Genomic DNA, 144,179 nt, shown 5'->3' with positions numbered 1-144,179 from the left:
GCTCGGACCCGTTCCCGTCTGTCTCAGTCTCGGGTTTCCACTTATAGTTCTGGGGAACAGGAAACGGTCGAAATCATTCCCACAACGGCACGTCCGCCGGTCTCGTCCAGCCTCGGCCCCATTCCCGTCTGTCTCGCTCTCAGCTTTCTCCTTGTACTTCCTGGGAACTGGAAATGGTCGGTCTCGTTCCCACAACGGCACGTCGGCCGGTCTCGTCCAGCCTCGGTCCCGTCCCCGTATGTCTAGGTCTGAGCTTTCTACTTATAGTTCCTGGGAACGGGAAACGGTCAGTCTCGTTCCCACGATGGCACATTGGCCGGTCTCGTCCAGCCTCGGTCCCATCCCCGTCTGTCTCGATCTCGGCTTTCTACTTATAGATCCTGGGAACGGGAAACGGTCGGTCTTGTTCCCACAACGGCAAGTCGGCCGAACTTGTCCAGCCTCGGTCCCGTTCCCGTCTTTCTCGGTCTCGAATTGATTCTTATAGTTCCCGGGAACGGAAAATGGTCGGTCTTGTTCCCACAACGACACGTCGAACAGTCTCGTCCAGCCTCGGTCCCGTTCCCGTCTGTCTAGGTCTCGGCTTTCTACTCTTAGTTCCCGGGAGCGGGAAACGGTCGGTCTCGTTCCCAAAACGGCACGTCGTCCGGTCTCGTCCAGCCTCGGTCCCGTTCCCGATTGTCTCGGTATCGGCTTTCTACTTATAGTTCCCGGGAATGGGAAATGGTCGGTCTCGTTCCTACTCAACGACACGTCGGCCGGTCTCGTCCTGCCTGGGTCCCGTTCCCGTCGGTGTCGGTCTCGGCTTTCTACTTATAGTGCCTGGGAACTGGAAATGGTCGCTCTCGGTCCCACTATGGCACGTCGGCCGGTCTCGTCCAGCCTCAATCACGGTTCCGTCTGTCTTGGTCTCGGCTTTCTACTTAAAGTTCCTGGGAGCGGGAAACGGTCGGTCTCGTTCCCACAACTCCACATAGGCCGGTCTCGTCCAGCCTCGGTCCCGTTCCCGTCTGTCCAGGTCTCAGCTCTTCACTAATAGTTCCCGGGAACGGGAAACGGTCGGTCTCGATCCCACAACGGCACGTTGGCCGGTCTCGTCCAGCCTCGGTCCCGTCCCCATCTGCCTCGGTCACGGCTTTCTACTTATAGATCCTGGGAACGGGAAACGGTCGGTCTCGTTCCCACAACGGCAAGTCGGCCGAACTTGTCCAGCCTCGGCCTCGTTCCTGTCTGTCTTGGTCTCAGCTTTCTACTTATAGTTCCCCGGAACGGGAAACAGACGGTTTCGTTCCCATAACAGCACGTCGGCCGGTCTTGGCCAGCCGCGGTCCCGTTCCCGTCTGTCTCGGTCTCGGCTTTCTCTTTGTAGTTCCTGGGAGCGGGAAACGGTCGATCTCATTCCAACCACGGCACGTCGGCCAGTCACGTCCTGCCTCGATCCCGTTTCCGTCTGTCTTGGTCTCCTCTTTCTACTTATAGTTCCCGGGAACGGGAAACGGTCGGTCTCGCTCCCATTATTGCACGTCGGCTGGTCTCGTCCAGCCTCGGTCCGGTTTCCGTCTATCTCGGTCTCGGTATGATACTTATAGTTCCCGGGAACGGGAAACGTTCGGTCTCGTTCCCACAACGGCCCGTCGGCCAGTCTTGTCCAGCCTCGGACCCGTTCTCGTCTGTCTCGGTCACGGCTTGGTACTTACAGGTCCCGGGAAAGGGATAAAGTCGGTCTCGTTCCCACAACGGCACATCGGCCGGTCTCGTCCAGCCTCGGCCCCGTTCCCGTCAGCCTCGGTCTCGGCTTTCTACTTGTAGTTCCCGGGAACGGGAAACGGTCGGTCTCTTTCCCACAACGGCACGTCGGCCGGTCTCGTTCAGCCTCGGTCCCGTTCCTGTCTGCCTCGGTCTCGGCTTTCTACTTATAGTTCCCGGGAGCGGCAAACGGGCAGTCTCGTTCCCACAACGGCTCGTCGGCCGGTCTCGTCCAGCCTCGGTCCCATTCCCGTCATTCTCGGTCTCGGCTTTCTACTTATAGTTCCCGGGAACGGGAAATGGTCGGTCTCGTTCCCACAACGACATGTCGGACGGTCTCGGCCAGCCTCGGCCCATTCCCGTCTGTCTCGGTCTCGGCTTTCTACTTATAGTTCCCAGGAACGGGAAACGGTCGGTCTCGTCCCCACAATGGTACGTAGGCCGGACTCGTCCCAGCCCCGGTGCTGTTCCCTATCGTCTCGGTCTCGGCTCTCTACTTATAGTTCCCGGGAACGGGAAACGGTCGGTCTCGTTCCCTCAATGGCACGTCGGCCGGTCTAGTTCCAGCCTCGGTCCTGTTCCCGTTTGTCTCGGTCTCGGCTTTCTACTTGTAGCTCCCGGGAACGGGAAACGGTCGGTCTGGTTCCCACAACGGCACGTCGGCCGGTCTCGTCCATCCTCGGTCCCGTTCCTGTCTGTCTCGGTCTCGGCTTTCTGTTTATAGTTCCCGGGAACGGGAAATTGTCGGTCTCGTTCCCACAACGACACGTCGGCCGGTCTCGTCCAGCCTCGGTCCCGTTCCCGTCCGTCTCGGTCTCGAATTGAATCTAATGGTTCCCGGGAATGGGAAACGGTCAGTCTCGCTCCCACAATGGCACGTTGGCCGGTCTCGTCCAGCCTCGGTCACGTTCCCATGTGTCTCGGTCTCGGCTTTCTACTTATAGTTCCCGGGAGCGGCAAACGGTCAGTTTCGTTCCCACAACGGCTCGTCGGCCTGTCTCGTCCAGCCTCGGTCCCGTTCCAGTGATTCTCGGTCTCGGCTTTCTACTTATAGTTCCCGGGAACGGGAAACGGTCGGTCTCGCTCCCACATCGGCACGTCGGCCGGTCTCGTCCAGCCTCGGTCCCGTTCCCGTCTGTCTCGGTCTCGGCTTTCTACTTATAGTTCCCGGGAACGGGAAACGGTCGGTCTCCTTCCCACAACAGCTCATCGGCCGGTCTCGTCCAGCCTCTGTCCGGTTTCCGTCTGTCCCGGTCTCGGTATGATACTTATAGTTCCCGGGAACGGGAAACGGTCGGTCTCGTTCCCACAACGGCACGTTGGTCAGTATCGTCCAGCCTCGGACCCGTTTCCGTCGGTCTCTGTCTCGGCTTTCTACTTATATTTCCTGGGAACGGGAAACAGTCGGTCTCGTTCCCACAACGGCACATCGGCCGGTCTCTTCCAGCCTCGGTCCGGTTCCCGTCCGCCTCGGTGTCGGCTTTCTATTTATAGTTCCCGGGAACGGGAAACGATCGGTCTCGTTCCCACAACGGCATGTCGGCCGGTCTCGTCCAGCCTCGGTCCCGTTCCTGTCTGTCTCGGTCTCGGCTTTCTAGTTGTAGTTCCCGGGAACGGGAAATGGTCGGTATTGTTCCCACAACGACACGTCAGCCGGTCTCGTCCAGCCTCGGTCCCGTTCCCGTACATCTCGGTCTCGGCTTTCTACTTATAGCTCCCGGGAGTGGGAAACGGTCGGTCTCGATCCAAAATCGGCACTTCGGCCAGTCTTGTCCAGCCTCGGTCCCGTTCCCGTCTGTCTCAGTCTCGGGTTTCCACTTATAGTTCCGGGGAACAGGAAACGGTCGAAATCATTTCCACAAGGGCACGTCGGCCGGTCTCGTCCAGCCTCTGTCATATTCCAGTTTGTCTCGGTCTCACCCTTCTCCTTGTAGTTCCTGGGAACTGGAAACGGTCGGTCTCGTTCCCACAACGGCACATCGGCCGGTCTCGTCCAGGCTCGGTCCCGTTCTCGTCATTCTCGGTCTTGGTATTCTACTTATGGTTCCCGGGAACGGGAAATGGTCGGTCTCGTTCCCACAACGGCACGGCGGCCGATCTCGTCTAGCCTCGGTCCCGTTAGCGTCATTCTCGGTCTCGGCCTTCTACTTTTAGTTCCTGGGAACGGGAAATGGTCGGTCTCGTTCCCACAACGACACGTCGGACGGTCTGGTCCAGCCTCTCTCCCGTTCTCGTCTGTCTCGCTCTCGTCTTTCTACTTATAGTTCCCGGGAACGGGAAACGGTCGGTCTCGCTCCCATCATGGCACATCGGCCGGTCTCGTCCAGCCTCGGACCCGTTCCCGTCTGTCTCGGTCCGGGCTTTCTACTTATAGTTATTCTGAACAGGAAACAGACGGTCTCGTTCCCACAACGGCACATCGGCCGGTCTCGTCTTCCCTCGGTCACGATCCCGTCTGTCTCTGTATCGGCTTTCAACTTACAGTTCCCGGGAGTGGGAAACGGTCGATCTTGTTCCCACAATAGCACGTCGGCTGGTCTTGTCCAGCCTCGGTCCCGTTGCCGTCTTTTTCGGTCTCGGCTTTCTACTTATAGCTCCCGGGAACGGGAAACAGACGGTCTCGTTTCCACAACAGCACGTCGGCCGGTCTTGTCCAGCCTCGGTCCCGTTCCCGTCTGTCTCGGTCTCGGCTTTCTACTTATAGTTCTCGGGAACGGAAAGCGGTCGGTCTCGTTCCCACAACGGCATGTCAGCCGTTCTCGCCAGCCTAGGTCCTGTTCCTGGCTTTCTCGGTTTTGGCTTTCTACTTGTAGTTCCCGGGAACGGGAAACGGTCGGTCTCGTTCCCACAACGGCACGTCGGCCGGTCTTGTCCAGCCTCTGCCCCTTTCCCGTCTGTCTCGCTCTCGGCTTTCTATTTATAGTTCTCGGGAACGGGAAACGGTCGATCTCGTCCCCACAACGGCACTTCGGCCGGTCTTGTCCAGCCTCGGTCCTGTTCCCGTCTGTCTCGGTGTCGGCTTTCTACTTCTAGTTCCCGGGAATGGGAAACGGTCGCTCTCGCTCCCATTGTGGCACGTCGGCTAATCTCGTCCATCCTCGGTCCCGTTCGCGTCTGCCTCGGTCTCGGCTTTCTACTTATAATTCCCGGGAATGGGAACAGTCGATCTCGTTCCCACAACGGCACGTCAGCTGGTCTCGTCCAGCCTCTATCCCGCTCCCGTCTGTCTAGGTCTCAGCTTTGTACTTATAGTTCCCGGGAATTGGAAACGGTTGGTCTCATTCCCACAATAGCACAGCGGCCGGTCTCGTCCAGCCTCGGTCCTGTTCCCGTCTGTCGTGGTCTCGGCTTACTACTTATAGTTCCTGGGAACGGGAAATGGTTGATCTCGTTCCCACAGCGGCACGTTGGCCGGTCTCGTGCAGCCTCGGTCCCATCCCCGTCTGTCTTGGTCTCGGCTTTCTACTTATAGTTCCCGGGAGCAGGAAACGGTCGGTCTCGTTCCCAAAACGGCACGTCGGCCAATCTCCATCAGCCTCGGTCCTGTCCCCGTCTGTTTCGGTCTCGACTTTCTACTTATAGTTCCCGGGAACGTTAACGGTTTCTCTCGTTCCCACAACGGCACGTCAGCCGGTCTCGTACAGCCTCGGTCCCATACCGGTCTGTCTCGGTCTCGGTCTCGGCTTTCTCCTTATAATTCCCGGGAACGGGAAACTGTCGGTCTCGTTCCCACAACGGCACGTCGCCCGGTCTCGTCCAGCCTCGGTCCCGTTACCGTTTGTCTCGGTCTCGGCTTTCTACTTACAGTTCCCGGGAACGGGAAACGGTCGGTCTCGTTCTTACAACGGCACATCGGCCGGTCTCGTCCAGGCTCGGTGCGGTTTCCGTCTGACTCGGTCTCGGTATGATACTTATTGTTCCCGGGAACGGGAAACTGTCGGTCTCGATCCCACATCGGCGTGTCGGCCGGTCTCGTCCAGGCTTGGTCCCGTTCCCGTCTGTCTCGGTCTCAGCTTTTTCCTTGTAGTTCCTGGGAGCTGGAAACGGTCGGTCTCGTTCCCACAGCGGCACATCGGCCGGTCTCATTCCTGCCTCGGTTACGTTCCCGCTTGTCGCGGTCTCGAATTGATTCTTATAGTTCCGGGGAACGGTCAACGGTCGGTCTCGTTCCCACAATGGCACGTCGGCCGGTCTCGTCCAGCCTCGGTCCCGTTCCCATCTGTCTCGGTCTCGGCTTTCTACTTATAGTTTCCGGGAGCGGCAAACGGTCGGTCTCGTTCCCACAACGGCACGTCGAGCCGTCGCGTCGACCCTCAGTCCCGTTCTCGTCTGTCTCGCTGTCGGCTTTCTACTTATAGTTCTCAGGAACGGCAAACGGTCGGTATCGTTCGCACAACGGCACGTCAGCCGGTCTCGTTTTAGCCTTGGTACTGTTCTTGTCAGTCTCGGTCTCGGCTTACTACTTATAGTTATCAAGAACAGGAAATGGTCGGTCTCGTTCCCACAACGGCACGTCGGCCGGTCTCTTCAAGCATCGGTCCCGACCCCCGCCTGTCTCGGTCTCGGATTTCTACGTATAGTTCCTGGGAACGGGAAACGGTCGGTCTCGTTCCCACAACGGCAATTCGGCCTTTCTTGTCCAGCCTCGGTCTGGTTCCCGTCTGTCTCGGTCTCGGCTTCTACTTATAATTCCCGGGAACGGGAAACAGACGGTCTCGTTCCCACAACGGCACATCGGCTGGTCTCGTCCAGCCTCGGCCCCGTTCCCGTCTCTCTCGGTCTCGGCTTTCTACTTATAGTTACCGGGAACGGGAAACGGTCGGTCTCGTTCCCATTACGGCTAGTCGGTCGCTCTCGTCCAGCCTCGGTCCCGTTCCCGTCTTTCTCGGTCTCGGCTTTCTACTTATTGTTTCCGGGAACGGGAAATGGGCGGTCTCGTTCCCACAACGACACGTCGGCCCGTCGCCTCCAGCCTCGGTCCCGTTCCCGTCTGTCTCGGTCTCGGATTTCTACTTATAGTTTGCGGGAAATGGAAACAGTCGGTCTCGTTCCCACAACGGCACGTCCGCCGGTCTCGTCCAGCCTCGGTCTCGTTCCCGCCTGTCTCGATCTCGGCTTTCTACTTATAGGCCCCGGGAACGGGAAACGGTTGGTCCCGTTCCCACAATGGCACGTCGGCCCGTCTCGTCTAGCCACGGTCCGGTTCCAGTCTGTCTCGGTCTCTCTTTCCACTTATAGTTCCTGGGAACGGGAAACGGTCGGTCTCGTTGCCACAACGGCACGTCGGCCTGTCGCGTCCAGCCTCAGTCCCGTTCTTATCTGTCTCGGTGTCGGCTTTTTACTTATAGTTCCCTAGAACGGGAAACAGTCGGTATCGTTCGCACAATGGCACGTCAGCCGGTCTCGTTCCAGTCTCGGTATGTTCCCGTCTGTCTCGGTCTCGGCTATCTACTAGTAGTTCCTGGGAACGGGAAACGGTCGGTATCGTGTCCACAACGGCACGTCGGCCGGTCTCGTCCAGCCTCGGTCCCGTTCCCGTCTGTCTCGGTCTCGGCTTTCTACTTATAGTTCCTGGGAACGGCAAACGGTCAGACTCGTTCCCACAACAGCGTATCGGCCGGTCTCGTTTTTGTCTCAGTCCTGTTCCCGTCTGTCTTGGTCTCGGCTGTCTACTTATAGTTCCCGGGATTGGGAAACAGTCGGTCTCGTTCCCACAAAGGCACGTCGGCCGGTCTCGTCCACCCTCGGTTCCGTTCCCGGCTGTCTCAGTCTCGGCTTTCCACTTATAGTTCCCTTGAACGGGAACCAGTCGGTCTCGTTCCCACAACAGTACGTCGGTCGGTCTCGTCCAGCCTCGGTCCCGTTCTCGTCTGTCTCAGTCTCGGCTTTTAAATTATAGTTCCCTGGAATGCGAAACGGTCGGTCACGTTCCCACAATGGCTCGTCGGCTGATCTCGTTCCAGCCTCGGTACTGTTCCCGTCTGTCTCGGTCTCGGCTTTCTACTTGTACTTCCTGGGAACGGGAAGTGGTCAGACTCGTTCCCACAACGGCTTGTTGGCGGTCTCGTTTTTGCCTCAGTCCTGTTCCCGTCTGTCTCGGTCTCGGCTTTCTACTTGTAGTTCCTGGGAACGGAAAACGGTCAGACTCGTTCCCACATCGGCATGTCGTCGGTCTCGTTTTTGCCTCAGTCCTGTTCCCGTCTCTCTCAGTCTCGGCTTTCTGCTTATAGTTTACGGGAACAGGAAACGGTCGGTCTCGTTCCCACAACGGCACGTCGGCCGGTCTCGTCCAGCCTCGGTCCCGTTCCTGTGTGTCTCGGTCTCGGCTTTCTACTTATAGTTCCCGGGAATGGCAAACGGTCGGTCTCGTTCCCTCAACAGCACGTTGGCCGCTCTCGTCCAGCCTCGGTCTCGTTCCCGTCTGTCCCGATCTCGGCTTTCTACTTATAGTCCCCGGGATCGGGAAACGGTCGGTCTCGTTCCTACAATGGCACGGCGGCCGATCTCGTCCAGCCTCGGTCTGGTTCCCGTCTGTCTCGGTCTCGGTTTTCTACTTATAGTTCCCGGGTGCAGGAAACGTTCGGTCTCGTTCCCACAACGGCACGTCGGCCGGTCTCGTTCTAGCCACGGTCCTGTTCACGTCTGTACTGGTCTCAACTTTCTACTTATAGTTCCCGGGAACGGGAAACGGTCGGTGTCGTTCCCACAACGGCACGGCGGCCGGTCTCGTCCAGCCTCGGTCCTGTTCACGTCTGTCCTGGTCTCGGCTTTCTACTTATAGATCCCGGTAGCACGAAACGGTCGGCTTCGTTCCCAGAACGGGACATCGACTGGTCTCGCTCCAGTCTCGGTCCTGTCCCCGTCTGTCTCGGTGTCGGCTTTCTACTTATAGTTCCCGGGAACGGGAAACGGTCGGTCTCGTTCCCACAACGGCACGTCGGCCGGTCTCGTTCCAGCCTCGGTCCTGTTCACGTCTGTCCTGGTCTCGGCTTTCTACTTATTCTTCTCGGTAACGGGAAACGGTCGGTATCGTTCCCACAACGGCACGTCGGCCAGTACCGTCCAGCCTCGGTTCCGTTCCCGTTTCTCTGGGTCTCGCCTTTCTGTTTATAGTTCCCAGGAACGGAAAACGGTCGGTCTCGTTCCAACAATGGCACTTCGTCCAGTCTCGTCCAGCCTTGGTCCCATTCCCGTCTGTCTCTGACTCAGCTTTCTACTTATAGTCCCCGGGATCGGGAAACGGTCGGTCTCGTTCCAACAATGGCACTTCGTCCAGTCTCGTCCAGCCTTGGTCCCGTTCCCGTCTGTCTCTGACTCAGCTTTCTACTTATAGTTCCCGGGAACGGGAAACGGTCGGTCTCGTTCCCACAACGTCACGTGGACCGGTCTCGTCCAGCCTCTGTCCCGTTACCGTCTTTCTCGGTCTCGGCTTTCTACTTATAGTTCCCGGGAATGGGAAACGGTTGGTCTCGTTCCCACAACGGCACATCGGCCGGTCTCATCGAGCCTCGGTCCCGATCCCGCCTGTCTCGGTCTCGGATTTCTACATATAGTTCCTGGGAATGGGAAACGGTCGGTCTCGTTCCCACAACGGCAATTCGGCCGGTCTTGTCCAGCCTCGGTCTGGTTCCCGTCTGTCTCGGTGTCAGCTTCTACTTATAGTTCCCGGGAACGGGACACAGACGGTCTCGTTCCCACAACGGCACGTCGGCCGGTCTCGTCCAGCCTCGGTCCCGTTCCCGTAACTCTCGGTCTCGTCTTTCTACTTATAGTTACCGGGAACGGGAAGCGGTCGGTCTCGTTCACATTACGGCAAGTCGGTCGCTCTCGTCCAGCCTCGGTACCGTTCCCGTCTGTCTCGGTCTCAGTTTTCTACTAATAGTTTGCGGGAAATGGAAACAGTCGGTCTCGTCCCACAACGGCACGTCGGCCGGTCTCGTCCAGCCTCGGTCTCGTTCCCGCCTGTCTCGATCTCAGCTTTCTACTTATAGGCCTCGGGAACGGGAAACGGTTGGTCCTGTTCCCACAATGGCACGTCGGCCGGTCTCGTGCACCCTCGGTCTGGTTCCCGTCTGTCTCGGTCTCGGCTTTCTACTTATAGTTCCCGGGTGCGAGAAACGGTTTGTCTGGTTCCCACAACGGCACGTCGGCCGGTCTCGTCCAGCCACGGTCTGGTTCCCGTCTGTCTCGGTCTCGGCTTTCCAATTATAGTTCCCGGGAACGGGAAATGGTCGGTCTCGTTCCCACAAAGGCGAGGCGGCCGGTCTCGTCCAGCCGCGGTCCCGTTCCCGTCTGTCTCGGTCTCGGCTTTCAACTTATAGTCCCTGGAAACGGGAAACGGTCGGTCTCGTTCCCACAACGGCACGTCGGCCCGCCGCGTGCAGCCTCAGTCCCGTTCTCGTCTGTCTCGGTGACGGCTTTCTACTTCTAGTTCCCTGGAACGGGAATCAGTCGGTATCGTTCGCACAACGGCACGTCTGCCGGTCTCGTTCCAGCCTCGGTATGGTCCCGTCTGTCTCGGTCTCGGCTATCTACTAGTAGTTCCTGGGAACGGGAAACGGTCGGTATCGTGTCCACAACGGCACGTCGGCCGGTCTCGTCCAGCCTTGGTCCCGTTCCCGTCTGTCTCGGTCTCGTTTTTCTACGTATAGTTCATGGGAACGGCAAACGGTCAGACTCGTTCCCACAACAGCATATCGGCCGGTCTCTATTTTGCCTCAGTCCTGTTCCCGTCTGTCTCGGTCTCGGCTATCTACTTATAGTTCCCGGGATTGGGAAACAGTCGGTCTCGTTCCCTCAGAGGCACGTCGGCCGGTCTCGTCCACCCTCGGTTCCGTTCCCCACTTTCTCAGTCTCGGCTTTCCACTTATAGTTCCCTTGCACGGGAAACGGTCGGTCTCGTTCCCACAACAGCACGTCGGTCGGTCTCGTCCAGCCTCGGTCCCGTTCTCGTCTGTCTCAGTCTCGGCTTTCAAATTATAGTTCTTGGGAATGGGAAACGGTCGGTCTTGTTCCCACAATGGCTCGTCAGCCGGTCTCGTTCCAGCCTTGGTCCCGTTCCCGTCTGTCACGGTCTCGGTTTTCTACTTATAGTTCCCGGGAACGGGATACGGTCGGTCTCGTACCCACAATGGCACTTCGGCGAGTCTCGTCCAGCCTCGGTCCCGTTCCTGTCGGTCTCGGTCTCGGCTTTCTACTTATAGTTCCCGGGAACGGGAAACGGTCGGTGTCGTTCCCACAATGGCACGTCGGCCGGTCTTGTCCAGCCTCGGTCCCGTTCCCGTCTGTCTCGGTCTCGGCTTTCTACTAATAGTTCCCGTGTGCGGGAAACGGTCGGTCTCGTTCCCACAACGGCACGTCTGCCGGTCTCGTCCAGCCTCGATCCTATTCTTGTCTTTCTCGTTCTCGGCTTTCCACTTATAGTTCCCGGGAACGGGAAACGGTCGGTCTCGTTCCCATTACGGGTCGTTGGCTGGGTTGGTCCAGCCTCGGTCCCGTTGCCGTCTGTCTCGGTCTCTGTTTTCTACTTATAGTTTGCGGGAAGGGGAAACAGTCGGTCTCGTTCCCACAACGGCTTGTCGGATGGTCTCGTCCATCCTCGGTCCCATTCCCATCTGTCTCAGTCTCGGCTCTCTACTTATAGTTCCCGGGAACGGGAAACGGCCGGTCTCGTTCCCACAACATCAGGTCGGCCGGTCTCCTCCAGCCTCAGTCCCGTACCCGTCTGTCTCGCATTTTGCTTTCTACTTATAGTTCCCGGGAACGGGAAACACTCGGTCTCGTTCCCACAACGGCTTGTCGGCCGATCTCGTCAAGCCTCGGTATGGTTCCCGTCTGTCTCGGTCTCGGTTTTCTACTTATAGTTCCCGGGTGCAGGAAACGGTCGGTCTCGTTACCACAACGGCACGTCGGCCGGTCTCGTTCCAGCCTCGGTCCTGTTCAAGTCTGTACTGGTCTCGGCTTTCTACTTATAGTTCCCGGGAGCGGGTAACGGTCGGTGTCGTTCCCACAACGGCACGTCGGCCGGTCTCGTCCAGCCTCGGTCCCGTTCCCGTTTCTCTGGGTCTCGGCTTTCTACTTATAGTTCCCAGGAATGGGAAACGGTCGGTCTCGTTCCCACAACTGCAAATCGGTCGGTGTTGTGCAGCCTCGGTCCCGTTCCCGTCTGTCTCGGTCTCGGATTTCTACTTATAGTTCCCGAGAACGGGAAACGGTCGGTCTCGTTCCCACAACGGCACGTCGGCCGGTCTCGTTCCAGCCTCGGTCCTGTTCACGTCTGTCCTGGTCTCGGCTTTCTACTTATTCTTCCCGGTAACGGGAAACGGTCGGTGTCGTTCCCACAACGCAGTCCCGTTCAGCCTCGGTACCGTTCCCGATTCTCTGGGTCTCGTCTTTCTACTTATAGTTCCCGGGATCGGGAAACGGTCGGTCTCGTTCCCAGAAAGCCACGTCGACCGGTCTCGCTGCAGCCTCGGACCTGTTCACTTCTGTCTCGGTCTCGGCTCTCTACTTATAGTTCCCTGGAACGGGAAACGGTCGGTCTCGTTCCCACAACGGCACGTCGGCCAGTCTCGTTTAGCCTCGATCCCGTTCCCGTCAGTCTCGGTCTCGGCTTTCTACTTATAGTTTGCGGGAACAGGAAACGGTCGGTCTCGTTCCTACAATGTCACGTCGGCCGGTCTCGGTCCAGCCTCGGTCCTGTTCCCGTCTGTCTCGGTCTTGGATTTCTACTTATAGTTCCTGGGAACGGGAAATGGTCGGTCTCGTTCCCACAATGGCACGTCGGTCGGTCGCGTCCAGCCAAGGTCCCGTTCCCATCTGTCTCTTCTCAGCTTTCTCCTTATAGTTCCCAAGAATGGGAAACGGTCAGTCTCGTTCCCACAATGGCACGTCGGCCGGTCTCGTTCCAGTCTCTGGCCTGTTCCCTTCCGTCTCGGTCTCGGCTTTCTCCTTATAGTTCCGGGGAACGGGAAATGGTCGGCCTCATTCCCACTATGGCACGTCGGCCAGTCTCGTGCAGCCTTAGTCCCGTTCCCGTCTGTCTCGGTTTTGGCCTTCTACTTATAGTTCTCGGGAACGGGAAACGGTCGGTCTCGTTCCCACAACAGCACGTCGGCCGCTCTCGTCCAGCCTCGGTCTCGTTCCCGTCTGTCTTGATCTCGGCTTTCTACTTATAGTCCCCGGGAACAGGAAACGGTCGGTCTCGTTTCCACAATGACACGTCGGCCGGTCTCGTCCAGCCTAGGTCTGGTTCCCGTCTGTCTCGGTCTCGGCTTTCTACTTATAGTTCCCAGGTGCGGGAAACGGTCGGTTTCGTCCCCACAACGGCACGTCGGCCGGTCTCGTTTAGCCTCGATCCCGTTCCCGTCAGTCTCGGTCTCGGCTTTCTACTTATATTTCCCGGGAATGTGAAACTGTCAGTCTCGTTCCAACAATGGCACGTCGGCCGGTCTCGTTCCAGTCTCTGGCCTGTTCCCTTCCGTCTCGGTCTCGGCTTTCTACTTACAGTTCCGGGGAACGCGAAACGGTCGGTCTCATTCCCACAGCGACACGTCGGCCGGTCTCGTGCAGCCTCGGTCCCGTTTGCGTCAGTCTCAGTCTCGGCTTTCTCTTTATTGTTCCTGGGAAAGGGAAAAGGTCGGTCTCGTTCCCACAACGGCACGTCGGCCTGTCTCGTCCAACCTCGGTCCCATTCCCGTCTGTCTCGGTCTCGGCTTTCCACTTATAGTTTGAGGGAACAGGAAACAGTCGGTCTCGTTCCCACAACGTCACGTCGGCAGGTCTCGGTCCAGCCTCGGTCCTGTTCCCATCTGCCTCGTTCTAGGCCTTCTACTTATATTTCCCTGGAGCGGGAAACGGTCGGTGTCGTTCCCACAATGGCACGTCGGCCGGTCTATCCAGCCTCGGGTCCGTTCTCGTCTGTCTGCGTCTCAGCATTCTACTTTTAGTTCCCGGAAGTGGGAAACGGTCGGCCTCGTTCGCACAACGGCACGTCTGCCAGTCTCGTCCAGCCTCGGTCCTGATCTCGTCTGTTTCCGCCTCAGCTCTCTATTTATAGTTCCCGGGAACGGGAAACGGTCGGTCTCTTTCCCATTACGGCACGTCGGCCGGTCTCGTCCAGCCCCGGACCCTGTCCCATCTGTTTCGGTCTCGGTTTTCTACTTATAGTTTGCGGGAAGGGGAAACAGTCGGTCTCGTTGCCACAGCGGCACGTAGGCTGGTCTCGTCCAGCCTCGTTCCCGTTCCCATCTGTCTCGGTCTCGGCTTTCCACTTATAGTTTCCGGGAACGGGAAACGGTCGGATTCATTCCCACAACGGCACGTCGGCCGGTCTGTCCAGCCTTGGTCCTGTTCCCGTCTATCTCTGTTTTAGCTTTCTACTTATCGTTCCCAGGACCGGGAAACGGTCGGTCTCGTTCCCTCAACAGCACGTCGGCCGGTCTCGTCCAGCCTCGGTCTCGTTCCCGTCTGTCTCGATATCGGCTTTCTACTTTTGGTCCCCGGGAACGGGAAGCGGTCGTTCTCGCTCCCACAATGGTACGTCGGCCGGTCTCGTCTAGCCTCGGTCTGGTTCTCGTCTGTCTCGGTCTCGGCTTTCTACTTATAGTTCCCGGGAGCGGGGAACGGTCGGTCTCGTTCCCACAACGTCACGTCGGCCGGTCTCTTTCCAGCCTAGGTCCTATTCCCGTCTGTCTCGGTCTCAGCTTTCTACTTATAGTTCCCGGGAATGGGAAACGTCGGTTTCGTTCCCACAATGGCGCGTCGGCCGGTCTCGTCCAGCCTCGGACCCGTTCCCATCTGTCTCGGTCTCGGTTTTTCTACTTATAGTTTGCGGGAAGGGGAAACAGTCGGTCTCGTTGCCACAGCGGCACGTCGGCCGGTCTCGTCCAGCCTTGGTCCCGTTCCCATCTGTCTCGGTCCCGGCTTTCCACTTATAGTTCCCGGGAACGGGAAACGGTCGGTCTCGTTCCCACAACGGCACGTCGGCCGGTCTGTCCAGCCTCGGTCCTGTTCCCTTCTGTCTCTGGCTTAGCTTTCTACTTATCGTTCCCGGGAGCGGGAAACGGTCGGTCTCGTCCCCTCAACAGCACGTCGGCCGGTCTAGTCCAGCCTCGGGTCCGTTCCCGTCTGTCTGCGCATCAGCTTTCTACTTTTAGTTCCCGGGAGTGGGAAACGTTCGGCCTCGTTCGCACAACGGCACGTCTGCCAGTCTCGTCCAGCCTCGGTCCTGTTCCCGTCTGTCTCGGTCTCAGCTTTCTACTTATAGTTCCGGGGAACGGGAAACGGTCGGTCTCGTTCCCACAACGGCACTTCAGCCGGTCTCGTCCAGCTTCGGTCCCGTTCCCGTCTGTCTCGGTCTCGGCTTTCTCTTTATAGTTCCCTGGAGCGGAAAACGGTCGGTCTTGTTCCCACAACGGCTCGTCGGCCGGTCTCGTCTAGTCTCGGTCCCGTTCCCGTCTGTCTCGGTCTCGGCTTTCTAATTATAGTTCCCGGGAGTGGGAAACGTTCGGTTTCGTTACCACAACGGCACGTCGGCCGGTCTCGTTCCAGCCTCAGTCCTGTTCCCGTCTGTCTCGGTCTCAGCTTTCTATTTATAATTCTCGGGAACTGGAAACGGTCGGTCTCTTTCCCATTACGGCACGTCGGCCGGTCTCGTCCAGCCTCGGACCCGTTCCCATCTGTCCCGGTCTCGGATTTCTACTTATAGTTTGCGGGAAGGGGAAACAGTCGGTCTCGTTGCCACAGGGGCACGTCGGCCGGTCTCGTCCAGCCTCGGTCTCGTTCCCGTCTGTCTCGATCTCGGCTTTCTGCTTTTGGTCCTCGGGAACGGGAAACGGTCAGTCTCGTTCCCACAATGGCACGTCGGCCGGTCTCGTCCAGCCTCGGTCTGGATCTCGTCTGTCTCGGTCTCGGCTTTCTACTTATAGTTCCCGGGAGCGGGGAACGGTCGGTCTCGTTCCCACAACGGCACGTCAGCCGGTCTCGTTCAGCCTCGATCCCGTTCCCGTCAGTCTCGGTCTCGGCTCTCTACTTATATTTGTCGCGAACAGGAAACGGTCGGTCTCGTTCCCAGAACGACACGTAGGTCGGCCTCGTCCAGCCTCGGTCCCGTTCCCGGCTGTCTCGGTCTCAGCTTTCTACTTATAGTTCCCGGGAATGAGAAACGTCGATCTCGTTCCCACAATGGCACGTCGGCCGGTCTCGGCCATCCTCGGTCCCGTTCCCGTCTGTCTCGGTCTCGGCTTTCTACTTATAGTTCCCAGGAGCGGGAAACGGTCGGTCTCGCTCCCACAACGGCACGTCGGCCTGTCTCGTCCATACTCGATCCCGTTCCCGTCTGCCTCGGTCTCGGCTTTCTACTTTTAGTTCCCGGGAATGGGAAACGGTCGGTGTCGTTCCCACGACGGCACGTCGGCCGGTCTCGTCCAGCCTCGGTCCCATTCCCGTCTGTCTCGGTCTCGGCTTTCTACTTATAGTTCCCGGGAGCGGGAAACGGTCGGTCTCGTTCCCTTAACGACACGTCGGCCGGTCTCGTCTAGCCTCGGTCCCGTTCCCGTCTGTTTGGCTCTCTGCTTTCTACTTATAGTTCCCAGGAGCGGGAAACGGTCGGTTTCGTTCCCACAACGGCACGTCGGCCGGTCTCGTCCAGCTTCGGTCCCGTTCCCGTCTGTCTCGTTCTCGGCTTTCTACTTATAGTCCCTGGGAGCGGGAAACCGTCGGTCTCGTTCCCACAACGGCACGTTGGCCGGTTTCGTTCAAGACTCGGTCCCGTTCCCCTCGGTCAGACTCGTTCTTCTTCGCGTGGCCACTCGTCGCAGCTCTGCTGCCGACATCTCATAATTAGTTCAGCATCGAGTTGTTCGTTTCGTTACCTTCGCACGCCCATTCTAGATCTGTTTCAGACCCTTTTTGAACTCTGAACTTCTGGTTCTTTTCATATTCTATTCAGCTCCACGATCGGTAATTGAAATATATTTTATAATTACGTAAATTACATAAAAATTAAGTAGTATGTAATAAATATATCTTTTCACTTTTCAGTTAACGAAACGGCGTATCAGCTTACTTCACTATTTCGATAAACAGCAGAAGAAATACTTGGAAAAGGCAAAATTTTTAATCATTACACATGCAAAGGGCGTCGGCACGGCACACAAGAGTGGCCATTTTCCGTCTTTTTTTGATCCAGGGTAAAAGAGCGTGTTCATTGTTATGGAAGGCAGACCGACTTACAACCGAATGAAGCCTGCGCTTCGTAATCGAGTGTATGTTGTCACATTTTGTAAAGAGAGTACGATAAATCCTACAATATTATTTCAGTGGTAGGCCTACAGGCGCACGAAAAATCGGCCCTGAGTACGAGACTGCTTATTGTCGCTTACCAGTCGTCATCTGTTGTTTCGAAGTTGTTTGCATTAGCTTATTTGTTATTGCTTCACTGCCTAATTATTACATGTTTATCTATTCCGCTCGTAGCGATCAACAAATCGTGCGTAATTGGCGAGCAGTGTGTACTCGGGGCCGGTTTCTCGTGCGCCACCTTGTATTATTTCACTGCGATGAGCCACATAACGTTACAGTTGGCTAAACGAGATGTTTTGCAGGATCACGAAAATTACAAGTGCGTGAGAATTCTGTTATGAATAAAACACTGTACTCTAGGGGGGGAGGGGGGGGGGGGGCAAGTGCCCCCTCTTTGCGTCTTCCATCTTCAGTCACCTATGCTAGTAATTTTCAGTTTTTCATAAGAACCAAATACCAAGCACAATGAACGGTGAACGAGTAAAAATGAACGTTCTTAAAAAAGAGCGATCACCAGTGAACCAGTTCCCAAGGATGAACGAGTCTGCCCATCTCTACTGTTTTCCATGACCCCCAGGCACTCTCTTTGTACTCTCCAGTGTTGGTGCTGCCACCTGCCGTGTGTGAGTGGTTATTGCACGTTCACGTTGAACACATGTGGTAGTCATATAAATGTGACTGGATCGTGTCACTTTTACTACTATTCTCGTCACGGTTTTTTCTCGTGAGCAATACTTTGTTCCACGCACAGTCACCACTTTTCCCCAACGTACCAGTCTATCTTCCTTTTTAATTTTACATTTTGCGTGGCATTGTCAGCCGGCCGGAGTGGCCGAGCGGTTCTAGATGCTACAGCCTGGAACCGCGCGACCGCTACGGTCGCAGGTTCGAATCCTGCCTCGGGCATGGATGTGTGTGATGTCCTTAGGTTGGTTAGGTTTGGGTAGTTCTAAGTTCTCGGGGACTGATGACCTCAGAAGTTAAGACCTATAGTGCTCAGAGCCATTTGAACCATTTTGATTTTTGGCAATGTCACTTCAATATTTACACTTACACAAATTTTAAAAATCACTGGGGTGTCAACTGGAAGCTATTATTCTATTATTCACGAATGCATTCACTTTCGTTACCTATAAAATGCATAATTCCACTGTTGTGCATTTCCTGCCTCGGCTATTCCCACGTAATATTTATCGTCAATGTACGTGTCACGCAACAGCTCTAGCCGAAAGGTCGTCATGCGTGCTGCAAGGAATTTCCCAGAAAAACGATACCCAATACGAGTTACGCTTGACAATTCTACTTTCCGTGGGCTGTGCTTACGCCATCATTGGATTTGCTTCGCGAATACGTAACACTGGGCGCTCTGCGTAGGAGGCACACATCAGGGAGTCGTGAGCTGACGTTAGATGAGAGTCGGTTACTTCTGTAGTTTATTTCTGTTTCCATTGTTCTTGCAGGGATGACGCTGAACTGAAAAATAAACAAAAGTCTTAAAGATATCTGTCTGGCAGGTTGCAGGAAACCCTACACAGTAATTGACTTAGTCGGAATGACTCATTTCTATTTATTGAGAGCAACAATTATAACTACTATCCATTAAAGTACTGGCTGTTCATTGCGACTTGATCACTGCCCGTGGCACTGTCTTAAACATTGCAACTTCTGAATCGCAGCTGTAATCTACAATAATGGATACACATTGCTGGCTATAGGACTACAACACAAGGACAGGTAGCAAATAACGAAATTTTACTTCTTGTGTGTTGCACTGCGGTAGGATGGATATCTGAATAAATTTATAGGTCATTTGGGATTATAAAGGATGCACAACTTACAATGAGGTGACAAAAGTCATGGGACACCTTCTAATATCGCGTTGGAGCTCCTTTTGCCCGGCATAGTGTAGCAACTCGACATAGCAGTGACTCAACAAGTCGTTAGAAGTCACCTGCAGAAATATTGAGCTATGCTGATTCAATAGTCGAACACAATTGCGATAGTGTTACCGGTGGAGGATTTTGTGCACGAACTGACCTCTCGATTATGTACAATAAATGTTCGGTGGGATTCATGCTGGGCGATCTGGGTGGCCAATCATTCGTTCGAATTGTCCAGAATGTTCTTCAAACCAATCGCGAACAGTCGTGGCCAGATGACATGGAGTATTGCATCGATAAAAAGGCCATCGTTGTTTGGGAACATGTAGTCCATGAGTGGCTGGAGCTGGTCTCCAAGTAGTCAAACACAACCAGAGGACCGAGTACATTCCATGTAAACACAGCCCACACTATTATGACGCCACCACCTGCTTGCACAGTGCCCTGTTTACAACTTAGGTCCATGAGTTGGTGGGGTCTGCGCGACACTCGAACCCTACCATCAGCTACTACCAACTGGGATAGGGACTCGTCTGACCAGGCCACGGCTTCCAATCATATAGTGTCCAACCTATATGGTCACGAGCCCATCCACTCCTCTAGGGTCCAACCGGCCCATTTGCGCCATATTTCGCTGCACTGTCCTAACGGGTGCGTTCATCTTACGTTCCACATTCATTTCTGTGGTTATTTAACGCTATGTTGCTTGGTTGTTAGCACTGACAATTCTAGGCAAACGCCGCTTTTCTCGGTTGTTAAGTGAAGGTTGTCGGCCACTGCGTTGTCCGTGGTGAGAGGTGATGCTTGAAATTTGGTATTCTCGGCACGTTCTTGACACAATGGATCTCGAAATATAGAATTTTCTAACGATTTTCGTAATGAACTGTCTCATGGGTCTAGCTCCAACTATCATTCCGCGTTCATAGTCTGTTAATTCCCGTCATGCGGCCGTAATCACGTCGGAAATCTTTTCACACGAATAACCCGATTAAAAATGACGGTTCCACCAGTGCACTGTCCTTTTATACTTTGTGTACGCGATAATACTGCCATCTGTATATGAGCGTATCGCTATCGCATGACTTTTGTCACCTCAGTGTATTACACAGAGATAACACCTTTGGAAATTCAACGACTCTAAACACGCTCGACATCAAGTCGAACTGAGCTTTGATGTGTGGTGTCACCGCCAGACACCACACTTGCTAGGTGGTAGCTTTAAATCGGCCGCGGTCCATTAGTACATGTCGGACCCGCGTGTCGCCACTGTGTGATCGCAGACCAAGCGCCACTACAAGGCAGGTCTCGAGATACGGACTAGCACTCGTCCCAGTTGTACGGACGACTTTGCTAGCGACTACATGGACGAAGCATTGCTCATTAGCCGAGCCAATAGTTAGAATAGCCTTCAGCTAAGTCAATGGCTACGACCTAGCAAGGCGCCATTAGTAACATTGCATGTATCTAAAGAGTCTCACTTGCATCGCCACAATCTCCAGATGTACCACAAGTATGGATTAAAGTTAAGTATTCCAGCAGCTACGTACTTTTCTTTATAGCATTCATTACGTATGCCATCCTGCTTTAACTTAGCGCGTGCCTTTCGGCTTCCTCTCATTGTGTCTAGGCTGTCTTGTCTAGACACAACATGATGTCTCAAATATGTAATTCCTAGCCGCTTCAACTCTATGCCAGGGTTCATCACAAGTAGTTTCTGGCGAGTGGTGGGCTCCCAGTGACTAATGATTTTAAATGGATGAATCTTTTGCAGAACGTTCTGCCAGGGCAACAGTCGAACACCCTTTGTATCGTTATGGAACACAACGATACTGGCAACGTACGGTGTTCTGTTAACTTTTTGAAAGATAACTTCATGGAGATCTCGAACATAGGGCACAGCCATGGACCTTAGCACTTCAGATATGTAACGCCTGCTGTCTAAATTACCGGCTACGCGAACCATAGGTGATAATCTTGTTTACAAAATGGCAGCTCGTACCATTATGTCAAGTGCAGGGCCAGTGTGACAATCACGACTGTAGTTTGGTAACGTTCGTTCTCCTCAGAGAGTGGACGCAGGGGTGTGTCCATCGTGTTGCCGTACACAGAACCAGTGTTTTTACTGGGCCAAGCACTGTCGGCGTGACTTTCTCTGCAGATGCGTCAGGAGAAGCTGCAAGAATGTTCGTCGTGCTGAGAGTCAGCTGTACTCCACCTGTCGCCGCATTGCCGTGTGGGTTATGTTATGTTATGTTATGTTAACCGGGGACCTAGAAACGACGGAGAGGCTCCGTCCCGCCGCAGCCGCAATGGTTCGCAAACCCACGACGACTACCGCAGTCCACTTCACCCCTCCGCCGCCTCACACCGAACCCAGGGTTATTGTGCGGTTCGGCCCCCGGTGGACCCCCCAGGGAACGTCTCACACCAGACGAGTGTAACCCCTATGTTTGCATGGTAGAGTAATGGTGTGCGCGTACATGGAGAACTTGTCTGTGCAGCAATCGCCGACATAGTGTAACTGATGCGGAATAAGGGGAACCAGCCCGCATTTGCCGAGGCACATGGAAAACCGCCTAAAAACCATCCACAGACTGGCCGACTCACCGGACCTCGACACAAATCCGCCGGGCGAATTCGTGCCGGGGACCGGCGCTCCTTCCCGCCCGGAGCCGTGTGGGTACTTAGGTTGTTGCAAATGAACCCATCTCCGGATGGGCTGTACGATCCTGTACGGTCGAACGACAATATGTCTGTCGTCTCACGCGCAACTTGCAAAGGACTGCTGGTACCCTAGGTAGAGTTGAGTATAGCTCTTCTAAATCGATCAATTCCAAATTTGTATGACATTCATTGGATAACGACAAACGTGATCAGCAATAACGGGAATGATAATCAGTAGTGTCAATGGACCACGATCCTGTCAGTGTCTTATTCTGACACGTACTGGTAGCCGTTTCTCCTCTTTACTCACACACGAATCATACATAACACGATCTTCTTTAAAATGTGATTTCTGAATTAAAAATACGCAGCGTAGTCTTTTCTTATAGACAGAATGTAAACGGGATAACTCATATCTACTTTGTGCGGCTGCACTGAAATGATAATCAATTGCACATACAAACATGTAATGGACGTCGTGGAAATTTGACGTTTGTGGCATACCGGCTTCATGGTGTTGAAATTTTGGTGGCTGACAGTACAGGGGTTGGAAAAAAATATGGAAACAGTCCGAGAAATGCATGCTTGACAAAAAATGCGGATGCTAGCCAAGCCTGCGGTTGTGAACGGCTCCTGGGCACTTTCCTCAATACGTTGCAAGTGTTGGTCGTGGTCAGAACAGTGTTCTGTGTAGTTCTGGTTGCATTACGTCAGAGATAAGTGAAGACGAAGGTGGGCAAATCGTTGGTGTTCGCATAGTGAGCCTTCCATAACCAAGGGAGCCGAAGTGTTAGTCTATTTATACCACGTACAATGAAAGTGGAAAAACATCAGCCGCTACACTGAGGTGACGAAAGCATGGGATACCTCCTAATATCTTATCGGACCTCCTTTTGCGTAGTGCGGCAGCTCGACATCGCATGGATACAACAAGCCGTTGGAAGTCCCTTCAGGTAAATTGAGCTATGCATCCTCTATAGCCGTCCACAAATGCGGAAATGCTGCCAGTGCAGGATTTTGTGCACGAACTGGCCTCTCGATTATGTCGCATAAATGTTTGTTGAGATTCATGTCGGGTGATTTGGGTGGCAAATCATTAGCTCGAATTATCCAGAATGCTCTTCGAACCAGTCGTGAATAATTGTGGCCCAGTGATATGGCACATTGTTATCCACAAAAATTCCATCCATGAATGGCTGCAGACGGCCTCCAAATAGCCAAACAAACTATTTCCAGTCAATGATCGGTTCAGATGGATCAGAAGACCCAGTCCATTCCCTGTGAACACAGCTCATACCATAATGGAGCCACCACCAGCTTGCGCAGTGCTTTGTTGACAGCCAGCGTCCATAGCTTCAGAGGTCTGCGCCCCGCACATAGCCTACCATCAGCTCTTACCAACTGCAATCGGCACTCATCTGTCCAGGCCACGGTTTTCCAGTCGTCTAGGGTCCAACCGATACTGTTACGAGCCCAGGAGAGGCTCTGCAGGAGATGACGTACTGTTAGCAAAGACACTCGCATCGGTTGTCTGCTGCCACAGCCCATTAACGTCAAATTTCGCCGCTCTGTCCTAACGGATACGTTCGTCGTACGTCGCACATTGATTTCTGCGGCTGTTTTATACAATGCTGCTTGTTTGTTGGCACTGACAACTCCACGCAAACGCCGCTGCTCTCTGTCATTAAGTGAAGACTGTCAGCCACTGCTGTTGTGGTGAGACGTAATTTCTGAAATTTGGTATTCTCGGCACACTCTTGACACTGTGGAATATCCAATTCCCTAACGATTTCCGAAATGGAATGTCCCATGCGTCTAGCTCCAACTACTACTCCGCGTTCAGAGTCTCTTAACTCCCGTCGTGCTGCCATAATCACATCGGAATCCTTTTCACATGTTTCATCTGAGTACAAATGACAGTTCCGCCAACGCACTGCCCTTTGGCACCTCGTATCCACGACACTAGGCGACCTGTATATGTGCAAATCGCTATCTCATTACTTTTGTCACCTCTGTGTAAGTCACAACATGGACGAAAGTGTGTGTTGAGCCATCGTGACTGACGGTCGCTGGAGTACACTGTGACGCCAAATAAGGGGACGACAGCTGCAAACGTCACTGCAGAAATGAAAGTCGCACTCGCGATCTCTGTCAGCATCAAAACAACACGAAGGGAGAACTATAAGTAGGGAATTATTGTAGGGTGAGCTTTAGTTCCAAATCCACACATCAGTGATGTAAATGCCTGTAACAGTAAAACGTGGTGCTGGAGTTTTAAAACATGAAAGATGAAGCAGTGAAAGGAAGTCATTTGGCTGGATGAGTCTTGTTTCAAGTTATTTCCAACTTCCGGCTGAGTTTACGTCCCAAGTGTGAAAAATGGTTCTACACATTAGTCCATTGCTGGACTAGCATGCCTCAAGTTTCATTCATTATTGATTTAAATTTATCAGTCTGAGTTCTACCCCTGGCAGTTAATAAATATTTAATGCTTGTATTAAGTAACTTCAGTGACTGCCAGGATTAAGGCGTCTACTGTTATATTAGGTTCCTCTCTTTCTGGTGTCAGTTCTGCATGGGATATTTTATGTGCTTTAGTTGGGTCCATAGTGAGCCGCAGTAGACAGAAGGAGCCGTGACAGTGACTCGCTGTTCGGTCGGACCACCTGTGCTGGCGTAAGCTGGCGCCAGCATACCACGTGGCAAAGAGGCAGCGAGACGACAGATACAGACCAACTACAGACTCGCAGGAAACGCGCCGCCAACGTCCTCTCAGCCGCCAGTTTTTAGGATGGCCGCCGTGGTCCGGAGGGCGAGTGAGTTCGAACCTGTTTAACTGAGTAAGTTCCAGTGTCATCAGTCGCAGGCCACCAGGAATCTCCGTAGCAGTTAGTTCCGCCACTAACTCAGAGACAGACAGCATATAGCAACCATAATTGTGAACATAACGGACTTTGTGCTTCACCAGCAGTGAGGCTACCGTGGTTTATGACAGAAGAGTTGGTACCACAACGAACAGCTTCAGTTAAGTAAACTTTCTATTCTGACGAATAAAGAACCCAGTTAATCTATACAGTTTGTGCTATAGAAAGAGGATACTCGTCAACAATCAGTATCCTCTCCTGGCTTCCCTTGGTGCAGCTCTACAGAGACAACGGGACGACATAAAAGATGGTGACGAGAATCCTTCAGTGACGAAGAATTTGCTTGCTTCTCTTGTGTGTCAGATTGCTGGGGTGATCTTATGCAAGTGCTCACAAAATTTTTGTTGTGTCTTGCAAGTATTCCAATAGGGGAGCCGTAGAACAAATAAAATTTCTCTTTTCAGAGGCTTTGCTTTTTTTTTTTTTTTTTTTTTTTTTTTTTTGCTGTAACATATTTGTGTAAATCGTGGCTACCCCGCCCTCTCCACCCCCGGCCTCCGCGTCTCAGTCGCAGATGGCCAATGTGAAGGATCTAACACAAGCTTTTAGCCGCGCGGGATTAGCCGAGCGGTCTTGGGCGCTGCAGTCATGGACTGCGCGGCTGGTCCCGGCGGAGGTTCGAGTCCTCCCTCGGGCATGGGTGTGTGTGTTTGTCCTTAGGATAATTTAAGTAGTGTGTAAGCTTAGGGACTGATGACCTTAGCAGTTAAGTCCAATAAGATTTCACAAAAAAACAAGCTTTTCAGTTTCAGAACCAACAAATTGCTGCCTTGCTGACGACGGTACGACAACTTCTGGCTGCACAAGCAGCGTCGGCCACACAACAACAGCCAACCGTCTGACACACCCAACAAGTGCGGCCGACCAGCATACTACCGTTCCTGCAATTTAACGCCACAGAAGAGGAATGGCTCGAATACCTGACACAGTTCCAAGCTCATTGTGCAATTCATCGAGTTCAAGGTATTGTGAAGCTACAATACTTTCTTTCGATTGCAGGGTCCCCAGTGTACAGGTTAATACAAAAACTATTCCCAACTGCATCTCCCGACGAATTCAGTTATGACGAAGTAGTCGCTGCGTTAACTCAGTACTATGATCAGCAAGTTGAAGTAGGAGCAAGCAGATATCCGTTTTTTCGTTTGCAGAAATAGCTGGAACAGACGTACCGTCAATGGTAGTGTACGGGAAGGTGTCATCGTTGAGTGACTGTAGGAGGCTACAAGATGACTTGGACAGGATTTGTGATTGGTGTAAAGAATGGCAGCTAACTCTAAATATAGAAAAATGTAAATTAATGTAGATGAATAGGAAAAAGAATCCCGTAATGTTTGAATACTCCATTAGTAGTGTAGCGCTTGACACAGTCACGTCGATTAATTATTTGGGCGTAACATTGCAGAGCGATATGAAGTGGGACAAGCATGTAATGGCAGTTGTGGGGAAGGCGGATAGTCGTCTTCGGTTCATTGGTAGAATTTTGGGAAGATGTGGTTCATCTGTAAAGGAGGCCGCCTATAAATCACTAATACGACCTATTCTTGAGTACTGCTCGAGCGTTTGGGATCCCTATCAGGTCGGATTGAGGGAGGACATAGAAGCAATTCAGAGGCGGGCTGCTAGATCTGTTACTGGTAGGTTTGATCATCACGCGAGTGTTACGGAAATGCTTCAGGAACTCGGGTGGGAGTCTCTGGAGGAAAGGAGGCGTTCTTTTCGTGAATCGCTACTGAGGAAATTTAGAGAACCAGCATTTGAGGCTGACTGCAGTACAATTTTACTGCCGCCAACTTATATTTCGCGGAAAGACCACAAAGATAAGGTAAGAGAGATTAGGGTTCGTACAGAGGCATATAGGCAGTCATTTTTCCCTCGTTCTGTTTGGGAGTGGAACAGGGAGAGATGATGCTAGTTGTGGTACGAGGTACCCTCCACCACGCACCGTATGGTGGATTGCGGAGTATTTATGTAGATGTAGATGTAGATGTAGATGTAGAATGGTATACAGAATTAACGGGCATGACTAGGAAGTGTAAATTTACATGTAGTTGTGGCAACTTTTACAGTGACTTAATGATTAGGGAAGCTGTAACATTCAATGTCCGCCATAGTAGAATACGGGAACAGATCCTAAAGCACTCTGATCTTTCACTTCCTCAAGTGTTGCAAATCTTAGAGCAATATGATTCGGGTGCCATAGCGGCCAATAAGTTTGACCAGGCCCTGATTTGTCGGGTCGACTCGTCTATTGCTCGCGACCGCCCCAAGCAGCCACAACAGATACACAGCCGCGCGGACAGCCACTATACATGTAGACAGACCTGTGAACTTAGTGACCATAGATGTTCCGCTCGCCATAAAATAAGAGATTGCCCATCACGTAACGCAACGTGTTACACGTGTGGAAAAAAGGCCATGTCCAAGCAGGCTGTTTGCGATGGCACAAAAACACCAATTTTGCCTGCTCCCAGAAAAAACATGTTCGTGTACATGCAATGAACCTACAACAGCTGTGCAACGACGTTCTAACAACCTATTTGTCTCATTACGAACTGCTGGCCGTCATGTGAACTTTCAGTTAGACACAGTTGCATCAATTAGTTTCGAAAATTTGGAAATTGGAAATTTGTGGTAAGTTCCTATGGGACCAAACTACTGAGGTCATCGGTTCCTAGGCTCACACACTACCTAATCTAACTTAAACTAACTTACGCTAAGGACAACACACACACCCATGCCCGAGGGAGGACTCGAACCTCCAACGGTGGGAGCCGCGCGGTCCCAGCCATTTGCTTAATCGCGCCACGTACGAACATTTAGGCTCACCACGCCTTTCTAAATCTAGCAAGCACCTCACTGCTTACAACGGGCAGGAAATTCCAGTGCTTGCACAGTGGAGTTTGCCTGCCACTTACAAATCTCACACCAGGACAGCGAATTTTACTGTTTTGAAATCAAGAGACAATGAGAACATTTTCGGTTTAGATGCCTTTGATTTGTTTGGCCTTAGCATCCATGACAATGTACTGTCGGCCTCTACATTTGTAACACAAGACAGTGTAGATAGCTTGCTTAAAGAAGTTCCTGGGCTATTTTCAGAAGGAATAGGAAAAGCTAATAACTTTGTAGCGCATGTTAAATTGAAAAACAATGCACAGCCTAAGATTTTATTGGCCCGCCCCATTTCAATTGCTTTAAGAAACAAAGCAGCAAGTGAATTGAAAGAAATGCAAGATAATGGTGCAATTTCTCCCATTAAAGCTAGTCAGTGGACAAGTCCACTAGTTTTGTTGCCTAAGCCTTCTGGTCGCATTCGCATTTATGTTGACTTCAAGTCTACAATCAGCCCACAGACAGTAGTTGACACTTATCCGTTACCTCGCCCCGAGGAATTCATGGAGATGACTGGTCTAGGATGTTACTTTTCTAAGATAGATTTGCGTGATGTTTATTTGAAAATTCCATTGGATGAAGAATCACAGAAGGTGTTTGTTGTAAATACACAGTTAGGACTGTTCAAATATTTACGTTTGCCTTTCGGCAGTGCTTCCACACCCGCCATTTTTCAAGGTTGGAACAGTTGACTGCAAAAGTACCATTTTGTTGAAACTACCTTGACGATATGGGACCAAACTGCTGAGGTCATCGGTCCCTAAGCTTACGCACTACGTAAGCTAACTTAAACTAACTTACGCTATGGACAACACACACACCCATGCCAGAGGGAGGACTCGAACCTCCAACGGGGGGAGCCGAGGGGACCGTGACGAGACGCCCTAGACCCCGCGGCTACCCCGCGCGGCTCAAACTGAACTACAGTACTTAGCTCATGTGAAATACGGCCAGGGTGTGCACCCTCTCCAATCTCATTTGTTTGCAATCCGTGACCAGCCTGTTCTTCGCAATGTGTCTGAACTGCAGTCAGTACTAGGGAATATGTCGTACTACATTCGGTTCATACCGAATGCCGTTCAGATAGCGGCGCCATTGCATAGCTTGCGTCGCAAAAGTGTACCTTTTGTGTGGATTAAAGACTGTCAAGACGCATCTCAGAAACTCAAAAATGCCTTGCTTAGTGACAGATGTTTAGTGCATTTTGACCCTGCCAAGCCGAGTGACAGATCACAAGCCTTTGCAGTCCTTGTTTCATCCGCCAAAGCCGGTTCCTACACGCACTGCTCAAAAATTGCAACATTGGGCTTTGTTGTTTTCGCAGTATCAGTATGAAATTGTATACAGACCTACGGCAAAGCATGGTAATGCAGACGCCCTATCTCGCCTTCCGATTGGGTCAGACTTCGATTTTGGTGGTTCTGCCGCATCCTTTTGCCAAATCGATGCACAGGACTCTTAATTGCTGGATCTTTTCCCTTGCACTACAGAAAAATAGAACAGGCCATGGAAGCAGATCCGGACCTCAAGATTTTGTTGCATTACATTCCCAAGTCTTGGCCTCGTTTATTGAACAGTATTCAGAACTCAGTTGTGCGCCTATATTTTGCATGTCGGCATAGTCTTTCAGTTCAACAAGGTGTGATTGTAGTTCAGAATGACAGTGGAGTATGGTGTGTGCTTATTCCCAAAGTATTGCAAAAGGATGTGTTGCGATTGCTCCATCTAGGACATTGGGGAATTGTTCACACTCAACAGTTAGCGCGCCAGCACTGTACTTGGCAGGGAATGGACGCCCACATTGAACAGATGACGGTACGGTGTCGCGCATGCTCGGAGAACCAATTCGCTTAGCCAAAAACATTCTCAGCTTGGCCTAAGACTCAACTGTTATGGCGACGAGCGCACATTGACTTTGCAGGACCATTCTGGAACACTCGTTGGCTCATAGAGGTAGACTCATTTAGCAAGTTCGCATTTGCGGTGCCTATGACTTTTACCACATCAGCCGGCCCGAGTGGTCGTGCGGTTCTAGGCGCTACAGTCTGGAACCGAGCGACCGCTACGGTCGCAGGTTCGAATCCTGCCTCGGGCATGGATGTGTGTGATGTCCTTTGTTAGTTAGGTTTAATTAGTTCTAAGTTCTAGGCGACAGATGACCTCAGAAGTTAAGTCGCATAGTGCTCAGAGCCATTTGAACTTCTACCACATCACGTAGTACCATTCAAGCATTGTCCTCAATGTTTTGCATCGAAGGGTTGCCAGAAGTACTTGTGCAGGAGAATGGATCACAGTTCACTTCACATGACTTTGAACAGTTGTGTGCACAGAATGGTATTCGTCATCTAACAAGTACTTTGTTTCACCCACAGTCCAACAGAGAAACGGAACGCTTAATACGCAATTTCAAACAACAGATGACCAAGCTTCGCACCACCCACACACGGGAACAGGTGCTGCAACTCTTTCTCACCTCTTATCGCTCCCATCCACGAGACGGAACATCAGCGGCGGAACTTCTGTAAGGCCGCCGCCATCGGACGCTGCTACACTTGCTCCACCCACCGCAGCATCTGACGCCGCCAAAGGGTCCGCAAGTATCGCTTTGCGCCGTGCGATCTTGTTCTTTTCAGGGTTAATGGCAACCGTGAGCGCTGGGAAAGAGGCGTGATCCAGAAACGCATTGGCTCTTACATGTATTTGATTGCAAGTCCCGATGGTTTCCAGCGCCGCCACCAGAACCAAATTCGTGCATGTCATTTGCCCCGTGATTCTGCTGCTTTTCTTCCTGCAGATTCACGGCTTCATGGGACCATGCAGCGTTTGCAGCAGACCACTGGTACCGCCAGGGCACCCAGGAGGAACGGATGGACGACGTGCCCTCGCCCCGGCTGTCCCTGCTCGCCGACCCCATGGACCTGGACCCGCCATTACTCTCGCCATCGCCGTTATCGCCCTCAGCCCTGGACGTGTGCCCTGGCAGCAATTTTCCGGTGGATGTTCTTGTTGCCTTGCAAGCCAGATGTGGGGTACAGTTGGGTGTATGTCGCCCTCCACAGTCACGGCTTCCAGCCCATTTCTACATCCAGCGTCTTGCCTCCCTCCCTGTTGTCGTTTGCAGCCTCACTACATTAAAACGGTGCGGCATTTCGGGGGGGTTGGAGGGGGGGAGGGGGGGTGGAATGTGCTGGTGCGAAGACAGCATGCAGCAAAGAGGTTGCGAGATGATAGAAGCCAACAACAGACTCACAAGGAACGCGCCAGCCACCAACACCCTCAAGGCCGCCAATATTTAGGATAGCCGCCGCAGACCGAAGGGTGTGACTGTTTGAGTAAGTTCCAGTGTCATCAGTCACAGCCCAGTGGGAAGCGCCGTAGCAGTTAGCTCCACAGCTAACTCAGAGACAGGCAGTGCGTAGCAACCATAATTGAGAAGATAGCGGACTTTGTACTTCACCAGCAGTGAGGTTCCTGTGGACTATGATAGAAGAGCTGGTACCACAACGAATAGCTTGAGTTAAGTAAACTTTCTGTTCTTATGAATAAAGAACGCAGTTAATCTATGGGTGCAGTTTGTGTTATAGAAAGAGGATACCAACCACCAATCAACATGCTCTCCTGGCTTCCCTTTGTACAGCTCTATAGAGACAACGAGATGACACAAAAAGAGCCTGTGATTTTCAGCTTGCCTTTCAAAGGAGAAATTTTGCGTGATGGGTTGAAGTGCCTACTCACAGCAGGTAAGATGCCACAGCTGAAGCATTGTTTGGCCCGTGCGCCTAGGAGTTGCACTCTGGCAGTTTTTTGCATAGTGTTCTGTGTTCAATATGGGGCCCAGGTCTCCAGTCAAGGAAGCCACCTAATTTGCAGTGACGAGCACCTGCGCGAGTGCAGAATCTTGATTTTTACAAGCTGTGCCATCCATTCAACACACATTTCGAAAGAGCTTTATTTTTCGCCAACGGGTCGCCGTCCTGAAATGGTGTGGAGGTCGAAGTCTACCACAGATGCAGATTTTTACATTTAGTGAGTAGTGACACAGCTGCATTATGTTCAGAAATTATTTTTTGTTTTTGTAACGCACTGGATGAACTTTCTGGCACCACTTTACGTGTGCTGAACACCATCTTATCTAAAAAGTAGTAAGAGAGCTCCACATTTGTTAATCTTACAAAATAGCAGAAAAGGGGAAGTCAGTTTCCAAGACATTCGGACGTGAAGACTAGCATACTGACTGAAGTGAAAAACTTAACTGAAGAGCGGGAGTGTGACAGAATTGTTTAAGAACTGTGAACGTGGAAGTTAGACAATTGGCTAATGCTGTTAAAGGTATGATAGGTCGGGAGTTGGCTATTTTGTTAACAACAGTATCACTGGCCAGCATTTTGCAGAGCCTTTCACATTGGCGCACAAGAATTACGCAGACTTGTAGACAGAGGAGAGAAGTCTGTTGCGGATTCTGAAGGGAGCACTTTGTCTGTGGATTTTGAAGAGGGATCTTCCCGAAATCAGCAGCTGGTTTGTTTTAGACTGCAGCAGGTCACGTCGCTCGCAACTCTCCACACTACTGAATGCAGAATACTGAGAGAAATTGCAATTTAGGCGAAGCAGGGAATGAGAGTTGACGAGCGCTTGTAGACGCGTTATTAGGATCAAGATGGTCCTGCGAATCTTATACTTTTGCCGAATGACTGAAGGCTCATTCATGACTCAGTGAATGATGTCCTCATAATGTAGATTTTCATTCTACTGGCGCAATCACTGTGCGTCCACTACAGATTTGTTTCTCCATGATTCGTCTAGTCACATAAGCTATCTGGTCTTCGCGAGATCGTTCGAGAATTAGATTATAACTGTTCCATATTAATAACTGTCAGCTTTCGTGTACTCTGCTTTTTTGAAGATCGAGTAGATCTTGTGATTATTTTTTGTTCGTGTTTGAGTAAGTAGAGAAGTTTATAATAAATAGGCGTTGATGTAGACCAGTTGGATGACTCTCTTGTTATGGTTTCTGAGGTGCAACACCCAAGTCTCATGTTTGCTAGGGCTACCTCTGCCCCGTTAATTATCCGTTGCGATACAGTTTTATTAAAGTATGTGAGGGGTCCCATTGTTACGCTGCAAAACCATATTGCTGCCAAGGATTGTGTGACCGTTTCGGCTCACCAGATCCGTCCCATTGTCCAATGTTTGTTGCAACATTGTGATGCTGTGTTCCAAGACGACAGGACTACTGTTCACACAGCTTGCATCGTCCACAACTGGTTGTGTGAGCACAAGGATAAATTGTCCTAGCCACTACAGTCACCAGATCTCAGTAGTAATAAGCCTACATGGTCTTCTTTCGAGAGAAGGGTGCGTCATCAATATCCACCTCTATCACCGTTACTTGAACTTGTCATTATTTTGCAAGAACACGAGTATAAGACACCTTTTAAAACCGCACAGGACCTGTATTTATCCGGTAATGTGTAGTGTTTTAGGTGTCTCCATTTTGTCCCTTTACGTATACACTGAAGAGCCAAAGAAACTGGTACACCTGCCTAATATCGTGTAGGGCCACCGCGAGCACGCAGTAGTGCAGTAGTGCCGCAACATGACGTGCCAGGGACTCGACTAATATCTGAAGTAGTGATGGAGGGAACTGACACCACGAATCCTGCAAAGCTGTCCATAAATCCGTAAGAGTGCGAGGGGTGGTGATCTCTTCTGAACAGCTTATTGCAAGGCATCCCAGGTATTCTCAATAATGTTCATGTCTGGGGAATTTGGTGGCCAGCGGAAGTGTTTAAACTCAAATGAGTGTTCCTGGAGCCACTCTGTAGCAATTATGGGGTGTTACGTTATCCTGCTGGAATTGCCCAAGTCTGTCGGAATGCACAATGGACATGGATGGATGCAGGTGATCCGACAGGATGCGTACGTACGTGTCACCTGTCAGAGTCGTATCTAGAGGTATAAGGGATTCCATATCACCCCAACTGCAGACGCTCCACACCATTACAGAGCCTCCACCAGCTTGGACGGTCCCCTAGTGACATTCAGGGTCCGTGGATTCATAAGGTTGTCTCCTTATCCATACGCGTCCATCTGCTCGATTCAATCTGAAACGATACTCTTCCAAACAGACAACATATTTCCACTCATCAACAGTCCGATGTCGGTGTTGATGGGCCCAGGCGAGGCGTAATGCTTTGTGTCGTTCACTCATCAAGGGTACACAAGTGGGCCTTAGGCCCATGTCGATGAAGTTTTGTTGAATGGTTTACACGCTGACACTTGTTGATGGCCCAGCATTGAAATCTGCTGCAATTTGCGGAAGGGTTGCACTTCTGCCACGTCGTTGGTCCCATTCTTGCAGGATATTTTCCCTGCCGTAGCGATGTCGGAGATTTGATGTTTTACCAGGTTCCTGATACTCACGGGACACTCGTGAAATGATCGTACGGGAAATCTCCACTTCATCCCATTCTTGCAGGATCTTTTTCCGGCCGTAGTGATGTCGGAGATTTGATGTTTTACCACATTCCTGATGTTCACGTTACACTCGTGAAATGGTCGTACGGGAAATCCCCACTCCATCGCTACTTCGGAGATGCTGTGTCCCATCTCTTGTGCGCCGACTATGATACCACGTCCAAACTCACTTAAATCTTGATAACCTGCCATTGTAGGAGCAATAACCGATCTAACAACAGCGCTAGACATTTGCTGTCTTAAATAGGCGTTGCCGACCGCAGAGCCATATTCTGCCTATTTACAAATCTCTGTATTCGAATATGTGTGCCTATACCAGTTTCTTTGGCGCATCGGTGCTTATGTGTGTGGGTATTCCAATATAGCGCTGAAACGCTTGGAAAAATTCAGCCAAACTTGGCATGCATATGACTTACTACTTGGAAAATATTCTGTGGACGTGGTAAACCCTAGCAACTACATGGATTGGATGGCAGTAAGGGGACACAGGAGGTGATATCAGCATAACTCTGCCGAGCATGTAGATATTTCAGTCAAACTTAGCACACATATGGATTACTATATGGGTAAGGTGGCAGTGGTGAAGTACAACTCCAGCACAGCCGCGGCAATGTTTGTGTGAAATTGCTAGTGCGCTGAAGTAGTAGGGAGATAGTGGCACAAGCTCACTTTTGAAATAAAACTGATATGCAAATTAATTAAATTGATCAATTAATTACTGGCCTTCCTGAAGTTCAGGCATCTGGGTTAAAGGATGATTGTTGAGCAATGAAGCAGGAGGCATCTGTAGCGAACTCTGACGTCTAACAGCGACAGACACAGTTCTCAGGTGTTTGCTTACGGGTAATACACTTATTAAATTCCTCTCTGTCCAACACCAGCACCTCGTCAGTTGAACACAATTCCCGGCAAAAATAAAGATATTACCTTCCTTTCCAGCCTTTTTTTGGCCATCTTGTAGGTGAAGGGATCATCCTATGTAGTGTTTGACTATGTCTGCCACTAATTTCGAGTGGTATTGTGATTTCTTCCCCAGCAGGATAACACTGGTTGTATGACATCGTCAATTTCTTAGCTGTATTGCGATTTTAGACGCTCCTTGTGTAGCGCTATGCATATAGTCGTGTAATTAGACACAATCTGTAATTAGATTATTAGGACCGATCTTTACTTCAGTTTCCCAAGCACAATAAAAGCAGTACATTAACCTAACCTTCCTGTCCTGCATCTGGACAGTTTCCATGTGTTTGGAGTGCACTTGGGCTTTCTGTCCAGACGGACCAGAGTTCCAGTCCCAGGAAGGGTACCGCCATTTTTAATTTCCCGCCAATTCCCAGGGTGGTGGGCGGGGGGGGAGGTGGGGTGGGACGTCAGCACAGCCCTGGGACTAAGAAATTCCTACCAAATTTCGAAATTCCCGCCAATAGGGTATTTAGGGGGAGAGGGTGGAGAGGGTTGAGGAGGAGGAGGGGGGACTCACGTGCAGGCTGAGGAAAACACGTGACGTCATCTAGGGGTCGGGGTGATGGTGGGTAGGGTGTGTGGGTGGTAGGGTAGGGGTAATTAATTGATTAATTTAATTCTACATCTGAATCTATGTGATTACTCTGCCATTGACAATAAAGTGCCTGGCAGAGGGTTCAATGAACCACCTTCAAGCTTTGTCTCTGCCGTTCGATTCTCGAACGGCGCGCGGGAAAAACGAGCACTTAAATTTTTCTGTGCGAACCCTGATTTCTCTTATTTTATTGTGATGATCATTTCTCCCTATGTAGGTGGGTGCCAACAGAATGATTTCGCATTCGAAGGAGAAAAGTGGTGATTGAAATTTCACGAGAAGATCCCGTCGCATCGAGAAACGCCATTGTTTCAGTGATTGCAACTACAATTCACGTATCATGTCTGTGGCACTATCTTCTCTATTTCGCGATAATGCAAAACGAACCGCTCTTCCTTGTACTTTTTCGATGTTCTGTCAATCCTACCTGATGCGGATCCCACACAGCACAGTAATACTCTAGAACAGGACATACAAGCGTGGCGCAAGCAGTCTCTTTAGTAGACTTCTTGCACTTTCTAAGTTTTGTGCCAATGAATCGCATCTATAGTTTGGTCTACCCACAATATTATCTATGTGATCGTTCCAGTTTAAGTTATTTGTAATTGTAATCCCTAAGTATTTAGTTGAATTTACAGCCTTCAGATTAGTGTGACTTATCGCGTAATCGAAATGTAGTGGATCTCTTTTAGTACTCATGTGAATAGCTTCACACTTCTCTTTATTCAGGGTCAACTGTCACTTTTCGCACCATACAGATATCTTATCTAAATCATTTTGCAATTCGTTTTGGTCATCTGATGACTTTACAAAACAGCATCATCTGCCAGCAATCTGAGACGGCTACTAAGATTGTCTCCTATATCGTTAATATAGATCAGGAACAATAGGGGGCCTATAACACTTCCTTGGGGAACGCCGAATATTACAGGAAATCACGAATCCAGTCGCACAACTGAGGCGATACTCCGTAGGCACGCAGTTTGGTTAGAAGACGCTTGTGAGAAACGGTGTCAAAAGCCTTCTGGAAATATAAAAAATATGGAATCAATTTGACATCCCCTGTCGATAGCACTTATTAGTTCATGAGAATAAAGAGCTAGTTGTGTTTCACAAGCACGATATTTTCTGAATCCGTGCTGACTATATGTCAATAAATCGTTTTCTTCGAGGTACTTCATAATGTTCGAATACAATATATGTTCTAAAACCCTACTGCAAATCGACATTAGTGATATAGGCCTATAATTCAGTGGATTACTCCTACTTCCCTTTTTGATGATTGGTGTGACTTCAGCAATTTCTCAGTCTTTAGGTACGGATCTTTCTGTGAGCGAGTGGTGGTATTGTTGCTGTTGTTGTTGTTGTTGCTGTGGTCTTCAGTCCTGAGACTGGTTTGATACAGCTCTCCATGCTACTCTATCCTGTGCAAGCTTTTTCATCTCCCAGTACCTACTGCAACCTACATCCTTCTGAATCTGTTTAGTGTATTCATCTCTTGGTCTCCCTCTACGATTTTTACCCTCCACGCTGCCCTCCAATACTAAATTGGTGATCCCTTGATGCCTCAGAACATGCCCTACCAACCGATCCCTTCTTCTGGTCAAGTTGTGCCACAAACTTCTCTTCTCCCCAATCCTATTCAATACTTCCTCATTAGTTATGTGATCTACCCATCTAATCTTCAGCATTCTTCTGTAGCACCACATTTCGAAAGCTTCTATTCTCTTCTTGTCCAAACTATTTATCGTCCATGTTTCACTTCCATACATGGCTACACTCCATACCAATACTTTCAGAAATGACTTCCTGACACTTAAATCTATACTCGATGTTAACAAATTTCTCTTCTTCAGAAACGCTTTCCTTGCCATTGCCAGTCTACATTTTAAATCCTCTCTACTTCGACCATCATCAGTTATTTTGCTTCCCAAATAGCAAAACTCCTTTACTACTTTAAGTGTCTCATTTCCTAATCTAATTCCCTCAGCATCACCCGACTTAATTAGATTACATTCCATTATCCTTGTTTTGCTTTTGTTGATGTTCATCTTATATCCTCCTTTCAAGACACTGTCCATTCCATTCAACTGCTCTTCCAAGTCCTTTGTTCCTGATCTATATTAACGATATAGGAGACAATCTTAGTAGCCGTCTCAGATTGCTGGCAGATGATGCTGTTTTGTAAAGTCATCAGATGACCAGAACGAATTGCAAAATGATTTAGATAAGATATCTGTATGGTGCGAAAAGTGACAGTTGACCCTGAATAAAGAGAAGTGTGAAGCTATTCACATGAGTACTAAAAGAGATCCACTACATTTCGATTACGCGATAAGTCACACTAATCTGAAGGCTGTAAATTCAACTAAATACTTAGGGATTACATTTACAAATAACTTAAACTTGCATTTCAAAAATGGCTCTGAGCACTATGGGACTTAACTTCAGAGGTCATCAGTTCCCTAGAACTTAGAACTACTTAAACCTAACTAACCTAAGGACATCACACACATCCATGCCCGAGGCAGGATTCGAACCTGCGAGCGTAGCGGTCGCGCGGTTCCAGACTGTAGCGCCTAGAACCGCTCGACCACCCCGGCCGGCATTTGCATTTCAATTTGATATCAAAAGCTGGCCTGTACCATCATAATCCTACTACTAACTGAATTTGTAAGTGATTTTAGTTTGTAATTTGTATACTGTACTTATAGTTTTAAGAAGATGTAAATAAACTATGTTTTAATCTGTAGACATTTTTCATTTTTTTCTACTTGATATGAGACTGAGGTAAATAAGTAATCAGGTTTCGGTGAACCCTCTGCTAGGCACTTAAATGTGATTTGAGAGTATCCATGTGGATGTAGATATAAGCTAATCAGGTCCAGGGAGATGTGACCTAGACCAGATCTGAGTCCCACTTGTCTCCGTTGACACATGCAAATAAGAAGGGGAAACGTATACTGTTGACTGACCTTTGACGAATACATGACTTTCATTTGTATACTACACTGAAGCACAAAAGAAACTGGTATAGGCGTGCGTATTCAAACACAGAGATATGTAAGTAGGCAGCATATGGTGCTGCGGTCGGCAACCCCTACATAACACAACAAGTGTCTGGCGCAATTGTTAGATCATTTACTGCTGCTACAATGGCAGGTTATCAAGATTTAAGTGTGTTTGAACGTGGTGTTAAAGTCGGGGCACGAGCGATGCGACACAGCATCTCCGAGGTAGCGATGAAGTGGGGATTTTCCCGAACGACCATTTGACGAGTGTACCGTGAATACCAGGAATCCATGGACCCTGCATGTCAGCAGGGAACTGTTGAAGCTGGTGGAAGCTCTGTAATGGTGTGGGGCGTGTGTCATTGGAGTGATATGGGACGCACGATATGTCTAGATACGACTCTGACAGGTGACACGTACGTAAGCATCCTGTCCGATTACCTGCATCCATCTTTGCCTCTTGTGCATTCTGACGGACTTGGGCAATTCCAACAGGACAATGCGACACCCCACACGTCCAGAATTTCTAAAGAGTGGCTCCAGGAATACTCTTCTGAGTTTAAACACTACCGCTGGCCGCCAAACTCCCCAGAGATGAACAATATTGAGAATATCTGGGATGCCTTGCAACGTGCTGTGCAGAAGAAAGCTTCACCCCCCCCCCCCCCCCCCCCCCGAACTCTTACGGATTTATGGACAGGCCCGCAGGATTCATGGCGTCAATTTCCTCCAGCACTACTTCAGATATTAGTCGAGTCCATGCCAAGTCGTGTTGCGGCACTTCTGCGTTCTCTCGGCGGCCCTACACGGCATTAGTCAGGTGTACCAGTTCCTTGGCTCTTCAGTGTAAGACGAAGACCTTACTGCATGTGCCAAAAATTGCACCTATTTTTGTTGAAATGGCCGCTGCTGCATTCTTACACATCGGTTATTGCAGTATTTTAACAAAATGCCTAACGTAATGTTTATTTACTCTTTCATTATAATTACTTAAAAAAATTGAGTTTATTGACCAGAAAAACGTCACAGACTCCCGCTATTTGCATTTATTGGTTTGCTCAGCAAAATATTGCTGTCCTGCTAAATGGGTCAGATGCGTGACATTGCGCCAATGTCTGGCGTCGATATCCATACACTGATGAAGATATGGAGAGAATCATAGACACTGACGGTGGTGTTGTGGGGATCTGCATCGTGGTACTGTCAATAATCATATTACTAATCCATTGTTAAATCACTGATGTTTCCAAACATTAATTTATTCACTATGTCTCAAGCTGCACTATTGTGCATACCAGAATACTGCTTAGCAAATCAGCTGTTAAGCTCCATTTTACTGTTGGTTACTACTACAGATGTTTAGATATTAAGGAAGTCAATATAATATTAATTCATGTAAAGATTGTGTAAAAATCTGTGATGTTTACCGTGACATCTAAAGGAATAGCATAGCATAGCAATAGAATAGCATAGCATAGCATAGCAAATCAGCTGTTAAGCTCCATTTTACTGTTGGTTACTACTACAGATGTTTAGATATTAAGGAAGTCAATATAATATTAATTCATGTAAAGATTGTGTAATAATCTGTGATGTTTACCGTGACATCTAAAGGAATATCCGCCTATTTCTTCAGAATTAGATTTACACGTTATTGCTCGGTGTTGTCAGAAGACATACAAGAATCAGTGCTTCTTAATGTCACGACTTGCCTGCCAAATACATCTGCTAACTAGGATACCTCATTTTCAGAAATCATTATTGACTCAGTGTTCCAGGTCGGTAAGTGTCAGGTGTAATATCAATGCAGTCCACTCAATTATCTCTTCCTTATGGATCGCCGGTCGAAGTGGCCGTGCGGTTAAAGGCGCTGCAGTCTGGAACCGCAAGACCGCTACGGTCGCAGGTTCGAATCCTTCCTCGGGCATGGATGTTTGTGACGTCCTTAGGTTAGTTAGGTTTAACTAGTTCTAAGTTCTAGGGGACTAATGACCTCAGCAGTTGAGTCCCATAGTGCTCAGAGCCATTTGAACCAACCTTATGGATCTCGGCTTTTTTTCGTATTTATTCAGATTCTTTATGTGGGATGGTTGGTACTGTTTTCCTTGCAGCTGAAAAGCATTCCTTTATGATGTGGCTCGGAATGACACACGGTGTGTTTGGAGAGCCTTTATTGTGACTGTTCGCAACAGTTCCTACTTTTGTGTAATTGCTCTTCCAAGCAGCATACCATATGAGCAAACTAGTTTCCTTTTCACCTGCTTTTACTCGTATCTTAGGTACTTGTGCTATGCACAGTTCTATTTAAGAAGAATAACTCAATGTAGTTATAGCGTCGAGTCGCGCACATCTGATTTCCTGCCCCACAGCTAATTCGCTACAAATAATAACCTGTAGCTGTGATCCTGCAGTAAAATAGTCTATGCACCGGCTAGAATTGCGAGTTAATACAATTCACAGAAACAGAAAATAAAAGTTAAATGAATAATTTAATAACAAGGGTTCTATTCTAACATCTTTAATTGATGTAGACGACAGGGAATTATGTTTAATAATGTTTATTCAAGGAACGACATCTCAGATAAATGGGAAGTGGTCCTATGTCATACAGTTAAAATACAGGCAGAAAATACCCTCATAAAATGGTGTAAAGTAGCTTTGAGAGCGTTGTGATGATGGCAACAAAATCCCCAAACTAAATTGTTATCAAAGATACACGAGAACTAAGGCTATTTTGTAATCACAGTACACGAAATATTCACCAGCTCAAAACAATTGAGAGTTCAACATGATGATTCACTAATTAACACACGTGATACAAAGAATAATAACTAATACTCTGTCTGTCCTTATTTCCATAACACAAGCAGAAAAAGTTGAGTCCTACACTGGAGCATATTCAGACCTCACGAACTATAAAGTCCCTTGAGAAGTTAAAGTATGGTAGCGGCCATTCACACCCCAGAATCAATCACTCATACAATTGAATCACGCATGCTACCGCAGGCAGGTCTTCCTTCTTCAAGAACTCGACATAAAGTACCATAATCGCTCCCTTGTGCTCTTCACCCGAAAAGTCGCAACCTCCACTTCACTCTCGTAGTGATCCACTAATGTCTACTTTTCCATCGGCTGAAGGCCGTCACCACCAAACACATCGTTCTTACACTCCACAGACATCATTTGACTCAACATGAACACTGCCCAGACTAAATTTATGTATTACAACAATATTTAAATAAAGAAATGTCATAAACAGTTGGCTACACCCAGATCATTCACATTAAATATAAGTAATAGCACTCCGTCTTCAGGCCACAAGTGGCCCATCGGGACAATCCGACCGCCGTCTCATCCTCAGATGTGGATGCGGATAGGAGGGGCGTGTGGTCAGCACACCGCTCTCCCGGTCGTTATGATGGTATTCTTGACCGAAGCCGCTACTATTCGGTCGAGTAGCTCCTCATTTAGCATCACGAGGATGAGTGCACCCCGAAAAATGGCAATAGCGCATGGCGGCCTGGGGGGTGGATGGTCACCAATCCAAGTGCCGGCCACGCCCGGCAGCGCTTAACTTCGGTGATCTCACGGGAACCGGCGTATCCACTGCGGCAAGGCCGTTGCCAAATATTAGTAATAGATGATTCATAAATAAATAAGTCAGCATTCTTGTGCAAGTGTGCTCACGTTAAATGACAACGAATTGTCATTAAAATTTGTTCATACAATTAGTTATGCCTTCTTGACAGAAGCGTCTTTTGGGTCTCTTTTTGAATGGTGTTGTCCATTAACACATGCGACTGACCACTTTTAAATCAGCACAGTTCTTTAACAGCACTTGCCATTATCATTTAAATAAAGTTACTGACACAATAGTAAACTGTTGATTAGATAAAAACACAAATATGACGAAATATGTGAAACTGATGCTGTGATCATTAGCTGTGTAGACGTGGAGAATATGATGTCCATTTCCGGCGACGCGCACCTTGTCTCTGCACCTGAGCTCGCCCAGAGCGGCCGCATGACGCCCTCATCCCGCCGACTCGCAGTCATCCAACGAAGCAAATTCAGCTCTCCTCAATACCAACCGTATGTGGGCGAATAACACGCCTACATATTGGTAACGTTACATCGTGCAACAAACCAATAAATATTTTATATGTGTGCCGATTTGTGTGGTTCGTAGACAGTGTTTCTTGCGTATCTTGTTTCTGTTTTCCCTCTAATTACGAGACTTTATTTTTAATAAGACCTGACGTCATCAGGTGACGGAGATATGCGTTCTGATGCATGTCTATAGCTTTAAAAAAAATTTATATAGAATTTTTCAATCGTCTTTATCGCAATAACACATTACTTCGCAATTAATTATTATTTTCAGTTGCCTAGCAACCATCTTCAGATCTCTAAAAGTAACAAGAGACAAAAAATTGAGGTTGGGTTAAAATCACTTTTACAAGAATCAACAAAATACATTATTTCACAATAATGAACGTTAAGCAGTTACATAACTCCGAGGTACATCATCAGACGATGGAATACTAGCCTACAGTGTAAGTAGCCACAGAGTATCTACCATTAATAATGGTCTGGGGGTGCCATTTCTTTTCATAACAGGATCTCTTTGATTGTCATTTGCAGCACTCTTACAGCACAGTGGTACGCCGACGATATTCTACGCCCCGTCTTGTTGCCCTTCATGAAAAACCATCCTAAGCTTACACTGCAGCAAGATAATGCCCGTCTACACACGGCGAGCGTTTCGACTGCTCGTTTTCATGCTTGGCAAGCACTAATTTGTCCAGGAAGGTCACCAGATCTCTTCTCAATGGTGAACGTGTGGAGCATTATGGGCAGGGCCCTCGAAACAGCTCTGGATTTTGACGGTCTAATCCGCCAGTTGTCCAGAATATAGCACGATATTCCTCAGGAGGATATCCGACAACTCTGCCAATTAATGCCATGCCGAATAACTACTCACAAAAGGGCAAGAGGTGAATCAACTGTCAATGACTTGCTCAATTTGTGAAGTTCTTTCTCTTGAATACATCATCGAATTTTTCCGAAATGGTAATCATTTGTATGTCTATACATGTACATCAAATCTACCGATTTCCGTCCCATTCGGATTATTCATTCGCGGTGCGTTTTTCTTTTCTTACAATGTATTAACGTGATAAGGGTCCTACACGCCCCTGGGTAAGTGAATCCGACTGAATAGTTCCTTACAAAAGATATAGACTTGTAAATTGTAAGTGGATCCACACTTTCTGCTGCCTCGTCAGTGAAAGACCCAACAATAGTCGCCTAGCTAACAGTCTGTGGTCTTCCAGACATCGACCCACTGTCCGTGTGGATACCTATAGTGCTGTGCCCAACAATTACATTGTGTGCAGATATGGCACCACGTCGTCTTTGATAAGACTTCCTGTTCTGCGTACAGGATCGTGCTGGACGTAACCATGTGTGGAGGCTCCGAGGAGAATGAACCTTCGCCAGCTTTCATTCATCCCCATCTTACGGACCCAGCACCTGAGGTGATGGAATGCAGGTCATTAGGTGCACAATAACACTGATTTTTTGAACAGCAGCCGCTGCATTTCTGACGTGTTAAGTCCGGTGGCTACGCCCTGTCATCGAGGTCTCTGAGACGTTATTTTTCAACAAGTTAACTCATGATCACATGTCCAAACTTTCCTCTCCTACTTCGAAACAGAGAGTATTCGATTGTTGCTCTGTTGAGTAGTCCCCCATTGGAAACATCTGTTCTCTTGTTGCTGGGAGACTGGAACGCCTTCACTCTCCAGCCACTACTGTTGACGAACTCTGTGACAAAGTTCATGCAGCGTACCCATATCTCTCATCCAATCCCAATTATGATCGGTGCCTACGCGAGCTAGAGCCGTTGGTGCTGCCAGAGGTGGCGCCCTCTGCACTAAATTTCTCGCCATTCAAACCTGCAGGTGATGGAGAAAAATATGGAAACACCAGTGGAAATTCATGCTTCAACATAAATGCAGATGCTAGTAAAAACTGCAGGTTATGCTATTGTGTTTGGCCACAAACGATACCTGTGGAATACGCTACAAGTGTCAGTCTCATTCAGAACAGTGCTCTGTGTTGTTGTGAGTGCATTATGCCGAACCTGAGTGAATTCGAGTGTGGGCAAATTGTTGCTGCTTCGGTAAACAAGGGAGCAGAAGTATTTGGTGTTTCAGGAGGCCCCATATCGGAAAATTAAACCGCATACAGGGAAACCAGGAAAACATCTCCCGCTAAGACACAGCGCGGACGGAAGTTTGTGTTGAGTGATAGTGACGTACAGTCATTGAGGAGGTTTATGACGAAAAGTAAGGAAACGACCGCTGCAAATGTCACTGCAATACCAAGTGTCGCACCAACGAACCCTGTCAGCGCCAAAATAACATGGAGGGAGCTCCATAAGCAGGGAACTGCAGGGCGAGCTGGAATTCCAAAGTCACTCGACAGTTGTGCAAGCACCCGTAACAGAAAACTTGGTGCCGAAGCCATAAAAGCTGGACTATGAAGCAATGGAAGGAAGTCATTTGGCCGGATGAGTCTTGGTTCACACCGCTACCAACTTCCGACCAAGTTTATGTCCCAAGAGTGATACGTGGTGTCGGTTCGGTGATGATTTGGGCATCCTTACTGTGGTATTCAATGGGCCCCATGGTTATTGCGCAAGGTCGCATTGCTTCTAGGGGTTATGTGACCATTTTGATTGATCAGGTCACTCCCGCGGTTCAATGTTTGTTCCTCGATGGTGATGTCGTCTTCCAAGACGACAGGGGCCTTGTTCACACAACTCGCATCATCCCGGACTGGTGTTGCGAGCTCGAGGACGCATTTTCGCATCTCTCCTGGGCACTACAGTCATCAGGTCTCAACATAATTGTTGAGCCCTTGTGGTCTACTTTGAAAGAACGGTTGCTTGATCAGTATTCGCCTTGATTATCGCTACCTGAACTTGCCACTATTCTGTAGGAAGAAAGGTGTAAGATTCCCTTGAAAACCATACAGGACATGTATTTATCCATTTCGAGACGAGTGGTGATGTGTTGTGTTTTTCGTGTGTCCATATTTTTGTCCACACGTTTTACAAATTTAATCATATTTTCTCCCTACTATACCATATACGCACAATGAGTGCGTGGCGATATGGATCTTTTGTGTAAATCATGCAATGGAGAGTTAAACAAAGCGTAATGTCTCATTAAAATGCCTCCAGTGAGACAATCAAATCATATGATGATGACTGCTTCCCTGTCCCCAGATAAAAGCTAACTTACAGTAATTGTTTCACCTGCGTACATGAATAAGGCATAGGGGGAAGACCATAAAAACATAACGGAAAGGCTGAAAAGTAACTTTATATTTTGACCAATTAAACACAGGAAAACGCGAAGTTGCTATCACAGAACGGGACTATACCATTCCACAATTTCGGATAATTCGTCTTATGGTTCAAATGGCTCTGAGCACTATGGGACTTAACTGCTGAGGTCATCAGTCCCCTAGAACTTAGAACTACTTAAACCTAACTAACCTAAGGACATCACACACATCAATGCCTGAGGCAGGATTCGAACCTGCGACTGTAGCGGTCGTGCAGTTCCAGACTGTAGCGCCTAGAACTGCTCGGCCAAATTCGTCTTATTGCCGGTCTTCCAAGGGAACCAGAAGATACAACAGAAAAATTATCAAACAAGGAATAAAAGTCCTAACTAATAAAATGTGGAAAACCATCTTGCTAGGAATAAGGGAATTATTGTTGACCATAAGAGATACGAAAGCAAAGTATGTCAACTCTTACCCGAGCAGCATAGGTGAGTGGTGTGCAGTCAGCGCTCAGAGAAAACTGTGTCCTCGCATAGTTGCGATGGTCGCGGTAGGTGTATGCGTACTGCCGTGGTGCAGCCTGTTTCTTACCGATGTGGTTCTACACATCACTGAATCCAAAGTAACGGAGGGCAGTACATGTTAAGGAAAGATGGTGGCAACTTCCACATTACGAGTAATTCTTTCTAGCGGTTTAACAACCAAACGGCACAGTCCAAAACCTCGATCAGAATGTGACCAGGGAGCGAGTCTCTGTGGTTTTATTCCCTCAGTGGACACACGATGACTGCAAACACAGGTAAAAAGCAGTTCTTGCAGCCAGATTTACTATGCAGACTGTGCTGACCATTCCTGCGACATTTTAGCCGGAGTGGAACGGGGAAGCTCTCTGGCGCTTAGGTTAGTTATTCTGCGGTGGCGCCAGTCGGGCACCTCCGCGAAGAAAAGGTCTTATTCCGCAGTAGCGCGTCTGCAACGCCAAGTAGAACGAAACAGCTACTTTCTTTAACGATATTCGCCATTTTGTGACTTTCTTAAGCAGTATTATTGGCGGACATTAAAATTACTTTGACTTCACCATCTGATGGAGCTGTGTCTCAGCAGGACATTGTCAGGTGCAAAATACCGAACAAAATTGATATTTTGTTTGAAATTTGCATATTAAGTTTACCGAATTTTCAGATATTCACGAAATCGACCCTCGATTAAGGTCATAAGATTTGTAATTTTGCGTCCTGCTTGAATCCGTGACTTGAAATATTATTAGGTCTAATCGAGTAATTAGGTACACTTTTATTGTAAGGGCCGGACGACACAGTTGTTGTGGCGTCTCCATGTCTGTGAGCGAAACACCGCGGAAAAATCTCAGGTTTACAAGTAAAATTTCGTTATTAGCTATCGTCACTGGTGATGGGGTTTTAATGGCCAGCGATGTGTAAGCAAACGGCCCGTACTTTTCCAATACGCCTCGTACGCTCTACATTTAATATAATTAGTTAACTATGAGTGGATCTCGGTTGTGAGAGTGGTGATGCGGGGTTGTATTCAGTAGAGGGAAGAGTGCGTCAGCGAGTCAACGTGCGCTGCCCATTAGGCAGCGGGAGTAGCTGGGCGGCTGTGGCTGCGGCCGGCGTGGTGGGGGCCGCTTCTCTTAAGCGCGCCGGAGTCCCTCAGCCGGCAGTGAGGTCTGCTCCGCAGCCGCCGCCGCCGTCGCCGAAGCTCGCAGCGCACCGCACCATGGCCGCCAAGGTCTGTAAACTCTGGTGCACCCTTCCCGTCAAAAGCAAATATACTCTACTGACACTTCTTTGTAAGAAGCAGACAATGAGATGAACGTAAAGTTTAACACAGCTGCTGCGTTACCCGCTGTTTACGCAGTAACAATTAAAACTGCGCTATAGCGGCAGTCACGGTTTTCGTGTTTTGCACTTTCCCTGGGCTCTTTCGCGAAAAGTTGTAGCGAAAGCCGTAACAAAGGTCATATCACAATATTCCTCAATTCGGGACTCTTGAATTTAGAGAAAAGTAGTTCACATGTCTAAATCTAAACTTTGTGAATTACTGTAAAGCGTGTTGCAAGGGATACTTTTTTCTTCTTCTGTATATTAAGACGTCTTCCCGTTGTATTGGAAAGAATTATTGTTTCTACGCCTCTGTGGCTAATATTATCTGCACCAACTCTAAGGGGTAGATATGAAGGAGCTAAACAGCATTCATGGTTTTTGCCCAGAAAGACGATTATTGAAGTTTTTTAACTAAATTTTCAAGAGATTGACGTCTTTCTGCGGCTTTCCACCAGTTAAGATTTTACAATTTTATCTGACATTCTCTCGCCAGTAAAATAATTCTGTGACCATTTCACACAGCCCTTCTTTCTTTTCGCTCTCCTGCTGGTGCGATCTGGTAAGAATTCCATGCATGTGAGCAGTATTCAAGTATGGGTCATCTCTTTTGTAGCCAAACTGAGTTTTACAGCAGCCTGTCAATGAATCGTAGGCTGGAATTTACTTTGCCTACAAGCTGAGTCTACGAAGTACATCCACATCATTTCTTTTTAAACTGTTATTCTCGAATATTTGTGCGGCAGTATTGATTAGTTCTGAATCATTACTCGTCTTGTCAAAGGAGCCCACGAATTTATTTTTCGTTGAGATACACCGTATCTAAATTAAGTTGCCATTTGCACCAGGCTAATGTTTCGTTGACATCTAAATTTATATCACTGGAATATTTATCAAGGTGAATTTCCTCGCAGATAATTGCATCATCTACGAAAAGTCTGATATCACAACTAACACTATATGCTAATTCATTAATGTGCAATATGTGAAGCAACAGTAGAGTTGCACTCTCTGTGAAGCAATGGATGTTATTTTAACTTCTGTTGATGATTGTCCATTTAAGATAATGACCTACGCAATGCCCGTCTTTTGAGCCAGTTGCAGATCTGAAAGGAGCGGATTTTCTTTCGAAGGTTACAATTTCAGGATTTAAAATATGATTTTACAGTCCCTTTTTTACGAGCGCTTTAAGGCAGTCTGAAATGTAAGCGAGACAGATAAATTTGAAACTACAGTCCACGTTAGGCTCAAATGTTTGATCTGTCAGTCAGTTGTTGCCTTCCATACCCATTTCACTGTCGAGTGAGAGCCTCCACTATTGATATAGCTTACACACTACAATTTTCTAAAATATTTGCTTGCCTTATTGATGCTGTGTAGCTTCCTAAGTTCCCTTTTGTTCTTAGCGAATTGTTAATTTCCCGGGTACGGACCACTTACAAACTTTTAACGCAACTCTCAACTGTGTAACACTACTGTATTGCCATTGTACCACGCAGTGTATCTAAATTCACAGCGAACAACTGAGAGATACTAAATGAAAAAGCTGTAATTTTTAAATGTAGAACTGAATAACAAACCATAATGAAACAAATAGTTTTTGATAAGCATTTCTAGCGCTGTTTTCCCAATGAAGCGCCACCATTTATATGGCATAGGATGCTTACCACTCCAGTAACATTCCCTCTTTTCAGTTTTATTCCCTACTGGGCCGTAGGCTTCTGCTTGACCTGAACTTCTATCATTTTACCATATATATTCGAGGGGAGAAGTAATATGTTTTTTGACTGGTCATGAAACATCCGCAAACTGAATTTTAAAGCGCTTTGTAGAGCATTTCTATAACACAGAAGCTCTTTTCTGAATCATGTTTTGTTTCTTCTGCTAATTCTCTTAGGCAATGATACCAGAACGTTGAACAATTGTCGAGAACTGTTTGGACCAGCCTTCGCTCACCTGTATTTAGAGTTCGCTGTTTGATGGATGTTGCTGAACCCAGATATAGATAGCCAAAAGTTTAATTAGGCAATATCAGGTCTACTCCTGGTGTATGTAACTCGATCTGGATGTCTAAACAAAAAAGAGTGAATACCATTTGAGCACTTAGAATATCTTTTAATTTAATGTATACTGGCAATTGTTGGAGGCATGACTGATTTATATTAGTACAATATAAAGGAAAAACCGACTGCTACGGTCGCAGGTTCGAATCCTGCCTCGGGCATGGATGTGTGTGATGTCCTTAGGTTAGTTAGGTTTAAGTAGTTCTAAGTTCTAGGGGACTGATGACCACAGCTGTTAAGTCCCATAGTGCTCAGAGCTATTTGATTTTTTTTAAAGGAGAAACACCCGCCTTCATTCGCAAACCATGGTTATTATTTACTCGTGTAATAGGCAAAATCTGTGTTTTTACAACATAAAGTATACGAACTTCTAACCTGTACAACTGATTACAAAAGCAGTAAGTAATCTTTATGCAAGTGTTTATTTTAGTCTCAGTTATTTCTTACTCAAATTTAACTGTATTTGTGCAATAGGATCAACAGAAAATGTCATGCACAAATAATTGTGAAATAATATGTCAAGAGTCTGATATTGGGCCAGCGGTCTAAGTGCATCATGCTTTTTGACAAAAATTGTTATTTTTTCCCCTTCTTGTTGCATCCTGAAAGACAATAGAACAGCTCTGTGATAGTACGTACGTTGTAGGCTCTAAGTGGGAAAGAGTGCTAGTCGTGTGTCTGTGTTATTCTCTGGTCCTGTTGTTTTATTTTATTTTTGTCTTCATTTGGCCTCCAGGGCTTGTGCTCTGTTGAGACATCTAAAACAATGGGTTACATTTTATACTTAATTGTGTGAAATAAATACATAAATGCATATTACAGATATAAGAGTTCAATCTCTCGTAGCTTTGTCCTCCATAAAATGTTAAGAAATGGATTTATAGGTAAATTACACACCTCTGATTTATCAGTTCATACCATGTCTGAACTTTAAACATGTCTTTGATAAACAAAAGAAAAGCTGATTTATGGATGGTGATACTCCATACTCAGCAATGTCGTCAAGAAGTCCAATCGTTCACAGTCAAATCCGGGACACGAAAACAAGATGTGGTTTACAGCAGCTTCCGGCTCACACTCACATGCAGGACAATCGTAAACTGATATGACGTAGATGGAGAGGAAAAGAAGCATGCTTGAAGCGGAGTCGAATAAGGGCGGAAATTGTTGACCGATCCAAATGTGTCCTCGTAAATCACGGCCTTGTAGTAATGCGAGGTTGTAACACCGCATTTAGCCACCTTTCGTTTGTTGGGACACGTTTCAAACGCATCTCTTGCCATTGATGTTTCCGTGGCTCTTGATGTCACGTAAGTAGTTTGTGTACGGAAATTTAAAATCAGTGACAGTGTCTATAGATGCAACTCGCTTCCTAATGCGTAAAACTGCCTCATTATAGCGGATGCCCGCATAGGAATCCACCTACAGCATATGGATTGTCTGTCCCCTTCATTTACTGGAAACGTATTCCAGTACAACATCCAAGACATAAAGGTTGGTTGTTTTGTTCCATCTCCGGTATTGAATATTTTTAAGGACTCTGTGTGTCAGACACGCTTAATATATTTCAGAAGCTGTTCTATTATATTTGTTCATGAAATACACGGCAGAGTCGGAAACAGGTAGTGACGTAGAAAACCTTTAAGGCCAAGCAATAGTGTGACAGATTTGCTGCGTCTGACAGTGACTGACAGTGGGTAAAAGGGGAGCCTTTGCTCTTGCCTAAATAGGGCAGTCATACAACGAACACAATACATTACGTCGTAGGACCAGAGTCGTCCTCTTGGGTTTGCACGCAGCTGGCGGTCGTTATATGGCAGCTGACGTAATACTGAGCTGTGTGTTACGACAATTCTGTTGTGTTTAGGCGAAGGCTGAAACGGTACAAAACATGGAAGGAATCGACGCATTTGCTGATGTTGCTGTAAAATGGATATGTTTGCTTCATAACGTAACTATTAACAAAGAGGGTATTGCAGACAATTACCTCTGCTTATTGTTTAACTACTGTCGGAAGAAGGAAGCAAGGAATATTAGAATTTAACGTCCCACCAACAACGAGTTCATTAGAGTCGGAGCACAAGCTCCGATTATGGAAAGGGGGGGGGGGGGGGGGAGAAAATCGGCCGTGCCCTTTTTCAAAGCAACAATCCCGGGATTTGCTTCAAACAATTTAGGGAAATCACGGAAAACCTAAAGTTGGATGGCCAGACCGGACGGAGATTTGAACCGTGGTCCTCTGGAATTGCGACTCCAAAACTACTGTCGCTAGGTTAATTAATTTAGGCGAGGAGCGAATTATTAAGAGAGAAACCTAATAAGAGATGTCAGAACAAAAAGACACTGTAATTAATCCAGGTGAACAGCAGAACTGAAATGTGAGACCACTTTCACTACCTCTTATTTAAAAACAGGAAATTGAATTGTTTCTGAAACTGACATGACTTAACACATACTCGTCATTGTGTACCACCAATGGCTCACGCTCGGCTTTAGAAATTATGCTACCAGCAATACACAAATGTATAATGATGAATAGCCAACCGGTTGTACAAATTTTATTGCATTCAGTACAATAAAAATGGTGCAACAGGATGGTTGTTTTTATCCTTCATTAAAACTTAAATACGGTTCAAGATTGCAATGTACGGTATGTATTATCTATCAGCCAGGCACAACGAACAGCTCTGAATATAATTTTGTGTAACCTTTCAAAGAGGAAGCTTTCTGCGCAAATGAGATATACCAAAATTTGTGATTAATTTAGTGTAAAATTATTTTATGTGATGTCTCGTTGCTTTAAAATAATGGACCTATGCCACTTTTGAAATAAAAGGTCAATGTATTAAAACAGTAGCCTAGAGAATTTGAATACGGCCACCGTCCCATTGCGAGAAACAGAGAGACAGAGACCGAGATCTAGGTGAAGGAAAGTATGAATACGTGCAACGCCCCGTAGTGAGAAACATAGTTCTCAGCGCCGACGTGAGTGCGTTAATAACATAGAAACAGGAGCGTGGTGTGATGTTTACGCGATACATGCACTGTGCTTTTGACATGTTAGCAAAGCAGCAAATCATTTAACACAAAATCTTATTACGGAATCTGTGTCCAATGACGTGCAATGTAATAAAATCAATTTACCAAATACTATTATTTCTGTTTGAACTTGGAAAGATAATGTGAAGAAATGTAATTAAATTCACATTCAGAACTCTTCCTGTTATTGTTTGAATATAGTTGTGTCATTAAAACATAATGAGCGTGTTCAATTTGGAAGAAGTCTCTATCCATTCTGGTCTTTGTCGATCAAGACGGTAATTTTTTGAATCACTGCTGTCCCACAACGATCTGCATTTGTAAATCGAGATAAATCCTATTGCAATCCAGTGGAGGGGTTTGGGTTTCTGAACGCCTGGAGAACGTTACTTGCCTTTATTTGTAGCGCCAACGCTGAAGTACGGATGTGGTGATGTTTCGGTGAGGGGTGGTTTTTCGTGGTTAAGGCGGGTCTCTTTATTCCCTTTAAGAAAACGCGATCAACACAGTTTGCAGCATTGTGTATTGTGTACAGTAGAGACACAGTTCAGAAGCGATGATTGTATGGGCATGGCAATCCAACCTGTCGTAAAGCAGCATCTGTGAGGAAATGATCTGTAGACATAAACATTCCTGAAACGGACCCGCCTGTTCGGAGTCCCTACCTGAACACAATGGAACGTCTTTAGGATGAGTTACAACGAAAACTTCGCTGCAGATCCTACCGTTCAACATCACTGTCTTCTCTGGTTTCGGCTACTGCGGGGCCGGCCGGTGTGGCCGTGCGGTTCTAAGCGCTTCAGTTTGGAACCGCGTGGCCGCAACGGTCGCAGGTTTGAATCCTGCCTCGGGCATGGATGTGTGTGATGTCCTTAGGTTAGTTAGGTTTAAGTAGTTCTAAGTTTTAGGGGACTGATGACCTCAGAAGTTAAGTCCCATAGTGCTCAGAACCATTTGAACCATTTGGCTATTGAGGAGGCATGAGATGCCGTTTCTCCACAAACATTCAGACCTCTCACTGAAAGTGATCCTAGCAAAGTTCAAGCCGTCATAAAGGTAAAGGCTGGACACACTCCGTAGCAATATTCAAAAACAGGTTTTAGAATAAAAATGGTTCATATGGCTCTGAGCACTATGGGACTTAACATCTGAGGTCATCAGTCCCCTAAAACTTAGAACTACTTAAACCTAACTAACCGAAGGACATCACACACATCCATACCCGAGGCAGGATTCGAACCTGCGACCGTAGCGGTCACGCGGTTCCAGACTGAAGCGCCTAGAACCGCTCGGTCACTCCGGCCGGTGGTTTTAGAATAGTTTTGATCAGATAGTGCGTATCATAGAATCAAGAAAGAAGCTTGTACACAGGGAAGAGACCTGGAAACACCGGAAGGTTTCAGATTGTTAATATAATGCTCAGACAGATTTCGGAATCAGATTTTAAATTGTAAGACATTTCCAGGAGCAGATGTGGAGTCTGACTACAATTTATTGGTTATGAACTGTAGATTAAAACTAAGGAAATTGCAAAATTAGAAATTAAGGAGATTGGACCTGGATCAGTTGACAGAACCAGTGGTTGTTGAGAGTTTCAGGAGCATTAGGCAACGTCTGACTAGAACAGGGAGAAAGAGTAAAGTAGAAGAAGAATGATTACCTTTGAGAGATGAAATAGTGAAGGCAGCAGAGGATCAAATAAGCAAAAAGACAAGATCTAATAGAAATTCTTGAATAACACAGGAGGTATTGAACACAACAGATGAAAGGAGGAAATATAAAAATTCAGCAAATGAATACAAACGTCCAAAAAATGAGATAGATAGGACGTGCAAAATTGCTAAGCAGGAATGGCTGGAGGACAAATCTAAGGATTTAGAAAAATATTTCACTAGGGGAAAGATAAATACCACCTACACTAAAATTAAAGCAGCCCTTGGAGAAAAGAGGAGCAGATATATGAATATCAAGATCTCAGATGGAAAACTAGTAATAAGCAAAGAAGGGAAAGCTTGAAAGTGGAAGGAGTACATAGAGTGTCTATACAAGCGAGACGAACTGGAAGGCAATGTTATAGAAATGAAAGAGGACGTAGCTGAAGGCGAGATGGGAGACATGGTACTGTGAGGACAATTTCACAGAGCACTGAAAGACTTAAGTGGAAGCAAGGCTCCAGGAGTAGACAATATTCCGTCAGAACTACTGACAGCCTTGGGACAGCCAGCCATGACAAAACCCTTTCATCTGATGTGGAAAATATATGATACAGACTCTCAAACTCCAAGAATGATGTAATAATTCCAATCCCAAAGAAAACAGGTGCTGACAGGTGTAAATATTACCGAACTATCAGTTTAATGAGTCATCGTTGCAAAATATTAAAACTAATTCTCTATAGAGGAATGAAAAATCTGGTAGAAGCCGACCTCGGGGAAGACCAGTTTGAATTCCGCAGAAATGTAGGAACATGCATGGCAATACTGACCCTACGACTTCTCGTAGAAGATAGGTTAAGGAAAGGCAAACTTACGTTTATAGCATTTGTAGATTTAGAGAAACTTTTTCACAATGTTGACTGGAATATTCTCTATGAAATTCTGAAGGTAGTAGGGGTAAAATCCAAGGAACGAAAGGTTATTTACAACTTGTATGGCTACAGATGGCAGGTATAAGAATCGAGGGGCATGAAAGGAGAACAGTGGTTGAGAACGGAGTAAAAATAAATGTCGTGTGACTAAGGCCTCCCGTCGGGTAGACCGTTCACCGGGTGCAAGTCTTTCAATTTGGCGCCACTTCGGCGACCTGCGCGTAGATGGGGAGGAAATAATGATGATTAGGACAACACAACACCCAGTCCCTAAGCGGAGAAAATCTCCGACCCAGCCGGGAATCGAACCTGGGCCATTTAGGATTGACATTCTGTAGCGCTGATCACTCAACTATCGGGGACGGACGAAAACGGAGTGAGACAGGGCCTATCGCCAACGTGATTCAATCTGTACATTTAGCAAGCAGTAAAGGAGACAAGAAAAAAGATTGGAGCGAGAATTAAAGTTCATGGAGAAGAAACAGAAACCTTGAGGTTTGCCGATGACACCGTAATTCTGTCAGAGAGCAAAGGACTTGGAAGAGCAGTTGAATGGAATAGACAGTGTATTGAAAGGACGATATGAGATGAACATCAGAAAAAGCAAAAGAAGGACAACAGAATGTAGTAGAATTAAATCAAGTGATGCTGAGAGAATAGACTTAGACAAAGTAGTAGACGAGTTTTGCTATTTGGGTAACAAAATAACTAATGATGGCCAATATAGAGAGGATACAAAATACAGAATGGCAATGGAAAGGAAAGCGTTTCTGAAGAAGAGAAATTTTTTAACATCGAATATATATTTAAGTGTTATGAAGTCTTTTTTGAAAGTATTTGTATGGAGTGTAGCCATGTATGGAAGTGAAACGTGGACGATAAACAGGTTAGACAAGAGGAGAATAGAAGCTTTTGAAACGTAGTGCTACAGAAAGGTGCTGAAGATTGGGTGGGCAGATCACGCAACTGATTAGGAGGTGTTGAATAGAATTGGGGAGAAAAGAAACTTGCGGCACAACCTGACTAGATGAAGGGATCGATTGATAAGACACGTTCTGAGACAACAAGGGATCACCAATTTGGCATTGGAGGGAAGTGGGCGGGGGAAGGGGAATTGTAGAGGGAAACCAAGAGATAAATACAGTAAGCAGATTCAGAAAGATGTAAGTAGCAATATGTATTCGGAGATGAAGGGGCTTGCACAGGACAGAGTCGCATGGAGAGTTGTATTAAACAAGTCTTCGGACTGAAGGTCACAACAACAGCAGCGCATATCATTCCTGAAGGCTGAGACATGGTTTGATATCTGGCCGCCTCCACAATCTTACGACGAGCATCAGGCGTCAAACAAATCCTCTACTCATCGATGAAGAGAACCCGACGCCACTGATACTCGCTCCATTCCAGTTGTTCCTTGCCCGACTACTTCCTGCATCGCAGTGCCCAAGGTTTTATGCTGTTATTGGCAATCGACACCTGAAGATCTTCAACATTTTTGGTCTCACGGTAGCAGATGAGCGTTCGAAGGACGTCACTGTGATGTACGCTAACACGGCGGCAACTTATTGTGCTGACAACACTTCTTGACCTAAACTGACAATGTGTGCACCGTCTAAACTTCAAACGGTGCTTCGAGGCATGTTGATAGACTTACTCGTACGTCAGTCACTTTACCTCGCGCGCAACTGAACTCTGCTAAGAAAACAAGTTCAAAAATGTGTGTGAAATCTTATGGGACTTAACTGCTAAGGTCATCAGTCCCTAAGCTTACACACTACTTAACCTAAATTATCCTAAGGACAAACACACACACCCATGCCCGAGGGAGGACTCGAACCTCCGCCGGGACCAGCCGCACAGTCCATGACTGCAGAGCCCCAGACCGCTCGGCTAATCCCGTGCGGCAAAACGAGTTCAATTTTACTTTTACCTCCGTTACCTAGCGATATCCTGCGATGAAAAGAATACTGAGAAAAGGTTTCAAATCAAAGCAAAAATAATAACAATGCAAGTCATCAGGCCGCAGATGTAGGTGACAAACCAGATTAACAAGGAATATTAATCTGTCTTTTCTTGTAATAACAGGAAACATTCCTTAAAAACAAATCTTCTCCCGCAGCTATCCAGAGGGGGGAAGGAATTCAATCAAAAACGGACAGTTCATTTCGATATTTCCCGAATAAGCTACATTTCGGATTTCAGGAATCTGAGTTTTCCTATCGACCAAATGGATAACTATATTTGATAAGGAATTTAAGCTGTCCGTCTCTTTGTTTTGAAGAACAGGTATGTACCTAAAAGAGGCCTCCTTAGTTACTCTTCCTTTAGTGACTGGTAAGAAATCACGAATGGAATGCCATAGAATTCAATTTTTGGTCCAATCCGTTTCCTTATACGTGTAAATGACTGTCATTATAATACATCAAGCACAGTTAATTATTTTTGCAGATGACGTGACTGTTATAATCAATTCGGTTAGAGAGACATTAGCAGAATAAATTGATAATAATATATTATAAAGAGTATGAAGGGTCACGAGTTCACAGGTCACAGTTCTACAAATATTTGGTTGTACAAGTAACTATTGACTAAAATTCGAACTGGAAGAATCGTGTTACCGAATGTCTTAACCAGCGAAGTGCAGCAATTTTTGTTTGTCATATAATCTGTAGTTTTGAAAAGCAACAAATAAACATCTTAAATATCTACATTTAAAGTCTTGTAGTGTACTTTCAGATGGTAACTCTTTATTTACAAATGTAATGATTACAGAAATAATTATATAATGTTCTGAGTCGTGTTTCTTCAAGGAGACAGCCATTCTAACTCCACCTTCACAATGTTTACTTTCACTAATGAATTTCGTTATGAATAATTCACGGCAGTTTGAGAAGAAGCGTAATGTATATAGCTACAACAATGTAAGAAGGAGTTCAGCGTAGAGACACAACAGTATTTTGGAAATTTGGAAATTTGTGGTACGTTCCTATGTGACCAAACTGCTGAGGTCATCGGTCCCTAGGCTTACACACTACTCAATCAAACTTAAACTAACTTACGTTAAGGACAACACACACACACACCCATGCCCGAGGGAGGACTCGAACCTCCGACGGGGGGAGCCGCGAGAACCGTGGCAAGGCGCCTAAGACTGCGCAGCTACCGCGAGCGGCACAAAAATATTTGATCGTTTGCCCAACAAAATAGAATATGATAGGTGGGTGATCAAAAAGTCAGTATAAATTTGAAAACTTAATAAACCATGGAATAATGTAGATAGAGAGGTAAAAATTGACACACATGCTTGGAATGACATGGGGTTTTATTAGAACCACCCCATATTGCTAGACGCGTGAAAGATCTCTTTGCGCGCGTCGTTTGGTGATGATCGTGTGCTCAGCCGCCACTTTCGTCACGCTTGGCCTCCCAGGTCCCCAGACCTCAGTCCGTGCGGTTATTGGCTTTGGCGTTACCTGAAGTCGCAAGTGTATCGTGATCGACCGACATCTCTAGGGATGCTGAAAGACAACATCCGACGCCAATGCCTCGCCATAACTCCGGACATGCTTTACAGTGCTGTTCACAACATTATTCCTCGACTACAGCTATTGTTGAGGAATGATGGTGGACATATTGAGCATTTCCTGTAAAGAACATCATATTTGCTTTGTCTTACTTTGTTATGCTAATTATTGCTATTCTGATCATATGAAGCGCCATCTGTCGGATATTTTTTGAACTTTTGTATTTTTTGGTTCTAATAAAACCCCATGTCATTCCAAGCGCGTGTGTCAATTTGTACCTCTCTATCTACATTATTCCGTGATTTATTCAGTTTTCAAATTTATACTGACTTTTTGATCACCCTGTATAATACGACGGTGACCATTAAAATTGAAAAACCATGAACGCAGCAGGCAACAGATGCCAAATTGGGATGAAGCGTACTAAATGCTTGGATATGCAAATGATCAGCATTTCCCTTATAGGTAAGAGTAACATTATTTACATTCTTCGTACGAAAAAAGATTACGCAACGAGTTCTCGTTCGGAAACTGCATTTTAATGTTACGTATTTGTGAGAAATCGTGTTATAGCCAGTGTAAGAAGGAAGTCCCAGAGACATTATCTTTTAAGAACATCATGTTGCCCGTGTTGTTCAAACCTACCTCAGGAGTTAGACTATTCCACTGGCCACGACATTCCCCTGATCTCTCACCCATCGATAATATCTGATCACGGGCAGCCGAAGACTGTCTTAACACGATTGATGAACTCTGGCACAAAGCTGAAACAGCGTGGAATGTCGTACACGCGCCTATCGTCCAAGCTCAGTTGTAATCGTCGCCCAGACGTGTTGGAGCCATTGTTACTGCCATAGGTGGTAGGCCTGCGTACTATATTTTGCACCACGTATTCCCCAAGTCAGTTACAAATTTAGTTATATATTCTTCGTAGTGTACTGTATGGGCACAATAAGAAAAATGTTGTTATTTGCTAGCCATCCACGTGTTGCAGTTTTAATGGCAAGCAGTGTAGATGTGACTGTTTCCAGTAACTGTTCAACTCTCCTGTGTTCAAACGATACTGGGTCTTCCCGAATATGTAAGTGCATTGCGTTAGATGTGTTCATGCTAAGGATCAATTGCCAATCCCTACTTTAAGTGCCAGTCCTCAGTAGGGTTTCCCGCATTTCGGTACAGTTTTCCAGCGGTGCCATTTCTCTTCCACATCATTTCGAAAGAAATATTGCCATTGATATACACTGATAAGCCAAATTATTACATCCCCTTGCTTAAGGGGAAACGAAATACATCACTGACTCTGCGTATCAGGGATCCGAAAGTTTGTTAGTAAGTTTGTGGAGGTATGTGACATTAGATGTCTATGCACATTCGCGTAAATAACGGGCCACTGATTTATGTACGCGGTGAGGCGCCCGATAGCGACCCAGATGGGATCCATAGGATTTTCATCGGGCTAATTCAGTTGCCGAGTCATCAACTTGAATTCATTACAATGTTCTTCAAACCACAGTAGCAGGGTTCTGGCTCCGGGACACGGACAATTATACTGCTTAAAGAGGACATCACCGTCGGAGAAGACACCAAGCATGAAGGGTGTAGGTGGTGCGCAGTGTCTGCGTGTCTACCGCAGGTCTCATGCAAGCGCAAGAAAGCGTCTCTCATGGCACAATACCGCTCCCACCAAGCTGCGTCCGTGGTGCGCTAGGCTTGATGACGGCGTTTGTGGAGACGACCATCCATCTAGAGTAGCAAAAATTTGATTCGCCCGAAGATTTGCACGTTTCTATTGATCGACGGTCGAATCCCGATGGTCCCTCGCCCACTAAAATCGCAATTGTCTATGTCGTTGTGTCAAAATGTGAACACTAAGGGGCCGGCCGAGGTGGCCGAGCGGTTCTAGGCGCAACAGTCTGGAACCGCGCGACTGCTACGGTCGCAGGTTCGAATCCTGCCTCGGGCATGGATGTGTGTGATCTCCTTAGGTTGGTTAGGTTTAAGTAGTTCTAAGTTCTAGGGAACTGATGACCTCAGAAGTTAAGTCCCATAGTGCTCAGAGCCATTTGAACCATTTTTTTAACACGTAGGGACGGTCTGTTTGGTGCTCGATGTTCAACAATGTACGATGAACGGTGTGCTCCGAAACACTTGTGCGTGCACCAGTATTGTGCTCTCTCGGCAGAGATGACACTAATCACCTTCTATCCTACTTTACAGAGCAGACAAGCCTCTGAACCCCACGATTTGTGAAGAGTCTTGGACGTCCAAACATTTAGCGTCTAGCGATAGTTTCACTGTCTTTTTACCCTTTACGTAGGTGCTCACGACAGTAGTACGTGAACATTTGATCAGCTTCGCCGTTTTAGAGATACTCGTTCACAGGCTCCGCGTAATAATAATCTGCCCTTTGTCAAAGTCGTTTATCTCAATAAATTTCCCCATTTGTAGCCCAAGTGTTCATTAGGGTGATCCCCCATCCGTGTCTGCTCCGCTTGCATACTTCTGTCACCTCGACACGTTTCCGCAACGTCACTAGACAGCATCCAACGTAGTGGTGGACAATGATCATAATGTTATGCCTTATCAGTCAGTGTATGGTCAATGTAACTAGCTCCGTGAGGCTCTGAGCACTATGGGACTTGACATCAATGGTCATCAGTCCCCTAGAACTTAGAACTACTTAAACCTAACTAACCTAAGGACAACACACAACACCCAGTCATCACGAGGCAGAGAAAAATCCCTGACCCCGCCGGGAATCGAACCCGGGAATCCGGGCGTGGGAAACGAGAACGCTACCGCACGACCACGCGCTGCGGACTAGCTCCGTGAGGAAGTTTGCGAGTTGTGGGTTGTTTACAGAACTGTTGGAAGCTAAAGGTCGCCGCCGAGCTTTTCCGTGTCAACGGGTGCGGGACACGCCCAGGCGGCGGCTGGTGGCGCTGCCCTTCGTGCTCCGCGGCCGAGGTCAGAGCAGCCACACGCCTGTAGCTGCCTGCCAACTGCGTGCTGCGGAACACCGAGCCGAGGCACGCCCTGTCTGCTGCCAGATGCACTCCCTTACCGTTTCGCAGCTCACTTAGTGCACGACACACTCACATCTACGTAATCTCTATTTCTGGCGATTATTCGAGTCCTCACGGTTATACATTTGTAGATACCTAATTGCACGACTTCCATGGATACACTTATGTTTTTTTTAATTAGTTGATTTTGTCCACAGGTAATTTTTTCACTAATGCTTTTAACGTCTGAGGTTGTACTACTGTTGCGTCACCAAAAATTACGAAAGAAACTTTATGTAATGGTTGTTTATTTTTTCACTTGCAGGTCAAATAGAAACAGGGACGAATCTGAACCAATGTGTATGTTTGAAAGAGGACTGGCGTCAGAGTTACTATTGTAAAATTATTTATAACTGAAATACTGTTCCAGACTGACACCCACTGCAGTCAATAGCGAGCCAGGCTGTGAATCGGTCATTCGTGGAGGCTACAACACCTCTTGCAGATGTCCTCCGTATATGGGGAGGCCGGCTGGAGTGGCCGAGCGGTTGTAGACAATACAGTCTGGAACCGCGCAACCGCTACGGTCGCAGGTTCGAATCCTGCCTCGGGCATGGATGTGTGGTGTCCTTAGGTTAGTTACGTTTAAGTAGTTCTAAGTTCTAGGGGACTGATGACTCCGCTGTTACGTCCCATAGTGCTCAGAGCCATTTGAACCATTTTTATATCTACTGAGTTCCCTCTACAACCTCTAAAAACCTGTAAGAGGGATTGTCAAACACCCGTTATAAAAACTGGCTAGGTTAAAATGTGACTTGCATGGCGGCTATCGTTTAGTAACTGAACTGAACAAACAGCTGAATTTGAGAGAGAATACTGTTTTTGCTGAGACTTGATAAGTACTGATGCGAGGAACTAAACGAAAAGTACAATGGGAATGCGTTACTTTACTTGAAAGGTGCGAAGTATACCAGTACTTATACTATTTCTGGGAGCGATGCTACTTAGCAAACTAAGCAGACTACTCCATTGAAACATGCTTTTAAAATCCAGTTTTAATATATAAATGACAGAACATTTTACAAAGCTCTGAAGCCAGCAACCCATAACAAATATTCAAAGTCGTCTCCGCTTGGTTTTACACATGCATTAACTCGTCGGATCGTAGGCTGTTGCACCCTTTCGAATGGCGGACAGTGCTCCATTGTTTCATAAGTTTACATCACAGGTTGATGAAATACCTCTACATTAGGAATGACTGCTTTATAAACCAACTGCTTTAGGTGATACCACAGATACCAAGTGTTGACGTCAGAGAATTTGTAGGCAACAGAGCTGATCCTCCTTTACCTATCCGCATATAATGGTACAGGTAGAGCAGTGTGACTTAACTATCTCTTATTTGCAGATTAGAATACTGTACCAAGCCTGGCAAAAGAGATAGAAAAGATAATTAGGGTGCAACGTCCCGTCAACGACGAGGTCATTAGGGATGGAGCACACGCCTGGAAGGGGGACGGATTAGGGAGGGAAACCGGCCATTCAAAGCAATCATCCCGGCATTCAGCTTCAGCGATTAAGGAAAGTCACGGAAAACATAATTATAAATGGCGGGACGAGGATTTAAAGTCCCCCCGACTACGAGTCCTGTGGCATACCCTAGCGCCACCTCACTCGCTGCAAGACTGGGATAATTTTATGAAAGAATGGACCTACAAGTCAGAAACGCATACATTAATCCAAAACTAACGATGCCGCCTGCCCTGAAATTTACAATGAGGGTTCTCATCTGCCCACAAATTTTGTGGGATTGCAAACATGTGTAGAACCGTTCGGTGGACATTTTGAACATTTTATCAGTGTTTCTAATAACACATTCGTAAATCGATAATTTAAACGCAGGATTGCAATGAAGAGAGCCAGTAATGATCTTGAAAAGACACCACCATTCATTTTAACAATTAATTTTCAGCTTTGTGTGGACGTAAAATGGCATACTTGACTCGCATTGATGAGCCAGTCTGTTTCAGATATAGCTGTAATACACACACCCATGTCATGGTTTGTGGGAAATGTGGCCAGTTAGCTACGATCCTGTTGCGTCGTTACACACATCAGCTCAGCCCCTTGCATCCCGCAAAGTAGTGTAGGGATTATGGGCACGAATAAATACCGAAACAGTGTCGGCTTCTTACTGAGGTTGTTTCAACTCTCGCCGGTTTGTTAAAATGTGAAATCGACCTGAACACGTCCTGTATATGATGCGCCGTGTTTCGCTTTACCGATTCACTATGAAACCGAAAATAATTGATCTATGTTTAGAAGGGCTGAAAAGTCCCGCAGAGCATTTTTTCACCAATCGCATTTTACATACAATAGATGAATTATCTTTACCAGTCGCATTCATCTTGGGTGATGTCCGGATACTTTTTATCGCAAACGCAAAAATCTCCCCTTGGGTCACTGGATACTACGAAAGCCTGAGTTTGAAATACGTAACGTTGGTTGCTATACAACTACGGAATTTTACTTTTTGCACCCTTAATGTAGCTTTTATTATTTCAAAATAGCACATTATTTTCAACACACTGCAAATAAGAAGCAGTATCATCTGTCGCGTAGCAGTAGACCGTTCATCTTGCGTTTGCAGCCATACTGTTCAGAATTAGATATTATTCCTCAGCACCTCAGCTATTATGTTTGAACTTTCGTTTGTAAATTAGTAATAGCTTAACGTTAGAGAGGTTGTGCCACAATGCAACGGTTTCACATTGATTGTTAATTGTTAATTGTGAACCACCAAAGCTAATACTAGGCTGGCAACTGTGAGACATTACAGACAAAGATCTTCAGTGAGTTGGTAAAGCCAGATTTTTTGCATATATCTTTTCAGAGAAAGTACCTTCAATTCTACTGGAACTATTAGGTATGAATTTATAGTTTTTAGTGTGCAGTTCGACTGCCCGGCACAGTCCATCGGCGGTGACCTGCAAATATTCGCTCTAAGACAGAAAACAACGACGCACCACGAAGGCATCATCCGAATGGAACTGAAATCAGTACATGCGCTGTACATGTACACACAAATAAATGATTACAATTTCAGAAAGATTCTATCGTTTTCTTAAGAGAAAGAGCTTCATAAACTGAGCAAGACAATAACGCCTTGGTCCACCTCTGGCCCTTAAGCAAGCAGTTATTCTGCTTGGGTAGTGTCTGACAGAGTTGTTGGATGCCCTCCTGAGGGAAATCGTGCAAAATTTTGTAAAACTGGAGCGTTAGATCGTCAAAATCCCGAGCTGATTGAAGGCTCCTGCTCGTAATGCCCCAAACGTTCTCAATTGAGGAGAGACCTGGCACCCTTGGTGGCCAAGGTATGGTTTGATAAGCAAGAAGACAAACAGTAGAAGCTCTCACCGTGAACGCAAAGGTATTATCTTGCTGAAATGTAAGCCTAGGTTGACTTGCCGTGAAGGGCGACAAAACGGAGAGTGGAATATCGTCGACGTGCGGCTGTGCTGTAAGGGTGTTCCGGGTGACATCCAAAAGACTCCTGTTATGTAAAAATATGGCGCACCAGACCATCACTCCTGGTGGCAGCTCGAATGGCGGGCGACGTTCGGGTTGGTATCCCACCAATGTCCAGCTCGTCTCCAGGCACGTCATCGGCCTGGAATCTCTTTGACCAGAGTAGAATTGTCTTCAGTGATGAGTCCTGCTTCGAACTGAGCGCTGATGCACAGCGAAGACCTGTCTAGAGACGTCCCAGAAAGCGGTGGGATACCAGCCTGACGTCATACAGCCTGACAATCATGAGCGGTTGTCTGGGGTTCCATTTCATTTCATAGCAGGAACCCTTTCAGTGTCATCCGCGGCACCCTTACAGCACAGTGACACCTCGACGATATTCGACGCTCCGTTTTGCTGTCCTTCGCGTAAAGCCATCCTGGTCTTACTCTGCAGCTAGATAATGCCCGCTCACACACGGCGAGAGTTTCTAACGTTTGACTTCGTGTTTGCCAAACTCTACCTTGGCCAACAAGGGCGCCGAATCTCTGCCCAAGTAAAAACATTTTGAGCATTACGGACAGGGCCGTCCAACCATCTGGGGATTACGACGGTCTAATGCGCCAATTGGCCAGAATTTGGCACGAGAACCCTCAGGAGAACATCCAACAACTCTGTCAATCAATGCCAAGCATACATAAAGGCCAGAGGTGGACCAACGCATTATTGATTTGCTCAGTTTGTGTAACTCTTTCTCTTGAATAAGTCATTCAGTTTTTCTGAAGCTGTAATAATTTGTTCAAAATGGTTGAAATGGCTCTGAGCACTATGGGACTCAATATCTGTGGTCATAAGTCCCCTATAACTTAGAACTACTTAAACCTAACTAACCTAAGGACATCACACACATCCATGCCCGAGGCAGAATTCGAACCTGCGACCGTAGCAGTCGCGCGGTTCCTGACTGAGCGCCTAGAACCGCTAGACCACCGCGGCCGGCGACAATAATTTGTTTGTGTGTACATGTACGTAGCGTCTGTCGATTTCCGTCCCATTCGGATAAGTCCTTCGTGATGCATCGTTTTCTATCTTTTCTTTTTTTCTACTTAGAGTGTTCGTGCACCTTGTGATCATAAGCCTCCAGAACCATCTTTGCTGTTATCATATTGTACATTGAATCGCTAAGGTAATGGGGGTTAAAATGTGAACTTTCACAGTTAATTGTTCTTAATGGACCAGGTAAATTCGACGCTAATAGTTTGTACTTTATCATGTGTCTGAAAGTTTTTACGTTAAATAAAGTTACACTTTTGTGGAAAACGGTCTTACCGCTGTGATATAAATTTTATTTTCAATAACTTTCGGTTTATTTATGGCTGAACTGTCTCAATAACGTAATTCTGTTTGGCAGGTGTCTTCAGATGAAGGATTAACCCTCAGAAGGATATAATATTATGAGTACAAGACATTGTGGTTCAAATGGTTCTGAGAACTAAGCGACTTAACTTCTGCGATTATCAGTCGCCTAGAACTTAGAACTAATTAAACCTGACTAACCTAAGGACATCACACACATCCATACCCGAGGCAGGATTCGAACCTGCGACCGTAGCGGTCGCTCAGTTCCAGACTGTAGTGCCTAGAACCGCACGGCCACTCCGGCCGGCTGACATTGTGGTATAGGTGGAATTTTATTTACTGCATCAAAGATCAAACCAGTAAACCCTAGACTGTCTGCCATACAATGTAATGCGTCATTTATGTACACGTCCTCTGATGGCATCAACGCTAAATTAAATGAGAGCTGACATGGGAGAAATAAATCAGGAAAATGAAGTGCTTTTTATCCCGAGAGTTTACCCTGAAGCTAACAATGATCTCAGGAGAATTTCGCTCTGCAGATATTGGCACTTCTTCACTCTTTCATTTAAGAACTCCGTTTAAAATGTTGACTCTTTCCTCAAACTAGTCTGAAGCCCAAAACAAGTGTGAAATTACGTTTCATGTGCGGTATTCGTGTCCTTTTTAACCTTTTAATATTGTAGTAGATGTCTTATGTCTTATGGCTCTGAGCACTATGGGACTTAACATCTATGGTCATCAGTCCCCTAGAACTACTTAAACCTAACTAACCTAAGGACAGCACACAACACCCAGTCATCACGAGGCAGAGAAAATCCCTGACCCCGCCGGGAATCGAACCCGGGAATGTAGTAGATGTAACATATATTTTCGGTGTGTGAAAATCGCATTTTTAAGTTTTGCACTTAAAAAAAAGGAAACAGCTTTCAACTATTCATCATAACACAAAAACTCGCTTGAGTAAATACTGTTTTTTCCTCCTTTATCTTTCTTTTCGCAGGACTCTCTCTCGTTGCAACACGCTGTTTTGGCCTGCGGGTCGTAAGAATTTCCGTACGTTGGCTGTGTATAAGATTTCACCTGTAAACCCGACTAGCCCATTGTGACTGCACAAATCCGTGGCACAGAGATTCTGACGCAAGTTTCAGTCAATATATGCACCTCTGTCTTCAAGGCACAGGCTTTCACTAGCAGTCCACGCATATTGTGTTACCTGGTAGATTGTGGGCGGGTACTGGCGTCAAAGCATGTCTCCAGCTGTTCATTACTTTGCTTGCTTATCGTAGTCGCACGCTGTATATTCAGAAGTGGGTCGACTGAGGTACAAATAAACCGTATTAACTCTCATTCTTAATGGAAATATTCGGACAATACGTGACAGCATGTAGGCCATTAGAGATAAGCAAACGAGATTCTTATTGGGAAGGTAACACAATTCCTAATCGACTTTATCTGCTCCCCCCTCCACACACACGCGACGATACATACATACATACACTGCAGCAACTTCGCAATTGAAAATTTCCAAAGATATTAATAGTTACAAACTTCACTCTACTGGACGTACCGGCTTCTTTGATGAGCTTGCATTTAACAGGCCATTGTTTGACAGAGATTCTCTCCCTCCCTCTCTCTCTCTCTCTCTCTTTCTCTCTCTCTCTCTCTCTCTCGTTTCTTTTGATGGCTGTTGCGTCTGTAGCTATATGATTATCCTCCTCGCCTACCGTGAAAAGTGTAGTAACGATATTATCTGCATAGCTTTCCAGTATGGATTCTAGCAAAAATGAAGAAGTTGATATCACAAAGGAAAAATAAAAATGTGCGAATGATTGTGAACGCGTGGCCATAAAACAGTGCACATATTATAACTTTCATAGCCTCCTCTAGCTATATGTACCTCTATGCTCTTGAACAGACTGTGAAGTGGATAGTAGAGGGTACTTACTAATGTAACGCATTTAGAGTTTCTTCTCATTTCATTCGGATGTGGGGCGCGAGAATAAAGATAGCTTAAACCTTAAATACACGTGTGCGCACTTAATTAGGTTACTTCTGTTTTCGGGACCATTCGGGAGCGATAAGTAAAAGATTGTAATATGTTCATAGATTAATGACTGAGTATTGGTCCTTCAAACTTTGTGAGTAGACTAGTGCAGGATCGTTGGAGTCTAATTGAAGTGCCCGCAAGCTCAGGGTATTCAGCATTTTCGTGACACTCTCCTGTGGGTCAAACAAACCTGTGGCCATGCATGCTGCCCGGCTCTGTATACGTTCAATATCCCGTTAGTTCTATTTGTTATAAGTCCCACATACTAGAACAATACTCTAGGATGGTTTATACGACTATTTTAAGCATTTTCCTGTATAGATTGACTCCAATTTCCCAGTAGTCTGCCGGCCGGAGTGGCCGAGCGGTTCTAGGAGCTACAGTCTCGAACCGCGCGACCGCTACGGTCGCAAGTTAGAATCCTGCCTCGGGCATGGATGTGTGTGATGTCCTTAGGTTAGTTAGGTTTAAGTAGTTCTAAGTTCTAGGGGACTGATGACCTCAGATGTTAAGTCCCATAGTGCTCAGAGCTATTTGAACCCAGTAGTCTACGAATAAATCGAAGTGTGTTACATGCCTTACCTATGATTGAGCCTATGTGAACATTCCATTTCATACCCCCACAAATTTAAAAAAGCAGTTTTTGTACAGAGACTAGCATAGATGTGTCGGATGCCATCCTGGCAGGCTTTATTTTATGCTACTTACGCCAGCTGAAGTAGCAGATCGAGGATGTTGTTAGTAATACGGACAATACCATAAATTCTCCCATACATAATAACCGGGAGACATGCCTGTGTATGTTGAGTTAGGCAGTGTGTTACCTTCCTGCTTGAAGATTAGACCACCGTCACGTACGAATGGCAACAGAATGAGCTGAATGATATTCTGGACGTATCCTGCACTGTTCTGCATTTCCGTAATGAACAACAGTACATACATAGGCTGTGACTCTCCAAACCATGATGCCAGGCGTTCGTCCTGTGTGTCACAGTCTGATGATCTCCAGCAGCTATTACCCTTCTGATGGATGCTACCGTCACTAGCGACCACTACTGACACAAAGGCATAAACTGTTCTCATCACTAAAAATAACTTAGAATCATTAACCTTTCGAACTGAGTCTTTCGCTGCATGACTACACGTTGAAAAAGTGAGAGAAAGGGTGGTGAGTGACCACCTTCTACGGAGCCAGGCTTCCAGGAGTCGCTTTCCAGTGGTCTTAGATAACGCTCTGACCCTAATCCAAGATGACGGTTTCACTATCTCTAGACCACTAGCACTGATACTCATAAACATCTCATAGCTGAAACTCTACATTCAAAGCGTTGGCTATCTCTTCGGAATTACCATCCAGCCCTCAAACCCTTGCTTATGACACACAACGCAATCTCGCTGAAATCAATTTATTTGCACTGATTGTGCTCGTCGATGGCACTCTGGATTTTCTGCAATGTTGAATACTAGGAAGGACGGAAGGAAGGAAGGAAGATTAACGTTTAACGTCCAGTCGACATCGAGGTCATTAGAAACGGAGCACAAGCTCGGAAAGTTTCAAGGAAGGGGAAGGAAATCGACCGTTTTCTGTCAGGAAATCATCCCTGCGTTCACCTGGAGCCATTTAGGGAAATCACAGAAAACCTGAATCTGAATGGCCGGACGCGGATTCGAATCGTCGACCTCCCGAATGCGAGTCCAGTGTGTTGCTGTCACTAGCAACCATTACTGACACCAAGGTACAACCTGTTCTGATCACGAAAATTACCTTAGAAGCCACCTCGGTTAGTTTGAACACTAGGATCTTTCTGAAAGTCGTTAGCAACAGTTTATTACAACTGAAATTCGGACAATGTAATAAACTTAGTACTATCTGTCGACACTTTTCAATATCACTGAAGTTTACCAAGTGACAACAGGTTGTATTTATAAAATGACCGAATCGATGTTTCGTTTCGACAGCGTGTTGTAATAACATTCCTTCGTAAAGGGTTAAAAGCTGCTGCTAAAATTCATGTGAGACCTAAGAACGAGCATCCAAGATGAGCGTCTTCGAGTTCACCCTTTGACTGTCTTCACGAAATTCAATAAAGAAAGAGCTGACGTGTTCATTAGAGAAGACAGAGGTGTCACTGTGAATGAAATCGCAACAAAACTTGCGACAGTGCGTAGCGCAGCGCGGAAAATGATTCAAAACTTTGTTGTTCAGAAGTTTGCGTCTTTTGGTCCCAAGTTTTTTAACGGAAAGTGCGAAGTTCTGGGATGAACCACCACAAATGAAGGAGACAATTTTTGATAAATATTTTCGACCGTTCATGAACACCTGTTCTGCCGTTACGAACCTGAAATAAAACGCCGCAGTATAGAATGGCATCACTAGGACTGACTATAAAAAAAAAAAGGAGAGAGAAAGGACAATACGATCTGCTGGGAAAGTTAGGGGCTACGTCTTCTGGGATGTAGAGGGTTACATTCTGTTTGAGTTTGTTAAGGTGCTTTTGGATTTCCGTCGTGCACTGCATGATAAACGCCCTAGAAACATTATCCTATACGCGAGTCGAGAACGAGAGAGCAGAGAGGGCTGTGACGAAGACGTCAGCCAATTGCACGCTGACCGACCCCTCTCCAGGACGACAACGCGACAGCAGCGGACTCTATGCGAAGAAAACATAAGCGCCGCGGCCCAGTTATACAAAAGTCACAACACTAGCGAATACAAGGGTCAACTGTATTACTTCTCTTGTATTAGGATTGATATACTGAAGGACATTGATTTTGTCTGTCGCCCTTTGCTTGCGACACATCTGTTTAACACAAACTTAAGTATTGAATTTTTTTCTTTTCGCAATAAAACTCATTAATATGATTTGCTTGGATGTTCTCCAGCGATCCGAGAAAGCAGGTTTCCTAGACACCTCATATTCGACGACTAGGCAGGGTTCAACGAAAACAAAAATATCTACTACCGCTACTGAAGAGGAGAACCACCCAAGAAATTTTCCTCGCTCTTTGTTTAAGATGTTCGAGTTGCAGTCGGTTTATCTGGATGTTATTCGTAACTACGCTTAGGACCTAGATCATAGTTACAGAAATGCGAATAAAACTCGTTGGTTAAGTATTTTTGCTCCCAGACAAAGCAGTGCTAGCTGCGACACCGTGTCTTCGAAGGGCGATCTTCCCCAGTGTCAGCCAGCTCAATGAACACTTCGCCTGAGCAAACATATTTTGCCTGCCTAATGCAGAATTGTCAACATTGCAGAATACATTTGACAAATATGTGACCGTCGACTTACTTTATGGAGTGGTTCAGAGTCATTCTGGTAAATTCACTCGATAAGTTCTTGTCATTTAGATTAAATATTCTGAATTATTCTCATTTAGGCGATGACATAGAGGTAACAAATTTACGTTTTTGAGACCAGAAAGCTCATTCCATCAGAAACTGCAGCTTACTTCACCATTTATGTTGAGAATTCTCTATTTTAGTTGTCACTGGGACAGCATGCGGGCACTGTTTGACGCTGTTATATGCTACCTTAGCGGTAAAGTATTTGATGTCCAAGCGAAAGTTTGCGTTAGTTTTCGTTTCTAATCTCGCTGGGGACAATATTTCTATATCTTGTGTGAAAGTGATGCTAGCAGACAGATCGACAATCACTAAGGAAATCCTAAGACAAATTCTCCCCCCTCCCCCCCCCTCCCCCCCCCCTCCCCATACGTTTAGTCGCTACCTTAAGTCTATACCCTGTAGGTCTAAGGGTGGAATACTTGCTGAATTGCACACTTGTTGATACCTGCTTTTCCTGCTACTGGCGATTATATTGACTCACCTGTGGCACTGAATGGTTTGTTATCTGGTTGTCGTTATGTATCCACTCCTACTGCTCCATTTGCACACTTCCGTGGTAGTTCTCCAGTATGACGTAGACACAGACTGTTTCGAAGCCGAGAGTTCATATTATCTTGCTAATTCGTGACAATTTGGGGTACCTTATTGTATTAAGAAAGACTTTTTCTTAATATTATGATAAGTTGAAATTCAATTGTATTAGTACGGAGCATACTAAATAGCGATAGCGTTTTTTCATTATTTTATTGAACAGACCCTATAAACATAAAGAGATAAATTAATCAGCAGCAATATACTTTCCCACATTATGTAAAACAACCTGACAGTGGTTGGATGGTTTTCCGACTCCAAGCATGTAGACAATATGTTGGTAGCACTTCGTCTCCTTGCACGATGTGCTGTGATAACAGATAGTACAGCTGTGCAGTTCAGCATAACAATAAGGCGACGGGTCTCGCGAATTCTATCACCGATTGTACATTGGGTGTCCAAAAATCAAAAGTGAATGTTCATAATAGTGGTTTGCTAATGCCTTTCAGCATGACCCTCGCACCTCAGTGCGATGCTCGAATGCTCGAAACAACACACTGCCTCTTCCAGCTAGTCAAATACAGTAGGATTAGATTTTGAACGCTCAGTATGTCTCCTCCTCAGTTCACAACTCGGAATTTCAAAACAAATCCTTTATTACCCTCTGTCATTTCCTTATGAAAGTATAGCGTTTTTACTGTACATCTTCAGAAACCGACTACTGTATTTTTGGCTGTTGGTGAGAATCGGCAAAATACATGCCCAGTTGCGTCTTCTACGAGTTCAGAGTCTAAGGCCAAACCAGAAAAACAGCTCCAGACAGTCCGAATACTTGCACCGGATTTCACTGGCGCGACAACACACTGAGGTAATTGCCATGGCACGCGCCAGGTATCCGGTTGTCAACACACGCTCATCGGAGTGCCGCATTCTACACCGTGACTCATCATCTACAGAGTACGCAGACGAATGGAGGTGTTATCTGCGCAACTTTAAGCGACGTCACTAATTCATTCTTGCTATTAGTAGCTTATTGACAGCAGTAGGAAGATGGAAGTATCCATATGGCATATCGATGGGTGGTTTTGTCAATGACCTCAGTGCCACAACTGACATGTCTGTAGATTGGTTCGTACAGTGTACGTCAGAATTGAGACGTCTCTGTCAGTTAATTTCTTAGACATGCTGGAGCTAGAATGTTGATTGCCTTTGATGCTCACTGGTCTCAGTAATATCACTAACATTCACTACGCGTGTATAACTAAATCTCTCAGCCAGAAATCTCAATCTCGGAATAATTTCGTTGCTAGAATTGCAGCCTCACATTTCACTAACAATCAACTAAAAACAATTTTTTCTAATGTTTTGATAGTTTATTTATGTAAGCTACGGAGATTCTCACTCGAAGATTTATGCTACCTACATAGCAAACAGTTATGTGATTGGATTCTGGGCTTGTGGTCTGTCTTAGGGACCAATTCCCCGTAATCTGTAGTGTCTAACGGATCTTCTTCTTTTTCTTGTGCATTTATCCCGCGTCTACACGGGATCGTCATGGTTATTATTGGATATGGCATGGTTTCTTTAATGGGTGCCATGATGCCCTTACTGTCGCTGACCCGTTACCTCCCGGGAGGGAATGTGTGTAACGTAACTGTCTGTGTTACAGATCTGAAAGAGCGCCAGTGTTTTCTAAATATTTACCAATGGTGTAACTGAATTGGGATATGGGATGTGGGAAACCGCCTAAAAACTACACCCAGGCAGGGTGACACTCGGACCCTCGTCGTTAATCCTCCAGACGGATTGGACTCGAGGCTGGTACACCTGCTACCACTAGACAACTCAACGGTTTACTGATGGGTCCATCACAGATTCGGGCTGATTCCCCTTTAAGTGATTCCACATTCGGAAGCAATACTTGCTGCCTTTGGCAAAAGCTTTCACGTATAATGGTCGTTTACCCTTCGAGATTTAAGTCGTTGTGACGATTTGAAGCGTAGATATCTCATAGACTTTATTATCAGTTGTAATGAAGTTTAGTGTAAAGCCCTGTCAACGAAATCATTGTTAGACGTAGAACTTACTGAGATCGAGAAATATGAGGAAGGAAAGTGGTCTTCGTCACTTAAGCCTTTCACTGTTGAGTGCACCATAACAGTGCGCACCATTGTGTGCGGTCTGGCCCGCTGTGCTGGGCATGATATGGCTCTGAGTCGTTATCATGGCAGGCACTTCTGTATTTATTCTCACCAATAAATTCGTAAAATAAATTTTCCTTTGAATATTCTGTATAGTCCCCAAAACTAGATAACATTACAAAAATTTTGTTGAGCATAGGATTATACAGCCAACCGGTTGCAAATAACTGTCAGGTGCACTGATCTAGGTTTCGACACCTACTAAGGGTGTCTTCATCAGAACAACCTTTTTATAAACCCTATGAAGTACACAGAAAATTTAGTATGACAAAAAAATGCATTAACCAAGATGACATTTGAAATGACGTACAAAGGTTACTTACGTAAAATCACATTGTAAAATGTCAATGGTCAGAAATTAGAGCAGTTATGCTCAAGTCAGAAATAAAAAAATAAAATACAGCGTTCCAGCCTTTGCCACGTGCGCGTTGCTGGGAACAACGTTGGACTAATCGGCCCAGTGGCTTAATTGCTGTCACGAAAACAATACAAGTTGTGCCGCCCATCGCGCGCGGACAGTGACATGTGCCCATTTGAAACATTATAACAGAAATAACAGAAAATACGATAGTTAATTTAAAAAAAAAGTGTAAAGAAAGAGACCTAGACAGTAGTAAAGCATATTAAGTATAACTAAGAACCATCTATTAGGCGTTACAGAAATTACTATTACATAAGGGACGGAATAGTATAGAAATTTTTTTACAAACAGCTGTACAATCCAGAAAATATTTGCATGAAGGTGACTTTAGTAGCACATACTGTATCTATGAGATTTGAAGAAAACGGTGTTTTCGAACCAGAGGCAGGAAAATACAGTAAAAATAGAGAAATCAAAATTCAGCGAGCAGTGGATTGAAACCATAAAAATTTTTTTTGTTACGCAGTTGTAACTATTCATTGAGGATAAGGTCATTGTTCTTAGAAATATACTTGAAAATCTTCAGCTCTTCGAGTACATCGAGCCTATGACCTTTCTTTTTTCTATTTAGAATGGAAATTTCTTGAACGCATTTCTGTTTGTGTTCGGAAATTAGCAGATGATCAGCAAAAGTGGAATTGTGTACATTAGTGCCTTTTTTTCCCAATAAATGTTCCTTGTACCTTACACCAAAAGACCTTCCAGTATGTCCTATATAATAAACTGGACTCGTATCGCAAGGCCGGCCGAAGTGGCCGTGCGGTTAAAGGCGCTGCAGTCTGGAACCGCAAGACCGCTACGGTCGCAGGTTCGAATCCTGCCTCGGGCATGGATGTCTGTGATGTCCTTAGGTTAGTTAGGTTTAACTAGTTCTAAGTTCTAGGGGACTAATGACCTCAGCAGTTGAGTCCCTTAGTGCTCAGAGCCATTTGAACCATCGTATCGCAAGGAATTTTACACACTCCTGAATTGCGGATAGGAACAACTACGGACTTGAGATTGTGAATGAGACTTATTTGCAAGTTATTGTTCGTGGGAAAGGTATATTTTTCAATCAGAAGACGACGACTTTTATACGAATGAGGGCCCAAAACTGGAATCGAGAAAACATTTTTGTATTCATTACTGTCGGAAACAGCACTGTTGCCTAAAGTGGTCACTTTAGCATCAGTTTTAACTTTGAATATCTTCTCAACTAGGATCATAGTCGTTATTAAGTGCAATTGTTTTTATTATATTTATCCCTTCACTAAGCTTGTCTGGCGACAGAGGTACAGAAGCTGCACGATGACTGACTGAATGAAAAATGCTTCCTTATGGGAATGAGGATGAACTGAACTGGTGGGCGCAATTTGATCTGTATTAGTGGCTTTTCGAAAAATTCCGACAGAAAGTCTGTCGCTGTCAAGAGCAATACTGAGGTCCAATTAATTAAGCTGACGATCGTTATATTCTAATTCACAAGTGAAACTGATTTTTTCTGTTAAAGATTGGTTCCAGGACGAGGGCGTGCACCGTCTCCGGATCGAATTTTCCCAGTGGATTGACGACGAAGGCCGGTGTGATGACCGACCCGGATGTGGTTTTTAGGCGGTTTCCCACATCCAATTACGTAAATCCCGGGTTGGTACCCAGATGCACTATCCGCAAACGTTTAGAAAGTGGTCGCACACTGTCACATGAATAACACTACACGCAGACAGTTGGTTTCCACGTTTTCCGTCCTGGGGGTAACAGGGTGGCACAGGAAGGTCATCCGGCCGCTGCGTAAACTATGGCAAATTCACTCCTGTATGCTCTATACCAACCAATGTTGTTTACTACGTGACAGTTTGGACTGTTGTCACCTGTTGTTATACGCACTGAAGATGGCTATGTTATAGTTGAAATCTATATCTGCTGTAATAAAACGACGGATTTCGTGATCGGTCTCTCTTCTTTTCTAGATTCTCTACCAATTAAGCTACCCACAATACACTAACCTACGATATATTACGTGTCAGACAGGCATAACGAACAGCTCTGAGTACAATTTTGTGTGACCCGTCAACGAGTGACCTTTCTTCAAAAAGAGATATCACATAATTTGTGATTAATTTAGTCTAAAATTATTTTATGTGACCTCTCTTTGTTTTAAAAGAATTGACTTATACTACTTTCAAAATAAAAGGTCAATATATTAAAACAATAGCCTAGGGCATTTGAATACGATCACAGCCCCGCGGCGAGTAACAGGAAAAAAGGTACCGCCAGATAAAGGAAAACATGAATACACGCGCAACCCCACCACGAGAGAAACAATTCTCAGCTTCGGTGTTAACGTTTTAAAGGCTAATTATCTGAGTACCCTAGCATGTGGTAAACTTTATACCAATTTGACGTTTGTGGCGTACCGCCTTCATGGTAGACAGCAAAACAGAAGCAGAATTGCTGGCTTGTTTTCAAACGCTCCTTCACAAAAGAAAATCAAGAAATGCTGCCATCATTCATCAGTCGTACTACCGCTATGAGTGACTTACTAATCGGCACTAGAGATGCTGAAAAACAGCTAACAACGCCAAAACTCCAGAAGACCCAGTGAAGTTCCTGCAATTTCTATACAGGACTTTCCAGCGAATCAGCTCTTCTCTTGACCTTGATTTCCTGCAGATTCAGTGAGCAAGGATACGTTCCCTATGATCGGAAAGGATTATGGGCTACATCCAAAAGTGCCGTCCTGTTTCACTCACATCTTTTTGCAGCATACAGTTACAAATATTCTGGTTCAAAAATTGTTCAAATGGCTCTGAGCACTATGGGACTTAACATCTTAGGTCATCAGTCCCCTAGAACTTAGAACTACTTAAACCTAACTAACCTAAGGACAGCACACAGCACCCAGTCATCACGAGGCAGAGAAAATCCCTGACCCCGCCGGGAATCGAACCCGGGGACACGGGTGTGGGAAGCGAGAACGCTACCGCACGACCACGAGCTGCGGACAAACAAATATTCGGAGTTCAAACTTTATACATAATAGACTGACAATTCATACAGTACAAAGGTAATTAAATATAGGTGTTAAATCGAGTAAAATATAAAACTGAGTGAACATTCCACGTTGTAGTTGTATTTACTTAAGTCGATTAGAGTCCCACACAACCGGTTTCACAACTTTCAAGTTGCATCCTCTGGTATATATCTGTACAGAAAATTTTAAATTAATGTTTCGATAATGGAAATTGAAGTTATCTGAGATATCTTAAAGTACTGAATGAATGGCCTAGTTAGAAAACTGCGAGTTGATCACATACGCCCCACAAAGAACGGTCCTACATGTAGTCAATAAACAAAAGTAGTTGTTTCATATCAAAAGAACGCTACAAATGCAATGTCGTATGGCACAGGGATGGTTACAGAATGCCGCAGAGTAACAGTTGGCGTGACTAGGCAAAGTTTTCAACCCTCGTCAATTGATAAAAACCATCATCAATGATGAATTTCATGTCTAAAAAACGAAAGAACAAAATTAAGGATTAGAAACTAATCCTTGATTAAAAAACAGTAAAGCAGTAACTCAAATGGAAAACAGATGGTGATCTGTACAAATATACACCAGAAGATGCAACTTAAACGCTTCGAAACCGGTAGTGTGGGTCTCTAATCGACTTAAATAATTACAGTTTCAGCGGAGTATTGGACTTTTTAATAGTTTTAACACCTGTATTTAAACACCTGTTGTTCTGTAGTAACTATCAGTCACTCATGTACAACTATTTTAGCTGCGGTTGCCCCCGTTTTAAAATTATCTGTCAAACTTTACAACCTATACGGACTAAAGTAACTTGCTCTGTGGACACCAACGCGAGCTCTGAAAATATCAGTCGTGTGCAACTCAGCTCGCACAATACACACACGATAGATTCTGTGCTGTATACGTCTGTAGACCTTCGAAAATCTTTTGACTCATTTCATTACCACATCCTCGTCTCCTAATGAAGCTACGTTCCTATAAGCCATTTCACCAGGTTTACGACTGGATCGGAAATTTTAGCACAGGCACGAAGCAGCAGGTTACCCCGGATGGAGAAGCATTCACAAACATCTGATGAGCATTAATATCTGATAGTGTATCAAAGGATGGTAATAGGACGGTTGATATTTATGTCAAGCATTAGTGATCTAGTTGGTAGTTTAGTTGCAGTCCCGGGCTCTCTCTAGATGATACAGTTAGCTGTGAGGAAATTCTGTATAGTAAAAAATTCCAATAATATCCCGTTACATATCGGTTAAATATCAGCCTTGTGTAAGTATCGTCAACTTGCTCTTGATATAGAGAAATGCAGAGTTTTGCTCTTCAGGAAACAGTAAAGTGTGGTATTCTTTGGCTATTGGAATAATGAGTCCCAATTAGAGTAACTCATGTAATACAAATATTTGACAGTAATAGTCTGAAGAAATACAAAACCGCACGATCACGTAGGTTCAGTTGTAGATAAAGCAAACGGCAATTCGTGTACGAAAGAGAATGCGTACAAAACACTTTTACAAATCATGTCTGAACATTGTTCAAGTTTATGATCGTATTAAAACGGGACAGTGGGCGAGCTCAAAGAAGGGCAGTGTTAATAATCAGTCTTGTTTGAAACTCGAAGAAATACGCCGTACATCTGGTGAGAAACTTCAAGAACCGTGTTCCAGGAAAGAAGCTACGAATATTCATCAGCCTCTTACTTGTTTATCCCAAAGAGATGAAGCATATCAAATTAGACAGACAGCTCGCACAGAGACGTACATAGTCCATCTGTAAATGCAACATGAATTCATGGTACAATAAAAACTGCCCGCTGCCACGCATTTCACAGTAATTCACGGTGTATAGATGTAGATGCAACTGTATCATTTCCAGCGAAATTTTCTGGTTGTACAAAGCTGAAACTCAAATCCTGTCCCAACAGACCTCGGAAGGCCGAACGGTATAGACCGAAAGCCGTGTTATCCGTCACTTGGGCGCGGCTGTGGAGGGTGTTGCGGTGAGTTTTCGTTACCGGAGTCGCTACCTCTCAATCAAGTAGCTCTTCAGTTGGCGTCACAAGGGCTGAGTGCACCCTGCTTGTCAACAGCGCCCTGTAGACCCGGACGGTCACTTAGCCAAGCCTCACAGCGATTAACTTCGGTAATCTGACAAGAACTGGTGTTGCCACTGCGACAAGGCGACTGCCATTGTAGAAAGCAGTTTTATTTAAAATTTTGTTGATAGTTCTCTTTTAATTATTTAGGAGTTTAACGTAATTAAATTTTCTTTAGAAAAAATATATATTGCAAGGTACGCTAAACGAATACATGACTGCAAATATTCTTTAAACGAACTATAGCTGCTACATTTTCTTTTCACATTGCCCCGCTGAAGTAATTAACTACTCGCTCAAACTGTAATACGGTGGAAACTGTTGTTGCCTGTGTCGCATAACGAATCGGCGGCCGACTTTGCTAGTTGGCTGCAAGGACGAGGCACTGTTTTCGTTCTCTACTCCAGTTAGCCAAATAGGGTCTCCAGAGACAGTCGACCTGCTCGAGTAGTTTAAGGCGCAGCGCGCTTTCTGAGAGGTGAGCCAGATTAGACTGTTGGTGCTTTTTATGCTGTTTTAGGGTGTTTTTTATGGGCGTTTGGGTTGGTGCCGGGCTGGTCTCCACGGTACACCGCAGAACTCACGGTAAAGAATACAACCAGATCGCTCGATATGAATCCCATCGAAAATCTATGGGACATAATCGAGAGGTCAGTTCGCGCATAAACTCTACAGAGGCAGCATGGATCAATATTTTTGCAGGGGAGTCCCAGCGGCGTGTTGCGTCCACGCCACGTCGAGTTGCTGCACTACTCCGGGCAAAAGGAGTTCCGACACGATATTAGGAATTATTCCATGACTTTTGTCGCCTCAGTATATTTTCTGTTCGCTGGTTCATAAATAATTTAGTTTGATTTCCCAATTCACGATGAAAGCGTAAAAGTATCACGGTATGTAGCTGTTAAGACCGTTGTGCGAAATTGTCAACTAGTTCAGACACGTTTTAGGCTCAAGCGAACATACGTGTGGTGAATACCAGAAGTGGAGAGTCCATCCGGATAACGATTTGACATACTTATTTTTGTGCTCGGTATCGTAGTCCAGGGTTCAAAGTCGACAGGTTCACTGTTTGAAAAATGGTGGCATGTTGAATTTCAATTCATTATTTTACAGAAACACTGCTAACTTATTACATATTTATTTTTCATATAAATAAACACACACTTGCTTACAAGCCCACTTGCCGCGCGGGGTAGCCGTGCGGTCTTAGGCGCCTTGCCACGGTTCGCGCAGCTTCCCCCGTCGGAGGTTCGACTGGTCCCTCGGACATGGGTGTGTGTGTGGTCTTTGGCGTAAGTTAGTTTAAGTTAGATTAAGTAGCGCATAAGCCTAGGGACCGATGACCTCAACAGTTTGGTCCCATAGGAACTTACCACCATACACACAAGCCATCTTGCCAAAAATGTTGTCAACCCAAAATTTCTAAAAAAGATTACCCAGAAAACGGCGATAGCAGACGCACGTCTGGTTCTTAAGCGAGCGCAGCACCAACTGTCACTTGTACTTGAAGCTTTTCTTCTAAAAGCAACACTATGCACATTGACTTTTGAAAATCAAAAGGCCGTTTACTTGAAATTATTATTTATTTAAATGGTATTCGTACAAACTGCCACTCCAATCCCTTAATGTTACTTTGGGAGTCCAAGAATTGTTTCATCTATATGTGGATCAACCCACATAATGTAAACGAGTGTTTGGATATTTTCAACAAGACGGAGTAACAGCACACGCCGCCTTGACAACCTTGTCAGGAGTGCACGAGAAGTTCGGTGAGAAGAGGACAATCAGCAGAGAAAGTACAGTATCCTGGCCAGCTGATGTCTCCCCTCCTGTGAGTTTTACCTTTGGGGCAGTGTGAAGTGTCAGTCGTACGCAGACAATCCTCACAGAATCGAAAAGTTACAGCACATCATTGAAAGCGCTATTGCTTCTATCCCTTACGCAGAGGTCCTAAGCGTCTCTCTCTCTCTCTCTTTTTTTTTTTTTTTTTTTTTACATCATAAACAGCAAGCCATCTAACGGTGTGTGGCGGTGGTTCCTTCCGGTACCACTAAGTGACCACCCCACCCCCGCCCCGCCTCCCATCTTTCCCTGTTCCACTTGCGAATTTTCTCATCGTGGACATTTCGTGACGTGTATATGGCAGGAAGTAATATGTTATCCGACTCTTCCCGCAAAGCGCTCACTAGAAGTTTCAATAGTAAACCTCTCTGTGATGCACAACGCCTCTATTGTAACGCCTCTATTGTAACGGATCTTCTCCTATGTCTTCTATCTGTCCCACCTGGTAAGGATCCCAAATTGATGCACAATACTCAAGAGTTGGTCGAAAAAGCGCCTTGTGAGCCACTTTCTTCGTAGGTGAGTTACATTTCCTTAAGATTCTTCCTATGAATCTGAGTTTGACAACTGCTTTTCCTATTATTTTTATTATGTGGTCATTCCTCTTGAGGACGCACACTTAGGTATTTTACGGTAGATGCTGCTTCCAGCAGTAGTGTAGTTGTACAGTAATGGATTTCTTTTCGTATGTATGCACAAATGTTACATTTATGGACTTTTAGTGTCAACTGCCAGAGCCTGCACCATTAATCAATCCTCTACAGGTCATTCTGCAAGTCGATACTGTCTTCTGGCATTGCTACTTTCTTATAGACAACCGCATCGTAGGCGAACAGTCTTAAACATCACAGTGCTACATCGACGTAAACGGTGGTAATTTCCAGCATCTTCTGTGGTTCTCATTAACAGGGTGAATCCCGCGTCAGTCCAAAGGTAAATATTTATCGGGCCACTTTTGTTTTTCTCACCTTGCATAACTGATACACTCACAGATATCCACACGAGTAAATGCATTTAGTGGGCTGGTATCAGACAGATCAGAACATTACAAACAAAATTAATATGTTGTCAGACATATATGTTGTCTGCAATCGAAATTCAACTGAAATATTACGTAAATGTATGTTAAAAAACAAAGACGTTCATGTGTTCAAGAATCTGTCAATTATCGACCTTACACAGGCGCTACAAGAAAGCCGGTAGATATGTGGGATTTTAGCGCAACCGGTAGTGAAAGACTAATCACAATAAGGATGACAAAATGTAGGAGACGTCTTTGTGCTTTCATCGGATACTAACCGGAAGGACCAATCCTTCTCGTTGCAAGTTGTAAAGCTGAGACTGGCCCTAATAAAGCTGTAGGGACGACAAATGATCGTTGTCAGACCTTATCTGTTGGGTTTCATAGCGCGAGACAAATGTACTCTCACTCCTGAATGCTGAGTACTTTTCTTCTTGACAGTGTGTCACTGTACTAGACTTACTGCTCCACTTGCACCGAGAAAAGTGTATTACTTCCGTTTAATGTAGCTAATTTAATTATTTCAGGAGCGTTACACATATTTATTCAGTGCTTTTCTTTTAGTCACTTGCTATAGGAGTTGCAGGAGTGTCTTTACCCGTAACAAAATGTTCACGAAACCATTCCATGCCACATCTGGACATATACTACGGAAACTACGTAACGACGTACTCAGCACAGTGTATTGTATTCGTGATCGTGAAACAAGACATATTATGCCACATCCGCTGCAAATCATTACTTCTGCAAAATGAAACATTGACACGCACGTGACTGTTGCCCTACAAATTCTCAGAGACGGTATCTGGCAATAGTTCAGCTGATATTTCCCAGTATTTCAAGGTCTCCTATCAGACAACTAATACATTGACGAGTGACTGAACAGTAGATAGCTGCTGTGTTTGGGAGGGAGGGAGAGAGAGAGAGAGAGAGAGAGAAAGAGAGAGAGAGAAAGAGTGAGAGACAGAGAGAGGGGAGGGGGAGGGGGAGGGGGAGGGGGGGGGGAAGAGAGCTCCTGTCACGTGAATGAGATGTTATTCCTCGTACCTTGCACTGGTCGTCGGCGTGACAGTCTAGCGCAGGATAGGAAAGGTGTACGACAACGGAGAATTTGACAGCGGCCAGACCGTGAGTGGCTGACGCATAGCACACACCATCTCCGACGTGCAGCCCGTGTATAGGAATACTTTCACTGAAGGTGTTCGTTCCAACTTCCCTTTCCCTCGACGTTCTTTTTGAACGTAAACATGACTGTTTCTAAAACTCCCTGGCAGATTAAAGCTGTGTGTCGGACTGGGACTCGAACCTGTGACCTTGATCTTTCACATCCAAGTGCTCTACTGATACAGCTATCCAAATGCGACGCTGTACCCGCCCAGAAAGCTTAACTTGCACCAGTACCTCATCTCCTAGTACCTCATCTCCTACCTTTTAAACTTCGCTGAAGTTCTCCTGCAGGCAGTATAGGAGAATTTCCGTGAAATTCGAAGGGTAGGCAGAAGTGAAGCTGCGAAGGCGGAGGGGGGTCCTAAGTCGTACTTGGACAGATCTATCGGTAGAGCATCTGCCTGCGAAAGACAAGCGTCCCAGGTTCGAGTCCTGTCAGACACGCAGTTTTAATCTGCAAGGAAGTTTCAGATCAGCGCACACTCTACTGCCGTGTGAAAAATTCATTCTGGGTCACTGTTTCTTTGTGTCCTACCATACCCTTCAATAGTTCGTAAAGTTTCATATTTGCACTTTTAAGATGTCCTTATTTCTTAATGAAATATCTTAACTCACTTCTACACATAACTGTCAACAAGAGTAAAATTTTAAAACTTCAATTTATTAATGTACGCGTCCACAGCCTAAATGTATCGTCTAAGTGATGGAACCATTTTAACCAACGCAGGCTGTCAGTTTTCTACCTTAAATGTACCATGCATGTAAATTACATTACTGGCCAATTTCAGCCTTAGACCGTTTTCAGATGTCTGCAATATAATACCAAAATTAAAGTGAATAAGTAAGACACATTAGTGAACAACATTATGCTTATGTATTACAATTGTTGTTCAAATTACTTACATGGTATTTGTGATGTGTGCGTCACATTTAAAAATCTTGTTTCGTGTTACTTGGGGACAGACACTTGTTCCCACACATACATGCGTCGAATGTTACACATATGGTCTTGGCATACTGCTTGGGTTTACCGCGATTTGTAACAGTTATGTTTATGTATAACTGCGTGAAAGTACACGGTGTGCTGTTAAACAAATGTGCAAGGACTAGTAAGCTAGATGTCAGTAAGGTTTTTGTCCACACTACGTGTTGTGCAATTTGTGCGTGTAAACTAATTGGTACCCGCAAGACTATATTTGGAACATTCGACTTATGTATGTGGGAACAAGTGTCTGTCCAAACAGAACAAGACACAAAATTTTTGAATGTGACACACACATAACAAATATGATGCAAGTAATTTAAACAACAATTGTTATACGGAAGCATAATGTTGAGCACTAACGTATCTAACCTATTGACTGTACTTTTAGTATTATATTGCAGACATCTGAAAACGGCCTAGGGCTGAAACTTTCCAGTAATGTAATTTACATGCATGGTGCATTAAAGCTATAAAACTAATAACCTACGATGGTTAAAATGGTTCCATAATTTTGACGAATTTTAAACTTGTTGACCATATATCGTATGTCCTAGTAGCAATCACAGGAAATGTTATAAGCAAGGCAATTAAAATGTCTCACAAGCTGTAGCACTTTATTGTTAACAACCATTTTTGCTAGAAAATAACTTTTGTCTCAACATTGTTTTTTTTCCTGCATAGATATTTTCATATTTAATTCGGTGCGGATACTGTTAAATTCGTGTGTTTCCATGTGTAAGTAATTCAGTGCTGAGGAGTAATTAATTGGCTTCGTTAGTTTCAAATGAAGATTAATAGTGTAATTATATTTTCATAAATAGTTTTGACTGATAAAGTGAGGAACAGAGGATATTCCCTTGTACACTTTTTATATTATGAAATGGTCGAAGGCTTTCTTTAAGTCCTTGAGAGCTTGGTTTCTTGAATGAACTCTCCCTGGGTTGCTTTTTTCGATAATCTGTGGAAAAGAAGTATTGCGTCAAACATCCTTTCCTAAAACCTACTTGTTCCTCAGCGAGTCTTGAACTCGCAAGTTAAACTTTTTTTAAATTTCCCCGTTTGCGATTTAAGTATCAATATATATCTTCCATAAGTAGTAAGACTAAATAACATCTTTCAAGAAATGTTTGTTTTACTTAAAAGAATATAGTAACTGGCTATATTTTTTTACAATTTTACGTGTGACAAAGCACATATTGGGGTTTCATCCTTCCTCAATTGACGCAATACAGTTAAATATTCGTCATTATTACTTTTATGTCGGCTGCAGTTTGAATGCTACTGTTCCCTCTACGTACGTTTTATCGGGTGCTTCTTCAGTTTTAATATCTTCGACGAAGATGTACTGTTTACTTGTTGCTCTGAATTTTAGCGAATTGTTTCAATGTGCCGGAAGCAATATTTACCACATCGCAAATGACGTAAGAAACAGTACATTTACGGCGAACGATCAATACTGAAGAAGCAACCAACGAAAAGTACGTAGGTGAATTGGCAGCTGTAGCATTCGAAATGTAGCTGACAATTTAAACCACAGCCACGGAGCTCAGCCACCATCGCCATGCACTAAATGAGGGGTTGAGACTACAAGCAAACTGACAAGGGGAGGTCAATGTTGGAATCACAGATTTACTTCAAATTTTGTTGACCTTTAGTAGGCCATTAAAACAATATAATGTGCAAGTAATAAGGCGTACTACTCTGGCAATTTCGAGAAAATCTCGAGAAGAGTTTTACGCGTCTATTATGTGGATTATATATCTGTGAGTAGGAACCGATCGGTTGCGTTCATTATGGTCAAGTGATTAGTGTTCGAACTCAAGAGACGAACATGTCTGAGGCTACGGTTCGACTCTCGCTCAAGCGTAATTTTTAATCTATACTATCGGAAGAAGTGAAATTTTTCAAAATGTCGACGAGGTGTGTTTTACCTTAGAAGCTCTGAACATTCCCTGTAAATGCGGGAAAAATGCATTCATTCGATGTAGTAGATGCCGTTTCAATTTATGCTTTCCGTGTCTGTATGACAAATACCATCCTGCAATGTGTGGTACCGAGTGCATACCCGGCGAGGAATTGTACATTGCTCTTGTGATCTGGCCCATTGTGACTTACTTTATTACTGAATAACGTCATTCGCATCATTATTTATAGAGGTTTGACTTGAGCTTACCAAGCCTGTCCCTCGTCCTTGACAGTTTAATTAAAAGTAGTAAATAGACAAATAACATGAACTTCGCTACAACTTCATGAAAATGCAAGTGGTTTTTCTTCTTCATTATGTTACCTCTTCGATGCCATGAAAATCAAATAATGTGTCCAGTGATGAAACAAATATAGATTAAAAAATACGTGTTAGCAGGATTCGAACCGACACCCTATGCCTGCCCTTCCCCCAATGCGCAACCCCTAACCACTTGATCAGAATGCCTTCTTATAGCCAGACCCTTGACACATAATAGGCGCGTATAACTTCTCTTGTGATTTTCTCGGAATTGCCACAGTAGTGCACTTTACTAGTGTACAAAGTCTGAACTAAATCCATGATCCTAACGTCGTGGCCTCCCCTTGTGAGTAAATCACTGCCAAACTTAGTTGGTTGTTTATGGATTATGTAAGTTACTGTCGAACCATCAGATAATTTTTTTATAATGGTCAGTTAATCGGTGTATAGCTATAGATATGGCTCAAGACTGTAGTACTTGTGCATTTATTTTTATAATATATTAAAAACACTTATACCCATTGCACCTTAAAACTTTTTAGAGTAAATCGGATACAAGTGCAAAAACACTTTCTTTGCTTTATTCTGAGGATTTTTTGGTACAACACACAGGATACGCTTAGTACAATACATTATCGCTATGAAAGATAAATGTGTTGCATAATTAATGCAAACTTAATACAACAAGCTGAGAGACGACAGATAAATATCAAGTAAAATAAAAATATAAATGTTGGTGTGGTTCGAACATGTACGAGGGATTATTCATTGTCACTGTCTATAATCCCCTCACAGTCTCTACCTTAATATAGAATCAAAATCATTTCCTTCTGTGGTATGCCTTGAAGACTGTGTTGTGCATTTTTCAGCCTTCTTTGTCCTCATCTTTGACCTCGTACTTTCTTTTTCCACTTCCTCTTCTTTCACCCAGGCTAACTGAAGTCTGAGAATGGAATATATTGTTACAGAGCTCACGATAAATTGGAGGGATGTAGTTCGTTATTTCCTGAATATTTTTCCACTTCTAAAATTTTATTTCGTACTTATCTTGATGTAAAGGCTACAGCCTCCTAAAATCCATTTCAAGAAACTCAAGAGCACGCTTTCGTGAATACTTGAACTGCATTTTTAGAGGATCTTCTTTGCTAATTGAGATCCTAATAACATTAGTCTGTCGTATTTTCTTTCCTTAAGTGTCGTCAGCAACTTTGCCTTGCTGTGACAGTCATGGTTTTAATTGAAAGAAAGTTTTCTGTTTTTATTGCCACTACGGTAAGCTTTAGGCTTACGTTCTTCACTGCTTTCATCCTGTCTCGGAGAAACAAATACATATTTCAAGTGTTTCTTTCAATTATCGCATTCCGTTTACATACGACCAGGTTCAAGGAACTTGTGATCAATGGTGTCAGTTTGCTGATTTTGCTTCAGGATGTACATCCACTACTTTAAAACAGGACTATTTAAACAAGCATTAAACATTGCTGTATGCGATCTTAAAAGCAAACACATCAGGCTATTGCAATACTTTCGAAAATGCAGAACTATGGTAGAAGCTGCCAGTACATCTTTTAGTCTGAAGCTATATACACTTTAACTTAACAAATATGCGCTTAGATCATTTTCTTGTGAAATGTCACTTGTTCCACTTGTATTTTCAGCCCCTTAAATAATGATAGGACGTTTCTGTGCTCGGTTCGTTCTTCGCCTACACGTGTCTTCGTTTCCTCTGATGAGCACCGCAGAAAACAGATTTGTATGAGTCCATTACGTAAGGACGGCTGGAGACAGCTGAAAGCAGTTACGTAGCTGCTGCATTCCTTAAAGTCAGCTGTGGCCTGTAGCCCATGACACGAAAACGGAGACGCCTGGCTATTGGTGAAATCGCTGCTACGCAACACAAAAATGTGTCATAAGTCTCAGGTGTGGGTCGAAATTCCCAGCAGGTAGGATACGCGAGATTGTTTTCTGATACACTTCATTAAGTGGTCTTGGCAACGGCGAAAACAGTTGCGCTGGCAACGGCCCAGCCGCTGCCGCCTACCGCACTCTAGCTCTCCGACACACTTGTTTATCTCCGTGGATACCAGTGAAGGCTACAGTGTCACGGCTATTTCTTAGTGAATGTGTTACACTTAATTATGAAGGCCTTAAGTAATTTTCATTTCTGAGCCCCTGTTTATACAGAACTGAAATGCTCACATTTTTTATACCACCGATGTAGGTCACTGGCGCGGCGACACTGGCTACATCCACTCGTATTGAGCGTGTGGAACCACTTCTCGCTGTGTTGTAAATCTTTCTGCATCTCCAACTACATTTACTCTTTGTTGTAATTCCAGTTTTAGTTCTTCAGATTCTGTGGGACCATGTAAGCCAAAGCCAGTTGATCATGGAATGAGTCACTACATAACTAACAGGCAAAAGGTATAGTGAAAGTTCCGAGACAATTGAACAACGGGCTACATGAAGTTCGCCAACTGACATAGCAAATTGTCACTACAAATGCACGGCTGGAGGATATAATGCCTATCTGTGTGTTTTTACTATCATACCTGTTTCTTCACGATTTCTAAAGACGTAATACAGGATGTTTATCATGTCATCACAGGTACGAAAACCCTTCGTTAGGGAGTTGCAGCCGCGCGGGATTAGCCGAGCGGGCTAAGGCGCTGCAGTCATGGACTGTGCGGATGGTCCCGGCGGAGGTTAGAGTCCTTCCTCGGGCATGGGTGTCTGTGTTTGTCTTAGGATAATTTAGGTTAAGTAATGTCTAAGCTTAGGGACTGATGACCTTAGCAGTTAAGTCCCATTAGATTTCACACACATTTGAACATTTTAGGGAGTTGCATGAGTTTTGTGATACATTAACAACGTAAATTTACAAAAATTGCAATGAATTGATGAATGCCCCGAGCCTGCGTTCCGTGTTTTCCCATTCTCTGTTGAAAATTCCTGGAGTGCGTCGTATTTGATTAAATCTATTTCGTATATGCTCCCTCAGAGCTTCGATATCTGGTACAGGAGTTAAATAAACCAAAAATTAGAAATATTCCCAGACCTAAAAATCCATTGGATTCAAATCTGGTGATTGGACAGTCCATGCAATGGATCCACTTGACCAGTCCATCTATTCGGACACTGGTTTTTGAGAAACGAGAGAACTATTATAGTGAGATGGAGCACTATCGTACTGAAACCGCAGTCGTTGGATGACGTCTAGAGGTACATTATCAAGTACATGTGGCACCTCATTTCTGAGAAACATTAGAGATGTTTGTCCAATAGGACGCTATGGGAAGAAACAGGGACGATAATCATTAATGAATCCATCCCACACGTTGATGCTGATTCACTGTTGATGTTTATCATGTCGTACTTGAGGTTCCCATATGCCCAGATGCGATTCTTCTAATTATTGAAGATGTCACCACGAGCAAAGCCAGCCTCATCAGTGAATAGGGTAAATGCTAAGAAATACATGCACACAGCTTACTGCTACAACATGTTTTGACAGAAATAAACTCTCCGCTAAAATGTGTCTCTTGTAAGTGTTGGTGGAAACGTCAAACGTTTTTACGCAAGGTAACCGCCTCCCAGTGTACACTTCTGAATAAATCTAGCGTGCTGTTACCGCATTCCCTCATGCAAGGCAATACACGTTGTGCTTACTCATCATTCCGCGCACTGAATACATAGCTTTATAAAGTGATGGAAGTTACTTTGAAAATAGCACAAAAGAGAAAAGACAATCAAACAAATCTAAAAAATGCCACTACCATCTGTAAAGAAGTAAAAAGTAGGTGAAAATGCATGCAGGACCTGTAGCTCCATAACGAAGAATTTCCCGGCCCATGGTCATGCGGACTTTTTCTTTTATTTTGGTGTCAGGAACGCATCCCTACATGAAAGGATACCAGTTTAGGAACACTCTGTATGTAGAGGGGTTCATATCCCCATCCGGCCTTTATGATTTAGGTTTCCCGTGTTTTTCCGAAATATCTTAAGGCGAGTCATGGGATTGTTCCTTCTAAAAGAGCGCAACTGATTTCCTTCCCCATCCTTGCCATACTGAGCATATTCTCAGTCTCAAATGATATCATTTGTGAGAGGACGTTAAACCCTAATTTTCTTTCTTCCTTTGGTACGGTTTGACGAATACCGAGTCTACGACGCAACATAATATGAGTAGATGAGTCATGAAAACATGAAGATAGAACATGAATGCTAAATGTTTTCTAATACCATCTACCCACCTTCTATTATGTCGTAGTCACGGTCGTTTCCTATCTCTTGGAATACAGCAAAGAACTTCCCTTTTCCATCTCACACTCAGTCGCCCGGCTGCATCCCAGATCCGATTAACATTCATTACTGTCACAATTACCTCTTCCAGTACACCTGCTACTGTCTGTGTTTTCTAGTAATCCTAACATGCCTCTCTCTATTGTCTGCTTAGCAACTAACAATAGTTGAACGGCTTCCGCATTGAAAGTCCATGTTTGACTGTCATATGCCAAAACGCGTTGTACACAATGGTTGGAATCTGTATTTGAGACACGCCGGAACATACGGTGACGCAGATATGAGGAGGAAAGGAGACGTTCGAACCTGGAGGAGGAATAGGCTTCTAAGTGGATTTTTGTGCTGTTAAGTTATTCCACACGGCAATAAATATCATTTGTGCCTTATAAAAGTAATTCGGACTTCTTTGCCTAATTGCAGCAGGGGCTGTTGTCCTGTAATTTCGGTGATAGTGGCTTTACTATTTGCCGTGATTTGCAAGAGATAGATTAACTTCATCCTTACCCCGTTACTCTACACTATAAAAGCCGTATTTATAAGGACATGAAATATAAAAGGAGTTTATAGATACCTTGGGCGATGAGAGCGATGAACTGAAAATAAAGAACACATTGGTGTGCCACAGCTTGGTCACCCCAAGCAGTGATTTATCTAGTGCCTAACCAGAGTACGCAGTGAAGCAAGTAATGACGAGACTGTCTCACCACATTGAGAAATTGCTCACACGTTAGCGCGGTGGCACCGATCGAGACGGACTGAGAGTGATTTCTCAACGGATCTTTTAATAGCGAGACAGTGGCCGCTTTAAGCCTTCGCCATTGAAATTTATCCGTTGAGTTACTCTCCCACCGCGGGGTGGTGGCAGGAAGGGCATCCGGCCACCCCTTCACACTAACACGCCAAATCCGATTTAACCACGCCAACCCCGCGCAAAATGCGGGACAAAGGCGCCAGCGATAGATAGTTACTCTACCACCGCCTGCCTCAGGATACCAGTGCAAGCGAGGCTGCCCTGAACGAGCCACCTCTACTGTTGCAATGCACAAGCCAAGGGCAAGCACCTCCGACAATTGCCGAAAGTAGCGGACGCATAGTGTGTGCCGTACCCTTGGCACCAGGCTGTCGGGAATCCTCACATACCTCTACCCAAAGGACAAAACTGGCGCCCTTTTCACCACACTGTGACCTTCGAAGTAGCTATCCCACTGTAATTTGTAACATACTTGTTGGGTTAAATAAACGTACCATCGTTTTAGAGGGACGAAAGTAAAAAAGTGGGGAAATATTTTGTGTTGTGTACGTAGTTCTGCGTAGTCAGCGCGTACACAACTTCCCCACTAGAGCGCACCCCGCTAAGCACAACAGCGCAGGCGCAGCGCTCGTCCATCTCCGCACTACGAGATGGCGCTGCCATAGAGGCGGACCAAATTCTGCTTCCGCCGATCCGTGTATTAATATGTAACGCAGCCAACGAGATTGCTGCTAACGTAGAACCTTTTCTCCTCGTGGATCACACTCGCGCAGTGATACATGAACGCGCGAGGTATTATAATGAGTGTAAAGACCTCCGATTAGTTGGTCTGCATTTGTGTGCAACAGTCTGTAAGATTTCTACATTTGTCTGTACCAGTCTATAGTCAAGTTTCAGTCTGCGCCTAATAAGATTACCATATTCCTGTACATAGCCATCAAGATAAACGTATAGACACTTTTGGCAAGTATCGGAGATATATGTGAGATAAGATTAACGTACCAATACCAAAGGAACTTCAGATTGTCAATTGTAAATAGCATCCAGAACCAAGTTAAGTAATTTTTATGCTTGTTATTATTTTAATAAATGTGTGTGAAAATTAATCAAGTTCTGTTTAAAGTTGGTTACCGTCAATCTGCTACTCTAAGCGTGCAAGTGGCATTTCTATCGTCTGGCCTAACGGCAGAAGGTAAACACGCCACGATAAGACCACGAGACATATTGCTGACACTCGCCTACTTCGTTAGAGTGACAAGTCAAATAATCTGATGGTATGTGTACTGAAGGTCTTACAGTACGCACACCACATTTTGGAAGGTGACTAGCTGCTCAGACAATTTAAATTACGTATTACGTTCATTGGCCGGTTAAAATATGGTACACCAAAGATGAGACGTTTTTAACTAATATTTTCACATGAACCGATTCGTTATTCCTCCATTTGTCAGTATCCTAAAAATTTGGATATTAATGTTATGCCTTTGTAAAGTGAGAAATGCAGTTATAATCTTTCGTATTCATGTTAGACACGAAGTACTACAAAAGCTCAGTTTGGTATAACAAAAGAACTCCAAGTTAGGTTCACTTTACTAGTCGAGATCGCATGTTTTATCCAGTTGTGACCTAAATCTCTACATTTATCGTTTGTCATCTATGCCACTCAGTCCAGGTTGCCAAAATGCGGTCATCATGGTAGAGTCCGTAAGACAGGATGAAGAGGAACTATTGCGAATATACTACACTTTTACCAATCAGGTATCCAGGGATGGCGTTCACGTCCCCAGTAGAAATCAGACACTTTGACTGCGACTAGAAAAGGGAAGTCGACGCGGTGGACTCCGGGCCGCCAGCTAAGGTCACAGCAGACAACGAAATGCCGACGCTGCCACACGCACAACTCTGGCAGTACCCTCGTGTTTGGCCAACGTTGTTGGCTTAGGTTTTCATGCGAACAGAATGGTCGTCATGTGCTTTGATCACATTGAGTGGTCCAAGCCGAGCGAGATGACGCAGCCGTTAGCACACTGGACTCGCATTTGGGAGGACGGCGGTTCAACTCCCCGTCCGGCCATCCAGATTTAGGTTTTCCATGATTTCCACAAATCACTCCAAGGAAATACCAGGATGGTTTCTTTAAAATGGCACGGTCAGTTTCCTTCCCCATCCTTTCGGAATCCGAGCTTTTGCTCCGTCTCTAATCACCTAACTGCCTACGGGACGTTAAACTCTAATGCTCCACTCTTTATTTCGTGGTCCAGTACTCGACCGTTCCTTCGTATGGTGCATATCTACTCACATAAATATAATTGTCATAGTACCACTATCTGTAAGTAAGGCTTTCGATTGTGATAACCAAGATTTGCTCACGCAAAAGCTAAAATACTACGGAACAAACAATATAGAAGGTTCGTGGTTTTTATCTTACTGTATGACAGGAGGGAGAAAGTGCCGATTCCATGTCGAGCATATACCAATAGCTACAGCAGTGTTTTAAGCTAGCAGGTGTGGTGTGGCGTAGAGTTTTATTTCGGGTCGTCTGTTTTTTTTCTGAGATACGTAAATGATCTTTCATTTGCATTATCAGAAGATCCTAATTCGGTCATTTCCGCAAATGATAAAAGTCTATTAATAAAACTAGTGTTAGCTAACTTTCTGAAATGGTAGATAATGAAATATTTAAAAATATCAACACATTTTCGAAGGAAAACGTATTGTTACGAAACTTTTACAATGCTCAATACGTAGAAATCGGTACTTCTCACAGAACTCCACAAGCTATAATAATAGGCTTCTCAAACAATAAAATATAAAAAGTAGACAGTGCTAAGTTTTTGTGAGTACAGATAAAGTATAATCTTAAATAAAAAACACACCTCTTAGAATTAATGAAGCACCTTGGTTCAGCAGCATTTTCAGTACGCATAGTACTGTTGTAAAATATTTTAACTTGAAGAAACAAATTTATTATGTGCATCTCCATTCAATAATAAGTTATGGAACTTCTTCGGGGATCTCAAATTACAGGCATATGAGTTCCATAAAAAAGAAGCGTGTTTTAATAATTTCGTTCTAGAACATCCCGCAGAAAATTATTCAAGAAGCTTGCTATTTTGACAAGCACCTTGTCATCAATATTTTTATTTTCTCAAAAAAAGTAGTGAAAGCATGGATATACCTCTAGAACCAAAAACAGTCTGTACAAACTCTTAAAGGAGTCATATATATAAGGGTATACATGTATTCTCCAGTCTGCCGGAGCACATTAAATTTCTTGTATGCGCTGGAATTTAAGATTAAATCAAACAACTTTTTCTTGGGTAAATCCTACTGTATTGAAGAGTATTCAATACTTCACAACAATTTTTTGATGATTAATGTGAAGAGTTTTTCTTAAGATAATATTTATCCCTATTTTTAAAAGTCAGTCTTCGAAAGAAAGAAATATGTACATAAATGACCTAATAGATAACGTAGGAAATACTACGAGGCTTTTCGAAGATGATGTTGTTGTATTCAGAGAAGTTGTATTAATAAAAATTGTAGCGAAATGGTGGAAGACCTGCAGAGGATCGAAGCTTGGTGCAGGTAGTGCAATTGGCTCTCAACGTAAACAAATGTAACGCGCTACGAATACATAGACAGAAAGACCCAATAAAAGTGAGGCAGATTCCAGAATTAGAATCATTGGAAGTATACTCAGGAAATGCAGCCCATCAACCAATACTTGAATGTTGCTCGTCAGCCTTGGATCCACAGCAGACGGGTTTGATAGAGGAAACGGAGAAAATCCGAACAACAGCGGAGCGCTCCGTGACAGGTTCATTTAGAAAGCTCGAAAACGTCACGCATATGCTCAGCGAAGTTCTGCTACAGGCACTGCAAGAGAGGTGTTCTGCATCAAGGGAAGCTTTACTGTTAATGTTCTGCGAGCGTACGTTCCTAGAAGTCAACTAATATATTGCATCTTCTTTCATATATTTCGTGAAACGACCATGAATGCAGATTCAAGGTCGCAAGGTGGCTGGCTAACAATCATTCTCTCTGAGCACAATTTCTCTTACAAAAACGTAAGTTTAATGGAACTGACGGATTTAGAGACATAGATAGAACTGATTTCCAAAACGTTGTCCTGCATAATTCAAACAACGGTGGAAGGAACTTTTAATGACTGCGGAGAAACAGTCAAAGGACTCCCAAAGGCCTAAATTTTCGGTCAAATCCTATTCGTTATATTTGTGACTGAACTTCCACTCAATATTCATCAAGCAGAATTGTTCTTTTGTAGATGATACTAGTGTTACTAAAATCCTATTAGAAAAGAAGCGATAGAAGAAATTGTTAATGATATTTTTCAAAGAATTATTAAGTGATTATTAAGTGATTCTGCGAAAGTGGTCTCTCACTAAATTTTGAAAAAAAGAGAATACTCTTTTCAGCTCTGTAAAACATATAAAGTTACACGAACAATTGATGTAGCACATGAACAGGAGTCAATAAAAAGGCTAGAATGTTCCAATTTTTTTTGGTTGTTCATACTCATGAAAACTTGAACTGGAAGAAGCATATTACTGACCTACTCAAATAATTACATTCAGCTACTTCTGCTCTTCATATAATTTCTGGCTTTGGGAACAAGTGAATCAACTGCCTAACATATTTTGTATTTTTCATTCAATAATGTCTTGTGGAATAATTTTCTGAGGTAATTTATCAGTTACAAAGGACGTATTGATTACACAGAAGCGACCACTAAGTATAATATACAGTGTTTACCCGCAGTCATCTTGTAGGCACATGGAAAACATGCTACTAAAGCACACACGGGCTGAGCAGTGAACCAGGCTAATAGTCGCTCATCGGACATTAATCTGCCTCATCTCTCATCCTCGTAAGATAGCGCGCTGAGCATTAAACTGCACGAGCAGGCCGGCTACCTCTGGAGATCATGTCTGGCTAACTAGACTAGGGAACGAAACACATAACCGCACCAATGTGATTTGAACCCCAATATTATAATTTTGGAAGTAAGATTAATAAAAATGAAAAAATGTTGAAAAATATTTCTTAGTTGTTGTTATTGAAGGAAGGAAGATTGTGTTTGTGAGCTTCTGTAGAGAGACTGGGTTGATGCAGCTCTTCATGCCAGTCTGTCCTGTGCAGGCCTCATTATCTCCGAATAACTACTGCGACCTATAACTTTCTGAAACTGCTTACTGTATTCATCTCATGGTCTCCTCCTACAATTTTCACCACCACGCTTCCCTTCAATTTTGAACTGATGATTAATTGATGTCTCACACTGCACAACTAATTTATTTTCTCCTCAGTTCTATTCATTACCTCTTCATTAGGTACACGGTCTACCCATCCAGTCCTCAGCATTATTCCGTAGCACCATATTTAAAACGTTTCTACCTCTTCCCGTCCGAACTGAGTATCGTCCACATTTCACTTCCGTGGAAGTAAGATTAATAAAAACCACACAAATACGTTAAAAAAAATTCCTGACACTTAAATTTATATTAGATGCTAAAAATTTCCCATCTTCTTGAGAAATTTTTTGCTTGCCATTGTCAGTCTGCATTTTATATCTTGTCTACTTCGGTCATCATCAGTTGTTTGTTTACCTTCCCAAAAAGAAAAATCAATTACCACTTTTAGTGTCTCATTTCCTAATCTAATTGTCTCATCATCGCCTGATTTAATTCAACTACAGACCATTACCCTTATTTTGCTTTTGTCAGTGTTCGTCTTGTATCCTCCTTTCAAGACACTGTTCATTCCGTTCAATTGCTCCTCGAAGTTTTTTACTGTTTCTGGCAGAATTACAATGTCTTTGGCAAATATCAAAATTTTTTATTATTCTTCCTGATCATTAATACCTTTTCCAATTTTTTCTTTGGTTTACTTTATTACGTGCTCATAGTCCTCGTTAAATAACATCGGGTATAGGCTACAACGTCGTCTCATTCCCTTCTTAACTATTGCTTTCCTTTTATGCCCTTCCATTTTTGTATATACGGTCTGGTTTCTGTACAAGTTGTGCGAGGGGCATTCAATACCTAATGCAACACATTTTTTTCTCTAAGCTGGTTGGTTTTATTCAGTATTCCAGTACACCATATTATTACTTACTGTTTTGGTACAAAATCCTATTTTTCAAAATAATATCCGTTCAGTGTGACGGCCTTACACCATCTCACTGGGAGGGCCTGTATGTCCGCATGGTGCAGCTCTACTGGTCGACGTCGAAGACAACTTGTGGCTGCATCACCCCTAACCTCCCCGTCATCCACGTACTGCTTCCCTCGGAGTGCGTCCTTCTTTGGGCCAGAGAGACGTACTGCTTCCCTCGGAGTACATCCTTCTTTGGGCCAGAGAGACGGAAGTCCGAAGGCGAGAAATCCGGGCAGTAGGGTGGTTGAGGAAGAACAGTCAAATGAAGTTATGTGAGTTATGGAAAAGGAGAAGTTCATTTACATTTTAGTGACGACGAACACCCTGAAGACGTTCCTTCAGTTTCCTGAAGGTAGCATAATACACTTTAGAGTTGATCGTTGCATTATGAGGGAGGACATCAAACTGACCACCCTTTCAGAATCGCAGAAGACCGTCTCCATGACTTTGCTGGCTCAGAGTGTGGCTTTCAACTTCTTCCTCGTAGAAGAGGTGGTGTGTCGCCACTCCATGGATTGTCATTTTGTTTCCGGTTCGAAGTGATGAACCCATGTTTCATCGCCTGTGATGAGGTTCGACAAAAAGCTGTCACGATCAGCCTCGTAGCGCGCAAGCAATTCCGGACAGATGATCCTTCGTTGCTCTGTATGGCCTACTGTTAGGTGGGGAGGAACCCAGCGGCCACCCCAACTGATGGATGAGTGTGTCAGCACTACTAACAGGGAGGTCCACTTGTGTAGCGAGGTGTTTGATTGTGATCCGTCGATCAGCTCGAATGAGAGTGTCCGGATGTTCCAACATTGCAGGAGTCTGTGTGCGGCCGGCCGGCACGCGAGAGATCGTAGAGATTTGCGCGACTTTGTTGCGATGATGACAGACGCCTTGCCCAACGACTTGCCGTGCTTTTGTTCACTGCCAGGTCTCCGTAATGATTCTGCAAGGTCCTGTGAATATCTGCGATGCTATGGTTTTCCGCCAAAAGAAATTCAATGACAACGCTCCTCTTGGAACGGACTTTCATTACAGACGCCATTTTGAATGTTACGTATAGCGTCGCCACCTGTCCAAACTTCATGAAACAATAGGGACTGAAGTGTGGATATTCTACGAAGTCCCACAACAACTTCCGCATTTTTTCGTCTGAAATTGGCCGAGAAAAAATGTGTTACATTACTTATTGAACACACGTCGTAAGTAACCTTTCTTTCCCTGCCATCTAACCCCTGCTACCTTACGAATTTCGAACGCATTGATCGTGCCACTGATGTAGCGTTCAGCAGCTGCATTGTATTTAATCGACAAAGTAGCAGAATTTGGCACTGTGCTTTCACACATATTCGACATTTCGTAGTTTTTTTACCATCTTTGACTTGCTGAAACTGCGTTCACAAGAGCCGGACGCGGTGGCCGTGCGGTTCTAGGCACTTCAGTCCGGAACCGCATGACTGCTACGGTCGCAGGTTCGAATCCTGCCTAGGGCGCGGATATGTGTGATGTCCTTAGGTTAGTTAGGTTTAAGTAGTTCTTAGTTCTAGGGGACTGATGACCTCAGATGTTGAGTCCCATAGTGCTCAGAGCCATTTGAACCATTTTTGCATTCACAAGATGCTTTAGTCACTGACTGTCCTCAGAACTATTTTAATGTTCGGACAAGCATCTCTTAACCCATTCTTTCAAAAACCTTCAGAATGTCTAAATGGAAATCCGCTTTCACCTGGAACTTGAAAGCAACTATATCATTAAGTAGTTATGCTGTATGAATATCTCTGCTATATTTCACACCAAAATCAGCTAAACACTTTTCACGATAAGATACACATCTTTCAATCTATAACTTTCCTGTCAGGAACTTAAATTCAGGTGAAATAATGTGATATCTGTTTTCAATTTCACTAATTATTCTTTGTTCTGTACTCGAGCACTCTTGCTGAAACAGTTCACTGTGACTGCTGTGTGCATATACAGAGCGAAAGCCTTCTTCTCCTAGGAAGTTGACAGAAACACAAGGACTAGAACAACTCATATATCTATTCGGGTCAATTCTTAAACCATCTTTCTTTTTCTTTTTTATTCTTTGTCAGTTTTTGCGTCCCATCTGTGCGTGCGCCCTTGGTGGGGGACTGTCGCACACCCACTCGGTACAGCATTGAGTGTACAACACTTTTGGGAACACCATACACAAAGCTTAGGCCGATCTTTGTCATGTTACTTCTTTCAGAGTAGATCCCCGTACCGTTGTTAGGAAATGTATCGCGTTAAAATTGTGTAGTAATCATGGCCTTTACGTTTTGTGCATTAAAATAAACTTCCGAGGAATTCAATCAGAGATACCTACCTAGCTCCGAGAGGCTGTTCGCAGATGATGCTGTTGTGTATAAGGAGATTACAACGTCAGAAAAATGGCAAAATAAAGAAAGATCTGTGGAGGATCGATAACTGGTGTGGGGAGATGCTGTTAACGGCCAACGCAAATAAATGTAACGTATTGGACATGAGTAAGCGGAAGGCACCTATTACTGTTTGATTACACAATTGGCGAAAAATCACTGGAAACAGCAACGAACGTAAAATACCTAGGAGTTACCAGCTGGAGCGACCTAGAGTGGAATAGCCACATACAGCTAGTAGTGGGGAAAGAAGTGGTTGGTAAAACATTTTTTCCACAGAGTCTTGTGTATTGCTCATCAGTTTTGAATCCTTACCAGCTAGGATTAATAGAAGAGGTAGAGGATGTCCAAATAAGAGAAGCGTGTTTCGTTATGGGTTCGGTTAGAGAGCACGACAGTCATGCAGAAATGGTCATCAAACTCCTTTTACTGTTGCAGTTCAAAGAACGTGCATCCTAAGAAATGTCAAGCAATTTCAGCTCTCACAAAGGCATACACACAGTTTTTTCCTTCTTAATCTGTGAATGGAACGGAAGGAAAGCTTATATGAGAGTGTTTAAAGGAGCAGATATGTAGAGGGTAGAGGGGGGGGGGATGGATAGGGAGAGGGGGGGCCTGGAGGGGATGGACAGAGAGAGGAGGATATGGACAGAAAGGGAGGGGAGAAGACATGTTGTGCGAGTAGTATTGGCCTGTCTTGCAGGGGCTAAATTTCCTGATGGGCCCATCTGAGAAGAGGGGTGAGGGGATGGATGGTGAGGAAGAGGGGAGCACGAGAAGGACAGAGGAAAGTGAGGAGGAGATGGACAGATAGAGAGGAGGTGGGGAGTCAGATGGGAAACGAAGATGACAAAGAGAGATGGGAGAAGGTAATGGAGAGACAGAGAGTTGGAAGAAGGAGATGAACAGACAGACGTGGAAGGATGAGGTGGACAGAGAGAAGGGATATGAAGGGATGGACACACAGGGGGGGGGGGGGGGGGAGGAGGAAACGAGTGCGATATATGTGTTCAAATGGCTCTGAGCACTATGCGACTTAACTTCTGAGGTCATCAGTCGCCTAGAACTTAGAACTAATTAAACCTACCTAACCTAAGGACATCACACACATCCATGCCCGAGGCAGGATTCGAACCTGCGATCGTAGCGGTCGCCCGGTTCCAGACTGTAGCGCCTAGAACCGCACGGCCACTCCGGCCAGCGATATATGTGTCAAACGAGTACATGAGCGAAGTCGCAGAGAAAAGGGTAGTGCCCAGTATACATAGGGTAGTCAAAAACGGTCTGAAAAGCTTGTAAGAGTGCAGCAGGATAGAATGTGCTGATAGAAAGAGAAGGGTATGGACAGAGAGATGGGAGGAAGGAAGGGACGGTCAGAGAGAGAGAGAGAGAGGGATAACGAGATGGGCAGAGGGGAGAGGAGGAGATGGACCAAAAGAGATAGGAGGCGGAGATACGTGCACAGGTGAAAAGCCGCGGGCAAAAGGCAAGGTATACAATAGAAAAGTACTCTCAATTCAGCATTTCACAGTGATTCGCCAAGTATAGATGTAGGTAATGGATACAAGGTAGCAGTTGCAGTGATGCGTGGATATTTCAGAACAACCCAGCAACTAAAGTTGGCCAGAATACATATAATCTGAACAATAACAATGGTTTCTGGAATAATAAGCGAAATTTGATGTAAATTTACATCGCAAATTTCATACCCAAAAGGCACAGCGACACAAATCCAAGTAATTATACTGGTCAACGAACTGAAATTTTGCTTCTGCATCTGGTTTCTAACTATCGTATTTAAGTAATTTTGGGACGAGGATTTCAGAAGAGCAGACAAATTTTTCCATCACGCTACATTGCTGAAACACAATATAACAATAAAAATTGTATCGCTTTCATATCAGACACGACATGAACATAAGTAAAACCAAATTATGATGTATAAACGCGATGAACATCAATAAAACAAAAGTATGACGTATATGACTCGAAATTTGTCCAAACATTTACATAAAACACCAAAACAATTGTCATATTATAAGATAAATCACATTACGATCAAAACAGTAATCATAACTGGAAATATTGGATGATGATGCTTCTATTTTGTAAGATTTCTCATCAGTTTCCGTAAACAACGTATAATCGTTCATCATTGAGGGTTCCAGCTTCCATGGTAAAAGTATATTGGTGGAGACGTTCACTCATATCGGTAACCGCCACCATGTTTCACAGGAAAAAATTAAACTACGAATAAAAAAGCGTATTGTTGTGACAGTTTACAACACTTTTTTGTGTTTGTGCAACAGTACAATTGCTATGGAAACATAATTCCCTTCTCTTTTGTTGCACAATAATTCATGAAAAATTGCTTTGAAAGAAGTTGCAACATGCAAATTGTGATTCGCAAGTTTTGCATCGACAGTCTCATCGATGACATATTTTCTGTTTGTGGCCGCATAAAAACATCTTCTTCCAAGTAGGCTTCGCTACCCTAGGAAAAACTCCTTTCACATGATTTATCAAAGTTTTTTGTTAAGAATTCTTCATCTGGCCTAATCTAATGTGAAGCGGAGGCTGTATAACTTTAATGGAAAAAAGTAATTGTTCTTAAAAGTAATGGTGTGTTCCTAACGTTTCATTTCCCGTAACATGGGTATGTCTCCTAAGCCATTTCTGGACATTCTGATTTTAGAGGTGTCAGGTGTCCGAAAAAAAAAACATCTTTTTGTGAAACTGGTCTGTAAAACTGTTCAAAGTGGTTCAAATTGCTCTGAGCACTATGGGACTTAACTTCTGAGGTCATCAGTCCCCTAGAACTCAGAACGACTTAAACCTAACCAACCTAAGAACATCACACACATCCATGCCCGAGGCAGGATTCGAACCTGCGACCGTAGCGGTCGCGCGGTTCCAGACTGAAGCGCCTAGAACCGCTCGGCCACCACGGCCAGCTGTAAAACTGTAATCAGTGCAGTAACTTTTAAATCGCAGAAAGATCATACACTCACGATCTTTATACTTGATGGCCTTCTTATCCACTAAACGACCGAAAGGTAATGATGGAAGTTTGTTACCATTACACAAAAATGTCGCTTCTAAGATGCTTTTACATGCAGCAGATAAACAGTTGCCAGTGTTGAGCGTTATGCTGAACATCCAGATCTTGGATAAAACCGTTTACATCTGTGCGTACACGCAAACCGGCACCAGGTAACGCAAAAAAGTAACTTAATACTGACACTTTTTACATATCAAATATACAGGGTGGTCCATTGATCATGACCGGGCCAAATATCTCACGAAATAAGCGTCAAAAGGAAAAACTACAAACGAAACTTGTCTAGCTTGAAGGGGGAAACCAGATGGCGCTATGGTTGGCCCGCTAGATGGCGCTGCCATAGGTCAAACGGATATCAACTGCGTTTTTTTAAATAGGAACCCCCATTTTTATTACATATTCGTGTAGTACGTAAAGAAATATGAATGTTTTAGTTGGACCACTTTTTTCGAATGGTTCAAATGGCTCTGAGCACTATGGGACTTAACATCTGAGGGCAACAGTCCCCTAGACTTAGAACTACTTAAACCTAACTAACCTAAGGACATCACACACATCCATGCCCGAGGCAGGATTCGAACCTGCGACCGTAGCAGTCGCGCGGTTCCGGACTGCGCGCCTAGAACCGCTAGACCACCGCGGCCGGCCCACTTTTTTCGCTTTGTGATAGATGGCGCTGTAATAGTCACAAACATATGGCTCACAATTATAGACGAACAGTTGGTAACAGGTAGGTTTTTTAAATTAAAATACAGAACGTAGGTACGTTTGAACATTTTATTTCGGTTGTTCCAATGTGATACATGTACCTTTGTGAACTTATCATTTCTGAGAACGCATCCTGTTACAGCGTGATTACCTGTAAATACCACATTAATGCAATAAATGCTCAAAATGATGTCCGTCAACCTCAATGCATTTGGCAATACGTGTAGCGACATTCCTCTCAACAGCGAGTACTTCGCCTTCCGTAATGTTCGCACATGCGTTGACAATGCGCTGATGCATGTTGTCAGGCGTTGTCGGTTGATCACGATAGCAAATATCCTTCAACTTTCCCCACAGAAAGAAATCCGGGGACGACAGATCCGGTGAACGTGCGGGCCACGGTATGGTGCTTCGACGACCAATCCACCTGTCATGAAATATGCTATTCAATACCGTTTCAACCGCACGCGAGCTATGTGCCGGACATCCATCATGTTGGAAGTACACCGCCATTCTGTCATGCAGTGAAACATCTTGTAGTAACATCGGTAGAACATTTCATAGGAAATCAGCATACACTGCCCTATTTACATCGCCATCGATAGAATGGGGGCCAATTATCCTTCCTCCCATAATACCGCACCATACATTAACCCGCCAAGGTCGCTGATGTTCCACTTGTCGCAGCCATCGTGGATTTTCCGTTGCCAAACAGTGCATATTATGCCGGTTTACTTTACCGCTGTTGGTGAATGACGCTTCGTCGCTAAATAGAACGCGTGCAAAAAATCTGTCATCGACAGTTCTTGTGCCCAGTGGCAGAACTGTACACGACGTTCAAAGTCGTCGCCATGCAATTTCTGGTGCATAGAAATATGGTACGGGTGCAATCGATGTTGATGAAGCATTCTCAACTCCGACGTTTTAGAGATTCCCGATTCTCGCGCAATTAGTCTGCTACTGATGTGCGGATTAGCCGCGACAGCAGCTAAAACACCTACTTGGGCATCATCATTTGTTACAGGTCGTGGTTGACGTTTCACATGTGGCTGAACACTTCCTGTTTCCTTAAATAACGTAACTATCCGGCGAACGGTTCGGACACTTGGATGATGTCGTCCAGGATACCGAGCAGCATACATAGCACACGGGCATTTTGATCACAATAGCCATACATCAACACGATATCGACCTTTTCCGCAGTTGGTAAACAGTCCATTTTAACACGGGTAATGAGTCACGAAGCAAATACCGTCCGCACTGGCGGAATGGTACGTGATACCACGTACTTATACGTTTGTGACTATTACAGCGCCATCTACCACAAAGCGAAAAAAGTGGTCCAACTAAAACATTCATATTTCTTTACGTACTACACGAATATGTAATAAAAATGGGGGTTCCTATTTAAAAAAACGCAGTTGATATCCGTTTGACCTGTGACAGCGCCATCTAGCGGGCCAACCATAGCGCCATCTGGTTTCCCCTTCAAGCTAGACAAGTTTCATTCTTTGTAGTTTTTTCGTTTGACGCTTATTTCGTGAGATATTTGGCCCGGTCACTATCAATGGACCACACTGGATAATGAAATGAAATAAAATCGACCGGAAATGAAAAAAACATGATTTTAAATATATCTAGAATCTTACGAGGTACCACAACTTTAACGGTTCGTTTTGATCTTACAACCAAAAATACGTAGGCCTATATCACACAGCATATTCAAAATGATTATTGACAAGAGTTATTGAGTGTGCAGCTTAACACTAGATGGAGGCGAGCACTTCAGGCCTTAAATTTGTAGCTGAGAGGAGGAGCTAAGATAGTGTGTGTTGCAGGTTTTGTTGCTGGGGAGCGTGGTGGCGCTGGCCGCGGCGTCGCTGCGGCCCACCAACCCAGACCAGCTGCACGAGCTGCTGTTGTGGGCGCAGCGGGTCCAGTCCGCCGGGGCGCACTCTGGCGCACGCCTGCACGATAAGCCGGTGAGCAGACTCCTCTCCCATCAACCTGGCCCATCCTGACCTCTTTCCGAGGAACGTGGTTATCCAGACATGCGTAAGCGGACCGGGCAGGCCACTCAAGAATCCGCTCATTCCTCAAAGCATGCCTTGTGAGAACTGCGGTGTGTGACCTTGCATTATCCCATTGGAAAATGGTATAACATTTTTGACACATATTGGAAAGCATTCAGCCTCCATTGTTCATTTACCGTAGCTTTCAATCTCGTATCATAGGGAAACATAACTGTTATGTAATGTAACACCGAAATCGAATGGAAATAAAATACGACCTGTAAATACAGCTGAAGGTATCATCCCTACAACATAAAGTTTACCAGTCCTGTTATCATATCCGATATCTCCCACACCACACCTGCAACTTTTCACCAGATCATCTACGGGCGCGTTGGGGACTATCTGGTGGCTATAAACAGAAGCGACAGTCATTGCTGGACAGCAAAGAATGCTACTCAATGTTACAGTTGACTCTGGCAAGTCTCAGTTATTGATGGTACGGTGTCAAAGGTAAAAGACATAAGGAAACTCTAGCCCTCAACCCATCTTCCGGCAACCTGAACTACATCTACGTCTAAACCAATATTCGCACTCCGAAAGCCATCATATCGAGCATTTGTACTACTACTAATCATTCCCTTTCCTGCTCCGTTCGTCAATGGAGGGAGGGAGAAATGACTATTTATATACTTTCGTACGAGCCCTGATTTCTCTTGTCTTTGTGGTCCTTAGGCGAAATGTATCTAGGCCTTCAGTCTGTTGTAAATGCTGGTTCTCTAAACTTCTTCTAAAGAGATTCGCGAAAAGTAGGTCTTATTCCCGCCAGTGATTCCCATTTGAGTTCGCGTAGTATCCGTAATATCCACATGCTGATCGAAGCTCCCATTAACAATCTAACAACACGCCTCTGGTGGATCGTGGTGACACATTTCCTGTGACCTCTGGTTGGACTTTAGCTTTTGTCATCCGTCTGTTTATCCAGAGTCATTGGGCTATAGCCTGCTGTGTGAGCAATCTGTCGTTATGGTGGTCCCTTGTCCCTCATGGCAGTGACGCGACCTTTCTCAGAGACCGAAAGAAGGAGATATGTCGCACGTGTACGTCCGTTGAGCATGCTGTGTTGCGACCTCCAGCTGAAAAGTTTCGGTACCGTTAGACAAACCAAACAGCCGTCATATAACCATACCATTATTCATCTGTAGGAATGGCTATTTTCTATACTGGAGGGAAGGGACGAAATTTTCTTCAACATACCCCATGGGGATGGAAATACTGTAGTATTACATTTACGAAAAAAAAAATAATTTAAAGATTTTTTAATTCCTAGACCGCAACTGGGGATTTTCCTTAAACGATTAAAGCACGAAAGTTAGTTTCCGTTGCTTCCTACAACCATCAGATCATCCAAACAGTAAAAACCAGTGAATACACAGTAAAACTGTCATCATTAACTGTAATCATGCAGTTGCATGCATTCGTACTGTGGACCAACAAGACTATGACATTATGTAGTTACAAATATCGTGAGCGACCCAGGTTTTAAACCATAATCTCGCAAGAAGGCGGTATTAAGAAAGTCGAATGGCCAGTTGCATTAGTTACGACGTGGAAGATCTGAAGATGGTTCTAGAGAGCAATTGAAACTAGTTATTGTGCTTCAATTTATTGAGGTGAAAAATTACGATCTAAGCATTAAATTTTTTAATTAGTTTTTATTTCATAAATTACATTACGTCTACTCCCTGACAATGTCAGGCTTCACTACTGTAGTATCAGTTTGGTAGCGTTCAGACAAGGTGTCCATGAGGTAATACCTTCAGTTTCCGTCAGTGTTTCTTGTACAGTGAATACTGGCCGCTCAGCTAAGAAAATGTAGCAAATATATGGATTGGACAAAAATATAGAAACACCGCGAGAAATGCATGTTTGGACGTGGATGCAGATGCTAACCAAGCCTGCAGGTGACACTATTGTATTTGAGCACAAATGGTACCTCTGCAGTGCCCTCAATACATCGCAAGAGTCAGTCGTCGCCATAACAGCGTTCTGTGTAGTTGTGAATGCTTACGTTCGCGTTAAGTGAATTCGAACATAGGCAAACTGTTGGTGCTTTTGTGGCGGTTCTTCTGTAACTGAGGGAGCCGAGGTGTTTGGAGTTTCAAGAGGCAACATATCGAGCATTTATATCGCATACAAGGAAAGCGGAAAACCTCATCCGCTAAATCACAAAGTGGACGAAAATGTGTGTTGAGTGATAGTGAGAGACGGTCATTCAAGAGAATTGCAACGAAAAATGAGAGGACGAAAACTTCCAAAGTCACTGCAGAACTGAATGTCGCACTCGGGAACCCTGTCAGCACCAAAACAACACGAACGGAGGCTCCATAAACGGGTAACTGCGAATTGAAGGGTGAGCTGGATTTCCAAAACCATACATCAGTTATGCAAATGCCTCTAACAGTAAAACGTGGTTCTGACACCATAAAACGTGGAGTATGGAACAACGGAAGAAAGTTTTTTGGTCGGGTGAGCCTTGTTTCGCACTATTTCCAACTTCTGGCCAAATTTACGTCTGGCGTACGCCGTCCAGAACTGCCTGTTGCCAACAGTGAAAATGGGGGAGGGGGGGGGAGGGGGGGTTTGGTGACGATTTGGGCAAGCATATCGTGGTATTGCCGCGTGGGAATAGCCGAGCGGTCTTAAGGCGCTGCAGTCATGGACTGTGCGGCTGGTCCCGGCGGAGGTTCGAGTCCTCCTTCGGGCATGGGTGTGTGTGTGTGTTTGTTCTTAGGATAATTTCGGTTAAGTAGTGTGTAAGCTTAGGGACTGATGACCTTAGCAGTTAAGTCCCATAAGATTTCACGCACATTTGAACATTTTCTATCGTGGTATTCCACGGTATCCATGGTTACTCTTCAAGGTCACATTACTGCCAAGGCTTATGTGACCGCTTTGTTCTTAGGATAATTTCGGTTAAGTAGTGTGTAAGCTTAGGGACTGATGACCTTAGCAGTTAAGTCCCATAAGATTTCACGCACATTTGAACATTTTCTATCGTGGTATTCCACGGTATCCATGGTTACTCTTCAAGGTCACATTACTGCCAAGGCTTATGTGACCGCTTTGGCTGTCCATGTCCATGTCACGGTGCAATATTTGTTCGCAAATGGTGGTACTGTGTTCCAAACCGACAGGGTCCTTGTTCACACAAAAAATGGTTCAAATGGCTCTGAGCACTATGGGACTTAACATCTGAGGTCATCAGTCCCCTAGAACTTAGAACTACTTAAACCTAACTAACCTAAGGACATCACACACATCCACGCCCGAGGCAGGATTCGAACCTGCGACCGTAGCAGTCGCGCGATTCCGGACTGCAGCGCCTAGAACCGCGTGCCCACCGCGGTCGGCCCTTGTTCACACAAGTCTCAACGTCAAGGACTGGTTTTGTGAGCACGAGGATGAATTGTCCCACCTCCCCTGGCCATAGCAATCATAGGACATCAATATTACTGATGCTATGTGGTCTACTATGGAAAGGAGGGCACGTAACCGCTACCCACCTCCATCATCGTCACCTGAACTTACCAGTATTCTAAAGTATGAATGGTATAATTTTCCACTGAAAACCATACAGGGCCTGTATTTATCCATTCCAAGACGACCGGGAGCTGTTTTAAATGCCAATGGTTTTTCTAAATTATATTGGGCAGGATAATGGGTTGTGTTTTCGGTGTTTCCATATTTTTGTCCACCTCCACCTTTAGTTGCAAATGTCGCTGGGCCGTGGAAATCGTGGGCTTCTGTAAGTTAGGCGGATTTTGTTGGCGTTGGTCATCCTTCACAGTACAAGCTCCTTAATTACCTTAGCACTTGCATTTAACTTCCATATTGTTTCCTAGCTTTTTTATAAGGAGTGATCAAACAGTTTCCGTCCGAAGGCCGTACAGTTCAGATTCGGTATGCCAATCAGGCAAAATCGGCATGAGCACTGAGGCAAACATCCTACTGACGCACCAGACTGGAGATATCCGTTTCGTAAAACACTGTGTCGTGTTACATGATGAAATTCGTAGTTGCCTGCTGCACTTCCTTGTTCGACAGGAAAAGGCAACCCTTCGAGGCCTTTTTTACGGGACCGAAGGCGTAATAATCGCATGGGGAGAGATCAGGAATTTAGGACGGGTGCTCGAGTGTCTCCCACTTGAGTCAGCGTAACTTGTGCGTTACATTTGTGATATGGGAACGTGCGTCATCATGAAGCAGCAGCACACCCTGTCGCAGTTTTCGACAGACACGCTGCCAATACTTATTCTTCTATATTCGACGAATTTCTGTCGGTTTTGTCCTTCGACAGCCAAGAAAATAATAACAGCACTTTGGGCCTGTTTGGATGCATGCAGTAATAATATCGCCGTAATTCACGTTTCCGCATTTACCATACGCACGTCGGAAGACACGAATACCACACTAATGCCTTGTCTACATGTCGGTGCTTATATATACACATCATTAGAGTCGCGCTACGTTGCATATACGCTGCAACAACGCTCTCAACCGGAAACTTTTTGATAGCCCCTTCCCCCTTATACATTACTGTTTAACTAAGGCGCTGTTGCAAATCAACTGGCAGCTCTGAAATATGATAAAAATTAATTAAATATTGAATAACAGGGGGGGGGGGGGGAAGGACAGCAGACTTTAATATCTAGAAAAGAAAGAAGTAAGTTTTCCAGCTGTACATGTCTATAACAGAGCAGTGACTCAACTTCCGTAAACAATTTACACTCTAAGACAAAAACGCACCACGAGGGAATTATCTGAATGGGACAGAAATCGGTAGATGTAATCTAAATGTACAGACAAACAAATTATTACAGTTTCAGAAAAAACTCTATTATTTATTCAAGAGAATGATCTTCACAGATTCATCAAGCCAATAACGCATTGGTCCAGTTCTGGCCGTTATGCAAACAGTTATTCAGCCCTGCCCATAATGCTCCAAATGGATCTCAACTTGAGAGATATCCGCACCCTTGCTGGCCAATGTAGGGTGTGGCAATCACGAACATAAGCGGTAGAAACTCTCGCCTTGTGTGAGCGGACATTATCTTGCTGAAATGTAAGCCCAGGATAACTTGCGATGTTGTTGTTGTTGTGGTCTTCAGTCCTGAGACTGGTTTGATGCAGCTCTCCATGCTACTCTATCCTGTGCAAGCTTCTTCATCTCCCAGTACCTACTGCAACCTACATCCTTCTGAATCTGCTTAGTGTATTCATCTCTTGGCCTCCCCCTATGATTTTTACCCTCCACGCTGCCCTCCAATACTAAATTGGTGATCCCTTGATGCCTCAGAACATGTCCTACCAACCGATCCCTTCTTCTGGTCAACTTGTGCCACAAACTTCTCTTCTCCCCAATCCTATTCAATACTTCCTCATTAGTTATGTGATCCACCCATCTAATCTTCAGCATTCTTCTGTAGCACCACATTTCAAATGCTTCTGTTCTCTTCTTGTCCAAACTACTTACCGTCCATGTTTCACTTCCATACATGGCTACACTCCATACAAATACTTTCAGAAATAACTTCCTGACACTTAAATCTATACTCGATGTTAACAAATTTCTCTTCTTCAGAAACGCTTTCCTTGCCATTGCCAGTCTACATTTTATATCCTCTCTACTTCGTCCATCATCAGTTATTTTGCTCCCCAAATAGCAAAACTCCTTTACTACTTTAAGTGTCTCATTTCCTAATCTAATACCCTCAGCATCACCCGACTTAATTCGACTACATTCCATTATCCTCGTTTTGCTTTTGTTGATGTTCATCTTATATCCTCCCTTCAAGACACCATCCATTCCGTTCAACTGCTCTTCCAAGTCCTTTGCTGTCTCTGCCAGAATTACAATGTCATCGGCGAACCTCAAAGTTTTTATTTCTTCTCCATGGATTTTAATACCTACTCCAAATTTTTCTTTTGTTTCCTTTACTGCTCGCTCAATATAGAGATTGAATAACATCGGGGAGAGGCTACAACCCTGTCTTACTCCCTTCCCAACCACTGCTTCCCTTTCATGTCCCTCAACTCTTATAACTGCCATCTGGTTTCTGTACAAGTTGTAAATAGCCTTTCGCTCCCTGTATTTTACCCCTGCCACCTTTAGAATTTGAAAGAGAGTATTCCAGTCAACATTGTCAAAAGCTTTCTCTAAGTCTACAAATGCTAGAAACGTAGGTTTGCCTTTCCTTAATCTTTCTTCTAAGGTAAGTCGTAAGGTCAGTATTGCCTCACGTGTTCCAGTATTTCTACGGAATCCAAACTGATCTTCCCCGAGGTCGGCTTCTACTAGTTTCTCCATTCGTCTGTAAAGAATTCGTGTTAGTACTTTGCAGCTGTGGCTTATTAAACTGATTGTTCGGTAATTTTCACATCTGTCAACACCTGCTTTCTTTGGGATTGGAATTATTATATTCTTCTTGAAGTCTGAGGGTATTTCGCCTGTTTCATACATCTTGCTCACCAGATGGTAGAGTTTTGTCAGGACTGGCTCTCCCAAGGCCGTCAGTAGTTCCAATGGAATGTTGTCTACTCCGGGGGCCTTGTTTCGACTCAGGTCCTTCAGTGCTCTGTCAAACTCTTCACGCAGTATCGTATCTCCCATTTCATCTTCATCTACATCCTCTTCCATTTCCATAATATTGTCCTCAAGTGCATCGCCCTTGTATAGACCCTCTATATACTCCTTCCACCTTTCTGCTTTCCCTTCTTTGCTTAGAACTGGGTTTCCATCTGAGCTCTTGATATTCATACACGTGGATCTCTTTTCTCCAAAGGTCTCTAATTTTCCTGTAGGCAGTATCTATCTTACCCCTAGTGAGATAAGCCTCTACATCCTTACATTTGTCCTCTAGCCATCCCTGCTTAGCCATTTTGCACTTCCTGTCGATCTCATTTTTGAGACGTTTGTATTCCTTTTTGCCTGCTTCATTTACTGCATTTTTATATTTTCTCCTTTCATCAATTAAATTCAATATTTCTTCTGTTACCCAAGGATTTCTACTAACCCTCTTCTTTTTACCTACTTGATCGTCTGCTGCCTTCACTACTTCATCCCTCAGAGCTACCCATTCTTCTTCTACTGTATTTCTTTTCCCCATTCCTGTCAATTGTTCCCTTATGCTCTCCCTGAAACTCTGTACAACCTCTGGTTCTTTCAGTTTATCCAGGTCCCATCTCCTTAAATTCCCACCTTTTTGCAGTTTCTTCAGTTTTAATCTACAGGTCATAACCAATAGATTGTGGTCAGAGTCCACATCTGCCCCTGGAAACGTCTTACAATTTAAAACCTGGTTCCTAAATCTCTGTCTTACCATTATATAATCTATCTGATACCTTTTAGTATCTCCAGGGTTCTTCCATGTATACAACCTTCTATCATGATTCTTAAACCAAGTGTTAGCTATGATTAAGTTGTGCTCTGTGCAAAATTCTATCAGGCGGCTTCCTCTTTCATTTCTTAGCCCCAATCCATATTCACCTACTACGTTTCCTTCTCTCCCTTTTCCTACACTCGAATTCCAGTCACCCATGACTATTAAATTTTCGTCTCCCTTCACTATCTGAATAATTTCTTTTATTTCATGCGATGAAGGGGCGTAAAATATCATCGACGTACTGCTATGCTGTAAGGGTGCCGCAGATGACAACCAAAGAGGTCCTAACATGAAAAGACGTATTACCCAGACCACTACTCCCAGTTGCCGGGCTGTATGGCGGGGCCGCACCGGATTACGCGAGCGGTCTCAGGCGCTGCAGTCGTAGACTGTACGGCTGGTCCCGGCGGAGGTTCGAATCCTCCCTCGGGCATGGGTGTGTGTGTTTGTCCTTAGGATAATTTAGGTTAAGAAGTGTGTAAGCTTAGGGACTGATGACCTTGGCAGTTAAGTCCCATAAGATTTCACACACATTTGAACTTTTTTTTTTTTTTGTGTGGCAGGAGACAGTCAGGTTGGTATCCCACCGGTGTCTGGGGTGTCTCTAGGCTCTCTTTTGCTGGGACTGATCATTGAAGACAACTGTACTATAATAAGTGTGATTCCTGCCCGCACACGGCGAGAGTTTCTAGTGCTTGTCTTTGAGCTTGTCAAACCCTACCTTGGCCAGCAAGGCTGAGAACGTTTGGAGCGAGGCCCTCCTGCCATCTCGGGATATTGACAATCTAATGCGCCAATTGGACATAATTTGGCACGATATCCCTCAGGAGGATATCCAACAACTATTTCAATCAATGCCAAGCCGAACAACTGCTTGCATATGGGCCAGAGGTGGAACAACACACTATTGACTTGCTGAATTTCTGAAGCTCTTTCTTCTAACAACATAATCATTTGTTTACTTGTGCATGTACATCACATAAACCGATATCTGGCTCTTTCGGATAATTACTTTGTGGTGCATTGTTCTTGTCAACTGGCGGAAATTACGGGTTATGATGACACTTTTGTACCATGAGGCACAATAAACATTCATCGCCACGCAATTAAAAAAATTATTACCTCATCCTGACAAAAAGGAACGTCTTAGAAGTAACACAACAGGTAAATAAACAGTAGCAAACGATCTACACAGCCAATCCTAGAATCTCGTCCACGTGTGCTGCTGCAGTGTCATGGAATTTTTACCCAGCCTGTCTCTTGGAGCACCTAGGTCATGTCCTTCCTCTATCAGATCCCAGCCAAGAGTGAGGTCCTACACAGCGGCTTTAGCATGCTGTCATCCACATCACACTTAACTGCACGATTTTGAAGAACTCCGCCAATGGGCATTCGCCAAATTCCACACCAAAGTCAGGCCACCTCCCCTTGTTGCAAATACCGGCTTCTTATGTAGTATTTCTAAAATGTACCTCTGCCTTTAAGATGAGTATTTTTAATTTTGGGTTCACTGTGTTAATATTTCGTAACCTAGGATTGTTGTTTCGCGCCATAGTCTCTTCTCGAGGATGGGGAGATTGGTGTGAGGGGGAAGATAAGTCAGTGCCCATTCTGTAACAGTTCATTCGAGAGAGAGAAGCATCTCATCGTTTCGGAAATGCGACAACGCAGTTTCTCCTGGTTGAAGAGATGCCCCCCTCCCCACCATCGTCCCCAACTCGCTGCCACTTCTGGCTTTGGCCGCTCAGAAAACTAAACCAGAGATTACAGTTTTCTTGCAAACTGTTGCCATATCGCTACCTTACCACAGAAACAAATAGTAGTGGACGATGATCTAGTGGCTGTCGTGTCAAAGGATTTATGAAGAGGGACTTGTAGTTGTCCTGATAAAAGCGAGCCTCACGTAACAAGGCAGGCGTCACAAGTGTTGATATTTTCCGGCAGAGCTCCCAGGAAAAGCCTTCGCACACCCAGCAGAGCGAGCGGCCGGTACCCATCAGCCCGCAGCCGCAGACGCCGCCGCAGTCGCAGGCACTGCTGCAGCCGCAGGCACCGCCGCAGCCGCCGGTGTGGTCGCCGCCGCCCGTCGCGGACTCCGTGCTGGAGCTGCTGCGGCCCGGACTGCCCGCTTACGAGGAGTACGACCGCAACCAGCGCTTCTCGCACTCCTTCCTGCACGGATACCGACACACCTGACCGCGCCACGCTGTAACTGTAACACAATAAAGCTCGTCACACTCACCACACTTTCTTTTCTTCATGATTCCTACGTTCACTCTGACGATCCTTTTCAGAGCTGTCCATTCTTTAGCTGGCACCAGAAGCCGAGTACGAGACCTCGAGTGCACTAACTGGAAGAAAGAAATCTGCCACACAGTCGTAAGTCCAGGTCTCCATTTCGCACAAATCTCACGATGGATGTAGCTGTGTTTCCGCTACAAATATACACTTCATAAGCGAAATTCCACCGCTGATCATTAAAACTCGAACACCAGAGCAAATAGCAAATAACGAAAATATGCTTGTTGTGTGTAAACTGTGTAGTGGGGTGAATACAAGATTAGATTTGAGGGTGATTCAGGGGCACAAGGGTGCGAAGCGTAATAGACAGAGTACAATCTATCGCAGCAACAATGGCTCTAACCTGGCTGGGCATCAAGTCGAACTGAACTTGGATGACAAAAACTGTTACGTCGTTCCGTGCTGCTTCATCTTTGTCACAGTTCATCAAGTCCGACGAGTGGTACACGCTAGTCTCTCGGCAACCTGTGACCATATGTTTTCAATGGGTAAGAGGTTTGGAGACGAACTGGCCAGAGCTACAGGTGACACACTCTGTGTCGAGATAGGTCAAGACAGCGCACGTAACAAGTGGTCACTGAGATCTTGAAGACAGGGCGCAGATACCAGCAATAACACATCAGAAGCGTAGCGGCTGCTGCCCAAGTTATCGGCTATACGACCCAGAAGTGATCGTGATGTGTACCGAAAGGCACTCTACAACATTACGGTGCTTGCAGACGATGACGATAATGAATGTAATCTGGCAACTTTCTCTCTCCTCAGATTCAACATACTCGGTTATGCCCATGGTGATGCTGTATGTAGAATCGGGGACCTGCCTGACAAGTAGACGTGTTGCCACTTCTGTGTCCAGTATTGTCTCTGCTGCTGTTTCGACAGAAGTTGAAACAATGGTAGCAGTGCTGATAATTAGTGGTGCTCCATACATCATAGTTGTGTGAAGTGGCTACTTCTCTTGTTACAAGTAAACCCATTTCCTGACGCAGGGTACGTACAGGGAGTAGGCAAAATAATGTAGACACCTGGACTTACTTGGGAATTGTTTATTACACTACTGGCTATTAAAATTGCTACACCACGAAGATGACGTGCTACAGACGCGAAATTTAACCGACAGGAAGAAGATGCTGTGATATGCAAATGATTAGCTTTTCAGAGCATTCACAGAAGGTTGGTGCCGGTGGCGACACCTATAACGTGCTGACACGAGGAAAGTTTCCAACCGATTTCTCGTCCACAAACAGCAGTTGAACGGCGTTGTCTGGTGAAACGTTGTTGTGATGCCTCCTGTAAGGAGGAGAAATGCGTACCATCACGTTTCCGACTTTGATAAAGGTCGGATTGTAGCCTATCGCGATTGCGGTTTGTGGTATCGCGACATTGCTGCTCGCGTCCGTCGAGATCCAATGACTGTTGGCAGAATATGGAATCGGTGGGTTCAGGAGGGTAATACGGAACATCGTGCTGGATCCCAACGGCCTCGTATCACTAGCAGTCGAGATGACAGACATCTTATCTGCATGGCTGTAACGAATCGTGCAGCCACGTCTCGATCCCTGAGTCAACAGATGGGGACGTTTGCAAGACAACAACCATGTGCACGAACAGCTCGACGACGTTTGCAGCAGCATGGACTACCAGCTCGGAGACCATGGCTGCGGCTACCCTTGACGCTGCATCACAGACAGGAGCGCCTGCGATGGTGTACTCAACGACGAACCTGGGTGCACGAATGGCAAAACGTCATTTTTTCGGATGAATCCAGCTTCTGTTTACAGCATCATGATGGTCGCATCCGTGTTTGGCGACATCGCGGTGAACGCACACTGGAAGCGTGTATTCGTCATCGCCATACTGGCCTATCACCCGGCGTGATGGTATGGGGTGCCATTGGTTACACGTCTCGGTCACCTCTTGTTCGCATTGACGGAACTTTGAACGGTGGACGTTACATTTCAGATGTGTTACGACCCGTGGCTCTACCCTTCATTCGATCCCTGCAAAACCCTACATTTCAGCAGGATAATGCACGACCGCATGTTGCAGGTCCTGTAGGGGCCTTTCTGGATACAGAAAATGTTCGACTGCTGCCCTGGCCAGCACATTCTCCATATCTCTCACCAATTGAAAACGTCTGGTCAATGGTGGCCGAGCAACTGGCTCGTCACAATACGCCAGTCACTACTCTTGATGAACTGTGGTATCGTGTTGAAGCTGCATGGGCAGCTGTACCTGTACACGCCATCCAAGCTCTGTCTGACTCAATGCCCAGGCGTATCAAGGCCGTTATTACGGCCAGAGGTGGTTGTTCTGGGTACTGATTTCTCAGGATCTATGCACCCAAATTGCGTGCAAATGTAATCACATGTCAGTCCTAGTATAATATATATTTCCAATGAATACCCGTTTATCGTCTTCATTTCTTCTTGGTGTAGCAATTTTAATGGCCAGTAGTGTAATATGGGGTTCGACCCCCATTTGCCCGTAATACAGCTGCGATTCTTCTTAGAATACTGGGATATAATGATTGTATAGTCTCCAGTAGAACGTAATGCCAGTCTTCGATCAGAACCTCTTGTAGCTCCTGTAGTGACGAGGGAGGTGTAAATCTGCTCCGGAGTCTGCGCCCCAATACCGCCCACAAGGCACTTTGCTGGCCAGGGAAGATGCCGCAGTTCAGTTGCATGCTCCTCATACAACGATCGTACTTTCCTGGCTGTGCGAATGGGTGCATTAACGTCCTGAAATATGGCATCATTGTTGGGAACAATATTTAAATCATGGGGTGCACTTTATCACCTAAAAAGTTCACATAATCGTTGGCTGTAACACGGCCTTTGACAGTGGTGATGTGCCCAGCAGAATACCATGATATGCCTTCCCACACCTTCACGCTTCCACCTCCATGCTTAACCGCTGGAATCAAGCAATCAAGTTTCTTTTGGCTGTCTCCAGACATAAACCTCTACCCGATGTTGGAACTAAAGAAAATGTTGACTCGTCGGACCGTATGACGCGTTTCCACTGATCAGACGTCCAGGATTTATGCTCCTGACACCATGTTTTACGCCTCTCTGCGTTGGTTGTCGTCACTAATGGATTCGGATAACAGCTCTTACGTGAATATTCACTTTATGGAGTTCTCGGTGGACAGAGTCGATAGATACGGTATCTCGAAGATGCTATTGAGCTTTGCAGTCACTTTAGCCGCTGTAGTTTTGTGTTCTTTTGACACAATTCATATTAGCGTACGACGATCTCTGTCATTTAGATTGAATTTGCGCTCACTATTACGTTTACACGATGATGTCTTTCCATATTTTGTGTAATCTGTCATTATTGTTGAAACAGTTGCTCTTGAAACATTCAATAAGTTGGCTGTCTTGATTACTGATGCTCCAGTTAATCTGGTCCCCCATAATCTGCCCTCTTTGGAATTCTGCTAGGCCTTTCATTGCATTTCGACCTCGGCCTCTGAATGCAAATACGAAGTGTGCATTACTCGTAAACAACCTGCACTGAGGCCTAGTCCGTACTGAACACACACAGTCTAGCGCAACACATGCCTTACCTGCATTGTTGACCGTCAAACACAATTATCCTCTTGCTACCACTGTTCACATTATTTTGACTATCCCTATATGGTGTTAAATATGGCCCCTTGAATTCATATATTCCATGTTAGTATGACAGTTGTGGGACACAGACCAATGCGATCGTTCGTATTGCGGAATGATAAATCATAGTCAAGACAGGTCACGACCCCGCCACTGCAGTATTCGGACATTTACAGGTAGGCATTACCCCTTCTCGAACGAGGCATAACACCAGCTTCTCGCAAACCATCAACATTCAAATGTGATTTCTGAATGAGAAACTAACTGCATAATTTTTCTTTACATACAGAATATACACCGATAAGCCAAAACACTATGACCACAGCCCACCGCGACGTGGGATGCCGCCTGCTGGATTTGCGGGCCTGTGAAGCGGAAACAAAAATAAGTAAGCGAAGCAAACACGGACGGGGGTCATCCTAGAGAACACATGGACTGCAAATGGAAAAATCCATTGAGATAAGAGACTTTGACAAAGAGAAGATTATTATTACGCACAGCCTGTGAACAAGTATCTCGAAAATAAGCCAAAACACTATGACCACAGCCCACCGAAGTTGGTCGAATATTCACGTGCTACTGTCGTGAGCATCTACGGAAAGAGGTAGGAGGACAGTGAAACAACAACTAGGTGCTAAATGGATGGACGTCCTCAACTCTTCAAAGAACGTCGGGTTCTGAGGCTTTTCTGCTCCGTAAAGTAGGATAGGTGGTGATTAGTGGCATCTCTGCCGAAAGAGCAGAATGTTGATGCACGCACAGGTGTTTCAGAGCACACAGTTCATCGTACATTGTTGAACATCGAGCATCCAGCAGAACACCCTTACATATTCACATGTTGATTCAACAGTATAGTCAATTACGACTGCAGTGGGCATGGGACCATCGGGATTCGACTGTCGATCAATGGAAACTTGTCGGTTCTTCGGGTGAATCACATTTTTGCTTCACTAGGTCGATGGTCGTCTCCACAAACGCCGTCAGCAACGTGAACAGCGGCTCGAAACGTGCAGAGCGCCACGGACACAGGCTGGTGGGAGCAGTATTACGCTGTGGGTGACATTCTCCTGCGCTTGCGTAGGACCTGTGGTAGAAACCAAAGACAAGCTGACAGCTGCGAACCGCCTGCATCCCTTCATGCTTGATATCATCCCCGACGGCGACGTCATCTTGCAGCAGTATAATTGTCCACGTCTCAGAGCCAGAACCGTGCTTCAGTGGTTTGAGGAACACTATAGCGAACTCACGTTGATGTTTCGGCGACTAAAGTAGCCTGATGTAAATCGTATGGAACCCATCTACACTCCTGGAAATTGAAATAAGAACACCGTGAATTCATTGTCCCAGGAAGGGGAAACTTTATTGACACATTCCTGGGGTCAGATACATCACATGATCAAACTGACAGAACCACAGGCACATAGACACAGGCAACAGAGCATGCACAATGTCGGCACTAGTACAGTGTATATCCACCTTTCGCAGCAATGCAGGCTGCTATTCTCCCATGGAGACGATCGTAGAGATGCTGGATGTAGTCCTGTGGAACGGCTTGCCATGCCATTTCCACCTGGCGCCTCAGTTGGACCAGCGTTCGTGCTGGACGTGCAGACCGCGTGAGACGACGCTTCATCCAGTCCCAAACATGCTCAATGAGGGACAGATCCGGAGATCGTGCTGGCCAGGGTAGTTGACTTACACCTTCTAGAGCACGTTGGGTGGCACGGGATACATGCGGACGTGCATTGTCCTGTTGGAACAGCAAGTTCCCTTGCCGGTCTAGGAATGGTAGAACGATGGGTTCGATGACGGTTTGGATGTACCGTGCGCTATTCAGTGTCCCCTCGACGATCACCAGTGGTGTACGGCCAGTGTATGAGATCGCGCCCTACGCCATGATGCCGGGTGTTGGCCCTGTGTGCCTCGGTCGTATGCAGTCCTGATTGTGGCGCTCACTTGCACGGCGCCAAACACGCATACGACCATCATTGGCACCAAGGCAGAAGCGACTCTCATCGCTGAAGACGACACGTCTCCATTCGTCCCTCCATTCACGCCTGTCGCGACACCACTGGAGGCGGGCTGCACGATGTTGGGGCGTGAGCGGAAGACGGCCTAACGGTGTGCGGGACCGTAGCCCAGCTTCATGGAGACGGTTGCGAATGGTCCTCGCCGATACCCCAGGAGCAACAGTGTCCCTAATTTGCTGGGAAGTGGCGGTGCGGTCCCCTACGGCACTGCGTAGGATCCTACGGTCTTGGCGTGCATCCGTGCGTCGCTGCGGTCCGGTCCCAGGTCGACGGGCACGTGCACCTTCCGCCGACCACTGGCGACAACATCGATGTACTGTGGAGACCTCACGCCCCACGTGTTGAGCAATTCGGCGGTACGTCCACCCGGCCTCCCGCATGCCCACTATACACCCTCGCTCAAAGTCCGTCAACTGCACATACGGTTCACGTCCACGCTGTCGCGGCATGCTACCAGTGTTAAAGACTGCGATCGAGCTCCGTATGCCACGGCAAACTGGCTGACACTGACGGCGGCGGTGCACAAATGCTGCGCAGCTAGCGCCATTCGACGGCCAACACCGCGGTTCCTGGTGTGTCCGCTGTGCCGTGCGTGTGATCATTGCTTGTACAGCCCTCTCGCAGTGTCCGGAGCAAGTGTGGTGGGTCTGACACACCGGTGTCAATGTGTTCTTTTTTCCATTTCCAGGAGTGTATGTCGCTATCGGGTGCGATTACCGTATACGCAAGCCAGCGGCAAGTTATTCACGAGAATTACATGACCTTTGCGCGGACCTCTAATGTCACATACCTCCACAAACCGCCGGCCGGAGTGGCTGTGCGGTTCTGGGCGCTACAGTCTGGAGCCGAGCGACCGCTACGGTCGCAGGTTCGAATCCTGCCTCGGGCATGGATGTGTGTGATGTCCTTAGGCTAGTTAGGTTTAATTAGTTCTAAGTTCTAGGCGACTGATGACCTCAGAAGTTAAGTCGCATAGTGCTCAGAGCCATTTGAACCTCCACAAACGTACCAATAAACTGTCGGATCCCCATACGCAGAATCAGTGATGTATTTCGTTCCAAAGACGGACAAACAAGCTATTAAACAGGTGATCATAATGGTTTGATTCATCAGTGAAGGTGATATTACTTCCACCTATTTTGTGCGGTCGTGCTGCACATACTCATACTATACTTCATGCCAGTTCCACGTTTGTTGTATGTCATCATCATGATGTAGCAATTTTAGCGGCCAGTAGTGTACGTGATGGAACCTTGCTGTGATGGATTTAGTAAGGCCTGCATTGGGAACACCGATTCTTGTCATTTTGCAATAAGATATGCCCACATCTTGAAGCTAATTTATGTTTTAAAACTCCCTGGTATACTTAAAATTTTTCTTGGACTGGGAATCTAACCCATAACTTTCCTTCCACGAGAAGTACTCTTACCGAGTGAGCTATCCAAGCACAACTCAAAGCCCCTATTCTGTCAGTACCTACCTGTTACTTTCTCAACTTCACAGAAGCGCTCCTACGTATTTTGCTTGGTTAAAACCCGTGGATCATATGACATCGTATAGAAATGGCTTAGCCAAAGCAAAAGGCAAGTTGTAGCTTCCATTCCTAGTGCGACACAAATTCTTAATCATCAAAGAAGCTTCAAATACTGCACACACTGTTGAAGAGTGTAACACTCCTTCTAATTTAAGTTAATCACTGTTATTAATATGGAATGCGAAACACTTAGCAGATGGTCTTTAAAATATTTGTCATGAAGCTGATTTTGGCTTCGCCAGCCACCGTCAGATGACAGTTGAAGTTTGCAACCACATATACGCAGATGGCTGGTGGCAGCACTAGCAGTGGAGGGTATATAAAGTGTCTCTAGGTCATGGGAAACGGTGCAGTCGTCGTAGTCCGGAATCGGAGCGATTTATCTGACGTCCGAAAGGAAATGATCACTGGGTTTCGGGCCTAGGGTAGAAGCATGTCCGAAACGTTTAAGGTTCTACTGTTCGCGTGCCGTCGTGGTTAAAGCATACCGTACAAGACAAATTGACGCTATGCGAAATTAGTGGAGCACGAGTCGTAGGTGACGGGGCTGAACGACGGCTGTAGAGATGTGTACAAGCGAACAGACGTCCAACTGCTGAGCTACTGACTGCCCACGTGAACCAATGGGCTACCAAAATGTCTCCTCGACGACCGTTCAGCGAAGGTTGCTGTGTCTGGGGCTAAACAGCGGGTGCATGGGTCATGCACCGATGCTGACTGCCGTTCATCGGCGACGAAGACTGGAATTTGCACACAGATACCGCAACCGGACGTCCACTGAGTGGCGACAGGTTGCTTTTCAGATGAATCTCGTTTTTTGGGTCATCCGACAGATGGCCGATTGCGTGTACGGCCCTACAACTATCGTCGGAAGGATCCAGGCTGGAGGAAGGAACGTTATGGTCTAGCGAACGTTTCCATGGCATTCCTTGGGTGAGCTCGTCATTCTGGAGGACACGATGGATCAACACAAGTATGCATCTATCCTTGAGGACCATATCCACCCCTAAATGCAGTTTATTTTTCCTCGGCACGATGGCATCTACCAGCAGGACAATGAAACGTGTCGCATCGCTCACAGTGTACGTGCGTGGTTCTAAGAGCATCAGGATGAGTTTACCATACTCCTCTGGCCACCAACCTCCCCGGATTCGAACCAAATCGAGAATCTGTATGATCACCTCAACTGGGCTGTTCGCATCATGGATCCTAAACGAGAAACCTAGCACAGCTGGCCACGTCTCTGGAGTCGGCAGGGCTCCACATCCCTGTGTGTATCTCACTGACTCTCTCTCTGTACGTCCGCGCTGCAAAAGTTGGATATTAGGCTTTTAGCAGGTGGTCTCATCAATGTGACGGGACCGTGTATCAGGGTCACTCAAAAATAAGTGAGCCAGAGGCTGTAAAATGAAACCCACTGAAGGGATCGGGACATCATTCCCTATGAAAGGAGGTGTGGCCCCAATGAGAGCGTTGAAGCCCAAACTCGCCGCTAGATGGGCACGGGCGCGGATTCACATGTCAACAGAGTGAGCAAGGACACGCATCGACCGTCCAATGCACACATTCGTGCTGAAAACAAAGAAGTGGGAGCTTCCAAAAAAGACTAAAGTGGTGTAGTGCGTTTCCTGACAGCGGAAGGAGTGCGAAGAACAGAAATTCATCAAAGAATGGAACAAGTGCACAAAGAGCACTGCATACCTCATCACGAGGATCAAGGCTTGGCACAAGCTTATCAATAAAGGACGGCTATCGTTGCCCAATGACGTGTGATCTAGAACGCCACACAGCACTGCCAGTACCATTGTCCAACAGCTGATTGCCCTCATTATCGAAAACAGCCGAGTTACGGTGGCAACCAGTACCCCAGAGTTCAGGCCGTTTTCGATGAATTTCCGCTGCCCGCACTCCTTCCTCTGTTAGCAAACGCACTACACTTCTTAGTTCATCTTTGGCAGCCTTCATTTCTCTACTTTCAGCAACACCGAATGCAGTGGACGGTCGACGCGTGCACGTGCTCGCTCTGTCACCGCGTGGGTGTTCGCCGATATTCCTCTAGCTGAGAGTTTGGAGCCTCAGTGTTTTTGTAGTGGCCACAGCTTCTTCCATAGACAATGGCATTGCGATCCCTTAAGCGCTTATCATTTTGCAGCTTCCCGTTTTTTGCTTTTGTTTGATGCAAGCTCAACAAACAGATATTGTTGATAGAGTTAAAGAAGATACTAAAACTATGAGGCAGATGGATTGCACAAGAAAGTATTACTTTTTCATATTATGCAAAGTCATTACATCTAACAACAAAAAAATGAAAAATTGAGTTTTTGTGCTGTGCGGAAATTGTAACATTTAACAAAATATGTAAAATAAGACTGACCGTGCTGTATTTATATTGACAAACGACTAACCAGGTGCACAGTCACACTTCACAGGTGCAGGTTGCCTATCTAATAGATTCAGGGGCAACAAACATTTGAATTTCAATATTTAATATAATTATTGACCGAATATAAAAATTTAAAATACCGTCACAATTTACTCATTAACAGTAGTAGTCTTACGTTAAAGGGTTAATATTGAAGTCAAGTGTTACAGTTACAAACTGTGTATATGTCTTCAGGTAGCATAGCTTCCAGCGTTCAAATTTCCTCATACTATATTCATCCAGTATTTGAAAATGAGATAACTCAGCTCTTCCATACATTATTTCAAACTTTATGAAGCTTTTTCTCGCTGATCGCTGATACCCCCACAAAAGAGTTTTCCGCTTACCACATTTTCGTTGTCCATATAGTACAACTTCAGGATGGGAGACGACATTGAAATTATTACTTCCTTACTACTACTTCTGTTCGCAACACATTTTGCAGACAGTATCTACATCTATCACTGAATGTATGCGCAAAATTATGTCGTTGTACAACTCTTGATTCAGAAAAAATGAAGTCATAAACGTTGAAATGTGTCAGAAATTAGCTTTTGTTTAAAACGGAGTGTAAATTACTCAGACTATAGTCACCCAGTGTTTGATAATTAGAGCCGTTCGAGACTTCCAACAAACATTAAACATACTTTCAAACTTTTTATTAAATATTTATCGCTTACATGCTTTGTGTATAATATTTGACTCATTAACTCATTTGTAAAGTAATCAGACTTTTGAAGCCGCTTTATACATGGAAGTTAGATTCTATAAAGATTCGGGATTAGGGGGGTTACTCGTTGTAATCCAAAATTTGGCTAAATGAAACTCAGTTTAAGAGAGAGGAGAGGGAGGAAATTATATCTAGTCAGATTTAAACTGGTGTTTTGCATGTCCTATCTCAAGTATTTCTAGTTTGTCACATTCCTGATTTTCTTAACGGTTTGTAAGACGTCAGATTCTACACTGTGTGGGTGGCTGTCGTTTATAAGATGTTGAATCTGTATCTTCTAGCCTCCAGCTCCTTATATTTTCATAACCTAACTGCCACAGCTCTATCTGACTCTGGCTCGCTGCCAATGCTCTCAAGACAGTGTGTGGTTCCCAAGCAGCTTTCTCACCTCACTGTTTATCTTTTGCGTCCTGAAATGTTCTTTCAAAATGCAGTACCAACTTTGCCCTTAGTGCGACTTTCTTATAATTATGAAAATTTATATTTACACTATTTTTCTATTGGTAGTTCTAAACATACTTCTGATTGTATTATGGTCTAGTGGAAGTCGCATAACTAATAAACCTCCCTCTATATTGCATCGTAAATTAAAATATAATTCTTCCACGTGGAATATTGACGACATTATCAGCTGTTAGTTATAATGGAGGTGACACTGAATAATTGCGTGTTTGAATGAGTCGAAAAATTTTGTATGCATACAATGAAATTTTTGTAGGCATTAAGTTGCAATGTACGATTAACTGTAACCAGCCACGAGTTTTTTTAGAAGTAATTTTATTGTATCGTTACTTTTGGGGCTGAGTCTATCATCAGATGGTAGTATCGATTTCTTGTCAAGATTTACATTTTTGTCCTAAAATGTAACAAGGTTTTTTGATGAAATAGTTTTACAACAGGTTTTACGTTCTATACAAGCACAGTACATTGTACTTATTTCATGTAAAGCTCTCCTTTACATATTATAAGAGAGAGGTTTGGTATTCTTTTTTGATCTACGCAGATCCATGAGCTAAACTCATCAAGATGGTGAATGCATTTGTTTACATTTGCTGCTGAATTGATGTGCCATAGAACTCGATATTTATACAGATAAGATATACTTCTAGAGTTACTGCAAAATTACTTCTTCATAATACAGATCATTTTATAAGATCTACATTTAATTATTTAGGTTTGTTGGTAATGGCCAATGAACAATATTCCATCAATTAATTATTATTTCTATCATTTCAAACTATAGAAGATGTAGCGAGGTACAATTGGTTTTTTTTTTAATTCTAGTTGATAATTCAGGATGAAGTCATGTTTACTGTGAATGTGGCTGTGTATTTCTACTTCTTCTAACAAATTCATCTGTACTTTTTTTGGCAAAATGTTATATGTCTGAGACTTCTTTCTAACAAAGTAATCCAGAAATATATAGACACAAACAAAACACAACGTAAATTTTCACAAGAATCAAATGATCTCAGAAAAATGAATAAGAAACTCATAGACAATAAAGTATTTGCAGTTACAGAAGACAGAGGAAGCTCTACAGTAATAACACTTGATGATGATTGCTTAAATAAGACACCAGATTTTCTAAAGAACGATGAGATAAGAGGACTTAATTATGATCCAAAACTCAAATTAAAAGCTTAGTTTTAAAAAATGTTCAACGAGTATAAGTTTCTACTAATGTGAACTGAAAAATCTGAATCTGCATAATGAACTTCCCAGCCCCAAAACTTCAACTGCTACCTAAGATTCACAGAGAAAATTGTCCTATATGTTTGACCGTGAATTCACAAAAGACCTCTTTCCACAAAAGCAGTGAAAAACTTTGAGTTTTCATGAAGGCTTATAAATTTGAAGATAATTTTCGTGTAAACAATAGCTATGAGCTTTCAGAAAACATCAGAGACATACTCATACCAAACACAGCCAGTATACAAATATACTGGTAAAAGAAACAGTCTCATTAATTAAAAATTTTGCTTAAATATGAAACGATCAGTCTACCTGAAATTTATGAGCTTGTTGAACTTTTAACCTTGATGCTAGCATATAACTATTTCTGCTTGAATAACAAATTTTATGAACAGGAAGATGGTATTGCAATGGACAATGGTCTGGCTAGCTCTCTAGCCAAAATTTGCATAAATAACTTACAAACATCTTTTTTCAAAGCCAATATGACAATAAAGAAAAATGTGCATATTAAAAATGCTATACTTATCTTGTTTGGTGGAACAGAGGTAAATATTGATAAATACAGTGGTAACCATAAATTTAAAATATACAGAAACTCATTACAATTGATGTCACAATCAGCAGCTCGCCACATCACCCCAAGCATCACAAATGGCTTACTATAGGGCAATGCTCAAAAGAATGGAAATATTGGACATTGAAAATAAACTATAGGAGCTAAAAGCAATTACACTAATAGCCGAAAATAATGGTTATACCTCTGATACCATCACTAAACTTCGCAACAGAATTAAAAACCAACACAAAGATAGTTCTATGTACAAACCAATCACGCCAAATGGCACTTTAGCACAATAGCTCCCCAAAACTCTACCAGATATGTTTGCATACCATTCATTGGTAAGCTGTCACACCAACATGTAAACTTTTTCTGTGCTAAAAATATCAAAATGATTCCAAAAACAATAAAATACTAGACAAAAATATTCAGAACTTAAATGTTAAGACTGAAGTACAGCACAGGTTTGGTGTTTATAAACTAAATTATTCTGTATGCCACAAATTTTACATTGACCAAACTGGTAGGACTTCCAACATATGATATCATGAACACATGGATGCCGTCAGGTTCAAGAACCTAAACAAATCAGCTTTTGCTGCTCACTTGGCCCAACACAGAAATAAGCATCAAAGAAAACTTGGAGGTATTACATTTTGCCGAAAAACGAGTACAGACGAATTTGTTAGAAGGAATAGAAATATACAGCTATTTTCACAGTAAACCTGACTTCATCCCAAATGCGCAACTAGAATTTAAAAACTCAAATGTACCTCCAAAATTCCATACAATGCCTGTAATTATAAATGATAGAAATAATAATTAATTGACAAAGAGAATATTCCTCAGTGACCATTATGATTAAACATAAATAAATACATGTATGCCCATATAAAATAATCCATACTGTGAAGAAGTATCTTTGCAGTAACTCCAAAAGTATGCCATATCGGTAGAAATATTAATTACTTAGGCACATTAAATCATCAGCCGATGTAAAAAAATGTATCTGCCATCTTGTATTTAGTTCAGTTCATGGATCAGCATGGATCGAAAAAAGGAAGTCAAATCTCTGTCTTATAATATGTAAAGGAGAGGTTTCATGGTGTAAGTACAGTGTATAGAGCTTGTGTAGAATGAAAAATCTTTTGTAGATACATGTAAAATCACAAAAACTTCGTTGAATTTTGGGATACTAATGTAAAATCCTTTGTAAACAGTGTAATCACAAAAAATTGTTATATTTTACTACACACACTTGAAACTTGCCAAGAAATCTGCTTGATGATGGGCTAAGGCCTGAAACTAGTAATTTCACAAAAAAATAACTTCTAAAATACCTGTGAGTGACTGCAGTGTGTCTTACAGTATAATTTATTTAAAAATCTGCGGTTGTCTCTAAACAAATCGTATATAATAACAAAATACTAGTGTTAATACTGATGAATTACAAAAGACAAATTTGTATTTTATGAACCATCTAAGCTCTACAGCCCTGACATTATGGACAAAAGCAGACTTTGGAGATGAAAATGTGGAAGGATAACTCAGTTTTCCTGTGGCGACATATTCTAGGTCAATTCTTCATGGAGAGGGGGAAATGTTCGTTGCACAAAAGCGTCTGATAAGGATAATTTATGGTGCCTATCTTAGAACATCTTCCATACAGGTCTTTAAACAGTTTGGCATATTAACACAGCCTTCTAGAGCTACAGAAAGGAGTAAGCATTCAGCTGTAAATATGTTGGACTACTTACCCACTGATGTGAAGAGTTTAAAATATAATAAAGTTAACTTCAGACACAAACTGAAGCCATAGTAGCATGACATTCCCTTGTAATCCATATTTCTGAATGTCTAATATTAATACTAAAGGGTGTATATATGTGTGTGTGTGTGTGTGTGTGTGTGTGTGTGTGTGTGTGTGTGTGTGAGAGAGAGAGAGAGAGAGGGGTAGAGGGAGTAAGATCCATGTAAAAGATCAGCATGTTGTCATATTTCTACTGAGATACTGTAATTCGTCCATAAATTAACATTATGTTTCACATGACGGCGAGAGATGGAAATTATGATGCATGAAACACGCAAATTGTCTAACTACCCTCACACTGAAAGAGAAGATAAAAGCAACTTTTGAATTCTATTTTAGCAACCCATCTTTATTATAATATGCAGGTGTTGTCCACTGTCGATGATCTATTCGTGTTAGATGATTCTGACCGAACTCACATAGCGAGAGACGTCTACGATTGGTTTTAAAGGCTAAAAAATACAAGTTTCCAGGTTTCTGCAATAAAAGATTTAAATATTAACGAGTGTTCTGGACTGCATGATAAACACAATTAAGGCCCAGTTAACCTTTTCAAGCACGTTTCATGTAATTTGAGCAGCTTCTTTGCGAAGATTGTCACAAAATCTCACTGACTACCGTGAAGATCTGTACGCGTAATTCCTCAGTATCCTGATTTGAAAGAAACAGATGGCTTTCCACCATGTTAGGTGAGTGTTCATATTACTATTATCATTATAGTTATTATTATTATTATTATTATTATTATTATTATATTAGTATAGTTATTTCTGAATCTTTTGCAGTCTTATCAGCTATTTCTAGAATCCCCATTTTCATGTAACCCTGTCATTTCAAACATGTTGCATGCCTCTTCCTTCAGTTAATAACAGCGTTTATTTTGTCCAGTCCGCTCTAGGTCTTCCTCATCAGCTTTTTTGTGGCTAACATTCACATTGTCTCCTTGGCCAACAATCTTGTCCCATTTCCCAAATGTGGCAAAACCATTACAGGGTATACTTCTTTATTTCTTCAAGCACACCTTTATATTTCTCAATAGTATTTTTTCGTAGCCACGATATTGCACGACTTTTTCTTTTAAGTTACTTTCCACGGCTCTCTGCGTCAGTGTCCACGTTTCTGCTCCACAGAAAAGAACATCTCTGAATGACTGTGTCACATAAATTTTTCATCCAAAAAGTTCCGAGACTAATTTTATTCCTCCTGGTGTATAAGCGATGCCAGCGCAATAATGACGGTGGCGCCTTGAGCTTACATATGTAAATAACAGATTTGCATTCGAACAGTCAGTTGTAAGTAGACGGTGTTTTGCAGAGGGCGTGCGACCGTAGTGTGTCAACATTGTTGTGTCACAAAGCGTACTGGAGAAACAGCTATAAATCAAATGTTCAAGATATTTCCCAATATGTCCGTAAGGAGACAAAACTGTGTGCAAAGTTGGTCCCACACGCCTTGACTCCCGAACAAAATCAATGATGTATGGACACCTGCCGCAACTTAATCATAGGGTTACCAGATTATCTAATAGAAATGTAGGACACATTGGTAAAAAATGTAGGACATTTATCAGAAATATAGGACATTATTGCTCAATGGAAATATTATGTAAATTTCAAATTTAAATGCTATTAACAATACCCACAGGCATATACATTAATATTTAAAAAAAAATTCTGACACATACAATGTTAAATATGATAATCAACAGCAGTCAGTTATATTCTAATCCTGTGTAAAACATTTAGCTTGTTTGAAATATAATCAAAAAATTCCAAACAACTGAAGTTTTTAAAATTATACTTTACAAAAACAATACATTTGACCAAATCAACAGATTATCTGTTCCTTTCATCTGTAAACTGTGCTCTTATAAGAGAAAATACTCTTTCAACATTAGCATTATGTGCAGGAATAGAAAAAAAATACTGAATTAGTTTCAACAGTTCAGAATGGCAGTCCTCATGCTTGCTACCACTAAAATATCTAACTCACTTATCATTACAGGGCATTTTCTCAAGTTCAGAGCTATGATTCTGCAAAAACTGGTTCACATTACATATCTCATCACAACACTTGACATCATCTATTACAATGCCTTTATCACTCAAGAACTGTACACACTTTTGTACATTATCCATGCATACTTTATCATTTAAATTTAACCACCTAAAACAACTGAGTTCTGAAAAGAATTCACACCATTTATCTAAATAGCCGATACATTCGCCATACAACGAAACAGCCTCCTGCTCAATATTGTCAGCTTATTTATCAAGGCCCTCCTCCCTAGTACTTATCAAGACCTTTTTTGTCTTTAGTGACATGAAATTACTCTCTAATCTATTCTTAAGAAGAAAACACACATGATCTGAAATTGCGATCATCTCAACAATGGATGTTTGTTCACTTTCAAGTTGTTGTATCCCATGGTGGATCACAGACATCAATGAATGTAAGTGATATAAATAAGCCTTACTCAAACTGTTTTCAAAGAAAACGTTTAGAACTTTTGGAGCATTGGATATAGACAAAAAGTAAGATTTTAAAGCCTCATACATTTCAATTATTCTGTCATGACAAGGGAACAGAGATAACCACCTCGTTTTACTGTGACTAAGAAGTTGTTTGTAACTAATTTCTACAAACTCACAATAATGCTTGAGTTCCACAGTTCTTACTGCATATGTAGAAAAGTAAAGTCTTTAATGGGTTAGATATTTTAGTGGTAGCAAGCAGGACGACTGTCATTCTGGACTGTTGAAACTAATTCAGTATTTTTTTGCTATTCCTGCGCTTAATGCTTTGAAAACAATACACTCTAAATCTACACTTAAAATATCCGACCCATGCTGAAAGGCATTGTTAAGAATGTGAGCTGGGCAACCCACTCCAACAAAATTTTCATTAATATAGGACTTTAGTTTGGCGAATACATTTTTACCCTCTGGTCGACTTATACCACCAAAATTTGTGTTCGTATTGGCAGCACCAAATGCGACACATTTATTTTCTATTCCTACCCCTACTAAAGTGTCTCGAACATACGATGATATTGTTTCGGCACTTTCATTTTATATAGTTTTAATTTCGGTTACCTTTGTCTGCATACCGCCAGCTTTAAGGTCAAAATATTGTATTGAAATAGGGAACACTTTCTGGGAAGCATTATTACTGCTGTCGGTACTAACCCCAAAAAAAGAAATTTCTTCTAGACGTTGTATCACCACGTCAACAGAATGTGGTGCAAGGACTTTGTTAATTATCACTTCGGTCTTTCTCTTGCGCTCGAAACTTTCTTCTCGATTTGAGAATCACTGCATAGTTTTGTGTTTAGTTTCGGCCTGCAGTCCATGGATTTGTATGATGCGTGGTGATTAACAACGTGAAATGCAAGCGTTGCCTCTGCAGCGCTAACACGATATGCTGACTGTGTGGGTTGAGCAAAAAAACCTTTAATATCTCAAATACCTGCAGAATTTTGAGGTGTTTTATGTTTCTTGGAAGACAGGTGTACTTCCAAATCTTGTGCACCTACGAGTGAAACGTTTCCATATTAATATACTAAAATTGGCAATTAAAAATTAAAAATTTTTAAATAACCGCCGTAGCAATATGCCGATCAAAGTCAGACAAAAAAAAAAAAAAAACTGTTTGATAACCTTACCTTTGTGTGCAACACAAACAAATGTTCCTGGAAGACAAATAAGGCATTGTGCTTCGTATTCGCTTCTTCCTGCCTTGAAACATTTATACTTTAACGACAGTTTGTCACTGAATTTGCATTTTCATTTCAGCATTTCGAGTTGTAAAAAAAAGCACTGTGAATTAACTGTTGACTTTCCATAATCTTAATCTTCGGTTACCAAACTGCAAATAGAAGAGAGAGAAAATCAAGTCATTGGCTCTTCACATCTGTATTATGATTCGTTGTCTCGATTTCCCGTCATTCATCGCACCGTTACAAACATCTGCATAGCACGCAGACACCGCCGACACCGAGGTCCATTTTAACCCAGAGTTCAAATGCTGTGTAGCGACATCCCTCGTTCTTTCTAACTATGGAATGTATATTCTGTATCACTGTGGCTGTGTTGCCATGGCGACTTGCAGTTGAGGTTAATAACCAATTATTCGTTTCTATTTTCACAAATGCCAATTCATTTCTAACGGTCACTGTTTCTGAAAATGTAGGACATTAGAGACTTTATAAAAATTACCCCCGGACCCCGGAAAAATTGTTAAAATGTAGGGCATGTCCGGGAATTTCCGGACGTCTGGTAACCCTACTTAATGAAAATTAAAAACGCGGAGAACTTATGAAAACGTGGTGTTATCAATACAATCTACCACAACGACAAAGTGCAGAGATTCACACGAATAGTAAACGCTTTGACGACATAACTGACAGTCAATCCAATGAAATGCGTTAGATGAACAACAAGAATGTTCCTGATAGATTCACATGGTTGTATGAACGTTCTGTGCGTTGTGATCATGTGTGTGGGGAGGAGGTGGCAAGGGGGAAGGGGAGAGAGTATGTAGAACATCTGGATCACTGGAACTGATATCTACAATTTTCTGTATATTTTTAATACAATCTAAAAACTTTTTGGACTGCTGGTTATGGTTTTATCTGAAAACTTTGTACTTGTCGGGCTATAACAGGGGATACATTCTGACTACAGCTTACATGGTCTAAGATATCGTTGCTGAAATTTCTGTCTTACTACACTCTTCTTTAGAAACTTACGTACCTACATACTTACATTCCCCACTGTTCCTTCGTTACCTCACTACCCTCGTCCTGCTACCCTACTATCCGATTTTGAGTTCCATCTTTTCGTATCTTTCCAGTAAGTTTCATATCGAGCATTCTACATCAAAGCCACCAGCTGCTAAGCTCAGCTGATTGTCCAGAAGTAGAAGCATATAAAAAAAATCATCTCCTATTTGCCTTTGCCATTATTTCAGAACTTCATTAATACAAACCTTAAATAGAGTCTGGTATAAATAGCAGCCTTGATACAGTTCATTATTCTTTACAACCATTATAATTATTTGCTTCAGTATAGACAGAGCTTATTCGTACGGGTACCAACCCATAATCAATCGACAGCGAAAAGTTCTTTGCTCTTCTGAAATGCTGGAAAGCTAATTACACTACGAAGCGAAAGCAACAGGAATGTAAGAAACGAAAGCGGTCCGCAACAACTGCTTCAGATCTTCACATGTAGAGCAACAAATACTGAATAAGTGGCTCATGTTAGTTTCACTGGCGTTATTCTGCAGCTTACGGACTCAAAAAGAAATGTCCACTGTGTAGCAACCAGCCTTCAGAAACCTACTACAGGCATACTTAATCTTGAACGATACGTTCTTCTGACACCAAATATCCGAACATAAGAAAGGCATGAAGGGAATGGATTACACTGCTGTCTTCTGTATCCTTTAGGAAGGCCGTGACAGATTTGTTGCATAAGTTGTATGTCAGACGATCACCCACGAAGTTTTCTCACCCAGTCCCTGATAATTGCAAAATTCGCCAGACATCGTGATTTCACACGTTCAGTATCGTGTGTTCCTATAGGAATGAGGTTTTGTCTGCACTGCCACACACTGGATCTCAGCAACATGCGATCGAAATATGCCTTGGCACTATGGTTCCTTTAATTTCATACATCGTGCTTGCCAAATATCAATGAAATTCTTGAACAAGGTATTCACTAAGTTCTCAACCACACCTCACGAAATTTGACTAGTACCCTCTTTCACTGTGTTCTTTGTTACCATGACACCAACCTCCATTCATAAAAAAAGCTCTTCGTGCTCTCTCTAGTGGCCACTTAAATGTCGTAAAATACTGCGAAATCCACATCCCGGAATCATAACTAGAAACATATCAGTGTAAATGAAATGAAAAGAGTGTCTATTAGTCTAATAACTTACCTTAAGAACAGGGGTTTCTGTGTAGTTAGTACACTCTAAGATAAAAAAGAAAAACAACGCACCACGAAGGAAAGCATCAGATGTGATATACGTGTACAGACAAACAACCCCAGTTTCAGAAAAACTGGATGGCTTATTCAAGAGAAAGAGCTTCACGAATTGAGCGTCAATAAAGCGTTGGTCCATCTCTGGCCCTTATGCATGACGTTATTCGGCTTGGAATTGATGGATAGAGTAGATGGACGTCCTGCAGGATTTCGTGCCAAATTCTTTCCAATTGGCGCGTTAGATCGTAAAAATCCCGAGCCGGTTCGAGGGTCCTGTCCACAATGCTCCAGACGTTCCCATTTGGGGAGAGATCCGCCGACCTGGCTGCCCAAGGTAGACCTTGGCAAACTCTAAGACAAGCAATAGAAACTCTCACCGTGTGCGGGCGGGCATTATCTTGCTGAAATGTAAGCCTAGGATGGCTTTAGGTGAAGGTCAGCAAAACTGGGCGTCATACTACTGAGCTGTAAGGCTACGACCACACCTGACGCGCCTCGCTTGGCGCCTAAGTACCTAACGACTCACCCGGTGCCCAGCGCTTGGATACTTGGTGGCCATACCGGAGCATCGATGCCACCCACTCGCGCCGTCGAAATGTCTCCTCCAAAGCTGAGTCAGGAAATGCTTCTGGCAGAAAATATTTCTTTGAAACTGTTGTGGAAACTACCATCAGGAAGTGTACGTAGCATTAATTATGAGAGAGGTGAGCGCTGAGAATCAAAAATGTTGTATAAAAAAATTCGGAAATTTCTAGGAAAGTTTCTTTGGTTATCTACGAATGACTGTAAAACTGTTCGATATCCCTCACGGCTTTTACGGAAAAACTATAAACATTCCCATTTGGTTCAAATGGTTCAAATAGCTCTGAGCATTATGGGACCTAACATCTGAGGTTATCAGTCCCCTAGAACTTAGAACTACTTAAACCTAACTATCCTAATTACATCGCACACATCCATGCCCGAGGCAGGATTCGAACCAGCGACCGTAGCAGTCGCGCGGTTCCGGACTGGAGCGCCTAGAACCGCTCGGCCACTGTGGCCGGCATTCCCATTTGAAAACTGCCGTTATTCATACATCTTCATCAATGGTATAGAAAGAAACAAACGAAATTGCGTATTCAGGAGCGTTTATCAGGTAGCATAATCTTCGGAGCCATTAGACGACACGCCAGGAAGAACCATCACGAGCGTTCCTCTAGCCACACTCCTAGCGACTAGCTTAGTCACGTAGCGCTCAGTGCGACCAGTCTCATAACTTCACAGCTGTTTGTTTAGCATGGTGGATCGCCTGGCGAGTCGCGAGATACCTAGGCGCCAGGCGAGGCGCATCAGGTGTGGCCGTAGACTAAGCGCGCAACCAAAGAGATTCTGCTATGACAAGAAAAGGCAGCCCGGACCATCACTCGTGGTTGTCGGGCCGTATGGAGGGTGGCAGTCACGTTGGTATCCCACTACTGTCTGGGGCATCTCCAGACACTTCGAAGCGGGACTCATCACTGTAGACAGTTCTACGCGTCAATGAGATTCCTGCCGAATGTCTCCGTCACCACTGCAGACGGGTTTGTTGGTGTACAAAAGTCAATGACAGTCTGCACAAGGGGCACCGTGAGTTCAGTCCCCTTTCTGTGAGCCGCCTATTAAAGGTTCTTGTAGTCACTAATGAATCAGTTGCACGTCGGATCGATGATAATGATGAATCCGGGGCTCTGAGTGCCTCATGTTAAGTCGTCTCCCTTGGTCGATCGCTTCACTCTTGACACTGTGTTCGGCAATGGTTCAGCCATTCCCACCAACGTCGTCGAATTATGGCATTGCTCCTAGTCAAATATCTAGCGATTCGATGATTAGTCCAATCGGCTTCTTTGAGCACGACTACACGTTCTCTCGCAAATGCTGACATCTGCGTATATTATTCACGCTCCTGTCTGCAAGGAATACTGTCCAACTGAGTATAGGGACTGAAATTCGCGAAGACCTTATGCCCTGGTACCGATATGTCCACGGTTTACTTTTCTTGCCAGCTGCGCTCTGAAACAGCGCTGCAGCGTCACACATCCATCCACCGGCCTCCCAAGTTTACAGTTTTGCACTAGTCACCGATACCTGTATTAATATCAATTTATGATCAATTGGTATAACTCTTTGGTGGTGCGACTTTTTTTCGTCTTAGAGTGTAAAAGTAACACAAAACTATAGTATTCAGAAAATACGGCTCAAATACTATTTATATGAGCAAAGATAGTTATTCCATTGGGCACTGAATAGTATTAGAAACTGTCGTAAGCAATGATGGCACTACAGAATGTGGTTAAGTTACGATTTTATACACTACATACTACGTGTGTGGGAACCGTTTAGAAGATGTTGGTGAGGGGCATTGCAACTGGTACAGATGCAACGAGGCGACAGCAACTCAGCTGAGTAACATAAACTGCTCAAAAAGGATTTTGCGCGACCCAAATGACTTGTATAGTTACCTTTCTTTAACTGGAAACGTTTTTCTCAGTGCTATATCGACCACAGTAAATCATTACGCCGGCCGGAGTGGCCGTGCGGTTCTGGGCGCTACAGTCTAGAACCGAGCGACCGCTACGGTCGCAGGTTCGAATCCTGCCTCGGGCATGGATGTGTGTGTCTTTAGGTTAGTTAGGTTTAATTAGTTCTAAGTTCTAGGCGACTGATGACCTCAGAAGTTAAATCGCATAGTGCTCAGAGCCCTTTGAACCTTTTTTTGAAATCATCACGTGTAGCCACTTGTGGAACTGATGTTAACATGCACCTGGGTTCCCAGAGCAGGTCAATAGAACGCACTGTGTGTCCAGTGCGACTTGTTTGCACTGTTCAGTCTGTCAACAAGCCTCGAAGGATCACTTCAAGTTTACAGCGTGCGCACGTGTCACTTTAAGGCGAGAGAGATTTCCAGAAACCGCCAGCTGAATAGGGTTGTAGCAGATCCACCATGTTATTTAATCCGTATATTAATCAGTAAAGGAAACCAAGGAGAAACTTGTTAAGAGAATTAACGTTCAGGAAGATGAAACAAAGTCTTTAAGGTTTAACTTATGGCGTTGTAACACTAGCAGAGATGGAACAGGACTTCAAAAATCAATTGTACATTATCTTGAAAATAGGTTATAATATGAAAATTATCAAAAGTAAAACTTAGGATATGGAGTGTAGTCGAATTAAATCAAGTGATGCTGAGGGAATTGAGTTACATAATAAGACAATTAAAGAACGAGACCAGTTTTTATATTTCAGTAGCAAAATAACTGACGACGGTTATATTAAAAAGAATATAAAATACAGGCTAAAAATAGCAAGGAAAGCTTTTCTGAAAAAAAAGAAATTTGTTAACATCGAATATGAATTTAAGTGTTACGCAGTCATTTCTAAAAATAATTAGCTGGAGCGTAGCCTGGTTTGGGAGTGATATGGAAGATAAATAGCGCAGACAAGAAGTGAACAGGAACGTGTGAAATACGGTGTCAAAAAAGAATTCTGAATATTAGATGAGTACATCGGATAGCAAATCGGGAGGTAAAAAAGTTAGAAAAGAGATTTTGGCGAAACTTGATTAAAAGAAGGGGCATCTCGATAGGACTCACCCTAAAACATCGAGGAATAATTAATTTGGTAATGAAGGTAAATGTGGATGGTATAAATTGATGCGGGAGAGTAAGGCTTGACTATAGTAAGCGAGTTCAAGTGGATTTAAAAAAAAAAAAAAAAGAAGGAGCTGCAAGTTTTTCCACAGAAAGCACACTTGGAATTGGCGTGGAAGTGCAGCAACATAATAGACAAATGTACTTGAAATATACTGAAATGATAAAATATTTTCCTATTATTTTAATTATGCAAAAGGAAGTTATGCACTGACGACGATAAAAGCTGTTGTTTTTATTGTAAGTACAAATGTAAAGTATAGAAATGAATTGCTTAAATCTTGCAGAAAGAACGTGTATAAAGTCGGCGAAATGTGTTACTGTTGGGTCAAAATTTACTAGGGTTGATAACTAAGGAAAGTTTCGGTTGTTGGAATTATATTTTTGAAATGTATGGAAATGCTCACTGTGTGAGAAGAACAAGGGCAGTTTGATAAGTAGGAAAGGATTCGAATAGTGGAGGGTAAGCTGATTCATTAACCAGTAGTAAACGCACGAAGTTCAAGGATTTCAAGTAAATGATAGAAACTGGTTGTCATAGTTGAAGATGCACTGGATCACGGCTTTGTAGATTGATGAATGATGGAAGAATGCAAGTCCCATCTGCGTTCAGTCGGTAGGTTCAGTCTATTGTGGGTCTTCTGTTGGAAAGCTGGCAGGCGGTGCTTTCACGTTAGTGTATGATCACGAGTTAATATGAGTGAGGTATTATACTGGAGTTAGCTACAGGATATGTCGGTCGTGAGTGGTTTGTTAGAAGCACAGGATCGGAAACTGCGAGTAGTTAATCCTATAATTATTGCCTAGGTTTTGGAAGCGCCTATCTTAAGGAGCCACTGGTTGCACAATGATGTAAACTGGTTAAGATGGAGCACGAGGGATCGTTGGGATATCCGGAGTCTATGGTAACCGACTAGCTAAGCGAGATCATCAGCGTACTGGAGAATATTAGTAGAACGAAATGAACGCTTTACAAGGGGAAACATCCATCTAAATCTACATACAAAAACAGAAAGCAATGTTAAAGCAAACGCGTTCGATCTTACTAAACAGCTACAAAACGAGTGAACTTACCCAACACGTAGCTACAAGACGCCACATCGACTAGTTGTTTCAAGGATCACAGCTTTGACAGATGTAAAACGACGAGTACACGTTGCAAGAAGAGACTTCAGCAGTCTCTAGGTACAGTAGAACGAGAGTGCTTCGGAAGTAACAGACTTAAGAAGGAGGGACATGCAACGGGCTGTCTCCATCAGGAAACAATGGTGGGCAAATTACTTTAAAAGAACAGAAAAAGGTTCATATAAAAGTGTGGGGAGTGCTGTAGGAGCAGGATACAATAAAACCGGAACCGCCCTCCCTGGTTTCGTTTCCGAAGCGACGTGATGGCGACATGGCAGCGAGCAGGAGCTGGAAGAACTCAGTCAACTGTCTCATTATGGCATTCTCCTCCTCCTTACCACATGCCGGAACACAACTATCGTCAAGGGCAACTGCGGAAACAGGCCGAAGACGCGAACGATGGTAATGGCCCTGTTATTTCCTTCACACACAAGGCAGTCTCGATGGAAATAGCCTCAAGGAGAAATGGAAAGACGAAGAATGCTGAAGGTACGATGGGACTTCGAAAAGGAAGTTACATATCTTTATAGCAGGCCAAATAACTTTTACTGAACGCTACAGTACGTTTCAAAGTGACGCAGATACATGACACTATTTTTCAACACAGCCACCCAGTCCCTGTAAATAACGGCCACAACATTCTACGAACTGTTCAAGTCCTTAATGACAGAAATCCTCTGCTCGGTCACGGAGCCATACGAGAACCGTTGTGCAAACGCCCTATGGTGAGGAAAATCTCTTTCCCCAAAATCTTACTTCAACTTTCCGAAAAGATGTAAATCGCACGGTGCAGACTCTGGATTGTATGGCGGATCAGCGTCTTCCACGCCTGTGTGGCCTTGATGAAATTATTGCTACGATCTCACATTCGGCTGCACGCGACATTGCATTTAGTCCATATACCGCTAGAATTTCGAGGTGAATTTGTGTGCAGTTTAGACGTTTTGCCTGCAAGAATCGTATTGTCCCGCGTACTTCTACTCTGGAGTACATTTCCAGTTACCGTGCCACGTCACCCCCACACTGTGCTGCACCTGCTTTCCGTACCGCAACAGAACTGTGTCTGCAGGAAACCCGAAACATGTACTCTCTACTGAGAACGTGCCACGCAGTGGTCTTAGCAAGGGACGACGTTTGCAACTTTCTGAAGTCCCCACGTATATGTGCGGATTTACTAACGATTGCTGCAACAGAGAATGAATTATTTTAAACGGTGGATTTTACTGATCCACTACTGCTAGGAAGATAACCTGCTGTCTAAGAAACTGCAGATGTCATAGCTATTAAATAAGGTAAACTTTTCGGTACAGTGTAAGAAACATTACTGAGTGTATTTCACAGGGAGCCAAGAAGACTTAATCCCAAAAAGGGAGGTCAGTGTTAAATGTAAGTAACTAAGCCTGGTTACTGATTCTGAGACATAATGTTCTGTGAGTATACTGAGACGTATAAAGTGTATTCATCAAACTCTCGCGAGCTCGCTCACTGCCTTATTGAGGGTCTTGAGAAGCCCACATTGTTTGAAGGGAGATCCTCAATTCACGTTACAGACCTCTCGGTGTTGTAGTAGGTAGATAAATTTATACATAGAAACATATGTTCGGAAGCGGTCTGTTTCCATGATACACGGAAACCAAAATCGACTCATATTTTACCCATTTTGTTTCCTCTACACACTACTTTCTGATACGCCGGACGCTATCTTCAATTCCGATGATGCCTCTCCATTAAGAATTACATACTGAGTTGTATTCGCAAGTAATTCTTCAATACAAATATATGTTGTATTCGGATACTCCGTATCCACATATTTGGTTTACTAGGGGATTGCGCGGAACTGTATCGATAGCTATTTGTAACTAAAGAAACACGGCATCAACCTGAGCTTTACAGTCTTCTGGTTTCTGGATGAGATGACTAAAAAGAGCAAGCTGTGTTTCACACGTCTGATGTTTGCGGGTGGAACCGAGGACAGCTGCTAACTCGTGGAAAAAGCTTCTAGCCTCATAGAATGCGCTTTCTGATTGTGGCAAGAATGGAGCTGTTACTTACTAGATGTATTCAAAAATTAAGGCTCCTCGGTCATAAGAAAGATATATTAGTTAAAAACGTTTCAGTTTCAGTTTTAATTTCCTCCAAGCCTGTTTCACCTTTAATGTAACCGTTTATTTCTAAGCTCTTTCGGTAACGTCGCACGGCTTATTT

General features: G+C 44.7%; 1 protein-coding gene across 1 annotated transcript; it reads left to right on the top strand.

Moving 5' to 3' along the window:
• Window positions 1–46,600: 46,600 nt before the first annotated feature.
• LOC124556222 (atherin-like) lies at window positions 46,601–116,728 on the top strand. The gene is made up of 4 exons (XM_047130213.1): window positions 46,601–46,616; window positions 47,367–47,566; window positions 106,866–107,009; window positions 116,429–116,728. The coding sequence occupies exons 1-4, from the start codon at window positions 46,601–46,603 to the stop codon at window positions 116,678–116,680; spliced, it is 612 nt and encodes a 203-aa protein (XP_046986169.1). The 3' UTR covers window positions 116,681–116,728.
• Window positions 116,729–144,179: the final 27,451 nt, after the last annotated feature.

The sequence above is a fragment of the Schistocerca americana genome, chromosome X, assembly GCF_021461395.2.
Source record: "Schistocerca americana isolate TAMUIC-IGC-003095 chromosome X, iqSchAmer2.1, whole genome shotgun sequence".
In the NCBI taxonomy this organism is placed as follows: Eukaryota; Metazoa; Arthropoda; class Insecta; order Orthoptera; family Acrididae; genus Schistocerca; species Schistocerca americana.
The sequence above is the reverse complement of the archived record's forward strand: the minus strand, read 5'-3'. Positions and strand labels throughout refer to the sequence as shown.

What these genes read in the sequence shown, in the direction of transcription:
- LOC124556222 (XM_047130213.1), top strand. An exon ending in ACCGCACCATGGCCGCCAAG is followed by an intron (nt 47,567 to 106,865) that starts GTCTGTAAACTC and finishes TGTGTGTTGCAG; the next exon opens with GTTTTGTTGCTGGGGAGCGT. An exon ending in CACGCCTGCACGATAAGCCG is followed by an intron (nt 107,010 to 116,428) that starts GTGAGCAGACTC and finishes ATTTTCCGGCAG; the next exon opens with AGCTCCCAGGAAAAGCCTTC.